The 134,638-nt window shown below is 49.5% G+C and overlaps 47 protein-coding genes across 47 annotated transcripts in view; 21 read left to right on the forward strand and 26 right to left on the reverse strand.

The window, feature by feature from the left end:
- Positions 1–5,581: 5,581 nt before the first annotated feature.
- On the forward strand, positions 5,582–6,887 carry PtrM4_099800 (ComEC, membrane metal-binding protein; the record flags this gene model as incomplete). Its single annotated transcript, XM_066107352.1, has 2 exons — positions 5,582–5,908; positions 6,018–6,887. 2 exons carry the CDS (start codon positions 5,582–5,584, stop codon positions 6,885–6,887), a joined length of 1,197 nt encoding a protein of 398 aa, XP_065961801.1.
- A 561-nt stretch (positions 6,888–7,448) lies between these two features.
- Positions 7,449–8,213, forward strand: PtrM4_099810 (uncharacterized protein; the record flags this gene model as incomplete). The annotated part of the gene is made up of 1 exon (XM_066107353.1): positions 7,449–8,213. One exon carries the CDS (start codon positions 7,449–7,451, stop codon positions 8,211–8,213), a length of 765 nt encoding a protein of 254 aa, XP_065961802.1.
- An 865-nt stretch (positions 8,214–9,078) lies between these two features.
- PtrM4_099820 (uncharacterized protein) lies at positions 9,079–11,242 on the reverse strand (the record flags this gene model as incomplete). The annotated part of the gene is given in 2 exon segments (XM_066107354.1): positions 9,079–9,084; positions 9,104–11,242. 2 exon segments carry the CDS (start codon positions 11,240–11,242, stop codon positions 9,079–9,081), a joined length of 2,145 nt encoding a protein of 714 aa, XP_065961803.1.
- Positions 11,243–11,372: 130 nt separating this feature from the next.
- On the reverse strand, positions 11,373–13,088 carry PtrM4_099830 (uncharacterized protein; the record flags this gene model as incomplete). Its single annotated transcript, XM_066107355.1, has 1 exon — positions 11,373–13,088. One exon carries the CDS (start codon positions 13,086–13,088, stop codon positions 11,373–11,375), a length of 1,716 nt encoding a protein of 571 aa, XP_065961804.1.
- A 728-nt stretch (positions 13,089–13,816) lies between these two features.
- PtrM4_099840 (uncharacterized protein) lies at positions 13,817–22,049 on the reverse strand (the record flags this gene model as incomplete). The annotated part of the gene is made up of 3 exons (XM_066107356.1): positions 13,817–17,046; positions 17,419–19,553; positions 20,062–22,049. 3 exons carry the CDS (start codon positions 22,047–22,049, stop codon positions 13,817–13,819), a joined length of 7,353 nt encoding a protein of 2,450 aa, XP_065961805.1.
- A 204-nt stretch (positions 22,050–22,253) lies between these two features.
- Positions 22,254–26,432, reverse strand: PtrM4_099850 (Dimer-Tnp-hAT domain containing protein; the record flags this gene model as incomplete). The annotated part of the gene is made up of 4 exons (XM_066107357.1): positions 22,254–22,258; positions 22,312–22,621; positions 22,890–23,739; positions 23,881–26,432. The coding sequence occupies 4 exons, from the start codon at positions 26,430–26,432 to the stop codon at positions 22,254–22,256; spliced, it is 3,717 nt and encodes a 1,238-aa protein (XP_065961806.1).
- Positions 26,433–26,845: 413 nt separating this feature from the next.
- PtrM4_099860 (uncharacterized protein) lies at positions 26,846–29,824 on the reverse strand (the record flags this gene model as incomplete). The annotated part of the gene is made up of 1 exon (XM_066107358.1): positions 26,846–29,824. One exon carries the CDS (start codon positions 29,822–29,824, stop codon positions 26,846–26,848), a length of 2,979 nt encoding a protein of 992 aa, XP_065961807.1.
- A 96-nt stretch (positions 29,825–29,920) lies between these two features.
- On the reverse strand, positions 29,921–31,290 carry PtrM4_099870 (uncharacterized protein; the record flags this gene model as incomplete). Its single annotated transcript, XM_066107359.1, has 2 exons — positions 29,921–30,493; positions 30,625–31,290. The coding sequence occupies 2 exons, from the start codon at positions 31,288–31,290 to the stop codon at positions 29,921–29,923; spliced, it is 1,239 nt and encodes a 412-aa protein (XP_065961808.1).
- A 334-nt stretch (positions 31,291–31,624) lies between these two features.
- PtrM4_099880 (uncharacterized protein) lies at positions 31,625–33,820 on the reverse strand (the record flags this gene model as incomplete). Its single annotated transcript, XM_001936164.2, has 1 exon — positions 31,625–33,820. The coding sequence occupies one exon, from the start codon at positions 33,818–33,820 to the stop codon at positions 31,625–31,627; it is 2,196 nt and encodes a 731-aa protein (XP_001936199.2).
- A 131-nt stretch (positions 33,821–33,951) lies between these two features.
- PtrM4_099890 (DUF1421 multi-domain protein) lies at positions 33,952–36,987 on the reverse strand (the record flags this gene model as incomplete). Its single annotated transcript, XM_066107360.1, has 1 exon — positions 33,952–36,987. The coding sequence occupies one exon, from the start codon at positions 36,985–36,987 to the stop codon at positions 33,952–33,954; it is 3,036 nt and encodes a 1,011-aa protein (XP_065961809.1).
- A 711-nt stretch (positions 36,988–37,698) lies between these two features.
- On the reverse strand, positions 37,699–39,894 carry PtrM4_099900 (uncharacterized protein; the record flags this gene model as incomplete). The annotated part of the gene is made up of 1 exon (XM_066107361.1): positions 37,699–39,894. One exon carries the CDS (start codon positions 39,892–39,894, stop codon positions 37,699–37,701), a length of 2,196 nt encoding a protein of 731 aa, XP_065961810.1.
- A 131-nt stretch (positions 39,895–40,025) lies between these two features.
- PtrM4_099910 (DUF1421 multi-domain protein) lies at positions 40,026–43,061 on the reverse strand (the record flags this gene model as incomplete). The annotated part of the gene is made up of 1 exon (XM_066107362.1): positions 40,026–43,061. The coding sequence occupies one exon, from the start codon at positions 43,059–43,061 to the stop codon at positions 40,026–40,028; it is 3,036 nt and encodes a 1,011-aa protein (XP_065961811.1).
- Positions 43,062–43,952: 891 nt separating this feature from the next.
- PtrM4_099920 (NMDAR2-C domain containing protein) lies at positions 43,953–44,501 on the reverse strand (the record flags this gene model as incomplete). Its single annotated transcript, XM_066107363.1, has 1 exon — positions 43,953–44,501. The coding sequence occupies one exon, from the start codon at positions 44,499–44,501 to the stop codon at positions 43,953–43,955; it is 549 nt and encodes a 182-aa protein (XP_065961812.1).
- Positions 44,502–44,843: 342 nt separating this feature from the next.
- Positions 44,844–46,015, forward strand: PtrM4_099930 (Retrotrans-gag domain containing protein; the record flags this gene model as incomplete). The annotated part of the gene is made up of 2 exons (XM_066107364.1): positions 44,844–45,529; positions 45,664–46,015. 2 exons carry the CDS (start codon positions 44,844–44,846, stop codon positions 46,013–46,015), a joined length of 1,038 nt encoding a protein of 345 aa, XP_065961813.1.
- A 665-nt stretch (positions 46,016–46,680) lies between these two features.
- On the forward strand, positions 46,681–49,410 carry PtrM4_099940 (uncharacterized protein; the record flags this gene model as incomplete). Its single annotated transcript, XM_066107365.1, has 1 exon — positions 46,681–49,410. One exon carries the CDS (start codon positions 46,681–46,683, stop codon positions 49,408–49,410), a length of 2,730 nt encoding a protein of 909 aa, XP_065961814.1.
- Positions 49,411–50,604: 1,194 nt separating this feature from the next.
- Positions 50,605–51,617, reverse strand: PtrM4_099950 (uncharacterized protein; the record flags this gene model as incomplete). Its single annotated transcript, XM_066107366.1, has 2 exons — positions 50,605–51,333; positions 51,387–51,617. 2 exons carry the CDS (start codon positions 51,615–51,617, stop codon positions 50,605–50,607), a joined length of 960 nt encoding a protein of 319 aa, XP_065961815.1.
- A 2,469-nt stretch (positions 51,618–54,086) lies between these two features.
- Positions 54,087–54,848, reverse strand: PtrM4_099960 (Retrotrans-gag multi-domain protein; the record flags this gene model as incomplete). The annotated part of the gene is made up of 1 exon (XM_066107367.1): positions 54,087–54,848. The coding sequence occupies one exon, from the start codon at positions 54,846–54,848 to the stop codon at positions 54,087–54,089; it is 762 nt and encodes a 253-aa protein (XP_065961816.1).
- A 3,315-nt stretch (positions 54,849–58,163) lies between these two features.
- PtrM4_099970 (uncharacterized protein) lies at positions 58,164–58,533 on the reverse strand (the record flags this gene model as incomplete). Its single annotated transcript, XM_001942068.2, has 2 exons — positions 58,164–58,466; positions 58,522–58,533. 2 exons carry the CDS (start codon positions 58,531–58,533, stop codon positions 58,164–58,166), a joined length of 315 nt encoding a protein of 104 aa, XP_001942103.1.
- Positions 58,534–59,366: 833 nt separating this feature from the next.
- PtrM4_099980 (uncharacterized protein) lies at positions 59,367–59,699 on the forward strand (the record flags this gene model as incomplete). The annotated part of the gene is made up of 2 exons (XM_001941642.2): positions 59,367–59,372; positions 59,427–59,699. The coding sequence occupies 2 exons, from the start codon at positions 59,367–59,369 to the stop codon at positions 59,697–59,699; spliced, it is 279 nt and encodes a 92-aa protein (XP_001941677.1).
- A 3,453-nt stretch (positions 59,700–63,152) lies between these two features.
- PtrM4_099990 (uncharacterized protein) lies at positions 63,153–63,490 on the forward strand (the record flags this gene model as incomplete). Its single annotated transcript, XM_001942069.2, has 2 exons — positions 63,153–63,158; positions 63,218–63,490. The coding sequence occupies 2 exons, from the start codon at positions 63,153–63,155 to the stop codon at positions 63,488–63,490; spliced, it is 279 nt and encodes a 92-aa protein (XP_001942104.1).
- A 2,201-nt stretch (positions 63,491–65,691) lies between these two features.
- On the reverse strand, positions 65,692–67,183 carry PtrM4_100000 (uncharacterized protein; the record flags this gene model as incomplete). Its single annotated transcript, XM_066107368.1, has 2 exons — positions 65,692–66,033; positions 66,080–67,183. The coding sequence occupies 2 exons, from the start codon at positions 67,181–67,183 to the stop codon at positions 65,692–65,694; spliced, it is 1,446 nt and encodes a 481-aa protein (XP_065961817.1).
- A 68-nt stretch (positions 67,184–67,251) lies between these two features.
- On the forward strand, positions 67,252–69,108 carry PtrM4_100010 (TolA, Membrane protein involved in colicin uptake; the record flags this gene model as incomplete). Its single annotated transcript, XM_066107369.1, has 1 exon — positions 67,252–69,108. The coding sequence occupies one exon, from the start codon at positions 67,252–67,254 to the stop codon at positions 69,106–69,108; it is 1,857 nt and encodes a 618-aa protein (XP_065961818.1).
- Positions 69,109–69,638: 530 nt separating this feature from the next.
- Positions 69,639–71,393, reverse strand: PtrM4_100020 (uncharacterized protein; the record flags this gene model as incomplete). Its single annotated transcript, XM_066107370.1, has 1 exon — positions 69,639–71,393. One exon carries the CDS (start codon positions 71,391–71,393, stop codon positions 69,639–69,641), a length of 1,755 nt encoding a protein of 584 aa, XP_065961819.1.
- A 313-nt stretch (positions 71,394–71,706) lies between these two features.
- On the reverse strand, positions 71,707–72,568 carry PtrM4_100030 (uncharacterized protein; the record flags this gene model as incomplete). The annotated part of the gene is made up of 2 exons (XM_001942279.2): positions 71,707–72,213; positions 72,260–72,568. 2 exons carry the CDS (start codon positions 72,566–72,568, stop codon positions 71,707–71,709), a joined length of 816 nt encoding a protein of 271 aa, XP_001942314.2.
- A 1,947-nt stretch (positions 72,569–74,515) lies between these two features.
- On the reverse strand, positions 74,516–78,021 carry PtrM4_100040 (uncharacterized protein; the record flags this gene model as incomplete). The annotated part of the gene is made up of 4 exons (XM_066107371.1): positions 74,516–76,257; positions 76,315–76,769; positions 77,429–77,815; positions 77,918–78,021. 4 exons carry the CDS (start codon positions 78,019–78,021, stop codon positions 74,516–74,518), a joined length of 2,688 nt encoding a protein of 895 aa, XP_065961820.1.
- Positions 78,022–78,441: 420 nt separating this feature from the next.
- PtrM4_100050 (uncharacterized protein) lies at positions 78,442–79,069 on the forward strand (the record flags this gene model as incomplete). The annotated part of the gene is made up of 2 exons (XM_066107372.1): positions 78,442–78,984; positions 79,043–79,069. The coding sequence occupies 2 exons, from the start codon at positions 78,442–78,444 to the stop codon at positions 79,067–79,069; spliced, it is 570 nt and encodes a 189-aa protein (XP_065961821.1).
- Positions 79,070–80,055: 986 nt separating this feature from the next.
- PtrM4_100060 (uncharacterized protein) lies at positions 80,056–82,230 on the forward strand (the record flags this gene model as incomplete). The annotated part of the gene is made up of 1 exon (XM_066107373.1): positions 80,056–82,230. One exon carries the CDS (start codon positions 80,056–80,058, stop codon positions 82,228–82,230), a length of 2,175 nt encoding a protein of 724 aa, XP_065961822.1.
- A 134-nt stretch (positions 82,231–82,364) lies between these two features.
- On the forward strand, positions 82,365–84,818 carry PtrM4_100070 (uncharacterized protein; the record flags this gene model as incomplete). Its single annotated transcript, XM_066107374.1, has 1 exon — positions 82,365–84,818. The coding sequence occupies one exon, from the start codon at positions 82,365–82,367 to the stop codon at positions 84,816–84,818; it is 2,454 nt and encodes an 817-aa protein (XP_065961823.1).
- Positions 84,819–86,363: 1,545 nt separating this feature from the next.
- PtrM4_100080 (uncharacterized protein) lies at positions 86,364–86,925 on the reverse strand (the record flags this gene model as incomplete). The annotated part of the gene is made up of 3 exons (XM_066107375.1): positions 86,364–86,371; positions 86,437–86,601; positions 86,652–86,925. The coding sequence occupies 3 exons, from the start codon at positions 86,923–86,925 to the stop codon at positions 86,364–86,366; spliced, it is 447 nt and encodes a 148-aa protein (XP_065961824.1).
- A 628-nt stretch (positions 86,926–87,553) lies between these two features.
- On the forward strand, positions 87,554–88,528 carry PtrM4_100090 (Pfs, Nucleoside phosphorylase; the record flags this gene model as incomplete). Its single annotated transcript, XM_001934060.2, has 1 exon — positions 87,554–88,528. One exon carries the CDS (start codon positions 87,554–87,556, stop codon positions 88,526–88,528), a length of 975 nt encoding a protein of 324 aa, XP_001934095.2.
- Positions 88,529–88,540: 12 nt separating this feature from the next.
- On the forward strand, positions 88,541–90,722 carry PtrM4_100100 (protein conserved in bacteria protein; the record flags this gene model as incomplete). Its single annotated transcript, XM_066107376.1, has 2 exons — positions 88,541–88,553; positions 88,666–90,722. The coding sequence occupies 2 exons, from the start codon at positions 88,541–88,543 to the stop codon at positions 90,720–90,722; spliced, it is 2,070 nt and encodes a 689-aa protein (XP_065961825.1).
- A 2,376-nt stretch (positions 90,723–93,098) lies between these two features.
- PtrM4_100110 (uncharacterized protein) lies at positions 93,099–93,341 on the forward strand (the record flags this gene model as incomplete). The annotated part of the gene is made up of 1 exon (XM_066107377.1): positions 93,099–93,341. The coding sequence occupies one exon, from the start codon at positions 93,099–93,101 to the stop codon at positions 93,339–93,341; it is 243 nt and encodes an 80-aa protein (XP_065961826.1).
- A 1,521-nt stretch (positions 93,342–94,862) lies between these two features.
- Positions 94,863–95,471, forward strand: PtrM4_100120 (uncharacterized protein; the record flags this gene model as incomplete). The annotated part of the gene is made up of 1 exon (XM_001934058.2): positions 94,863–95,471. One exon carries the CDS (start codon positions 94,863–94,865, stop codon positions 95,469–95,471), a length of 609 nt encoding a protein of 202 aa, XP_001934093.2.
- Positions 95,472–96,665: 1,194 nt separating this feature from the next.
- On the forward strand, positions 96,666–97,193 carry PtrM4_100130 (GlcD, FAD-FMN-containing dehydrogenase; the record flags this gene model as incomplete). The annotated part of the gene is made up of 1 exon (XM_001936513.2): positions 96,666–97,193. The coding sequence occupies one exon, from the start codon at positions 96,666–96,668 to the stop codon at positions 97,191–97,193; it is 528 nt and encodes a 175-aa protein (XP_001936548.2).
- Positions 97,194–100,112: 2,919 nt separating this feature from the next.
- Positions 100,113–102,297, reverse strand: PtrM4_100140 (ZnF-C3H1 domain containing protein; the record flags this gene model as incomplete). Its single annotated transcript, XM_066107378.1, has 4 exons — positions 100,113–100,367; positions 100,416–100,802; positions 100,885–102,213; positions 102,271–102,297. The coding sequence occupies 4 exons, from the start codon at positions 102,295–102,297 to the stop codon at positions 100,113–100,115; spliced, it is 1,998 nt and encodes a 665-aa protein (XP_065961827.1).
- Positions 102,298–103,463: 1,166 nt separating this feature from the next.
- On the reverse strand, positions 103,464–103,703 carry PtrM4_100150 (uncharacterized protein; the record flags this gene model as incomplete). Its single annotated transcript, XM_066107379.1, has 2 exons — positions 103,464–103,470; positions 103,546–103,703. 2 exons carry the CDS (start codon positions 103,701–103,703, stop codon positions 103,464–103,466), a joined length of 165 nt encoding a protein of 54 aa, XP_065961828.1.
- Positions 103,704–104,301: 598 nt separating this feature from the next.
- On the forward strand, positions 104,302–106,798 carry PtrM4_100160 (uncharacterized protein; the record flags this gene model as incomplete). Its single annotated transcript, XM_066107380.1, has 3 exons — positions 104,302–104,704; positions 105,174–105,794; positions 106,662–106,798. 3 exons carry the CDS (start codon positions 104,302–104,304, stop codon positions 106,796–106,798), a joined length of 1,161 nt encoding a protein of 386 aa, XP_065961829.1.
- A 2,737-nt stretch (positions 106,799–109,535) lies between these two features.
- PtrM4_100170 (uncharacterized protein) lies at positions 109,536–111,482 on the forward strand (the record flags this gene model as incomplete). Its single annotated transcript, XM_066107381.1, has 1 exon — positions 109,536–111,482. The coding sequence occupies one exon, from the start codon at positions 109,536–109,538 to the stop codon at positions 111,480–111,482; it is 1,947 nt and encodes a 648-aa protein (XP_065961830.1).
- Positions 111,483–112,981: 1,499 nt separating this feature from the next.
- On the forward strand, positions 112,982–113,491 carry PtrM4_100180 (MSSP multi-domain protein; the record flags this gene model as incomplete). Its single annotated transcript, XM_066107382.1, has 1 exon — positions 112,982–113,491. One exon carries the CDS (start codon positions 112,982–112,984, stop codon positions 113,489–113,491), a length of 510 nt encoding a protein of 169 aa, XP_065961831.1.
- Positions 113,492–113,599: 108 nt separating this feature from the next.
- PtrM4_100190 (uncharacterized protein) lies at positions 113,600–117,442 on the forward strand (the record flags this gene model as incomplete). Its single annotated transcript, XM_066107383.1, has 1 exon — positions 113,600–117,442. The coding sequence occupies one exon, from the start codon at positions 113,600–113,602 to the stop codon at positions 117,440–117,442; it is 3,843 nt and encodes a 1,280-aa protein (XP_065961832.1).
- A 113-nt stretch (positions 117,443–117,555) lies between these two features.
- Positions 117,556–121,264, reverse strand: PtrM4_100200 (Dimer-Tnp-hAT domain containing protein; the record flags this gene model as incomplete). The annotated part of the gene is made up of 3 exons (XM_066107384.1): positions 117,556–118,711; positions 118,846–120,155; positions 121,154–121,264. The coding sequence occupies 3 exons, from the start codon at positions 121,262–121,264 to the stop codon at positions 117,556–117,558; spliced, it is 2,577 nt and encodes an 858-aa protein (XP_065961833.1).
- Positions 121,265–121,610: 346 nt separating this feature from the next.
- Positions 121,611–124,477, reverse strand: PtrM4_100210 (Polyketide synthase module protein; the record flags this gene model as incomplete). Its single annotated transcript, XM_066107385.1, has 4 exons — positions 121,611–122,335; positions 122,396–122,651; positions 123,187–124,333; positions 124,374–124,477. 4 exons carry the CDS (start codon positions 124,475–124,477, stop codon positions 121,611–121,613), a joined length of 2,232 nt encoding a protein of 743 aa, XP_065961834.1.
- A 1,227-nt stretch (positions 124,478–125,704) lies between these two features.
- PtrM4_100220 (uncharacterized protein) lies at positions 125,705–127,000 on the reverse strand (the record flags this gene model as incomplete). Its single annotated transcript, XM_066107386.1, has 2 exons — positions 125,705–126,322; positions 126,371–127,000. 2 exons carry the CDS (start codon positions 126,998–127,000, stop codon positions 125,705–125,707), a joined length of 1,248 nt encoding a protein of 415 aa, XP_065961835.1.
- A 243-nt stretch (positions 127,001–127,243) lies between these two features.
- PtrM4_100230 (uncharacterized protein) lies at positions 127,244–127,906 on the reverse strand (the record flags this gene model as incomplete). Its single annotated transcript, XM_066107387.1, has 2 exons — positions 127,244–127,558; positions 127,595–127,906. The coding sequence occupies 2 exons, from the start codon at positions 127,904–127,906 to the stop codon at positions 127,244–127,246; spliced, it is 627 nt and encodes a 208-aa protein (XP_065961836.1).
- Positions 127,907–130,054: 2,148 nt separating this feature from the next.
- Positions 130,055–131,029, forward strand: PtrM4_100240 (DDE-3 multi-domain protein; the record flags this gene model as incomplete). The annotated part of the gene is made up of 1 exon (XM_066107388.1): positions 130,055–131,029. The coding sequence occupies one exon, from the start codon at positions 130,055–130,057 to the stop codon at positions 131,027–131,029; it is 975 nt and encodes a 324-aa protein (XP_065961837.1).
- Positions 131,030–131,333: 304 nt separating this feature from the next.
- Positions 131,334–133,028, reverse strand: PtrM4_100250 (uncharacterized protein; the record flags this gene model as incomplete). The annotated part of the gene is made up of 2 exons (XM_066107389.1): positions 131,334–132,710; positions 132,789–133,028. 2 exons carry the CDS (start codon positions 133,026–133,028, stop codon positions 131,334–131,336), a joined length of 1,617 nt encoding a protein of 538 aa, XP_065961838.1.
- A 551-nt stretch (positions 133,029–133,579) lies between these two features.
- The window catches only part of PtrM4_100260 (uncharacterized protein), a gene marked incomplete at both ends in the record, with an annotated part of 1,425 nt that continues 366 nt past the window's right edge, over positions 133,580–134,638 (forward strand). The window contains one exon of the mRNA XM_066107390.1: positions 133,580–134,638. This exon is cut by the window's right edge and continues 366 nt beyond it. Coding sequence (XP_065961839.1) covers positions 133,580–134,638 — 1,059 coding nt within the window.

A 134,638-nucleotide genomic window follows, 5' to 3' on the forward strand; every position in this document is an offset into this window, starting at 1 on the left:
CCTATACCACCACCCTCCCTCTCAACTCTCCTAACTTCTAACTCTCCTCTAACTTCCCTCTTTCTTCTACTCTCCAATTCTACTCTCTATACCTCCTATTCTTATTTTCTTTACTTTCTACTTCTTCTCTCCTACCTTTTCATTTTAATTCCCTACTCTTCTTCTTCTATCCCTTCACTCTTTACTTTCTTTACTTCTTCTCTTTTACTCTATAAACTCTTCTTTTCTACTCTTCTACCCTTTCACTCTCTACTTTCCCTTTATTCTCTTTATTTCTTCTCTTCTCTTTCTCCCCTCTTCTCTTTCACTTTCTCTCCTCCTCTCTTTCACTTCCTCTTTTTCTCTTTCTTTTCTTCTACTCTCTCTACTTCTCTTATCTCTCATCTCCTTTTTTTCTCTTTCCTTATCCTTTTTTTACCTCTTTCTCCTCTAATTTCCTTTTTTCTTCTTCTCTTCTACTTCTATTTCTCCATCTCTATTACCCTTTCTATTATACTAACTAATACTATTCTTAATACCTCTACTCTCACTATTACCTCTATTCTTTTTCTTACTTACAATCTTATCTCTCTCTCTATTCTTCTTATCTTCTTCTCCCTCTCTTACCCCTCGATCTTTTCTTCTCCTAATTTTCTTCTCCTCTTCTCTACTTTATCTCTACTTCATACCATCTTCTTTTATACTCTTCTTATTTCCTCTTCCTTAACTCTGTTTTTTTTACTCTCCCCTACTCTTATATTTCTTCTCCCTTTTATCTTCTACTTATTAAACTTCTTCTCTCTACTCTTCTACCTATTTCTCTCTTTTCTTTTCTACTATTATCTTCTTTCTACTTTCTACCTATTACCTCTTCCTATTCTTTTCTCTACTGTCCCTTTCTTACTCTTCTTTATCTTCTTTACTCTACTTTCCTCTTTCTACCTTTTTCACTTTTACCTTTCTTTCCTCTAATCTTTTTCTCTACTATCTTCTCCTTAATTTATTCTTTATACATACTGCACTTCTACTCCTTCTCCTTACTCTCTAATCACTACTTTTCTATTCTTACTTTCTACTTTCTAACTCTCTTTCTCTTCTTTCTACTTTTTACATTTCTCCCTTTGTCTTTATTTTCTTCTTCTTTTCTTACCGCTTTATAATACTTTTTTTATTTTTCTCTTCTATTTCTCCCTCCTTATCACCGTTACTCTTATTCTTATTATTCCCTTTACTCTTACACTCACTAATACTATTATTACTACCTTTACTCCTACTCGTACTCTTACTCTCTTTCTCTTTCCTCTTACTTTTACGCTTACTTCTACTCTTACCTTCTTCTTTCTCTTTTAATAATCTACTTTTCTTTCCTCTCTTTTCTCTTTATCCTTTCTTCTTCTAATATACCTCTTTCCTTATCTACTTCGTCTTAATTTCTAACTATCTTCTTTTATACTCTTCTTATTTATTTTCTCTTTCGTTTACCTCCTTCTTTTCTTTCTATCCTCCTATACTTCTTCGATTCTCTTCTTCTTCTTTACTTCTCTCTACTTTTATATTTCTTCTTTCTTTTATCTTATACTTGTTAAACTTCTTCTCTCTACTCTACCCTCTCCTCTACCCTTTTTGTGATACCTTACAGCTTACTCTTACTCTCTCTCTCTTCTTTCTCTACTCTCTACTCTTACAATTTACCCTCTGCGCCCCCTTAATCTATCTTACCTTGATAAAACTCCTCTTCTTACTCTCTTTCTTTGCCTTTACCTCGATCTCTCTTGTATTTTCTTTCTCTACTATTATTTTGCGTCTACAACTCCGCGCCCTCTCTTATCTATCTACCTCTAAAATATAATATTCTCTTATATTCTTTTCTACTACTCTCGCTTTTGTATTATTATTACCGCAACGGGCGGCTTCTTGAAACTTAACCTCTTTTCCTCTGCCCTACCCTCTCCCTTCGCCCTTCCGCCTACTCTCAATCCCCTCTTTCTTGCTTTCTATTAAACTCTCTTGTATTTCCTCTCCCTAAAATCCCTTACCCTCACTCTCCCTTACCCTCTCTCTCCCTTACCCTCAATCTCTCCTTACCCTCAATCTCTCCTTACCCTCTCCCTCTACTACTACACCTCCCCTCTTTTCCTCTCTCAACTTCTTTTACTCCTCTAACTTCCCTTTCCTCTCTCTTGATCTACTTTACTTTCCCTATTTCCTCTTCTTTCTACCTCTTTCTCTCCTACTTACCTCACTCCCTACTCCTTCCTTTTTCTCTCCTTCTACTAACCCTTTCGAATTTTTACTTTTAACTCTACTCTCTAACCTTTCTCTTCCTACTCCTTACTCATTACCTCTTCTCACCCTTTTTCTCTTTCTTCTCCGACTTTCTTTACTCACTCTACTTCTCTTTTTCTACTACCTACTACTCCTCTTTACTTCCTTTCTATACTTCTTTCTTCTACTACTACCTACTTTACTCTCTCTTACCGCTTTCACTACTTCTACTTCTACTCTTACCCTTTCTTTACTCTTGCTCTCTTTCTTGCTCTCTTTCTTCTTCACTTCTACTTCTCATTTTCCTTTTTCTCTCTCTTCCTTTCCTTTACTTCTGCTCTTACTCTTACTCTTTATTACTATTCTATTCTCTTATATCTATTTTCTTACTTTTCTATATTATATTAACTATCATCTCTCTCTTCTTCACTCTTTCTCTCTTCTTATATTCTCTTCTCTTTTTTCTCTTTTACTATCTCTTCTATCCTCTTCTATTATCCCTACTCCCTTACCCTTCTTACTCTCCCTAACCCTGTAACCTTTCTTTATTTCTCTACTTCTCTTCTTCTACTACCTACTACTTCTCTTTACTTACCTACTTTCTTTACTTTTCCTTCTGCGTTTTACTCTCTTACCGTTTTTATTACCTACTCCCTCTCTTCCTTTACCACTTCTACTCCTTCTTAACTTCCTACACTCTCTACTATCTACTCTTTACTCTACTCTTTACTCTACTCTTTACACGCTACTATCTACCCTTATAACACATACTCCTCTTCTTTATAATACCTTACTTATCTCTTCCTAACACTCCCCTTTCTCTTTATATCCTACTTACCTATGAAACCCTCTCTTCGCCTACCTACTTGTGAAACCTCCTCTTCCCCCTTACTACTTGTTTCGCCTCCTTGTCTGTCCTATCTGCCCCGTCTGACTTGCTGTACTGCGCCCCGGAACTCACTCCACCGCCTGCGTTCCTATAACCTAATTAATCCTACAATAACTACTCTTACTCCACCCTTTTTGTAACACCTTACGGGTCCACCCACCACCCCCTCTACTCTCTCCTCTACTCTTACTCTACCCTCTTTGTGACACCTTACGGCTTACTCTTACTCTCCCTCTTCTTTTCCTACTTCTCCCTTTCTCCTCCTAAATACTTCTTAACCCTAAAAACGGGGTGTTACTACTTATACGCCCTATCTAACTTCTTTTAACTCCTTACTCTCTACTCTTACACCCTACCCTCTACTTCGCTCTACAACTCTGCGTCCTCTAAACCTACCTTATCTTATAAAAATTCTATTCTAACTCTCTTTCTAACCCTTTACCTCTACCTCTCTTGTATTTTCTTTCTCTACCCTCCTTTTGCGCCCCTAAATCCCGCCCCCTCTTACCTATTTACCCCTAACATATAATCCTCTCTTATATTCTCTTCTACTACTCTCGCCTTTGCATCTTCCTTACCGCAACCGGCGGCCTTCTTTAAACTCTACCTCTTTTCCTCTTTTCCTCTGCCCTATGCTCTTGCTTTACGCTTCTGCCTACTCTGAAACCCCTCTTTTTATTTTAGTAAACTCTCTTATATTTCCTCCTCTCTAAAACCCCCCTATATATTATTTACTATCCACTTTATTATTCTTAACTCTTTTTACTTACTTTCTCTAGTTATCTTCTTATACTATAATACCTAACCCTCTTTACCCTCCCTGATCCTCTCTACCCTCCCTGATCCCTCTCTACCCTCGATCCTCTCTACCCTCCCTGACCCTTCCTCTCCTGACCCTTCCTCTCTCTACCCCTAACCCCTTTAACCGCGCCCTCCACTACTCTCTTACCTCCCTCTACCCTACCTCTTCCTCTATTAACCCCCTATTAATACTCTGTTACACTATCAATTTGCGTCTCGTACTATCCAATACTGCCCCGAACAATTCCTCTCCTACCCCTTACATTTCTCCTGCCTAACTCCCTACTAAATACATAACGAATAACCCTTATACAAATCTACTCTAACACAATCTTAACTGCTTCTTTTGTATTTCTCCTCCCCGTCACTAACATCTCCCTATTTTGTCCTCGCTTTGCTTATCACCCGCCCTTCGCATATTCCCTATCTATTCCCCTACTATCCTAATTGCCCAACCTTGCTATAAATACCCTCGAAACTAACAATCTTTTATATCTGCTGTCTAATCTCCTCCGTATCTATTATCTTCTTATTGCTTGTATACACACGTTATACCATTCGCTATACTAAACACAACCTAAATACTTCTTCAACTATCTCCTTTGCCTACTACCTCTTAGTTCTCTAATACTGTTGTATATTGTGTCGGCTCTGTCCTTCGCCTACCGCCGTCTATATACCGCATCGCATTATCTACTACCCTATATACCTCTATCACTATTCTGCGTCGGTAAACTTAAACTCTACCTACTGTATGCACGTCCAACACGGCCTGCCTCGTCTTACTACTGTTGCTTAAATACCCACTATGCATTATTGTACTGTACCTTAACTCTATCCTTATCCTTATTACTACTGCTGTTCTTGCTACTCTCTCTTTACTTGCTCTATATTTTTCTTTACTTCTCTTTCTATTTTCTTTACTTCTCCTTCTTTCTCTTTATCTTTTGCTTCTTATGTCCTTCTCTATAAACTTCCTTATCTTTCTCTCTCTTTCTTCTTCTACCTATCTTCTATTCCCTTTACTATACTCCTCTTAAATTATATCGGGTTTCTTTTATTCTTCTTTCTTTTCTAACATCTCTTTTTAATATTATTGAAACATAATCTCTTATATCTTTTTTATTTATATCTTCTTCTTATGACTCTACTTTTATATAAACTTAATCTTTTCTTCTATCTTCTTATTAATGTATTCCTAATAACTTGCTCTGTCTTCTACTACAATCCTAATCCTTAAATCCTACTTAATTCTATGCTTGATTTCTTTCTTAAACACTATCTAATATATACTACAAACTATACCTGTTTTACCTACCTCATCTATCGATTATGAATCTCACCAACTTTATACTCTCTCTTTTCGAATCTTTCTTTTCTTTGCTTTATACCTGCATACTTATTTTTAACATAAATAACTCTTCTTTAAACTTTTGCTCTTACTATACCCTTACTGTGCTTATTACTCTTACTACTGTTACTATCTTTGCCTCTATTATAATTACTCTTGCTTCTACCACGGCTACGGCTGCTATTCTTGTAACTTTTCCTTCTATCGCGACTATCACTCTTACTGTCTATTCAATTACGGTTACGGGTTCTACTATTGCAACTCCCGCTGTTCCTGCCGTCCTTGCTGCTTTTAACATGCTCGTTATTACTCCTACGGCTACTACTACACCTGTGTTTACTGCCGCTTCTACAAATATCGCCACTGCGGCCCCTACGCTTCCTATTCTTGCTATCCACTCCGTCCTTGCTGCTCTCGCCATTCCAGCTGCTCCTGCTGTCCTCGCTGCTCCTGCTCTCGCTAATTACGCTCCTACTATTTCCGCCCTTACTGCTCTTACTCCTGCAGCTTTTACTCTTAATGCGCCTACTCCTACGGTTACTGCTCTTATTGCTGCTACTCTTAATGCTCTAGCTCTCACTGCTATTGCTCTCGCTACTCTCGCTATTCTTGCTACTACTACTGTCCCTGCTGTCGCCAACCTCGCTTCTATCGCTATCCTTACTGCGACCACTCTCCCTGCTCCTATTATTTTCGCTGCTTGTAACACCCTCGTTGCTGCCGCCTTTAAAGCTCCTACCCTTGCTACTCCTGCTATTCTTACTGCTCCTGCTCCTACGGCTCTTACTTCTACGTCCTGCTCTTGCTACTCTTACTCCTACCGCTCTTACTCCTCCGCATTCCGCAATCCTCCCTATTACTGCTTCTGCTCTCGCCACTTCCTCTATCTCTACTATCCCCGTCCTTCTTGCTGCTCTCGCTTTCCCCGCTGTTCCCGCTGTCTCTACTGCTCTCTTCTGCCCCTTACCTCCTACGCCTCCTCCACCTGCGGTAACTGCGGTTTCGGCGGCCGCTACCGCTCCTCTTGTCGCTGCTCTTACTACCCTCGCTACTTTCGCTTTCCTTGCTGCTCTTAATATCTTCGCTATCAATCCTACGGCTTCTGTTCTCGCTGCTCCTGATACTCTTACTATCTCTACTGTCCTTACTTTGTCCCTTGTCCTTGTAACTTGCACTGCTCTTAATATTCTTATTACTACTCCTACTACCCCTGCACCTGTTGCCGCTTCTGCCCCTGCTATCCTTGCTGCTTATAATATCCTTACTTCTACCTCTTACCTCTTACAGCTTATATACACCTCCGGCTACTGCTATTGCTACTGCTACTCTCCTACTTTCGCTATCCTCGCTACTCTTACTGTCCTTACTATCCTCGCTGTTCTTACTATCCTCGCTGTCCTCATTATCCTCGCTGCTTCCGCTGTCCTTACAATCCTCGCTGTCCTACAATCCTCGCTGTCCTCGTTGTCCTCGCTGCTTCCGCTGTCCTTACAATCCTCGCTGTCCTCGTTGTCCTCGCTGCTTCCGCTGTCCTTTCTACCCTTACTGCCCTTACTATCCTCGCTGTTCCCGCTGTCCTTGCAATCGCTACAATTAACTTAATAGTTAATTCCCTTGCCGTTCGCCCTTTCTTGCGCTGCCCTTGTTGCTCTTACTGTCCTCGCAATCATCGCAATCACCTTAATTACCTTAATTGCCTCTATCCTCGCGGCTACACATCCTGCTCTTACTGCTCTTGCTACTCTTACTTCTATCGCGCCTGCGGCTCCTGCTTTCCTACTCTCGCTATCCTCGCTTCTCTCACAGCTGATCCCGCTATCCCTACTATCCCCGCCGTCCTCGCTGCTCTCGCTGCTATCGATATCCTCGCTTCTGCTCCTCACTCCCCACCGCTCCTACTACGCCTGCGGCCGCTATAACTACTTCTGCCCCTGCTCTTGCTTTCCCTACTGCTCTCGCTGTCCCTGCTGTCCCCCCACTGCTCGCGCTACTCTCGCTGCTTCTCACTTCCTACCGCTGCTACGGCTTCTACAACTCCTTTCGCCGCTGCGGCTCCTGCTCTCGCTGTCCTTACCGTCGTCGCTGCTCTCGCTACTCGCTCTGTTCTCGTTACTCTCGCTATATGCGCGGCTCTCGATGCTCTCGCTGCCAACGCTACCTATCATGTCGCTGCTCTTATTTCTCTCGCCTCTCTCGCTCCCTACGCTCTCGCTACTTGCCATCTCGTTGCTCTCGCCTGCCTCGCCTGCCTCGCTCTCGCTACTTGCCATCTCGTTGCTCTCGCCTGCCTCGCCTGCCTCGCTCTCGTTGCTCTTGCCGCTCTTGCTGCTCTCGCTCTTGCTGCTCTCGCTATCGGAGCTACTCTCGCCGTCGTCACGACCCTCGCTTTTCCTCCCTGCTCAAGCTGCTATTACTGCTTTCGCTACCTGCCATCAAGTTGCCCTCGCTGTCCTCGCCATCCTCGCCATCCTCGCCATCCTCGCCGTCGTCGCTGCCCTCGCTATCGCCACTATCGCCACTGTTGCAGCTATTGCTCTCGCTACCAACGCTGCCTGCGCTCTTACTGCTCTCGCCGCTCTCGTTACCTTCTCTGCCCTCGTCTTTGTCGTTGCTCTCATTGCTCTCGCTGTTGCCGCTGCTTTCGCTACCTCTAATATCTTTACTACCCTCGCCTTCGTCACTACTCTCGCTGCTCTCGCCTTGATCACTGCTCTCGCTGCCCTCGCCTTCGTCGCTACTCTTACTGCTGCTACTATCGTCACTGTTGCTGCTATCTCTCTTGCTGCTAACCCTGCCTACGCTCTCGCTGATCTTGCTGCTCTTGCCTTTATCGCTGCTTACACTATCCGACCTACTCGAGCTGTTGGAGCTACCCTCGTCAACGTTACAACTCTCTATATTTCCTCTACTCGCCTATTAATCTTGTAATCCAACAAAACTCTCCTGCTAAGTTATTGCTCTCAACCGTCTCTAACAATCGCTTTTTTCCTAAAAACTCAAACAACGTCGGCCCTGCTCCTGAATTACTAACCCCGAACTCCTCTAACCGCGCCGTCCATCGGTTTCCTACCTCGCTCCGCCCTAATGCTATACTTAATAACCCGCCTATTAATACCCCTCTATACTGGCAATCCCCGTCTTGGACTCTCTGATATCGCCCAAAACTATTCCTTTCCCACCGATTGCATATCTCCTGCGGCACTCCACACCAAAAACAGCCCGAATAACGCTCAAACTTAATTGTCTCTTCCATCCTCTTAATCGACTCCTTGATCCGCTGGCTCTCCTGTCGCCAACATTGCCGTACGTCGTGTGCGCTCGATCCTTGCCCTACCGCCTCGCATAACCCACACCGGTTTATCCATTGCGCCAGCTGCCTACGCAGCCACTCGACGTCGGCGAACTCCTGCTGCCGCTGCTGTATCAATCTCTGTCGCGGGCCGCCTTGCTCTCGTTGCTGCTGATTAAACGCCTGCCGCGCCTCTTCTTGCTCCCTCTCCAATGTCTCCGCCTCTTCTTCGTTGCTGCTGCCGCCCTCGGCCACCTCCACCACCTCCATCTCCTCCACCTCCTCCACCTCCTCCACCTCCTCCATCTCTTCCATCTCCTCCTCCATCTCCTCCTCCATCCTCCTCCATCTCCTCCTCCTCCATCTCCTCCTCCTCCATCTCCTCCCCGTCGGCTCTCATGCATACGTCACACCTCTCCTCTCCCTCCTCGCACCGAGCTCGCTCGGCCTCGCGCCTGTCTAAATACCCGTCCAACATTACCCGTCTACATGTCGCCGCCTCGTCTATGCCTTCGACGTATGCTCGCACCAACCGCTGCTCCGCCTCCCCCTGCTTGTCATCCGCCGCTCGCTGCTCGCCGTCCTGCACCATCATGATGGCCTCGCTCCGCTCCCCGTCTCGCCCGGCTCGCCCGCTCTCCTGCGCGTAATCCAACACGCTAAACGGCCAATCCATGTGGACAATGCACCGGATATCGGGCACGTCCACTCCCATGCCCAACGCGCTGGTTGCCACAATCACCCGCTGCTTGCCGCCCATGAACTCCTCCAACATGCTTGCCTTGCCAACCGCGTGGTGATGATACGCATGGCACTTGAGCTTCTCGGCTAACCCCTTGACCTTTGGCACTGAGTTGCCGTACACTACAATCTTGCCGCTCTTATACTTTCGGACCTTCTGCTGTACCATCGCCAACACCGTTGCCTCTACCTCCTGTCTCTTCCTCTCCTTCTCTACCCTTACCACCCGGTACGCTATGTTGCTCCGTGCTGTTGGTGCCCTAAACATTCTTACCTGCCCACGCTCAAAATGCATTCGCCGGAATAACTCGTCCTCCTCGCTGGGTGGCAACGTTGCTGTTAACATGACCATCTGCGTCTCTACAGCCACTAGCTTACCTAGCTGCTGCATCTGCTTGCGGAACGTGTACTGCCGGTTTAACACGATATGGCACTCGTCGATAATAATCCGATCTAGCTGCCGCGTCGCTCGTAGCCGGTTTAAAAACGTTGCAAATTCCTCTCCAACTGCCGACTCGGGCGTCACTAACACCACCGCTGCTGCGTCTGGCGGACGCCGACTCTGCCACTCTACGCACGATATCCCTAGCTTCTTGCACCGCTGTGCCATGTCGCCACGCAACGCGATCAACGGCACTACCACCACCGTCGTGCCGCCCTGCTCTGCCCACGCCGGCAACATGAACAACAAGCTCTTGCCTGCCCCCGTCGGCATCACCGCTACTACGGGACTCTCGCCTGCTGTGATGGCTTTGATCGCTGCCTCCTGCACCCCCCGGAACTTGGCCTCCTCGCCCATCATGCGCTTCAGCTGCGCTCTCGCGTCCATCTTCCTCAGCCGCTGCCACCGATCCACCCTTGCCTCGTCTGCCTCGCTCTCAAACGGCGCTCTCTTCCGCTTGCTGCTTCTTCTCTGGTCGTCCAAGCCTGCCTGGAAGCCCAAAAATCTATGCCAATCCGTGCTCGATGCCCGGAACTGCTGCCGCCTATCCGCCACGGCCCCTGACTGCTCCATGATCCCTCGCGCGTATACCAGTCCCGCCACGTGCGACGTATGGCCCGCCTGCTCGTCGGCAATCGAATCTCCTGCCTGCTCCTCAGCCCACTCCTTATTCTCCTCGCCCTCATCTGCCTGGAACGCTGTCGATCCACGCAAAAACCGCCGGCTGATGCCAATCGCCATCTCCCGGTACCCGGCAAACGTCCACTCCTGGCCCATCGCGATCCGGCTCTCGCGCTTCAACGCCTCCCGCAGCCGATCGGTCGTCCACTTGCGGCCGCTGGGGTCTGCTGGCCACATATGCGACGAAACTGCCTCCTTCTCCCACACCAACGCCTCGAGCCGCTGCTGGAACGGCAACACCAGCCACATATACCACACTACCAGCTCGCCCACCTCGCGCGGCAAATATCGATGGATAATCTTGACGTCGCCGCTGACTTTGTATCCCTTGTGGTACCGTGTCACAAACACCACCATGCCGTCCTCGATGAATATATTGCGATGCCCCCCTTGCACTGTGTTGCTATGCCGTACGCTCAGTAGCTCTGGCCCTCGCGCTGGCTGCCCACCCGTTATATGCATTAACACCGCCAGCTTCTCGCGAAATTCTACCACCCGGTCCATGTATCGCTCTATTGCCTGTCGGTCTACCCCTGACTGCGTCCCGGGCTTCATGAACCGACTCCGGATGCTGGCGCTCTCGCCTACCCGCTCAAATAACCACCTCTCGCCGTTGACGGGCATGTTTGTGCGATGATCCTTCAAAAAGTTCCATCCTGGCCGCTCGTCGGTTGGGTTGTCACGTATGCTCTCCCATGGCACTGCCGGCACCGGCGCTGCCTTGCTGCTAAACATTAACTCCTCTGTTAATAATCGCCGGCTCTCGCTAGCCAGCCCATGTACCATGCCGCGGAACTGCGCCATGCTAAAATGCAGCTCTTTGTACAGCAGCTCGTCGCCAGACTCCGCAACAATCAATCGATCGACATGATTGATTCCTATATAGGTTAAAGAGTTACTTTATTAGGCAGCCTTTAACCTAGATAGGAATCAATCATGCCGATCCGATTGATTGTTGCGGAGTCTGCTCGTCGCCGTTCGTCCACTCTACATGCCCGCGGGTTGTAGTGTTGTAATGGATCTTCAATCCATACGTCCGCAAATCCAACATCCACTGCATGGGGCTATGGCTGCCGCGCACCATGAACCGGTCCATCATCTTCTGCACTAACTGCAAACACCCCTTGGGACGCCGTCGCTGGCTTGGCCCGCTCTCGTACGCGCTGTCATCTAAGTCGTCGTCTGTCTCATCGCCGCTATCCTCCTCGGGCCCTGACATTTCTAGTCCCTTCTGCACGACCATAAACCGAGCGATCTTGATCACCGCCGATAATATCGGCGGGTACTGCTCCGGCCCCTTCCATCCGTCCTCCTTGACGCCCAGCACCGCCAACGCGCACACCAGCGGGCTGTCATACTCTCTACGGGTGATGCGGTGGTTAAGTAATGCAATGCAAAACTCCAAACACGCTTTCTGTATCTTAGACAACTTCTTAGGCTCGGGGCCTTCTCCCTGACCTGGCTCTTCCTCAGCTACCTCTATCGCCTCGTCTATGTCGTCCATCATCTCCTCGTCCAGCTCTTCTCTCTCTTCGTCCATATCCTCGGCTTCATCTTCTTCGTCTCCCTCTATGCTCCGCTTTGCCTGTTCGATTAACACCTCCCATGCCTCTCGCTGCCGGCGCGTAAACCGATACTTGGGGCTCTTCCACCCGTGCTCTTTCTGTGTGCGTGCAAAAAACATTAACATCTGCTGCCACGGTCGTGTGTGCTTGACAATGGCGTTCTTGTCCATATACGGCTGTAACGGCTGGAACCGGGTTTGGTGCATCTCTGTGCGAATTGCCTCCAACCGTATAAACACGCCAATCCGGTCAATAATGGATGCCTGGCTGAACCGCGCCAATCCATCCATGGCTGCCCAAATCGCTGCTTCCACCGGCTCGGCCTGCTGCTCCTGCCTGGCATCTGGCTCTGCCACGGGCTCCTCGATGCACGCTAACAAATCCGGCCTCTCCATGCCCACTAGGTACGGCAACCACTGCGTCCGCTCCAGCCATGGGTTCACCTCGTCGCGCTCGCCCTCCTGGATCGTCGTCTGCGCCCGCTTCTCGATGTCTGCCCACGCCTTGGCCATCTGCTCGCCCACTCGCGCCCATGCTGCTGCCCCGTCTACGGGCACGATTTCGGGGCCTTCTCCATCCTGGCTGGGTGCCTGGACCTCAAAGTACTGCGATCCATGCCGGCTGCTGAATAATCGCTGGCAATGGACCAGCCGGTACCCCTTATCCATATGTGCCTGCACGCTCTTCTGCCTGGTTCGACTTGGCCGCCCTCGCTTCTTCCCTGCTGACCATCCTTGATGGTCCTTACGCCAATGCTTTCGTATAGCCTCCTTACTTCTTGCTACATAATAGCAGCAGCTGGAGTCAAATTGGCATAACATCCCGTCTGTATACACTGGCAATTGCCGCACAGGCTTTGGAGCACCAGTCGGCACCTCGAGCTCACTAGGGTACTGGACTAACCCAGCCCAGCTGCGAACCTGCTGTCCAACTGCCTCAGCCTCCTTGTAACTAACCTTATGCTGCTTCTGTAGATGGCCCTCAATCTGATCTGGCCATACTGCATATCTGCACTCTCTGCATGCCGCTACGCTGTGCTCAGGCACATGCTCGAAATACTGGCACTCGATGCTAGGTTTAGACATGTTGAAATATCGACGCCTACCTGTTCTACTCGGCTTCTTATATACACGCGCTGTTGATCGCTCTCTCGGTGCTTACTCCGGCGGCGCGCGCGCGGCGGGGTGCCGAGCCTCGCGACCTCCTGACCCCCAGACGCGTAACCCTAACCAAGAACACCAAACCCTAAGCTCCTGAACCACATAGTCTGCTGCGCTGTAAATTCGTCAGATTGTGCGTCTACGTATGCTGAGTTATATGTCTAAATTTGGAGTAATTTCGACTATAGACTAAAAATGGGATGTACTCCTGAAGTTTAATGGGATAAACCCCTGGTTCTAGTATATACCCGCCATACGCGTACTTCTCAGCACTAACAAAAAAATGGTATATTATAACGTACCATTGAGCGCCCTGGGTTAGGGGCTGCGCAAAGTATGCCGGTGCCTGGTAACAGGATTGTATTCGATGAAGAAGAAAGCTATCTGCAGTGCAACGATATCTATATACGTTTGGCTCGTTGTTCACGTAGCTTCTCGAAGCATCTAAAGTGCCGAGGAAGCTCCGAAGGTTCCACCGAGGATCACCATAGCATCTGGGCTCTAGCCCGTTACATTACCCCCCTCCTCTCTCTCTCTAGCGTCTGGATTAGACTCCGCAACAATCAATTCAATCCGGTCACTCTCCTAGACCCACTTACCTATCTAGGTAGGGCTTAAACTCCTATAGGTAACTACTAGGCTTAAAGCGGTAATCAATCAATCCAATCTGAACCTTCTAGGACCCACTTAATTGATTGTTGCGGACTGTGGTCTGGATGGATCTCGTTTGAGCCACGACGGAATCCTGCGGGAAGCAGTCTTGTTCTAGGGTCTCGATAAGGTTCCGTGAACTGTTCCCATCGAATCTTCGCTTCAGTGTTCTCCAAATTCTCCTTAGGCTCCATTGTTGGCAGATGGTAACCCTTCCACTTCACTTCGTACCACCATTTCATTCCACGTCCGCGCCGCCGACAGATCTCTGCTAGGATATCTTCAACTTCCCACATGTCTGCACCATCAGTGTCTACCTGGATCGGTAGTGGTTGGTCATCGTCCCTTGACTGGCTCGGTAAGGGGTCTGATGATGCCAGTCTTAACCGGTCAACGTGGAAGACATTGTGAGGTCCTGGAGGTGTATTAAGGCGGACCGTGTGGGTGTCGATTACTTCGATTACCGTGTATTTCGCGCTTCTCCAGTCGAGTTTCTTTGATCTCCGGCCAGTGGCAAACTGTTTTCCTAACTGTACCCATACTTTGTCGCCAACGCGTAGCTGTGGTGCTTCTCGACGATTTCCGTTTGCCTGTCGTTCTTGTTCTTGCTGTGCCTGTGCCATGGATGCCTGGGCCATCTCTAGGAGTTCGCGTAGTTTGGTAACGATCGATTCAGCCTTCTCTCGGTCAGATTTCTCATGTGCGTTGTATCTCCGTCGATCGGCACCTATAGGGATCTCTAGCTGTAGAGGGTCGATGTTGTAACCATGCTGAAGGAAAAACGGAGATACTTTCGTCGTTGTTGCATCCCTTCCTTTAATCGCGATCTGCGCCAACGGGCACAGAGGTGCCCAATTGTCTTGAGCCCAATTAACGAAGGCCTTCATGTATGTCTCCCAAGTGCTGTTCATCCTTTCCGTGGCTCCGTCGGTTTGAGGGTGAAAAGCTGTAGATATCCGCCGATTAATCCTAAGAATCTCGCAAAGCCTTCGCCAGAATACGCTAACGAACTGAGTGCCCCGATCTGATGTGATCGCATCTGGAATCCAGTGATATGCGACTACATATGTGATGAACGCTTGAACAACTGTTTCGGTCTCAGTGTTAGCTAGCGGTATAAACACTACGTCCTTGCTTAGGCGATCGGTAACAGCCATTAGGCTCTTTTTACCATCGCTTTCTGGTAACCCGTCGATAAAGTCGATTGAAATCTCTTTCCAGATTTGCTCTGGTACTGGCAAAGGTTTCAGTAGGCCTTGTAAGCCATCTCTCCATGGTTTCGTTCGTCCACACGTGTCGCAGTTCCGTATGTATCGTCGGATATCGTTAGACATCCCTGGCCAGAAGAAGTCTCTTGCAACCATCTTGTACGTGATCTCTCTACCAGGATGCCCTGTTGCTACAGAACCATGAATCCGCTCGATAATAGAAGTTCGCAGGGGTTCGTAGTTAGGTACCCATTTCCGGTTTCGGAAATAAAGTATCTGGTCCTTGATTTTGCATTCTGCAATCGAACATTTGATCTGGAGAGCAGCGGGAAATCTCCTTTGTTGGCTCTCTACTGCTTCGCGTGCTTCCTGATATACTGGATCCTTTTCCACTGACTGAATCCAGAGGTTCTCAATGTCGTGTTGGCGCGGTGCATCTTCCTGGTCATTCTCTTGAGTTGCGGCAAGTAGGGCGCGGATTCTCGTGGACATCGCTATAGTGCCTGTCGCTTTGTCCGCTTCCTCGTAATATGACGTGGTGGGCTTCAGGACTTGTATAAGCCTTCCTCGCAATCGGTCGTCGTTGGCGTCTGCAGGCAGGTCCTGCTCTCGTCGGGATAGTGCATCTGCTCGGATATTCTGCTTGCCCGGTCTGTAGAGAATCTCCATGTTGTATCTGCCTAGGATAAGCGACCATCGGACCTGTCTCTCGTTCAACATTCGTGGCTTCATAAAGTACTCTAAGTTCTTGTGATCCGTAACCACCTTGAACTTCTCGACTGACCGAAGTTCAGCGTCCCATTCTTCTAGTCCTCGAATAACTGCAAGTAGCTCTTTATCGTGAATCTCGTAGTTGCATTCGGCAGGCGTGTTCTTTCTTGAGAAGTAAGCGCAGGGGCGCAGTATTCCGTTTTCATCGTATTGAGACAATACTCCGGCGGTGACATAACCAGACGAGTCACACTCCATAACCGTATCACGATCTGCTTGGAACTGAGCTAACACCGGTTCTGAGATAAAGGCTTCCTTTAGCGTATTAAAGGCCTTCTGCTCTTCCGCGGTCCATCTAAAAGTAACATTACCCGTGAGTCTTGTGAGAGGGGCAGCAATCTGGCCGAAGTTTCGGATAAATCGTCTGTAGAAGTTGGCGAATCCAAGGAAACTTCGTACTCCCTTAACGGTTCTTGGTGCTTCCCAGTCCTTAATAGCCTTAACCTTCTCTGGATCCATGCGAATTCCTTTCCCAGCCTCAATAATAAAGCCAAGATACTTGGTAGTCTTAACTTCGAACTCGCACTTCTTGATATCAACGTATAGCCCAGCTTCTTTCAACCGTGTGAGCACCTTATCGACCTGTTCGCGGTGTTGTCGGAGAGAGCCGTTTGTGTAGATGAGGACATCGTCAAGGTACGCTGTACAGAAGTCATCTAGATATTCGCGGAGCGTCCAGTTGATGTACCGTTGAAAGGTGCTAGGAGAGTTAGCCATCCCAAACGGGGTGACTAGCCATTCGAATAGTCCAAAGCGCGTGCGGAAGGCTGTAAGCCATTCGTCTCCCTCTCGAACTCGAATCTTGTGAAAGGCTGCAATAACGTCTAGCTTTGTAAACCACTTAGCCTTCGCCACGTTGTGCAATGTCTCTTGAATGAGCGGTAGGGGATACCGATCTTTCTTCGTAAGGGCGTTCAGTGCCCGGTAATCAACGCAAAGTCGCAAACCTCCTCCTGGCTTCTTCGCAAAAAGAATCGGGGATGCAGCAGGGGAGTTACTTGCTCGTATAAAGCCCTTGTCTAATAAGGATGTGAGCTCCTTCCGTAGCACTAAAAGTTCTCCTTTCGACATGTTGTATAGTGGTCCCCAAGGGGCCTCGGGCTTCTTTCCATCCTTCTCCTCAAGCTCAATCGCATGGTCGATTCCAGGACGATGGGGAGGCAATCTACTCGCTTCTTTTGGGTCGAAAAGGGCTAGGTGTTTCCTCCATTGCTTTGGGACTAACGACTTAATGTCCACCTTTGGCTTAGGGGCTAAAGCCTTGTTATTATTATTATTATTATTATTATTCCATTAGAGTCCTTTTTCAGTCAGAGACTATGTAGGACTTTGGCCGAAGGCCGTTCTATCTTGGTTTTTCTAATTTACATGGTTTTCTGGTATGGTTCGCTAATATGGTTTTTGGCTTTTCTACAAAAGATAGCTTGTATCTGTTTGTTGCCAGGTGCTAAAGAGCAGTTTGATAAGTAGAAAGAGATGTAGCAGCGGGCTCTTGTGGCAAAGGAGAGGGTTGTGGTTTTAGTTTTATACAGTGTCTCTCTGTAGGTCTTCTGTTGGCTGTCCTAGGTACCATTTTCTTGTTCCTATTCTGGTGCTAGTGATAAAAGCTAGGGTTGCTTCTATACCTATACTAGTGTGGAGTAGTAGTGGTAGTGTGACTGGGCGATGTTTGATTGTTTGTAGGAGCGTTTTTCGATGGTCTTTGTATAGATGACAGTACAGTAGTAGGTGTTCTGGCGTTTGGATGTTTTGGCAGGTGCAGCGATTAGAGTCTCGTTTCTTAAATCTCTTTAGGTAGGAGTTGAAGTATCCGTGTCCTAGCTTAAGAGAGTAGAAGGCGCTAGAGGTTACTCTTTTCGTGTTCTGTGGCATTTGGATGGTTTTGCTGATTTTAAGAGGGTATTTGGCTGAGTAGGTAGCTTTGTTTAGAGCGGTTGCTCTTGCTTTGTATTTCTCATACTCTTGGCGTTGTTCCGTTTGTTGTATCCTTTTGATTGTCGTGCCCAGGTAGGCAATGCTCTTTGTTGTTGATCTGGGGTCCTCTTTGGTTGCTTCTTTTGCTAGGTAGTCTGCTCTTTCGTTTCCAACTATATCTGTGTGTCCAGGTGCCCAGAGTAGGTGGATGTTTGCTTGTTTTCGTCGGATCGTATTTGCCGCTTTTAGACATCGGAGTTGCCAATGCTGTCCTGGGTTATCTGATAGGTTTTTAAGCCTGTAGATTGCTGCTTGGTTATCTGCGTAGACCTCAAATTCCTGGTCGGTTGTAGCGTTCTTTGCTGCGTATTCGAATGCTCGTGTGATCCCTTCTAGTTCGCCGTTGTAGACTAGCTGGTATTGTCCGATATTAACTGTTTCTGAGTAGATCTCTTGCTGAGTTGAGTTGTAGACTGCTATCCCAACTCCTATTCCTTTTCCTTCTTGTGTTTGCGAGGCGTCTGAGTATATTGTCGTGTAATTGTCTAGCCTTGTTTTAATGTAGGCTTGGTGCGCATTTGCCTCCTCTTCTTTGGATTTTTGAGAGACTGTTACGGTATAGTTTAGAGTATCCCATGGCCTAAACCGGTATGGGATAGTCTGCTCTGTGTCCCTTTTGTTGTTTTTAGGAATTGCGTTAGTAATAGTTTGTAGCTGTCTGTGCTGGTTTGGTTTCTTTGAGCGTTGGAGATTAGTTGATTGGATCCGAGTTATTGCCTTTGCAATTGGATGGGTGTTGGCTAGCAGGTTTGCTCTGCTTGCGTAGTTCCGGATAGTTGAGTTAAGCCTAATTGCTGGTGGTAGTAGGCTCGCTTCGAGGCTTGTAGGGACTGTTGGTGCTGTTCTAAACACTCCTAGAGTTTTTCGACAAGCCAGGTTGTGTAGTGACTGTAGTTTCTTTGTAGCGTAGGGTTGGTTTTGCCAGTATATTTGTGCTCCGTAGTCTGACACGCTGGTTACACATGCTAAGTATAGTTGTCTAATAGCGTGTGTTGATAGGCCGAGTTCAATGTTCGCTAGTCTTCCTAGCCTGTAGAAAGCTTGTCTGGCTTGGCTTACACGTATAGACACATGTGATTTGAATGATAGTCGGTTGTCTAGATAGATACCTAGCCACTTGACAGTATCTTTGTGTTCTATCCGGTCGTTGTTTGGGAGTATGAGGGATCTTTCTATCCTCTCCTTCTTAGCGGTGAAGTGGATTAGCTCTGTTTTGGATGTGTCGAAGATAATGTCTAGCTGCTCTCCCTTGGCAAAGAGTGTAGCTATCTCTTTTTGCAGTGCTCTTGTATTTTTCTTTAGAGAGGTTGATGACGTAGTGAGAGATAGGTCGTCGATATACGATAGTTGAAAGCTTTGTAAGGCTGGGAATAGGTCTCGGATATAGATAAGAAAGAAGATTGGTGATATTGGGCTGCCCTGTGGAATGCCTGCTGTAATCTTGCTAAATTCTTCAATCTTATTATCGAATGCCAGTCTTAGGGTCCTGTTGGAAAGAAAGGATTTCGCCCAGCAAATTAAGCTAATTGGGAGTCCAAGTTTCTTAAGTCGGTCTAGAAATCGGTTGTGTATGACGTGGTCAAAAGCTCCTTTGACGTCCACGAACACTGTGGAAGTAATTTGGCCTTGCTGTTTTTTGTGTTGAATCTGGTCTACTAGGAGGAGAGCGGCGTCTATTGCAGATTTCTTGTTTCTACCTCCAATTTGTGAGGAGTGTAGGAGGTTTGTGGTTTCTGCTAGACTAGCTAGTCTTTTGGCGATAATTCTCTCTAGTACCTTCCCTAGGCTGTTTAAGAGAGTAATTACTCTATAAGCTTTCGGGAGAGAGTAGTCTATTATTATTATTATTATTATTATTATTATTCCATTAGAGTCCTTTTTCAGTCAGAGACTATGTAGGACTTTGGCCGAAGGCCGTTCTATCTTGGTTTTTCTAATTTACATGGTTTTCTGGTATGGTTCGCTAATATGGTTTTTGGCTTTTCTACAAAAGATAGCTTGTATCTGTTTGTTGCCAGGTGCTAAAGAGCAGTTTGATAAGTAGAAAGAGATGTATCAGCGGGCTCTTGTGGCAAAGGAGAGGGTTGTGGTTTTAGTTTTATACAGTGTCTCTCTGTAGGTCTTCTGGTGGCTGTCCTAGGTACCATTTTCTTGTTCCTATTCTGGTGCTAGTGATAAAAGCTAGGGTTGCTTCTATACCTATACTAGTGTGGAGTAGTAGTGGTAGTGTGACTGGGCGATGTTTGATTGTTTGTAGGAGCGTTTTTCGATGGTCTTTGTATAGATGACAGTACAGTAGTAGGTGTTCTGGCGTTTGGATGTTTTGGCAGGTGCAGCGATTAGAGTCTCGTTTCTTAAATCTCTTTAGGTAGGAGTTGAAGTATCCGTGTCCTAGCTTAAGAGAGTAGAAGGCGCTAGAGGTTACTCTTTTCGTGTTCTGTGGCATTTGGATGGTTTTGCTGATTTTAAGAGGGTATTTGGCTGAGTAGGTAGCTTTGTTTAGAGCGGTTGCTCTTGCTTTGTATTTCTCATACTCTTGGCGTTGTTCCGTTTGTTGTATCCTTTTGATTGTCGTGCCTAGGTAGGCAATGCTCTTTGTTGTTGATCTGGGGTCCTCTTTGGTTGCTTCTTTTGCTAGGTAGTCTGCTCTTTCGTTTCCAACGAGAGAGTAGTCTAGTTTGGATGGTTTTTTGAGAATTGCTCCTGTAGCTGCTTTCCAGCACCGAGGGTGGTATCCGTAATTAAACAAGATTGAGTAGGCGATGAAGAGGATCTCTGGGTTGAACTTAAATGCAGCGGTTATAATATCTTGAGTAATAGCGTCAGGCCCTGGTGTACTACTTTTAACTTTACTAGAACAGGCTTGTTCTAGTTCAGAAATTGATAGTTGCGGCCAGTCCCAAATGCTCTCTTGATAGTTTAGAAAGCTTGGTAGTTCTGCTGTTGGAGGAGGAGGGAAAAGTGCTTTTCTAAAGGCCTTGCACTTTCCTTTGAATGTTTTCTCTAGTATCTCTCCTTGGATAGGTGGAATCTTTTCGACCTTTTGATCCTTTGTGTATGCCATAGCTTTGTAGATAGACTGTGGGGTTTCTTGTTCTAGAAAGCTATTCCAATGTCTCTTCTTGGCATCCTTGATTGCTCTTGCGTAGGTGTTCCGCGCTATTAAGAAGTCTTTCTTGAATAGATATGCCTCTTGGATGGACAATTGTTGCAATTGTTGTGTGTAGACTCTTTGGCAGTGAGTAAGCTCTCTTCTTAGCTTAGTAAGCTCCTGGTTCCACCAGGGTTTTGGTTTAGGACCTAGTTTGACTTTTGGGATTGCTTTGTCAGCTGCTAGTTGGATAACTTGCGTAATTGCTTCCCCTATCTCCTCTAGTTTGCTTTGAAGCTCCTGGTCCTCTTCTAGAATTAGATTCTTGCAATCTTGTTTCCTAGGGTCGTTTATCTCGCTTATGTGCTGTAGCGTGATGTTGTTTTGAATAGCCTCGTTTAGGGTTTTTTGAAAAAGTGGCCAATCCGCCTTTTTTGTGTTAAACTTGCGTTGGTTTATTGGATTGTCTACTTGGTCGGTGTCTGATCGAATTGAGAAGAGTAGGCCGTAGTGGTCAGATCCAGTCTCTGTAGTGACTTGCCAGTCAATAGCTTTGTCAGCTAGGTCTGGGGTAACTAGGGATAGGTCTAAAACTGATTCTCTTGATAGGTGTGGCCTAAAGAAAGTGCCCGTTCCTGGTGTGTTTAGAAGGCTAAGGTTTTGGCTTTCTATCCATTCTACAAATGGGGGTGCTCCTGGGCTCGTCGATGTGCATAGTGGGTCCCACCACGGGTGGTGCTCATTTGCGTCTAGGAGTAGAATAGATGACTCTGGTAGTCTTGTGTTTGTGTTTAGAAGAACTCTTGGGATAGTCTTTATATCTCCTATACCTCTCTCGTTGTATAGGTTGAAGATATTAAACTTATGGTTTCCTTTCTGTACTACTAGTGCTATAGCGTCTGGATCTGACGTAAAACCTTCTAGTAGGTGGGTTTCTGCTAATAGCGTTCTAGAGATATAGAATAGCACTCTAGGGCGGAGTTTTGGTTCGGATTGTGGGAGAATTTGGAGGTATGCTGCGTGGCTAGTGGACCTAGTATCAGCGTAGTCGTTGTTTCTTGTTGGTGTGAGCCAAGGCTCTTGGACTGCAATTATATCAACCCTTAGTTCGACAGCTAGTTGAAGAGTAGACTCTGTAGCCTGGATACTCTTATTCAGATTCGCTTGGAGAATCTTAATGCTGTCTAACATTCTGTTGTATATTGGTTCTCCTTGTTTGTTATAGCTGCGAGGACTTCACAGTCTCTGCTATTAGCAAAGTGAGGTTCTTTGCAGTTTGAGCATTTTGGGAGTGTATGGATACAAGGCTTCCCACTTGTCGTGCAGGTGGAGCATTTATGCTGCGATGTAGGGTGGGTCCCCGCACATAGCTGGCATGCTGTTTGGTTCCGGCATTTAAGCTTTGTATGGCCAAAGCCTTGGCAGTTGTCGCATTGGGTAGTAGCTGGAATACTTCTATACTTTTCAGTACGGAGGCTCTCTCCAAGGATAATGATCCTCGCTCCTAGTTTCTTTGCTTCAGCTTCTGTTTTAAGAGCAATAACAATAGAGCTGTTTTGCTTGTTCTTCCAGTCTTTTGTAAGCCAGTAGGAGTTACCAACTATTTGTAGTCCTTTGTTGTATGTAGGGATTTCAGTTTGAAGGATTTCTAGCGTGTCTGCTCCTTCAAAGGTTGTAGGGACGTTGTGGACTATGACTTTTGTCCAAGATTCTAGTGGTTGAGCGTGTTTGATGTTAAAGAGATCCATCCAGATGTTGGATTGCTGGTGTCAGATTTTTATGGATGGGATCAAGTGTGTATTCTCTGTGTCTGTCTACGGCTCTGTCTGTGGGAGGTGGCCTCGCCTCGGGCTTGGCAGTGCTAAGTCCCGGCGCTAGCCCTGGTTTGGGGGTCTCATGTCCTTCCCCAACCACCATCGGCTCGATCATGGAGCAAAACCTCGCCTCAATCTGACACACCCCCTCAGCTCGGCGCTCCTCGGCAGCCTGAGGTGGAGTGGTCTTTGCGACATTCATACCGGACTATATAACAAGACTTTCCATCTTCTCCAGAATTTCCTCTGGATCTGCTTCCTCTACGTCTCGTTCCTTCACTTCAACCAGTCCGACCTGCGTCAAGAACTGGGGCCAGTTGTTGGCAGGCAGGGTCTTCGTGAAACCATCGGCGAGCATTTCGCCAGACGGTACATACACGACTCTGATAGACTTTCGCTTTGCCTCTTGCCTCAGCCAGTGATTGTGGATGTCCACGTGACGGAGTTTCGTCGTCAGCTGAGAGATCTCCTCGTTGATCAGCCGGATCGTCTGCGTATTATCGCACTGTATCGTAATTGTCTTCTCCGTCAACTCTACCCGAAGCTCCTCTAGCAGCATCCGCACAAACATGGACTCCTTAGCCACTTGCGATAGCGCGAGGAGTTCTGCTTCGGTCGTAGATGTCGTGATGGTATCTTGTTTGTTCGCCCTCCATGCGATCAGTCCTCCAAATAGCTTGATAACGTACCCTTGGGAGCTCTTGCGATCCGCGGTGTTGTCCGCAAAGGATGCATCGCTAGCTACTACCAATTGGTCGTCTCCTCCGAATGATAAGGATAGAAGCTTGGTTGACTCCAGGTACAACAGCACTCGGTCAGCGGCTTCTTGATGTAGTGGACCAGGGTTTGTGAGGAACCGGGCGAGTCGTGATACTGGGAATGCGACATCGGGTCGGGTGTTGACGGCGGCGAAGAGTAACGATCCAATCTTGCGTTGATACAAGTTAATCTCTCCAGGAGTCGCCAAACCCTCACGTGCAACTAGTTCGACTCTAGCCATTGGTGTGTTGTGTCGTTGGTCCTTGTTCGCAGACTTGTCATTAAGCAAATCAAACAAACTTTGGACGCTGATTTGATTTGTTTGTACAAAACTTAAGATTGTATTTGAGTTGTTTAGTTTGATAGTGTTTTAGGAGGCCGTTTGTTTGAAAGTTTGATAGATTTGATACTGTTTAGGTGCTGATCTAATCGTATATCGTATATATTACTAAGCTTCGCTGTCCCACTTGCATATTTCGTATATTGCAGCTACCTCAGCGTCAGTTACATCGCCTGAGTTGTAATCAGATGGAGGCTTAAAGCCAGCGTCGCGCCAGCTTCGTATACACTGTATTGCTGCAAGCAGTTGTGACCCAATTTTGCGTCGCCTTGGCTCTAATAAATCACCGAGCTCGCTGAACAGCCGCTCGCACTCACAACTTGAGGCTGGTATTGTTAATATATCGATCGCCATACGCGCTAGGTTAGGATACTTTGGGCGTAGGCTTATCCAATAGCTAACAGGATTACTACCTTGTTCGAACTGCTCCTGCGTCCAGCGGAGTTCAAACCGTCGCCAACGCTCCAGCTCATCCATCTCTGTCACCTCAACAATGCCATAAGGCTCCGCATTAACGAGCGCGTTGATGGCGTCGTTGATACCACTTGAGAGCCGCACTGGTGGGCGACTTTGGCGCTGTATTTGCGGCTTATAGAACGCCCAAAGTTGTTTCAACCCAGCGTTGTTTGCCTCAAGCCAGCTCGGTTTGTCGCGCCAGCTGTTCTCACAGTAGTTCTTGTAGTATGGGTGGAGGCAGGTAGCGGCAAAGTATGCGGGTGATTCGTCGAGCTTAGTGTAATACGCGTTAAGCTTTGCCCAAGCTGCGCGTAGGTTGATAGGAAGGTGATCTTCTGGCGCGCTATTGGCATTATAGTCGACGCTTTCGTGGTTTTTAAGTAGCTGCTCGTACACGGCAAGTACAGCTTCGAAGACAGGTATAACCTCGTATATCGCGCCGAAACGGCCAGCTTTACCGCGAGCTTCAAGCCGTTTTGTCGCCTCCTTTAGCGGCTCCAACACTGATATATACTGGGTTATTACCGCCCAATCGTCAGCCGTAAGCCCATTAGATCTCATCCAAGCTGGTACTTTAGTGAGCTTATTGTTACGGCTACGCGCGTACGCGTCGGCGCCCATCGTCCTTTCGATGTGGCTTTGGGCGTACTCATCAACGGCGTTATGGAGTTTTGCGGCGCGTACAAAGGTGTCGTGAAAGCTGTTCCAGCGCGTGACGACTGGCTTTACCGGCTCGAGTATTTCCTGCTTTTGGTCGGGAGCCTTAGCGTTAACACGGCGCTGGCAATCGGCAAAAAGATCGTGTTGTTGCGGTGTTTGGATGTAGTTGATGATATCGATTAGTACACCAAGCGGACCTTGCTGCCGCCATTCTTGTAGGTAGGCTGCCTCTGTTTTGTGCTCGTCCTGATCATTATCGTACGCGTCCTTATCAAAGCCGAAGATAATCATCTGTCCGACTAAGTTAAGTGTGTGAGGGCCGCAGCGGAGGCGGTGATGGCTTGCTGTAAATTCAAAGCGTTGGGCGAGTTTGGTGACGGCGGTGTCATTAGCGTACGCGTTGTCGAGCACAAAGTACCCAAGCTGGCTACGTGTTATACCGAAGACATCGATTATATTGCCAACAACTTCAGCTATCCTCTCGCCCGTGTGGGCGCCCGTAAGCTGAGGCAGCGCGATAGGTAGGTCCCTGATAGTGCCGTCGGCGTCAGCAAAATGAGCAACAACTCCAAAGAAGCCGCGCTTGCCGCCTTTTGTCGTCCAGCCATCGAAGCTTATATGGATTTTACTAATAGCCGACGAGAGCATCTGAACAACCTGCGGCTCCATATAGCGATACAGCCTCATCACGAAGCTAGCTACACTGTTGTGACTTACCCACAGCGCGTCAGCTGCCTCCGGGTTGGCAAACTCTATCATCTGCCTAAACGCAGGCGTTTCGAACTCGCGGAGAGGGTGGTTATTGTCGACAAGCCACGTAACAGCGGCGTATCGAAAGCGCTGTACGTCGAAGTTTCCGAGCTCGTTAGCGACGCCTTGAGGTACATCGACACCGCCCTCGGTCATCATCTTAAGCGTCGTTTGGCCTCGCGGTAGTGTAATCGAATCCAGTTTGCCCTTGCGATCGTAGCCGTGGCCAAGTAGCTTCTGCGCGAGGTGGTTGATAGCGTTACTGGTCGACTTTGTAACCTCTGGATAGGCGCAAAAGATCTTACGATGATGGCAGTATTTGCAAACAAAGAACGTACGATGAGGCTCACGGAGAGAGGCAACGCGGTAACCGTACTGATATACCCAACTTTTGTTGCGCTTCAACGTACGCAGCGGCTTCGTAAAACGCGGTAAACGCTTCCAATCAATGCCGTCAAAGTTGTCCGTAAACTCGTCATCAAAGCCAGTATCATCCCCGCCTTCGATAGCCTCACTTGTAGCCTCCGTAGCAGCCCTACTACCCTCGGCCGGCGGTTGTATAGTAGCTTCTGGTATAGCGTCGCGCAACTGCGACTCGAACGGCGCGTCTTCGGTGGCCTGGCTTGCTGCAGCAGCTAGGGCTTTACGTGGCGAGGTGCGGATAGACAGCTCAGGCTGCGAATCGTCCATCAGGATAGGCTGCGATGCACTGCCTTTAGCTGTTTTGGCGCGCTTGTGGGGGCCGTGGGGGCCGGGGGTGCCCTCGGCGGCGCGTTTTAGGTTACGAAGCGGCATTTTCGGCGTGTTGGGCAACGAGAAACACTAAAACGTGCTGTAGAGACGGTAGTGTAGCTGCAAAAGATGGCTAACAGCGATATAGAAGATGGGAGATGGGATATAAGATAGCGGTCATCGACGGCTAGCGACGCTCGTGTAGTTATATGATGACTAAGCTAGATGCAACACAAGAAAACTATCGCGAAATTGCTACCTCCGCTATCTCAAAAACATCATTAAAGTCGATCTTAAAGCACCTTAGGACATCATCTATAGAACAGCTCGCTATGTAATATTAGTCAAACAGTCAAACAAACTAAACAAATTTCGATCGTACGTTTGATTTGTTTGTATATTTCTATAGGCAGCGTTTGGTTTGTTTAATTTGCTTATAGTCAAGCAAATCAAACAAACTATTCAAACGCGTTTGCTTAATGACAAGTCTGCTTGTTCGTTGCCAGCCGTGCAATCTTCTCAACATAAGCTTTCTGTGACAGCCAGATCTTTCGCTTCTCTCGGTCCCGTATAACTTCTACTCCTAAAAACCACTGCAAATCCTTTCCTCCGGTCAGGTTGTATCGCTGTTTCAGTTCCTCTTCCACTTTCCGAGCTACTTCCGCGTGCCGTTTCGAAGAGGCAAGGATAATGTCATCAACATAAAAGAAGATGAACACTCCGTCTCGGATCATGCAGCAAGGTTCGTGGGGAACTGGCGAGAACCCGATTTCTAGAAGGAAGGCAGTGAAGTGTCTTTGCCAGAGCAATGGCGAGATCCGTAGGCCGTACAGCGCTTTGTTTAGTTGCAGTATTGTTCCCTGCTTCCTGTATCCTGGGGGCATCCGCATGTACACTGTTCGATCAATATCTGCGTTGACGAAGGCGTTCGATACGTCGTATTGCTTCAGCTCTAGGTCAAACCGGGCCGCAATCGACACTAGCATCCGAAACGATCTTCCGGCCAGTGTAGCAGCGTAGGTTTCTTGTGCGGTGACATTTCGTTGCTGGTCTCCACGCACTACCAATCGCGCCTTACACTTCTGGAATCGATGGTGCTTGTCAAATTTGTAGGTGTATACCCACATTGAGTCCAGTACCTGCTGGTCGGTCTTCCGAGCCGTCTTCGCCGGGACCTCTGACCAGGATCTGGTTTCCTTGTGGCTATGGAGATGTGTAATCTCAGCCTCTTTGAAAAAATAGAACAACTCGTGATCCTCTCGCAGGCCGTTCGCTTGGGGAGGCGGTGGCAGCTGGCTGCGATGAGGCTTCTTGCCGTTTCGCATCATACGCTCAAGCTTTGCCTTGTCCAGTCGCTCTCCTGCCAAGTTTTGAACGTTTCCTGCCTTGGTGCCTGCCATAAAGGCGGCTGCCCATGGCTCCTTCAACATCCTGTGTTCCGGATGGAGGATACCACTCGCGAGACCTTGTTTGCCGTAGCTAGTGTCAAGACCTTGTTTCCCGTAGGCAGTCTCTTCGGATTGTAGGCCGTAGCCTCCGGCATCGCATTGTTCGCGTGGAACGCCTGCGGATAGACCATGTTCGCGCTGTGCGCCAGTCTGTACACCATGTTCGCCGTAGCTAGTGTCAAGACCTTGTTTCCCGTAGGCAGTCTCTTCGGATTGTAGGCCGTAGCCTCCGGCATCGCATTGTTCGCGTGGAACGCCTGCGGATAGACCATGTTCGCGCTGTGCGCCAGTCTGTACACCATGTTCGCCGTAGCTAGTGTCAAGACCTTGTTTCCCGTAGGCAGTCTCTTCGGATTGTAGGCCGTAGCCTCCGGTATCATCGTCCCTGAAGGGGTGTTCCACATTAGTTAGCATTTGAGCAAGCAGTGCTGCCGGTGGGGGCGTATGTGGTGGCGTCGGATAAGGTACTACCTTCCTTCCCGCCTCATCATACTCGAGCCGCCCATTTTCCGGCGCTCTAGCAATGGTCTCATCTTCGTAGAAAGTTCCAAGTTCTTCCCGTGTGGGATTTGGTCCAGGGGGCAGTTCAATAGTTCGAATCCATGCTGCTATCTCCTCTGTAGTGCTATGCATAAGATTGTCCATAACCTCTTTATGCTCTCCACTATATACGACTTCCTCGTCGAATACAACGTCGCGAGTGCTAATGACCTTGCCTATAGATGGTACCCAAATTCGGAATATGTTCGTCGAACGGTAACCAACTAAGTACCCTATCCAGGCTTTCGGGTCAAATCTCTGTAGACGTCCTTTTCCTCGCTTCGTGTCATCCGTCATCGCAAATGCCTTACAGCCGTACGCTCGTAAATGCGACAGGTTGGGCTTGCGTGGTGATGTAACAACTCCATTCTGGAAAGCGATTGCCGTGAAGAACATCTCGTATGGAGATCTCCAGCGGTTCTGATATTTCGGCGTCCTGTTGTGTAGGTAGACGGCGGTCCGGGCGATTTCCGGCCATTGGTCCCACGGCAGATGTGCATCGAGTCGCATTGCTCGACCCTTTTCTTTTACCACACCCCCTGAGCGTTCGGCTCCTCCGTTTTGCGCTTGCGTATCGGGGGCGGAAGGCTCGAGTACTATACCTCTTGTTCTGCACCATCTGGCGACTTCTGGCTTCACGGAAAATATCTCGTTGTCCGTCTCAATAACCTTTACCGTTATACCAAATTGATTCATCATAAAGGTGACTAACATCTTAAGGCTTTTAAGGATGACTCTTGCCGTTCGGTTGTCACTAAGATAGAAATCCCATATGTATCCCGTAACGCGGCAGTTAATAAGCATCTGACTCTTCTCCTTGGTCGTACTTTCTGCTTCGTAGTCGTGAAAGTCGATCGCAACTCGCTCTCCCGGACCTTCTAAAATAGTCCGGGGCGTCCGTCGTATCATTCGCTTCGACTTTGATATCCCACAGGCATCGCATTTCACTGTGGGGACCCCGACGATCTTCACCCCCTCAGATTGGTTCACTAGGTGTTCTAGGGCGTCGGATCCAGGGTGGCCAAGTCTCTTGTGCCAGACTATAGCCTCAGCTCGTTTTCGTACGGCTGTCCTGCGCGTTGGCTGCTGCGTTGAAAACGCTGCTCGCGCCTCAGCGTCATTGAGTTCCAGTATCCATTGTCCGTACTTCTCGTGTAGTACTGCCAGTTCGCTATCGTCGGACCGTCGGAGGATTGTTGGGTCGGATTTGGTGTCCCACCAAAGACCTTGCCGGCGGAGTATCCGGAAGGAGACAAGACTGCAGTGTAGGTCAGGGCAGTAGGCGACGTTCTCGAGGTAGAGGAGACGGTGACCGTCTGCGCTATCTACTCTCAGAGTAACTGAACCGTATGCCTTAATCCACACCCTTGTATTGCCTGCCCAGAGGAAGTCTCCTGTCATAGGCGGTCGAATATTCGTGAATCGTCCGAGGTCGTTGCCGACGTGTATAGTGGTTCCGGAGTCCATTATGTAAGAGCGTTGAAGTGGGTACTTAGATTCCTTTGCCATAAATGATGAGGCACAGATTATAAGGTTGATCTGGCCTATGTTCCGGCCTTCTGGTCACTCGACAGTATCCTCTACCGGAGTGCTCTGTGACTTCTTAATCTGGGGTGTTCCTAATTTAGCTCTCTTGGCTCCCCTTATCTCTTGTTCGAGATCAGTGTCGCTATCAATTCGGTGCTGAGCCATCGTCTTCAGTGTTTCACGTGGCTTCCACCAAACAGGGGCGTTGTGCGGAAACGCGTACCAACAATCCTTTAGTTCGTGCTGTTGGTCGCATACCTTGCATTGTTTCCTATCCTTGCCCGGTCCGGGAGTCTTTCGGCTTTTGCCGCGACCTCGCTTTCCTGGGGCCTTCTCGGCGGCGTCATCTGCGTCTTCGCCGTTCAGTTGAGGTCCACTTGCTACAAAGGCGGCCTTCGGGACCTTGTGTTTGATCGGATGCAACAGTGAGGCGTACTCTCGGAACTGTTTAATCATCATCCGTACAGTGACACGTGGGTCTTTATTTCCACCGGCCATGAACGCGGTAGTCCATTCTGGTGATGGTTTGAGAACTGCTTTGACGAAATCCTCCTTGATAAACTCTTCGTCTTGGCATTCAGGTATGCCAAGGGCCTTGCCTTCCGTAGACTCCGCAACAATCAATTCAATCCGGTCACTCTCCTAGACCCACTTACCTATCTAGGTAGGGCTTAAACTCCTATAGGTAACTACTAGGCTTAAAGCGGTAATCAATCAATCCAATCTGAACCTTCTAGGACCCACTTAATTGATTGTTGCGGACTGTGGCCTTCCGTGATTGCATGGTCCATCTCAGTTAGCCAGGTCTCCCACTGTGCTAACAACCTCATCGGTTTTTGGGCCGCGAGGTAACGTTCTCTCGCACGTTTGAGTTCCTCCTTCGTGTCAATCCCAACATTTGCGGCTAAGTTTTCAATCCACTGCCGATGGGAAAGACCTGCCTTGCAGCAGTTGTAGAAGAGGTGTTGTGACACAGTCTTCCTTATGTGCTCGGTGAGCTTTCCAAGTCCGGTCCGCTCTTGTTGATATCTCTGGTTAAGTATTTTAAACTCTTCTAGTTGTATTCGGTAATAATCGATATCTTCTTTATAGGACGTCTTCGCGTTCGTCGCGAGGTCCGAGGGTCGTACCGGTACGTAGGCTGGCGCTTCGGCGCTATCGTCGCCGATCGCTTGGCGATATTGGGTAACGTGCAGATTCGTCGCTGCAGTTGATGGCTGATAGCTTCCGATAAGTGGAGCTAGTGGTGGTTGTGGTTCTATTAGAGGGATCCCACGTTGCTTTGGATCTACCTTTTCCCACACTTGGTATGCGGCGCATTCCGCTTGTAGTTGTTGGTACCATTTAGCCCAATTGGTATAATCCGTTAGGATCACTGTTGGATCTCTGTTTGATAGTACAGACATCTTGTCGATGAGTTTTGATGACTCTTCGGTTCGGCGCTTACGTGTTGTAGCGTGGGGATCGTCGTATTGACGGTATTTGTTGGTTGGCTTTGCACTAAGTGCGTAAAGGGAAATAACGATAACTAGGAATGCATTCTGTTCGGTGGTTCTAATTGATATCTACGAACATAGGTGCTACGAAGGTATACCTAAGCTCTTGCGCAAGGTGGGCCGAAGTCGGGCCGAAGTGTCCAGCAGCCGACGTCTCTACCGATACTCACGATCCGACACTGGAAGTCTTTTCTTTCTGGATAGCTAGTAACTCTGCTTGTATCGGTAGTGACAGTGTATAGCATTAAACATCAAAGCTTGTTGGCCTCTGCACCCATCCATCTACTCGGACTGTCAGCTTATTGCCGTCAATAAAGCGTTCAAGAGCGCGGTTTGGCGATGCCTTCGTGAAGGCGTCTGCAGGATTGTCTTCGCCATTGATCCAGCGGATCTCCGTGATCTCGCGACGCTCATATGATTGGCGCAGCGCCATAATATCGATCATGAGGCGCTTCTCCTTCGTTGTCCCAAGCTTTACTAGGCACTCGTACAAGGAGTACGAGTCTGTACAGATAACCAAGGGAATTGCAGGTAGTCCAAGTCGTTCTGTAACTATCCTTAGCGTGGTTGCAACCGCGATGCCTATGTCAAAGCCGTTGACCATGCCGTAGATCTCTGAGGCCAGTACGCTCCGTGTGATGCGCTTGCACTTTGTAGAGCTGTAGTGGATCACGTTGCCTTGTATTGTGAAGGTGTTGGCGCCAATGGACTCGTTGACGAGCATGAGGACAAAGCCTAGCTGTGAGCTGAGGTCCTTGTTGTTGGCAAAGGAGCCGTCTACAAAGACTATCAACTTAGCCTCCGTAAGGTTGACAGTGACGTAGCGTAGGCCACGAGTGAGATTCTCCATCTGCCATTTCAGGCGCTTGTTGAGTGCCTTAATGTCCTCGTCTGATGGTTGCTGCGCTTGAGCAGCTACGGACAGATCAAATGATGCCTCTGGTTGGCATGTTGATGCGATGTACGCTCCGCGGGCGCGTTGCTCGGTGTACTGTTGCGCGCGGTCGGGTGCCCTAATATCAACAAGCCTGATCCTTCCTCCTTGTCCTTTCTGCCTGAGGATTAAGACTCTGCTGGCGTCCATCGTAAGTGTACATCCATTAAAGTCTAACTGCACCTCTGGTGTCAGCATAGCCTTTGGTTTTGATCTAAACTGCGCCTTCTGGATCTTTTTCTCTTCGCGTGATAAGAACGCGGTCGTTCCGAGCATGAGGGTGTCGTCTGTCTGCATACCGACGATGCCGAAGACGTCTGCGTCGTCGCTGTTCGTGATCAACAGGCATGGGTCGTACGTAGATGTTGACATATCTAGTTCCTTGCAGTGGTGTCCGTGATATGTTGTCCACCAGTGGACTCCTGCCTCCGCGATCCCATATAGTGGCTTGATCACGTGGAGTATCGTGCCTTCTGGATATCGATGTACCAGCTCGGTAGGGAGGTGTGCGAGTATCGTCCTCTTCAGTGTTGTCTGAGCCTGTGGGTATGCCTGCGTAATATCACGTAGCTCAACGCTCATGCCGCTTTGTACTAGCCCAGGCGCCAGCGACATAATCAGGCGCTGGCTACATCGCTGGATGGTTGGCGACTGCGTTAAGATAGCCTCCTTGCCATAGTCTTGGTAGCCTTGGATAACCAGACGGGATTTCTCATAAGGCTTAGTTGTCTTTCCCTTGACCTCACGTACTAGGCGTGACTTAAAGATCCGGATCTTGCTGTGTAGCCTCTCGTCGTATTGCTCAAACTTGAAGACTCCACGACCTACTAGGTCGCTGATCTCTTGGTCATCAGACGCTTCAAAGGGGGCGCCTGAGGTTGTGATCACGCCATCGTTCCGTAGCTTGATAGCTAGCTCAAGATCGTCCTGCTCCTTCTTGGTGATGTACGCGTGCGCCTTCCGCTTGTTCTTTGACCCTGGAGGGCGGCCTCTTCTACGTGGTTGCGCTGCCGGAGGTACTGCTATCGGCTCGTGCGGCTCATTCGGCTCATTCGGCGCGTGTGGCGCATCAGGGTCGCTCCACAGGTGGTCTGGTCTGTAGTATGGCTTAACGACAGTTGATCTGAATGTCGCTGGACCATTAACCATGTCGACAGTGATGTTGTGGCCATCTGTACTGGCGATCTTGTACGGGCCATTCCAGCCATCACTCTCTCTCCATACTAAGACTTCGCTCTGGAGTGGGAGCGCGAGCATGTCTGCAGTGGCTGGTCCATTGCGGGTGTTCAAGGCGTCTGCAACTTGGCGCTCTGCAGTGAGCTTGCGCAGGGCTTTCGTCGCCTTTTGAATAGCCTCGCTGCGTTTGACCATTGATGGTGATGGCGGTGACTCTGCAGTCATTCGTGGGTACGCTCCAAAGACTAGTAACGTCGGGACTAGTCCATCAGGGCCAGCAGTATCGTTAACAGCCTTCACAGCCATCTGGAGAATCGCGTCGTCGGACATAGTTAGACTCCGCAACAATCAATTCAATCCGGTCACTCTCCTAGACCCACTTACCTATCTAGGTAGGGCTTAAACTCCTATAGGTAACTACTAGGCTTAAAGCGGTAATCAATCAATCCAATCTGAACCTTCTAGGACCCACTTAATTGATTGTTGCGGACTGTGGACATAGTGTCAGTGAGTTCTGCATGGAGTATGTCCCATGCCCGGCGTAGAGGGGCATGGTACCTCTCAGTTTTGCCGATAGACCAGTGCGCCTCCGTAGGTACTTGCTTGCATGTGACTCCCATGATCTTTGCTTCTGCGCGGAACTCTGCGCTCGCGAAGTTAGTACCTGCATCATGCGTGATGATGTCGGGTGGTCCCTGGTAGGTGTCGATCCATAGTATCCGCAGTGCTTGCCATGTTTCTTTAGCTGAGATAGCGCTGAGGAACCTCGCGCCTTGAAACGCTGTTGAGGAATCGACCACATGCAGTACAGGTTTGTTGCTTAGGTACATTACGTCCACCAGGATCTCATAGTTGAAGTGGTGATTATCCTTAAGAGTGAATTTGAATCGGCGCGGCGCGGAGCTGTGGAGCTGGCAGTGGTGGCAGAACTTAGTGACTTCTTCTAGGGTTCTTTCTTCGAAGTCGTTATGGCCAGCATCCTTTAAGAGTTTGACTAGTCGCGTAACAGCTGGGTGTCCAAACCGTCGATGGAGCCGTCGCAATTCTGTCTCCGTTAGGAACATAGTTGCTCTCTCTCTCTTGTTTAGATGGAACCAAGGATGTCCCCATTTGCGAATCACCGGGATGTGTACGTCATCCTGAACCAGCTCGTCTGTCGTATTGTTGAAGTATACCTTTAAGCGGTCCATGTCTGCAAGGCATAGCAAGAACGGCGTAGGCGCCTCGAGCACTTCGAAGTTGATTTTTCCGATCTCCGTAGAGACCTGCACGGTGCCAATCGACGCTGTAGCCTCGCCTTTTCCGAATTTAATAGACGCTTTCCCTGCTGTAGATGTGTCTAACTTAACCGTCGGATCTTCTCTCGTAAGTGCGAGGTATTGCTCCTTGCCGACCGTGGATACGTTTGCAGCGCCTGTATCTGGTAGGATTCCTTGGTACACAGATCGTGTGTAGCGGTCCTCAAGCAGGAACTGCGATGCTGGTGCTGACGGCGCGTCTCGGCTGTATATGTCGTCGCCCGAGATATGATGCAAGAACGCCTGGTCTGCAAGGCATTGCTCCTTGAAGAACTGGTGTTCAGAATGTGCTTCCGCGACGTCGTCATCCTCGTCATCCTCGCAGTCTTCCTCCTCTCTCCAGCCTCTCTGATTGTACTGGCTGGTGTGCTCGATCCCTTCGTATTCTGCAAGATGTACGGAGAAGTCCTCAGGGGGCTGTGCACCTGTAAAGTATAGCGTAGAGAAGAACTGCGCACGGGCATCTTTGCGCTCTTTATCTGTGTGGTTGGTAGACCAGCATCCTTCCTTCCGGCAAACAAAGCATTTCTTCCTCCAACGTGGCTTGAATCCTCGTCCGTTGTCGTCGCGCTGCTCGCCTCCTCGGTATGCTCCTCTGGATCCGCCTCTGAATCCTCCTCCACCTCGAGATCCACCTCGGATCCTTCCATTGCCGTTGTATCGGCGGTCTAGGTAGTATTGATCTTCTGTGACCAACTGGGCGGTGTGTTGCCGTGCTAGGTGTGTTTCCACTGCGGATCGTAGATCTGAGAAGAGTCCTTCACAGATTGTGGCTGGCTTGAACAGTGCCATCTCAAGTTCTGGTACTCCTCGGCAGGCATTGATGACCGTAGTGCGGAGGGCATCCTCACCCTCAAAGTTCTTGCCAAGGGCACGCTGGCATAGCTGCAGCTTGTCAAGCAGGATCTGCAGAACCTCGTGTAGTCCCTTATCAGGGTTCTCTGCGCGGGTGCGAGCGAAGGTTGTAGTCGTCCAGTCTGTGTAGTAGTGCTGGTGATGGACGTCATGGTCGAAGTGGTTTTTGATTGCCATGTACGCATCAGCAAAGCTATCATCTCTCTCTACAACCTGTATGTAGAACGTCTCTGCACGCCCGGTAAGGATACGGGGAAACACTGCGTGAAACTGCTCCTCCTGGATATCTACCTGCCAGCAGATGCTGAAGAAGATCTTAATCTTATCGTCTAGGAGATCGTACGCATTCCCTGTATACTTGTTGCTATTGTCCCATAGCTTAGAGAACTGCGTGATCGTATTGGCTTCGAGCCGATCGTTGCGAGACCATCGCGGCGGTAGCGTCTTGTACGGGTCATGTGGTAGGCCAAGGGGTCTGTCAGGTACTCGGTTTGTAGGTTGCTGAGGGAAAGGTGTCACCTCGCGGTATGCGGTCGCTGGGGGTCGTGTCTGTGTCTGCGGGTACCATTGTTGTGGTTGCATAGCCTGCTCCGTTTGTCGAGGCTGTGGTCCTGCATAGGCATTGATCGCGTAGGGCGGTTGTTGTAGCTCTTGATATTGCGGGTGGCTTCGAACGCCTTGTCTCACTCTATACTGCTCGCCCTGTGACGGACGTTGTGGCTGCGGCTGTAGCGGTTCCAGTGGCTGCGTCTGTTGCAGTGGCTGCTGCGCTTGTCTATCTATAGGGGCTGCTAGATGTGCGTTCTGCTGACGCTGGTACGCCTCAGAACGTTCGTCAAACTTCTCGGCCTTGAACTCTGCAGGGTCCCATTCGGGAGCGTTTTCTCCTCCTAGTAAGTTGAAGAGGGAATCAGCTACTCTAGCCCGAAATTTGCCTGTATAGACTCCCCTATACCGGAGCACAGTCTTCAGAGATCTTAGCGTAGTGCGCTCAACCTTCTGGAATAGCTCTCGTGTCCATCCTTCAAAGTCCCATTGGTAGTCGAAGTATAGTCTCTCATCCCATTCCATTCCTACATGGTAGTCGTGGATAGCCTTCGCGACCCAGGTTGTTGCGTGCGTCTCGTCTGCATCCTCTGGTGCGGGTACACCCCAGAGAGATGGGTTGATATAGTCAAACGTGACTGTGTATGGACAGTGTCGCATAAGGTGTTCAGCAGTAAACTTCGCTCCTGGGGATATAGTTTCTGCGCGCTTGCTTGTATTGCGTTCGGATGGATAGTTGAGTAGTTGCTCTTGAACATCAGCGTCTGTATCGCCAGAGTTGCTCTGGCTGCCTGCCATCGTGCCGGTGTATATTGACGCGTTGCCTTGTCTTGTCTAGCTGGTTGGTCGGTTCCAGCGCTTGTGGTTGTACGTGATAGGATCGTCCGGGGACGCTCGTACGGAATCGCTACGCGTTGCTGACGCACTATAGTCGTCCCGAGACTTCTCGCGTCGGGATATCAATAGTCTGTCGCTCTGCGCTGCTGACGTGCTGTAGTCGTCCCAAGACTTCTCGCGTCGGGATTTCAACAGTGTGTCTTTGTGCGTTGCTGACGCGCTGTAATCGAGCTTCGGCCTGGATTAGCAGCTTAGAGGGAGGTTTTGATCGCTATGCGTTATCTCTGCCTCGCTCTGTTCTTAGCACAGAATCTTCTCTCAGGAGTATAACGTCGTGCGTTAGGGAGGCTGTCAAAGATGCGGTCTGTCTCTTCTTCCTTGCTGTCTGTGATCGCCTCAAGCAATCACTGATCAGTGTTGGTTGGCTTTGCACTAAGTGCGTAAAGGGAAATAACGATAACTAGGAATGCATTCTGTTCGGTGGTTCTAATTGATATCTACGAACATAGGTGCTACGAAGGTATACCTAAGCTCTTGCGCAAGGTGGGCCGAAGTCGGGCCGAAGTGTCCAGCAGCCGACGTCTCTACCGATACTCACGATCCGACACTGGAAGTCTTTTCTTTCTGGATAGCTAGTAACTCTGCTTGTATCGGTAGTGACAGTGTATAGCATTAAACATCAAAGCTTGTTGGCCTCTGCACCCATCCATCTACTCGGACTGTCAGCTTATTGCCGTCAATAAAGCGTTCAAGAGCGCGGTTTGGCGATGCCTTCGTGAAGGCGTCTGCAGGATTGTCTTCGCCATTGATCCAGCGGATCTCCGTGATCTCGCGACGCTCATATGATTGGCGCAGCGCCATAATATCGATCATGAGGCGCTTCTCCTTCGTTGTCCCAAGCTTTACTAGGCACTCGTACAAGGAGTACGAGTCTGTACAGATAACCAAGGGAATTGCAGGTAGTCCAAGTCGTTCTGTAACTATCCTTAGCGTGGTTGCAACCGCGATGCCTATGTCAAAGCCGTTGACCATGCCGTAGATCTCTGAGGCCAGTACGCTCCGTGTGATGCGCTTGCACTTTGTAGAGCTGTAGTGGATCACGTTGCCTTGTATTGTGAAGGTGTTGGCGCCAATGGACTCGTTGACGAGCATGAGGACAAAGCCTAGCTGTGAGCTGAGGTCCTTGTTGTTGGCAAAGGAGCCGTCTACAAAGACTATCAACTTAGCCTCCGTAAGGTTGACAGTGACGTAGCGTAGGCCACGAGTGAGATTCTCCATCTGCCATTTCAGGCGCTTGTTGAGTGCCTTAATGTCCTCGTCTGATGGTTGCTGCGCTTGAGCAGCTACGGACAGATCAAATGATGCCTCTGGTTGGCATGTTGATGCGATGTACGCTCCGCGGGCGCGTTGCTCGGTGTACTGTTGCGCGCGGTCGGGTGCCCTAATATCAACAAGCCTGATCCTTCCTCCTTGTCCTTTCTGCCTGAGGATTAAGACTCTGCTGGCGTCCATCGTAAGTGTACATCCATTAAAGTCTAACTGCACCTCTGGTGTCAGCATAGCCTTTGGTTTTGATCTAAACTGCGCCTTCTGGATCTTTTTCTCTTCGCGTGATAAGAACGCGGTCGTTCCGAGCATGAGGGTGTCGTCTGTCTGCATACCGACGATGCCGAAGACGTCTGCGTCGTCGCTGTTCGTGATCAACAGGCATGGGTCGTACGTAGATGTTGACATATCTAGTTCCTTGCAGTGGTGTCCGTGATATGTTGTCCACCAGTGGACTCCTGCCTCCGCGATCCCATATAGTGGCTTGATCACGTGGAGTATCGTGCCTTCTGGATATCGATGTACCAGCTCGGTAGGGAGGTGTGCGAGTATCGTCCTCTTCAGTGTTGTCTGAGCCTGTGGGTATGCCTGCGTAATATCACGTAGCTCAACGCTCATGCCGCTTTGTACTAGCCCAGGCGCCAGCGACATAATCAGGCGCTGGCTACATCGCTGGATGGTTGGCGACTGCGTTAAGATAGCCTCCTTGCCATAGTCTTGGTAGCCTTGGATAACCAGACGGGATTTCTCATAAGGCTTAGTTGTCTTTCCCTTGACCTCACGTACTAGGCGTGACTTAAAGATCCGGATCTTGCTGTGTAGCCTCTCGTCGTATTGCTCAAACTTGAAGACTCCACGACCTACTAGGTCGCTGATCTCTTGGTCATCAGACGCTTCAAAGGGGGCGCCTGAGGTTGTGATCACGCCATCGTTCCGTAGCTTGATAGCTAGCTCAAGATCGTCCTGCTCCTTCTTGGTGATGTACGCGTGCGCCTTCCGCTTGTTCTTTGACCCTGGAGGGCGGCCTCTTCTACGTGGTTGCGCTGCCGGAGGTACTGCTATCGGCTCGTGCGGCTCATTCGGCTCATTCGGCGCGTGTGGCGCATCAGGGTCGCTCCACAGGTGGTCTGGTCTGTAGTATGGCTTAACGACAGTTGATCTGAATGTCGCTGGACCATTAACCATGTCGACAGTGATGTTGTGGCCATCTGTACTGGCGATCTTGTACGGGCCATTCCAGCCATCACTCTCTCTCCATACTAAGACTTCGCTCTGGAGTGGGAGCGCGAGCATGTCTGCAGTGGCTGGTCCATTGCGGGTGTTCAAGGCGTCTGCAACTTGGCGCTCTGCAGTGAGCTTGCGCAGGGCTTTCGTCGCCTTTTGAATAGCCTCGCTGCGTTTGACCATTGATGGTGATGGCGGTGACTCTGCAGTCATTCGTGGGTACGCTCCAAAGACTAGTAACGTCGGGACTAGTCCATCAGGGCCAGCAGTATCGTTAACAGCCTTCACAGCCATCTGGAGAATCGCGTCGTCGGACATAGTTAGACTCCGCAACAATCAATTCAATCCGGTCACTCTCCTAGACCCACTTACCTATCTAGGTAGGGCTTAAACTCCTATAGGTAACTACTAGGCTTAAAGCGGTAATCAATCAATCCAATCTGAACCTTCTAGGACCCACTTAATTGATTGTTGCGGACTGTGGACATAGTGTCAGTGAGTTCTGCATGGAGTATGTCCCATGCCCGGCGTAGAGGGGCATGGTACCTCTCAGTTTTGCCGATAGACCAGTGCGCCTCCGTAGGTACTTGCTTGCATGTGACTCCCATGATCTTTGCTTCTGCGCGGAACTCTGCGCTCGCGAAGTTAGTACCTGCATCATGCGTGATGATGTCGGGTGGTCCCTGGTAGGTGTCGATCCATAGTATCCGCAGTGCTTGCCATGTTTCTTTAGCTGAGATAGCGCTGAGGAACCTCGCGCCTTGAAACGCTGTTGAGGAATCGACCACATGCAGTACAGGTTTGTTGCTTAGGTACATTACGTCCACCAGGATCTCATAGTTGAAGTGGTGATTATCCTTAAGAGTGAATTTGAATCGGCGCGGCGCGGAGCTGTGGAGCTGGCAGTGGTGGCAGAACTTAGTGACTTCTTCTAGGGTTCTTTCTTCGAAGTCGTTATGGCCAGCATCCTTTAAGAGTTTGACTAGTCGCGTAACAGCTGGGTGTCCAAACCGTCGATGGAGCCGTCGCAATTCTGTCTCCGTTAGGAACATAGTTGCTCTCTCTCTCTTGTTTAGATGGAACCAAGGATGTCCCCATTTGCGAATCACCGGGATGTGTACGTCATCCTGAACCAGCTCGTCTGTCGTATTGTTGAAGTATACCTTTAAGCGGTCCATGTCTGCAAGGCATAGCAAGAACGGCGTAGGCGCCTCGAGCACTTCGAAGTTGATTTTTCCGATCTCCGTAGAGACCTGCACGGTGCCAATCGACGCTGTAGCCTCGCCTTTTCCGAATTTAATAGACGCTTTCCCTGCTGTAGATGTGTCTAACTTAACCGTCGGATCTTCTCTCGTAAGTGCGAGGTATTGCTCCTTGCCGACCGTGGATACGTTTGCAGCGCCTGTATCTGGTAGGATTCCTTGGTACACAGATCGTGTGTAGCGGTCCTCAAGCAGGAACTGCGATGCTGGTGCTGACGGCGCGTCTCGGCTGTATATGTCGTCGCCCGAGATATGATGCAAGAACGCCTGGTCTGCAAGGCATTGCTCCTTGAAGAACTGGTGTTCAGAATGTGCTTCCGCGACGTCGTCATCCTCGTCATCCTCGCAGTCTTCCTCCTCTCTCCAGCCTCTCTGATTGTACTGGCTGGTGTGCTCGATCCCTTCGTATTCTGCAAGATGTACGGAGAAGTCCTCAGGGGGCTGTGCACCTGTAAAGTATAGCGTAGAGAAGAACTGCGCACGGGCATCTTTGCGCTCTTTATCTGTGTGGTTGGTAGACCAGCATCCTTCCTTCCGGCAAACAAAGCATTTCTTCCTCCAACGTGGCTTGAATCCTCGTCCGTTGTCGTCGCGCTGCTCGCCTCCTCGGTATGCTCCTCTGGATCCGCCTCTGAATCCTCCTCCACCTCGAGATCCACCTCGGATCCTTCCATTGCCGTTGTATCGGCGGTCTAGGTAGTATTGATCTTCTGTGACCAACTGGGCGGTGTGTTGCCGTGCTAGGTGTGTTTCCACTGCGGATCGTAGATCTGAGAAGAGTCCTTCACAGATTGTGGCTGGCTTGAACAGTGCCATCTCAAGTTCTGGTACTCCTCGGCAGGCATTGATGACCGTAGTGCGGAGGGCATCCTCACCCTCAAAGTTCTTGCCAAGGGCACGCTGGCATAGCTGCAGCTTGTCAAGCAGGATCTGCAGAACCTCGTGTAGTCCCTTATCAGGGTTCTCTGCGCGGGTGCGAGCGAAGGTTGTAGTCGTCCAGTCTGTGTAGTAGTGCTGGTGATGGACGTCATGGTCGAAGTGGTTTTTGATTGCCATGTACGCATCAGCAAAGCTATCATCTCTCTCTACAACCTGTATGTAGAACGTCTCTGCACGCCCGGTAAGGATACGGGGAAACACTGCGTGAAACTGCTCCTCCTGGATATCTACCTGCCAGCAGATGCTGAAGAAGATCTTAATCTTATCGTCTAGGAGATCGTACGCATTCCCTGTATACTTGTTGCTATTGTCCCATAGCTTAGAGAACTGCGTGATCGTATTGGCTTCGAGCCGATCGTTGCGAGACCATCGCGGCGGTAGCGTCTTGTACGGGTCATGTGGTAGGCCAAGGGGTCTGTCAGGTACTCGGTTTGTAGGTTGCTGAGGGAAAGGTGTCACCTCGCGGTATGCGGTCGCTGGGGGTCGTGTCTGTGTCTGCGGGTACCATTGTTGTGGTTGCATAGCCTGCTCCGTTTGTCGAGGCTGTGGTCCTGCATAGGCATTGATCGCGTAGGGCGGTTGTTGTAGCTCTTGATATTGCGGGTGGCTTCGAACGCCTTGTCTCACTCTATACTGCTCGCCCTGTGACGGACGTTGTGGCTGCGGCTGTAGCGGTTCCAGTGGCTGCGTCTGTTGCAGTGGCTGCTGCGCTTGTCTATCTATAGGGGCTGCTAGATGTGCGTTCTGCTGACGCTGGTACGCCTCAGAACGTTCGTCAAACTTCTCGGCCTTGAACTCTGCAGGGTCCCATTCGGGAGCGTTTTCTCCTCCTAGTAAGTTGAAGAGGGAATCAGCTACTCTAGCCCGAAATTTGCCTGTATAGACTCCCCTATACCGGAGCACAGTCTTCAGAGATCTTAGCGTAGTGCGCTCAACCTTCTGGAATAGCTCTCGTGTCCATCCTTCAAAGTCCCATTGGTAGTCGAAGTATAGTCTCTCATCCCATTCCATTCCTACATGGTAGTCGTGGATAGCCTTCGCGACCCAGGTTGTTGCGTGCGTCTCGTCTGCATCCTCTGGTGCGGGTACACCCCAGAGAGATGGGTTGATATAGTCAAACGTGACTGTGTATGGACAGTGTCGCATAAGGTGTTCAGCAGTAAACTTCGCTCCTGGGGATATAGTTTCTGCGCGCTTGCTTGTATTGCGTTCGGATGGATAGTTGAGTAGTTGCTCTTGAACATCAGCGTCTGTATCGCCAGAGTTGCTCTGGCTGCCTGCCATCGTGCCGGTGTATATTGACGCGTTGCCTTGTCTTGTCTAGCTGGTTGGTCGGTTCCAGCGCTTGTGGTTGTACGTGATAGGATCGTCCGGGGACGCTCGTACGGAATCGCTACGCGTTGCTGACGCACTATAGTCGTCCCGAGACTTCTCGCGTCGGGATATCAATAGTCTGTCGCTCTGCGCTGCTGACGTGCTGTAGTCGTCCCAAGACTTCTCGCGTCGGGATTTCAACAGTGTGTCTTTGTGCGTTGCTGACGCGCTGTAATCGAGCTTCGGCCTGGATTAGCAGCTTAGAGGGAGGTTTTGATCGCTATGCGTTATCTCTGCCTCGCTCTGTTCTTAGCACAGAATCTTCTCTCAGGAGTATAACGTCGTGCGTTAGGGAGGCTGTCAAAGATGCGGTCTGTCTCTTCTTCCTTGCTGTCTGTGATCGCCTCAAGCAATCACTGATCAGTGTTGGTTGGCTTTGCACTAAGTGCGTAAAGGGAAATAACGATAACTAGGAATGCATTCTGTTCGGTGGTTCTAATTGATATCTACGAACATAGGTGCTACGAAGGTATACCTAAGCTCTTGCGCAAGGTGGGCCGAAGTCGGGCCGAAGTGTCCAGCAGCCGACGTCTCTACCGATACTCACGATCCGACAGTATTTGTAGTATAAAGTAACTTTGATTGACTCTTCTGTACTCGGTACAGGCAGTGAGACTCTTAATTGTCAGATTTTTATGGATGGGATCAAGTGTGTATTCTCTGTGTCTGTCTACGGCTCTGTCTGTGGGAGGTGGCCTCGCCTCGGGCTTGGCAGTGCTAAGTCCCGGCGCTAGCCCTGGTTTGGGGGTCTCATGTCCTTCCCCAACCACCATCGGCTCGATCATGGAGCAAAACCTCGCCTCAATCTGACAGCTGGAGAAGGAATTCTCCAGAGTATCCGCTTGTAGTAGTAAGTATGAGATTGTTTCTCTTACTAAGAGCTGCTAGTTGGATAACAGGTCCTGCAATGCCAGCTTTTTGGAATGCCTCGTTGATTTTGTTTCGTGCTTGGAGCGGGTTGATGGTTTGGTTTTCCTCTAGTGTTGCAACTATTTGATAGTGCGTAATTAGTTTCTTAGGCGTTGGCTTTTTCTTTGGGGCTACAGTCGTCCAAGTGGCGTTCTTTGATGGTTGAGCTGCAATTGTTGCGTATGATTGGGGAGCATTTGTGTTTGTTGTCGTTGTTGCTACTGCTACTGTTTGGTTGTTTTGACCAGCTACTGTGGCTGTTGCCTTCTTTAATGTCTTTGCTGCTTTTTCTGAAGCGTTTGCTAGAGTAGCTGAGTGGAAGGCGAGCTTGGCAGATAGTTTGTCCGAGATCTGGTTTGTAACTCTCCCTTTTTCCGTGTAGTCTCTAAATACGTCTAGTAGTTCGAGTAGCTTGTTTTGCTCTTCATATGAGTTGGTCATAATAGAGGCTTGGAGGATCAGGTTTCTAGTGTAACGGGCTGAGCCCTAAGTCACATGACTAGGCTGCGAGCCTAGTCGCTTCCCCGGCAACGAGAGGGCCGTGCGCCAACCCAAACAAAGCGGGCTCGCCGCTCGCGTCTTACCTTCTTTCTTCATCTTGACTGTAAATAGCATCTGGACTAGGTAGCTGGAATACAGTTCCTACAGACCGTTCACATACAGTCAAGATCAAGAAGAACACGCAGAACACGCAGAACACGCAGAACACGCAGAACACGCAGAACACGCAGAACACGCAGCAACCAAGGCACCGTTATAATGAGCTCCCCCGGGGATACTAACATGACGACGAACGATTCGAACCAGCTGTTACAGTCGCTACTACAGAGACTTGAAGACATGAGCACTAGGATGGAGAGGCTGGAAGCACCATCGCACGAGCCACCTCAAACGCCTGGTCACAATACAGACGCCACCACTGATCCGACGCCAACCTCCGAGACTTCGAACACATCTGTGCCTATAATCCCAAAGCCGCGGCACAGCTTACCCCACCCGCCTACGTTTGGTGGAAACAAATCACAATGGCGAGGATGGAAGCTAGAGATGGAGGGTAAGATCGAAGAAGACGCGCAAGCTATTGGAAGCCTAAAAGCTCAGCTACGCTACGTCTACATGCGTCTTGATGGGGCAGCGAAAACCAACGTTACAACATACTACGAGATACAAGTTAAAGAAGAATCGCCAAACCCTTTCAAGCTGCTTGACCGCCTTGAACTCCTCTACGGCGAACGAAATCGGAAGGAGAAAGCCATTCAGAACCTCTACTCTATACGCCAGAAGGACGACGAGACGTTTATTTCCTTCTATCCACGGTTTGAGAAAGAGATGGCCAACGCTGACGCAGAAAGCTGGCCTGAGCATACGAAGATATCCTACTTACGCAACGCATTAAGTGGTAGGATAAAGGATAGGCTTGTTGGTACATCAGGAGCAGAAACAAGCACATACGCAAGGTTCGCTCAGAAGTGTGTAGATCTTAGCAACGACATGGAGTTGTTCGGCCAATGGACGAAAACAACCCGCCGTTACGGTAGCCGAACTGCTGAAAATGCACTAACCTATGAACCACCAGCAAAATCAAATAATGCCACGCTCACAGCAGTTTCCCCGAAGACATGATGGAATGGGAACCTACGCAGCCTACAACTACCCAAGTGAACGCTGTCGGCCTCCGCGGCAAGACCAACATGAATGGATATCCATCTAGGCGTCCCGAAGACCGAGAACTTATTGGAAAACGAGCAAAATGGGTCAACCAAGAGGAAATCGATGCTCGACGCCAGGAACGACGCTGCCTCCGATGCGGCCGCAACAATTGCCGAATAGCTACATGCCCGTTAGCAGCCGCTCTACGACCAACTCACGTTAGCGTCAAGACAGCAAAGAGTACTGTGGTCACCAAGGCAGCTGTAGAGGAGGAAGATCCAGAAGACTCCGAAGCAGAGCAATAGGAACACGCGGCAGCTCAGAAAGAATGGAAAGAGACCGGAAAGCAAAAGATGGATAGCGATCCCTTTGTACTGGACGTTAGACTTAATGGAACTGACTTTGTCACTGGACTTGTTGACTCAGGTTGCCTTTGCTATTCTGCCATTAATGAACAACTCTTTCGATCTCTGAGACTGCCATCAATCAAGATAGCCCCGCGCCAGCTAGAGGAAGCAGCTGGGAAGAACGCAGAACCAAGTACTGTCCTAGTAGACTCCGCAACAATCAATTCAATCCGGTCACTCTCCTAGACCCACTTACCTATCTAGGTAGGGCTTAAACTCCTATAGGTAACTACTAGGCTTAAAGCGGTAATCAATCAATCCAATCTGAACCTTCTAGGACCCACTTAATTGATTGTTGCGGACTGTGTGTCCTAGATACAGTTACTTACGCCTCGATAGACATAGACGGCCACCAGCAGAAACGCGTCTTCTTCTACGTTGTACCTGGCCTAACTTACGACGTGATCCTAGGAAAGCCCTGGTTAGAAGATGCCGACGTCACAATTTCGGCCAAACAAGGCTGCCTAGATATCGGCGCGTCAAACATCCGCGCATGGAACCACAAGAAAGCGTCATACAAGCCACCACTAATGAAGGCTACTCAGGTGATGGCTTCCGCATTCATGGCGGAGGTGAGAAGAAGCCGTAGGAAGAACAAAGGAGACGGTATTGCGCTCGACACTGGACTGTTCGCTGTTTCCATCGCCGACATTGAGAAAGCTTTGAAACCGCGCAAACGATCCGATCCAAAGACGAAGCTCCCACCCCAGTACCACCAATGGCTGAAGGCTTTCGACCATTTCCTAGCTGAGAAACTTCCCCCACATCGTAAAGGCGTTGATCTCCACATTGAGATTGAAAAGGATCAAGACGGAAACGAGAAGACCATTCCATGGGGTCCGCTCTACGGCATGAGCCGAGAAGAGTTACTAGTGCTTAGGAAAACTCTCACCGAGCTGTTAGACAAGGATTTTATCCGCGCAAGTAACTCTCCCGCAGCTGCACCCGTCCTGATGGTCAAAAAGCCAGGAGGGGGCATCCGATTTTGCGTTGACTACCGAGGCTTGAACAACATCACCAGGAAGGACCGTTACCCTCTGCCTCTATTCACAGAAACACTGAGAAATGTAGCTAAAGCTAAATGGTTCACAAAACTTGACGTTATCGCAGCCTTCCACAAGATCCGTGTGGCCAAAGGAGAAGAATGGAAGACAGCTTTCCGAACAAGATACGGCCTATTCGAATGGCGGGTTGCTCCCTTCGGACTAACAGGAGCACCAGCCGCATTTCAACGCTACGTAAATGGTGTTCTACAGGATTACCTTGACGACTTTGTTTCAGCCTACGTTGACGACATCTTAATCTACTCGTCAGGATCGCTTCAGGATCACAGAGAGAAGGTTGGAAAGGTTCTTCAACGCCTTATAGACGCTGGACTGCAGATTGATATCGACAAGTGCGAGTTCGAGACTAAACGAGTCAAATACCTCGGGTACATTGTGGAAGCAGAAGTGGGCATTCGAGTTGATCCTGAAAAGATTATCGCAATCCGCGAATGGGCTACACCAACGTCAGTTAAGGCTATCCGAGCATTTATTGGTTTTGCCAACTTTTACCGAGTTTTTATACCAAACTTCTCGGACATTGCTGAACCGCTTATCAACCTAACTAAGAAAGAGATGGTTTTTCATTGGGACGGGGCTTGCAATCAAGCATTTGAAACGATTAAGGAACTTCTCATTACAGCACCAATACTCGGCCATTTTGATCCAGAGAAGGACACCTTGGTAGAAGCCGACTCCTCAGGACATGCAACTGGCGGCCTATTGCTGCAGAAGGACAAGAACAACAACTGGCAACCCGTTGCCTACTACTCAAAGAAGCACTCACCAACAGAGGCCAATTATCCAATTCATGACAAGGAGCTTCTAGCTATTGTTCGTTGCTTAGAAGCATGGGCTCCTGAACTACGTATGGTTAGGAAGTTCACAGTTCTGACGGACCACAAGAACCTTCAATACTTCTACCGCGAACGACAGCTGTCTGAAAGACAAGTACGTTGGTCAGAGTTTCTCTCACGATTCGACTTCTCCCTGGAATGGAAACCTGGAAAGACTATGGGAAAACCTGACGCCCTGTCACGACGAGAACAAGACCTACCCGCCAACTACGACGATGAACGAATACGGTCTCGATTTATCCGTCTTTTCCAGAGCAAGCACTTGCAGAGTGTTCAAATCCAGTCCCTGTCGTCCGAGGAGATTGACTTCACAGAAGAGATACGCATGTTTGAGGACCAGGACATGCAAAATCTCTGGCACCGAAGCCGCCAAGAGGATGAGCTTTATCAGGAGCTCACTACGCTGGTAGCAAACAAGGAGCGGAACCTCCCTACCAAACTTCAGAAGGAGAAGTCAGTGAGTATAGCAGAATGCACCCTGGACGAGAGAGGCCTGTTGCGATTTCGAGACCGGATATGGATCCCTGACTGCGAACCACTTCGCACACGAATTATTCAAAATATTCACGACTCGCATATCACCGGCCATCCTGGACGAGATCTTACCTACTCAATCTTATCAAGGCAGTTCTTCTGGTCAGGTGTAGCAAGCGACGTGCGACGCTTTGTCCGTAACTGCGAGATTTGCGGGAGGAATACGATATGGAGAGAGACAAAGAAGGGCCTCCTTAAACCGCTACCGATCCCAGAACGTATATGGGGAGAACTTTCAATCGATTTTATTACGGACTTGCCGCCATCTGGACGCGATGACGCAACGAACTGCATGGTGGTCACTGATCGGCTGACAAAGGGAGTTGAACTGGAAGGCATGCACGATATCTCGGCAGAAGCAGTAGCACAACGGCTTTTAGAACGGCATTACCCTATTCATGGTATTCCAACGGCAATTACGAGCGATAGAGGACCACAATTCGTCAGCGATCTTTGGAGGCATTTCTGTAAACTCCTCAGCGTTGAGCAACGCCTGTCGACTGCCTATCATCCGCAAACCGATGGTGCAACAGAGCGAATGAACCAAGAGATTGAGAAGATGATTCGAATCTGGGCCACCTACACGCAAGAAAATTGGCTAGCACTTTTACCTATCGTTATGGGAGCAATCAACAATCGCGAGGCCTCATCTACTGGCCTAAGCCCCTTCTATTTTATGCACGGATATCACAATGAACCCATTCAGCTGGTAGAGGATCGAACTATTCAGGACCGACCAAAGAGAGACGGCGAAGCACTGGCAGAAGGCTTCCTTAAAAGATGTTGGATCGGAGGAGAGATGAGAGAGAAGGTTGTTCTATTGAGAGAGTTGCAGAGAGCGACTATATACATGAAGTAGAGTATCTGGAGCATTCCAGATCAGCAGTGTGTTACGTAGCTGTGACGATAGTAGAACATTCTAGTTGACACACCCCCTGAGGGCTGACAAAAGACTCCAAGACGCAACAGAGTGGGCCCAAGCTGCGATCGCGATAACACAAGAGAAACAGCAACATCAAGCTAACAAGACAAGAACAGCAGCGCCCCAATACAAGGAGGGAGACTGGGTGTTTTTGAACCTTAGAAACGTGAAGACAACACGACCTTCCAAGAAGCTAGACTGGTTGCATGGAAAGTACAAAGTCTTGAGGCAGGTCAACTCCCACTCTTATCAACTTGACGTTCCGGGGAAGATCCATCCTGTCTTCCACGTAGACTCCGCAACAATCAATTCAATCCGGTCACTCTCCTAGACCCACTTACCTATCTAGGTAGGGCTTAAACTCCTATAGGTAACTACTAGGCTTAAAGCGGTAATCAATCAATCCAATCTGAACCTTCTAGGACCCACTTAATTGATTGTTGCGGACTGTGCTTCCACGTAGACCTGCTTCGCTACGCGCCTAACGACTCTCTCCCATCGCAGAAGGTTGGAGACACTCAGCCAGGGCCTATACTTGTAGATGGAGACGAGCTATGGCTGGTTGAACGTATTCTGGGCGAACGCACAACAAGGCAGGGAGGGAAAGAAATCAAGGAGGCATATGTGAAGTGGGTGGACTATACTGAACCGACATGGGAACCTGTGAGTAACGTACTAAAGACTGACGCTTGGAGGAAATGGAGAAAACTACGCGCTAAAGGGAAAGGAGGGGGGTAATGTAACGGGCTGAGCCTCGAGTCACATGACTAGGCTGCTAGCCTAGTCGCTTCCCCGGCAACGTGAGGGCCGTGCGCCAACCCAAACAAAGCAGGCTCGCCGCTTGCGTCTTACCTTCTTTCTTCATCTTGACTGTAAATAGCATCTGGACTAGGTAGCTGGAATACAGTCCCTACAGACCGTTCACACTCTGCACGCGCCTATAGCCTCCGCATCGAAGACGTGGCTAAGGGCATTTAGTGAGCCTTGTCCATACATGGGCAAATCGTTTTTAAATCGTTTTGGCAAACCTTAAAACGTTAACGCGTTTAAGCAAAAATCCTTATAACGTTAAAGCGTTTAACGATATAAACGATATAAAAACGATATAAGATACATCATGCCAAGACCGGGTTATGTCCATTCTAGAATCTCCTCTACCTCATCCCCTATCATCTCTGCTTCGTCATCTTGCTCTGGTTCCATTGGTAGACCCATTCCGTTGAGAGAACACGGTTTTATGTGGCCTTCCCTAAGCCAACTGCCAATGCACTCGATCTTCTCAATGTTGGCGCAAGTGAGCCTCGACCGATCCCATGAACAGGTTCTTCTTGCACCTGAGAATGTTCTCTCTGGCTCGGACGACTCTGCAGCGATAGAAAGAATAGAGATAGCCATGTTGCTTAGCCTAGGGTAGCGCTGCCGTTGCTCCGATCGGCACCACCATTCAAGAGGGCTACAGTCGATTTGTATTACTGGACTTTCTGCGAAAATTTTAAGATCGTCGCTGTTTGATTGATCTGCCGCCGCAACTGACATCTGTTGTAGAATCTGATCGAGAACGGCACCGCGTTGCTTTAAAGGAGGAGCCATTTGTTGAGAAGCTGTAGGGCTAGCTAAAGGCAAAGCGTCCTTAAACTCATTCACCCAAAAGTTTTGAGCAGCGTTAATAGCTGGTTCGTACCATTCGGCTGGCCAGTTCTTCTTGAGATATGCTGCTCTACTTGCGGGATTTAGAAGAATAGCGGAAGCGTACACCGGAACCTGATCAGTCATGTTGTAGTACTTCTCAAGTACGAACCAGCCCATCTCGATCGATCGAACCATGCGAAGGTCCTCATTTTCATCTTTAGAGTAATGTATCTATAAAGCTGTTAACCGAAGACTTAAAGTTCGGATAACACGTTAATGCTTACCTTTTGCTGCTCATAGTGGACTAAAAGAGAGTCCATAATCAAAAGAGATTGAGAGATAGACGATTTATCTCCCTCCGCGTATAGCGTTGCTGATGCAAATGGTTGTAAAAATGTATGTGCTTTTTGTAGTATATCCCAGTCGTCAGAAGTAAGACGGATCTCGTTAAGGTGTTTCTCGTTATCGTGCATAAAGACCTTAATTGCAGCCATCTTCTTAATAGCCCGATCCATAACTGAGTACCATGAAGACCACCGAGTCTGATTGTCAATCCCTAAGCGGAGGCCTACCTTGCGATCCCACTCTGCTGCATGTATACTTGAGTTGCGCAGCCAGACACATAGTTGATGTAATTTGCGTAGTGTAGAGATGTTCTCAATACCACAAAAGTCCTCATCAACAGACCCATGGCTATCAACGCTGCGTCTTCGGCGAGACAACCTTTGTCTCTGTGAGGTTTGTGGAACAGCTTGGGCTTGGGCTCTAGGGTTTCTCTGTCGAGAAGTAAGAACGCTTGAAAACTCTGCGAGAAGCTCTTCCCCCATAACATCCGTTACGGCGTCGAGAGCAGCGGTAAGAGCCTCCTTAGAGGATGCAAGCAGGAATGCCTGCAAGGATAAATTGATAATATGACCGATACATCGGATACGGCGCTCTTTAGCAGTAAATTTAACCTTGTTAATATTAGCACCATCGCGTAACTTAAGCAGCGAAGGCCGATTTTTATATTAAAAGCCATGCTTACGTTGTGCTTAGTTCGAAGGAGGGTTTCAAGATGCTCCAAACAGGTATCGTTAGATGTTGCGTTATCACCCGTATGCCAGCCAACTCTAGACTGTATCCCATATTCCTCGAGGGTTTGAAGAAGTAAGTGCGCTTGCTGTTCTCCAGAGTGGCTGTAACGACATTCTGGCAGTCCTAAAAGAGCCTTCTGAAGCTTATATTCGTGATCGACCCACTGTGCGCATACAGCAAGGAGAGATGAACGGAACGGTGATGTCCAGAGATCGGTTGATATGTGGATAGGACTCACAGCCGTCGATAAGCTGCCTTTAATTACATGGCCTTTATAAAGCTGATAATTCGAGGCGATAAGACGTACGGCTGTACGTCGACTTGTGATAAGCTGGTCTTCAATAAATGGATTGCAAGCAAGCGCTAGATCCCTCATTTCAGACCATTCGATTGATGAAAAGGCTATTCGACGTCGAGTCAGAAGACCGACAAGCGCATCGCGATACCCTTGTTCATTGAAGGCGTTGCGGATAATTGTCTGATCAGAGACAGTCCTAAACACTGAAGTGATAGCTGGTTGCGACGACGAAGAAGAAGTTTGCGAGGGCTGAGAAGACTCTGACGTTGTATGATATGCTAGAACATGGTGGATAGAGTTTACTCGGTGACTGCTAAACCATGAGCGACAGCGTTTGCACACATACTGCTTTTTCAAACGCTGGCGCTTTGCATTGCTGGTGTTACAGACAGTTTCGGTTCGTATAACAGCGTCAAAGTGTGGCGGCGTTGCGGGTCTTCGCGACGGTGGCGTTGATATCGCACTTGCTGACAAGGTATTCGATGACATAACGATAATAGATGCTATAGATAATGGATTTGTTGAGATTTCAGGTTAGTGGGGAGTGGTTGCAGAGTTTTTGAGATGCAAAGGTGGGGTGCTTGGCGCCAAGCCTCTTATAGCGTTTTTAAATCGTTCACGCGTTTAAGGATTTTCTTAAACGCGTGAACAGTTTAAGCTGTTAAAGCGTTTTAAAACGTTTTAAGCTAAAACGTTTTACGCAAACGCGTTAAGCTGCCCATGTATGGTAGGTAGCTACACTGCGAGGACTTACCCACAAAGCTGCCTCTGCCTCTGGGTTTGCAAGGCTAATCATCTCGCGAAAGGACGGCCTTGCAAGTAGCTCCATTGGCAAGTTGTTATCAAGAAGGCAGAACACTGCAACTTCACGAAACTGCTGGATGTTGAAGTTGCCCATCGCGTTGGCAGCCTCTTGAGAGACTGCAACACCAGTCTCCAGCGTCTGTCGTAGAGAGAGTTGCTGCCCTGTTCTTCGAGGCTTCAGGCCGTCTTTTGTAAAGCCATGGCCTCGTTTCTGAAGGCCAAGATGAGCTGCAGCTGAGGAGGTGGCCTTTGATACGTCAAAAACTCCACTGCCGCCAGTGTCAATGACCTTGTGGATGTGGCAGTATTTGCATACAAACCACACTCGATTCTGATCGTAGAGCTCAACAACGCGATATCCATGTTGAAAGATCCAACTCTTGACGCGCCGCCCAGTTGTAAGAGGCTTCATGAACCGAGGGAGGCGATCCCAGTTAATGCCGTCAAAGTTATCGCCATTATCAGGCTCTGTATCAACACTAGCCTCTGTTGTTGCTGCTGTACCAGCCTGGCTGCCCTCAGCCGCACCCTCCTCCTCTGTTTGCGACTCGAAAAATTGCGACTCAAACGTTGTGGCCTGGCTTACGGCGGCGCCAAGGGTTTCCTGAGGCGACAGCGATCGCTGAGATAGGACAGAGGGCCTTGATAGGCGCGCCCGTTTGGCGGCGGCGGCGGCGGCAGCAGTATTGGTGGGAACTCGAGAGCGTTTGGCCCACAGTCCGCAACAATCAATTAAGTGGGTCCTAGAAGGTTCAGATTGGATTGATTGATTACCGCTTTAAGCCTAGTAGTTACCTATAGGAGTTTAAGCCCTACCTAGATAGGTAAGTGGGTCTAGGAGAGTGACCGGATTGAATTGATTGTTGCGGAGTCTAAGAGCAGTCCGTAGTTCGTGGTTAAGAGCGTTTAGAAACATACTCTTTAGGATCGCGTGGTCAAAGAGACCAGCCGTGAGAGCTTCCTTGTTAAAGTCCTGCATAAAATCGCGCACGTTGTGTGTTTTCTGCCGCATGTTCTGGAGCTTGTTCCTCGCAGTTTCAGCCATATGTGGGTCCTTAAAAGCTTCATCAAGATGTCGGAAAAACTCATCAAGCGTACTCGAGGCGGCATGGATAGAAACCCAAGGGAAAACGCGTGCTCTCGCATCACCAGTAGTGCGACTAAAGGTATAGTCAATCGCAAGCTGGCTCGTGTGGAATCGTCGAGGTTCTGATCTTAGCTTTGCCTTAATCTGGTATTTCCATGGCAAGTATTGACTTCGTGTACCATCAAACGCATCAGGGTCTTTAAGTCCTTTTGGCTCATGCGGTGGTGCAGGCATTGCAGGTGGAGGTGTCGCATCTACGGCAGGAGTAGGTGTGGGTTCAGCTGGTGTAGGAGTACTTGTGGTCTCAATCTTCGCAATCCGTGCTGTGAGCTCGCTTATCTGCTTCATCATCTGTTGCATCATCTGTAGTGTTGTTATCTCAATGTTTGCGCCTGGTAGTGTCTGGTTCGCTTGTTGCGATTGTCCTTCGTTGTTTTGTTGAGCGTCTAACGCTTCGTGGTAAGGTTCGTCTAATTCCATTGTAGAATTCTGTCTTCGTTGTCGTGGTACGGTTCGTATTTTCGTTCTAATAAGGATGCTCGGGCAGACGTTCAACTATAGAGGTCCCTGCACTGGCGTCGCTGAGTCGTGAGTCGTTCGTCGTGGTGCTCGGGCAGGCGTTCAACCTTCGAGGTCCCTGCACTGGCTTCGCTCAATCGATTCGCTTAGACACTGGGGGACGACCACACCAGCTGCCTGTTATCACTCACTGCTTGGAAGCAGGTCTTGCGATCGTTCTAATGGTATTGCTTTTGCAATCGCTCCGATGTATTGCTCACTGCTTGGAAGCAGGTCTCGCAATCGCTCCGTTGGTAGAGCACTGGGGGACGGCCACACCAGCTGCTCAAGGTAAAGTGATCGAATACAAAATGTAAGGGGCTGCGCAAAGTATGCCGGTGCCTGGTAACAGGATTGTATTCGATGAAGAAGAAAGCTATCTGCAGTGCAACGATATCTATATACGTTTGGCTTGTTGTTCACGTAGCTTCTCGAAGCATCTAAAGTGCCGAGGAAGCTCCGAAGGTTCCACCGAGGATCACCATAGCATCTGGGCTCTAGCCCGTTACAAAAATAGGGAGATGTTAGTGACGGGGAGGAGAAATACAAAAGAAGCAGTTAAGATTGTGTTAGAGTAGATTTCGTATAAGGGTTATTCGTTATGTATTTAGTAGAGGGTTAGGCAGGAGAAATAGTAGGGGTAGGAGAGGAATTGTTCGGGGCAGTATTGGATAGTAAGAGACGCAAATTGATAGTATAACAGAGTATTAATAGGGGGGTTAATAGAGGAAGAGGTAGAGTAGAGGGAGGTAAGAGAGTAGTGGAGGGCGTGGTTGAAGGGGTTAGGGGTAGAGAGTTAGGGAGCAGGGTTATGGTTTATAGAGTTGTTAGGTGTCATGGATCAAACCCGCGACCTCTAGTAAGCGAGGTGGCCCGTGCGCCTTAAGCGAAGGCCACAGCCGAACACCAAAGTTCGACCCGCGCAGGTCTTCGAACCTGCACGCAATATCTCACTTAGTACTTAATACAGATACGGTCATCTCAACTATTGACGTCCCTCACATTAGGAAAGAAGAGAATAGTAGAGATAATAGAAAGCAATTATTTAGCGGGAGGGTTATTAGATTATAGAGTTGATAGCGGAGTAGAGGTGATTAAAGATATAGATAGTAGGGTAGATGGTAGTAGCCGAGATATTGTACACAGGCATAATGGTTTATTATTAATAAAGAGGGATTTTTACAAAAGTGTAAAATTGGGATGAAATAAGATTCATAATCAAGGAATATTATTATTATTTATTGAAAAGCTGGCACTATTAGTAGTAGTATGACTACCTAATAGAGCGCTCTCTAAGGCACAACGGTAGTGGTGGTACGACTCGTATTGTATTGACTAAGGAGCTATTCACACGTTCGTAGATCCGTGTTGCGTGCAGCTGCGTCCAAGCTCCCCGCTAGGACCCACCTGCACGTGTCACCAATCATGTGACTACTCCTCCGCTTGATACCACCAAGTCACTTACGGACTGTATTCTCAACAATAATAATAATAATAAAGTGCCGAGGAAGCTCCGAAGGTTCCACCGAGGATCACCATAGCATCTGGGCTCTAGCCCGTTACAGCCACAGTCCGCAACAATCAATTAAGTGGGTCCTAGAAGGTTCAGATTGGATTGATTGATTACCGCTTTAAGCCTAGTAGTTACCTATAGGAGTTTAAGCCCTACCTAGATAGGTAAGTGGGTCTAGGAGAGTGACCGGATTGAATTGATTGTTGCGGAGTCTAGTTACAGCAACGATCCTTACAGCTGAAGTTAGTAAGCTTCGACAGGCTAGTCAGCGCCAGCAGCGTAAGAAGCAACAGCGCCGACAGTATATAGCCTGTGGAGGAGCTCTGCGGGTAGAGGAAGGTCAATTGCTTGCTGCAGAGGCTGAAAGAGTGCTCCAGAAGGTAGAGCAGGCAGGGCAGCCAAGCAGGCCTCGGGCACCACCAACCTGCACCAATTGCCACGAAAAAGGCCATAAACGGACTTAGTGTACTAATAGATAGCGCGCATCTAATAGATCTATTTTCTATATCTTTTATTGCGTGGTTGTAGAGCTACTGCAAGAAGACGCGTCGCGATTTTGGTGGGGCGGGCCGAGGAGTGGTTTGGGCCGAGGAGTGGTGAGACACGTTAAGATAGGTAGGGACATTACGCAGTTGACATGTGAACCGCCTTCACAGTACTTATTCAATGCCGGTGCATCTAAAGAACTGGCACAGGCCCAATCGAATGCTAACGCAGATGCGATTAGAAGAGGTGTAGATAACAAAATCAGGCTCAGTTTCATATTGTGAGTGAAGCAACGAGGAAGGTGTAGAAGGAACCTAGTAAGAAGGGGACAAGATGTTTATACATAATAAGCCAAATCTCTGATTCTCCGTGACGGAGCCGGCGATACTTTGAGGGCCTGTGTGCTTAGGGAGCTATCACCAGGATACACCGCGATTGTGTTCGATGCTGACTCATCTAATGTCCGTCTTAGAAGGACAAACTTCGGCGGCGGCGCAACTCTAACTAGAGAGAGCCCATCACATCGGCACCCAGGTCGCCGGCGTAGTCTGTGCAGGAACACCAAGGTTCTAAACTATGACACAGTGAGACCGAATATTAGTTGAGCCGTCGATCTTTTCTAGGGTGTCACAGACATAGATGCAGTAAGACCGAATGTTAGGTAAGCTATCGATCCTTTCTAGGTGTGAACGGTCTGTAGGTACTGTATTCCAGCTACCCAATCCAGATGCTATTTACAGTCGAGATGAAGAGAAGAAGAGGAAGTGGGCGGCCATCCCGCTTTGTTTGGGTTGGCGCACGGCGCACGGTGCACGGGCTGCTGGGGGAAGGAGTGATAGAAGGAAGGAAGCGACTAGGCCAGCGGCCTAGTCATGTGACTTAGGGCTCAGCCCATTACAATACGAGCTTACAGCCGATCCACTAATACGAGCTTACAGCTGTCAGATATTCAGTCTCATCTGGAATACTGATGAAATAGGTAATAATAGTGATGATATTGATGATTAATTGTGTTGTGGTTCTGTCTACGGTTGTGGGCATACCTTGGGGGTGCCAAGCCTTCCTCTGATCCGATTGGCTCTCACAGATGCCGGGTCGCGCTAGTCTAACCCAGCGTCTGTACGCTCTTCTCTTCAACAGTGCTATTATCTGACAACAGCCAATCCACCAACACGAGCTTACAGGTTCCACTCGCTTGAAGGTTCCACTCGCTTATCACCTACGTTAAGCCCTAAGCCCTAAGCCCACTCTTTAGCCCAGCAGTTAGAGTCTCCAGTGGCCCCATGATTGTTACAGGTTTCCCTGAAGCGACAGTTGTTGAAGGACAAAATCGCTCCTCCAGCTGCTCCAGCATGGATAGCCGCGGCAGCGCAGTAGTGACGGCCGTCATCAAACACGTCATAATTTCCACTGAAGTTGGCACATGCTTTCTGGGTAGCGTCATCGTTGAAACTGCCATCGCTGTTTTGGCAAAGACAATTATCATAGACGGCGCAAGCCATACTCAAGGCAGGAAGTAAGGTAAAGAGGGTGGCGGCAGTCTGAATGCATATTAGACTAGTTATTTAAAGTAAACTATAAACTTTTTCTACTTACTAGGAACTTCATGATGATAAGGATACAGGTCGTTGCTTGAACTGTAATGCTCTGGCAGATAGAATTCGCAATAGAGGAAGGTCTAAGAAAGGAGTAGTCTGATAGTAGGTATAGAATCTTATCTTTATGCGAAGGTAGCTATTATTTATATGTAAGGAACGCTCCTAGCGTGCATAATAGCTTCTTTCTCTAGCTCTCTAGTACTAACCTAAGCTAGCTAACGCTAGTAAGCACAGAAGGCAACAATCAAATCAAATAATAGCTCAAATCTAGGCGCTAACCCAACAGGGTAAGAGTTAAGCCTTTATAGGAAGCCGTTAAACCTAAAGCGGTAATCAAACAAATCAAATATTGAATCCTAAGCCCCACTTATTTGATTGTTGCCTTCTGTGCTAGTAAGCGTGTTAGGGTACTCTCGCCCGAGCGCCTTCTCTCGTGTTAGATCGCCTAGGGATTACCGCCGTCCTCGTGTTGGGGTACTCTCGCCCGAGCGCCTTCTCTCGTGTTGGATCGCCTAGGGATTACCGCCGTCCTCGTGTTGGGGTACTCTCGCCCGAGCGCCTTCTCTCGTGTTGGATCGCCTAGGGATTACCGCCGTCCTCGTGTTGGGGTACTCTCGCCCGAGCGCCTTCTCTCGTGTTAGATCACCTAGGGATACACAGACTTTCGGCGCTACCTCGTTGAGCTGTTAGACTTACGAATTGTATCTCTTCATCGTCACAGGTATATATTGCCTCTATTCCATTAGCTTTTTGTTTGGCACATCAGTCAACAAAATACATTAGAACTTCCTTCCATCTCCGAACAAACAAATACGCACATTATCGCTACTCCTTCACCTTATAATGAAGGTATAACTACCATATCTCATCTTCCTTTATTTTTACTTAGCTAATAATAACTAGGTTCCTACTCTTGCTATCCTTGCCGTCGCGCCGGCCATGGTCAATGCCTGCGCTGGGTACCGTTATTGCCGCTGTGGTAATATCGACGACACTAAAACCGTATCTGTCTGCCAAAACTGGTTCAGCGGCAAAACCTCGGTAGAGACCTTCGAAGACGGGCACAAATACTGCAAGATCGATGGATTTTTTACCACTGGGCTCAATAATTGCGATTTCAAGCTTGCCTGCAGTAATGGCTTCGACTCTGATTGCTGGGTAAATATCGGTCACTGATTTACATAAACAATTCCTTAGGTCTAGGAGACATGGGTTTAGTGTAACGCTGTTATAATAATGCCAAGCTTCAGACCCATTCCGGAACGGGATTGGAGGGAGTATTTGTGTCAGATTGAGATGGATTATCAAAGATGGGTGAATAATGATGAATTATTGATCGTATTGCTTGATCTGATCTGAGTTGTTCTTGTGTCTGCCCTGATCCACGCTGATCCAAAGGGGTTGGATTAGATGGATCGCGGTGGATCTCCGCGCTGACTAATCTGACTGATCCATAGAATCCGGGTGCTCCGATCCACACCCGGATTCTGTCCACCACCCAAGATATGCCCATATTCTGACAATCTGCCGCCCACTCCTCAGTCCGTTGTCCTAGGGTCGGACCTGACTCGGACCCGACCTGGACAGGTATATAGGGAGACACTTCCTGTAGCTAGTTCTGTAGACTTTTGATATCCTTTTGTATAAGGCCTATAGGTGTCTATTCGAATCAAGGCTCGTTTGATGTCCCACGCACTCCTATATGCCTCTGAGTGACACTACCGCCGATACTGATCCAAGTAGTCTTGCCTGCGCCGTTACAAATGTGATGGGCTAGAGCCCTTTGGCTATATCCTTGGTGAGACCTCGGTGCATTGCCATAGCACTTAGGATAGCGGGGAGCTTATTTATCCGAACGCCGCGTGGATATAAGCCCTCTAGTAGATAGATCTGTAGTTCTCCATTAAATACAACTTCAGTAAACCTATGCAATTGCTCCCTAAGCGTAGCCCCTTACAAATTAGACTTATTAGAGGGTAGTAGTGATGCCGTAGGGGCGGGTCATCACAACGCAGTATAGTAACAATACTATAGATAATTAATAGAGGCGTCGTATCTAACGTAAAGAATATAGTTAAGTATAGTACGTATATAATAAATATACGCGAATAAGTAAGTAGCATTTAAGCGTATACTAAACTTATTTAAGTAGACTCTCTAAGTAATATAACCTATTCCATAAGCAAGCTGGTCACACAAGGAAGCTAGTCAGCCGAATTTACTAAGAAAAACCCTGAGTTCACCTACATATAACTTTTTCCCTACTAAATAGAATCCTCTAATTTTTCTTATAGCTCAGCTACATCTATATGAAGATTTTAGTTCTAGAGTTTTAAAGCTAACCTATTCTACAAGCAAGCTGGCCACATAAGTAAGCTGGCCACTGTAACAGGCTGAGCCTATTACATGCGCTACGCTGTGTGCGTAGCTGTCGTCATGCGATTCCTTCGAGATACATCTATAGGTTTCTGTCATCATCCATCTAATTCTACTTCGGCCCATCTTCGGTCCGCTCCTGTATTTATGTACAGCTAGCATCCTTTTGTAGCTCTTTGTCAAATCCACTCTGTTACAAGGCATCTCTTGATCAGTCATCTGTGTATCGTCATCGATACGGCAGCTGGGGTCTAGCCCCTTACAGAGAGACTGCAATCTATGTATATGCTACAAACCACAAACACCACAGCATCTACTTCTAGATTGCAAACAGTACAAAACACATCGAAATACACTCAAAGAAGCAATACCACACAGACCCATCACCCTCCCACTTCTCCTCCAAACAAAGACAGGCATCAAAGCTACTCTAGCCTTTATTGCAAGTACTGGGATTGGCACGAGAAAATGGCACCTTGGGCAAACCACCGAACAGACAGACACTGTATAAAACTACAAAAACAATATTTCCTTATCCAAAAGAGCCCGCTGCTACATCTCTTTCTATTCACCACACTGCTCTTTAGCACCCGCGCCAATGGAAGACTAGCTCTGAGATTATTATTATTATTATTATTATTATATTTCCATTAGAGTCCTGTATCAGTCGGTGACTATGTAGGACTTTGGCTAAGCCGTTCTATGTATGTTGTTCAATATGGAGTTTCTATAGGTCTTGTACAATTTGGAGGATAGTTGCGTAGTCCAATTTCCGAGCTAGTCTTCCGTTGGCGCGGGTGCTAAAGAGCAGTGTGGTGAACAGAAAGAGATGTAACAGCGAGCTCTTTGCGAAAAGAAATATTGTTTGTAGTTTTATACAGTGTCTGTCTGTTGTTTTGTGTAGGCGTCTGTATATAGGGATCTACAAGAGAGAGAATAGATCTATACATCTAGTGCCTGGTCGGTGTTTTGCTCGTGCGTGTGCTGGTGACAGCAGGTGCTGGAGCGGTTCGGTATATGGGGTCGGTATATCGAGTTGGTTTAGGGCGTTCGGGTATAGGTAGCATCTAGATATATAGGCCTATTACTTTGCAGCAATAGAGCTATATACCTAAGGAAGAGCCGTTGCTCTGTCGGTTTCGTAGAGGGTGCCTTCGATCGAACATCTAAAATCAGTTGGCGCACGGACCACTTGCAGAGATTTCTCTCAACTAAGGCCAGGTCACAACTCTGTCAAAGTTGCAGCGGCCAGCGCGCCCGCCACAACGCCTGCACGCAGAAACAGGCGTTGGAAACTAATTCTAGGAAGGCATTTCAATAGATTTGAGATGAAAAAAGGGTAATCCAGGACCTTTTTGTCATCTCGAAAAGTTGGTGTTCGATGTAGCTCTGAGATTGGAGTACGCAAAACACCACCCAAATTGTACAAGACCCATAGAAACTCCACAACGACCATCATACATAGAACGGCTTAGCCAAAGTCCTACATAGTCACCGACTGATACAGGACTCTAATGGAAATATAATAATAATAATAATAAGCGAATGCGCGAATATTAACGCAGGGACGGCGGTAATCCCCAAGCGATCCAACACGAGGACGGCGGTAATCCCTAGGCGATCCAACACGAAAGAAGGCGCTCGGGCGAGAGTACCCCAACACGAGGACGGCGGTAATCCCCAAGCGATCCAACACGACACAGAAGGCAACAATCAAATCAAATAATAGCTCAAATCTAGGCGCTAACCCAACAGGGTAAGAGTTAAGCCTTTATAGGAAGCCGTTAAACCTAAAGCGGTAATCAAACAAATCAAATATTGAATCCTAAGCCCCACTTATTTGATTGTTGCCTTCTGTGCAACACGAGGACGGCGGTAATCCCTAGGCGATCCAACACGAAAGAAGGCGCTCGGGCGAGAGTACCCCAACACGAGGACGGCGGTAATCCCCAAGCGATCCAACACGAGGACGGCGGTAATCCCTAGGCGATCTAACACGAGAGAAGGCGCTCGGGCGAGAGTACCCCAACACGAGGACGGCGGTGTGTCTTGAATTCACGAGGTAGCGCTGAAAGTCTGTGTCTTGAATTTCTCGTACCGTCTACGATTAGATTAAATAAGCACTATCCCTGCTAATTCTTGTATATATATCCCGTCTATTCCTTCAAGTGTACATTAAGCACATCAAGCAAATTTATCATCAGCAAAACAATTCACATCTCCAACAACAACAAATCTCTAAATCAGACAAAAATGAAGGTACAAATGCTGCGTATCCTTAGAGCAATGTCCCCCTCTTCCTAACATCACCTCCTTAGGGTCTTGCCTTCGCTATCCTCACTATCGGCACAGCCATGGTCAACGCCTGCGCGCACTACGGATACTGCCGCTGCGGTAACCTTGATGATACAAAAACAAAAGATGTCTGCGGCAAGCTTCAAGCTGAGGGATCCGCATCGTTACACACATTTGAAGATGGCCACAGTTACTGCCAGTATGGAGATACTACTGGCTTCAACAATTGCGCTTTTAAACTTGCTTGCGCCAACGGTTACGACTCAGATTGCTGGGAGAAATGCCCTCATTGTTAAGTACTTTAGCTAGGGCTAGGATTTAGGGCTAGGGCTTAGGGCGGTTTAGGGCATAAGTAGTTGTGATGGTTTTGGGCCGTTGCCCCGCACAGGCCACCTGCCAGATGCCTTAGCGTTGTTTTGATGTTCGCGCACGAGCCACCTGTTTGGTGGCCCATGCACACCCCCACTTAGATATATTCCGCGCAGAGCTTCTTACAAGCTCTGCACTGCAATTACTTTGTAATTCAACACAGTTTCAAATACCTGACCTATGTGAGACCCTTACACGTAATTGCAGTCACCGAACACTGGCCCAACGGTGCGCCTCACGAGAAGCGCCCCGTCGAACAAGTCATGAACCCTCTGGGGGGACTCCATTCAGCTACTTGACCAGCTTACTCGCCACTCGCCTTGGAATAGAATTCGTGACATCGAACTCGAAATTGCCACGGATAGGACTTCGCTGGTGAAGTTTTTACTTGCTCACAAGGACACATTACGCTCCCTTACCTTCACCCGCATGTCACTCGTGCGACTGGGAGACCCTTTGAATACCTGGGAAATAACTCTTGCTGAAATTGCACAAGGGCTTTCTCTTAGTTCGCTTACTCTTTCAAAACTCTGCGACTTCCCACAAGAATGGAGAAGAGGCGTTCGGGAACGTATGCTGTTTGACTCAGAGGCTGCCATTTGGCAAGGAAGGATAAGCGAGTACCACGCGTACCACGACGCAGCAGTTGGGCGCATACTTCGTCGAGAAGGAGGACATTCTCTAGACCCTAAAGCCTCCAAGGACCAGATGGCTGAGGAGGTCATGGTGAGACAATAGCATCGCCATCGCTGCTCAGCCTGAGGACCTTGAACTCCATATTGGTGCAATAAATGATACAGTCAGGGTCCTGTATCGCGACCTCGCGTGCAACTGAACAAGAATAGATGTGAGAGGTAAAGAGCGAAAGATTGGGTGGGAACTTCACGTATGGGTGCGTTTTTGTTTTCGCGGGAAAGACAAACTCTATTCTATTCAAGCCGCAATCGCGAACGACTGTAGTAGATTAAAGTGCACTGTAAGTAAGACCGACTGCGATATGATCCGAGGATGCCCGTAAGCATTTTGGAGGATGAAGCGGTAGGACTGTGCCGCAGACGCATCCTTACATATCAGTAAGCAACTGACGCTCCACCAATCAACCCGCGCTCGAAAACAAGCAACCATTGGCTCGGCGTTCTAGGCAGACTGCTGATTCCCCATTCAAAGCGTTTGCGCTTCATCAAATCGAACTTCCATGTGCTTGTGAGGCTGTGAAGATGCGTTGGTACAATGATGACTGTGTGTTTTGGTTGTTGTTGACAGCTGCGGACAGCCGAAAACAATGGCTCCAGATTCCTCAGCGATGACGGCTGAGCCAACATCGAGGCGTGGGGAAGAGCGAAGCTTCCGGCTAGACAATACAGTGCCTAGTAAATGCCTAAGACGTCTTGGGCAAGCGCAAACCAGGCGAGAATATGGATTGAGTGGGATGAAAGCTAGACGGCATGCAAAAAGTGGAAACTGCAAGTGCATGAGAGTGTAATTACCATTGACGATAGGCAGGTTGGGGACGCGCGTGCGAGTCGTCACCGAGATTCATCCCATTTTCCCCTGAACTCTTCGGAAGGACATGGCAAAACCGACAGCAATGTTGCCAAAGGCAAGCAGTGCTTGCCCGCAGCGCACAGATCGCCCGTCATAGCATAGTCAAGGTCTTGCATCGCACTACATCCTCGCCCCGATCTCCCTGCCGCCCACGCCCGAGTCGAGTCGCAATGAGCTCGAACCAGTCAAACGGTACAACAAGCGGCTACGGACGGAAGAGAATGCTGATCGGTGAAGTTGGCAAATGTGGCATCATTGTGTTTTCATACACTTTGCATCTCTGACGTGCAGAGACCAATGATTCTCATTAAATAGAATGCGAGAAGCCCGCGCTGAGCAGCAAGAACGAAGCGCCAGTACTCAGGGCACCACATGAGAATAGCCGGGAGGGCATGTGGGTCAATCAGTGGTTTCGCAGATGGATGGCCACGACCAACCCCTACGCTCTGCTCGCCCTACAGAAATGCACACTCACTTACGTCACTGCCTGTCATGGACGAGTTGATGGGGCACGACAGTACTCTGAACATCGATGACTGTTGATCTGAATGAGCGGCAGACTCCAAAACTAGTCTCGATACCTCTATCCATCCGTCCTCGATGCAATCGCCAAAGTCTGCCTCTTGAACCTCCTCTTCGCATCCTTCCTCTTCTCTACTAAGTCCCTACGTTGCGTCTGCAGCTGCTCAATCTGCTTGTCGATGTCATTGATTTGATCCTTGAGGTTCTGATCCCCAGTAAGTACTTGAGAGACTATCTTGGTGAGGTCTTCGAACTCTGCATCCTCGGCGGTGCGTTTTGTGCCTCGCAATTCTGGAGCGTCGACGGCGTTGGAGGGGTTATTCAGTTGCTCCGGGTGAGCAATTGACGGGTGCGGATGAGCGATTCTAGATGTGATGGGCGATGATAAAGGATTGGGTGTAACCTCAGCGAGTGTGAATTGGATGACTTTCATCGGTGGTTGGGCTTACCTCTTCCGATGTAGTCTTAGGCTCAGTTTGCCGTTCGTACCCAACGATGGGTGCTCTGACGGATGCAGCCCCCATCCGCTTAGCAATGTATTCAAGCGCACTCCGCAAGCGCTCAGGATAAGCCTTCGTTTCTCTGAGCACACAGTCCTTTGCTATTCCGGCTGCAATGAAGTACCACTTTACCATAAGTGTGAGTCGGGCTTTCTCGTCTTGGCCGATGCTGTGAGTACCTTTTGGGAAGGTTTTGTCAAATGGGTGTAGGATACGCTGTTTAGCGACGTCTTCAGAGCGGATGGCTGTCTTCGAAGGTGCGCGCATATCTTCGATATAGAATTCGATCTTGTGAAATTTGCGTAACTTTCGCATATACGCATAGATGTCGTTGCCGTGTTCTTTATGGTGGCCTATAAAGAGCTTTCTTGGCTGGGCATCGAGAAACAAGTCCTGGTTCACGAACTGAACATCGTCTGGGTCGGGTAGGTTTTTCAGCAAGTAAAGCGCGCCATGTGAATCCAAGTAATTGTGCAGCTTGTCCAGATCAGAATGCTTATCGTCGCTCATGCTGACCAACGGGCTTATTACTGGGCTTTTTACTGGGGTAACACGCTGTCCGGTTATCCCTACCTCTATACCAGGATGGCCGCGGTGACCTGAACGTTGATCTTGCGCGCCCCTAGGTTCTTCAGGTTCTGGCCTTTCAGATTCCTTCTCTGCACGTTTCTCTGCATCAATTTTCTCCAGTACGTTGTAGAGTCGCGGACAATACATGACATAGTCAATTTCAAGCTCAATTTTGCCCATGAAGTACCATTGAATGACGATACCGAAGTTACTCTTCCCCGGCTCAGAGGTGTCGGCGCTGTACCTGAACGGCACATTGAGTGGCAATTTCACCACCTCGTCTAGCGTAAGAGGTGGTGCTGTGGATGCATTGAGCCGACGATTGGCTGGCTTGAAGCAATATTGCACCTTGCGTGGGCTGCCGCCGAAGCTTTTCATGAAGGCAAGGATGTCGCGTCCGTCGTAGGTACCAATCACAAGCGCTGTCGGCGGTGTTGCTGCAGGATGAGGTAACGTGTCCGTGCACCTCATGCCCGGATTCATCTCATGCCCCGCCGAACACCGACGCGTGTCTCAATACTACAACTTTGACGCGCAATAACTCCACAACTATGGCTCCGATTGATGAAGCGATTGCAGATTTAGAATCGCGCGATCCAGGAGAGAAATTCACATTAAAAGAAGTTGCTGAAAAATGGGGGGTTAACCGCTCAACGCTAGGGCGAAGATGGAGGCGCGTGACAGGGCCTAGGAGCGATGGATACGCTCAGCAGCAAGCTATCGGCCCACAACAAGAGTTAGAGCTTGTACGATATATCACTAAGCTCACTAAGCAAGGCCTACCTCCTACAAGAGAGATGATCAGGAATTTCTCATCAGAAGTAGCCCATCAGCAGCTCAGCGAGAGCTGGGTTACTCGCTTCATTAACCGACACGAGATCTATCTTATCTCAAAGTGGACCACCGCCATGGATCGTACGCGCCACCTGGCTGATTCTGAGTCAAAGTATAGACTCTACTTCGAGCTGCTGCACCAGAAGATCACCGAATACCACCTAGAGGCTCGAGATATATACAATATGGATGAAAAGGGCTTCCTTATTGGTATGATAGGCAGGAGTAAGAGGATATTTAGCAGGCGTCAATGGGATAAGAAAGAGGTTCGAGCATCTCTCCAGGATGGATCACGCGAGTTTCTGACACTCCTGGCCTGCTGCTGCGCCGATGGGAGCTCGCTGCCTCCAGCCCTTATCTACGCAGCTAAAAATGGAGCCATACGATCGAGTTGGGTGGAGGATATTAAGGCAGGAGAACATGAGGTCTTTGTCTCATCATCTCTAACAGGCTGGTCAAACAATGACGTAGGCCTAGCTTGGCTAGAGCAGGTGTTTGATCGCTATACAAAGCAGCGATCAGGGAGATGGCGATTGCTCATCCTTGATGGCCATGGATCTCACCTCACGATGGAGTTTATCAAGTACTGCGATCGCCATAGGATCCTCCTCATGATCCTTCCTCCCCATTCGACTCATACGCTCCAGCCGCTCGATGTAGTGCTGTTCAAGCCACTCTCTCAAGCCTACTCCAACGAGCTCACTAACCATCTCTACAAGGCTCAAGGCCTCATTCCAATTAAGAAAGGAGACTTCTTCCCACTCTTCTGGAGAGCTTGGCAGGCCTCGTTTAAGCAATCAACTATATTAAAAGCGTTTGAAGCTACTGGTATATGGCCAATAGATCCCAACGTTATCCTTCGTAGATTTGCCAGCACGCCAGAAGCTGAGAGAAGCTCATCTTCAGGGCTCTCTGATCATGACTGGAGAAAGCTCGATCGGTTAGTACGAGCTGCTGTCAATGATAGCCATCAGTATGAGGCAAGAAAGCTGCGCTCAAGCGTTCACCATCTCTCTGTGCAGTATAAGCTTTTACAGCATGAGAACGAGGGCTTAAAGGAGGCTCTTCAACATAAAAAGAAGCATAAGAAGAAGGGCAAAGCTCTTGACCTTCAACAGCGCCAGGAGTATCACGGTGGCTCTGTCTTCTGGTCTCCTCGCAAGATACGCGAGGCTCGAGCTAGAGAAGTAGTACGGGAGCGAGATAAGATAGAGGAGAAACTCCAAAAAGCACAGGCCAAGAAGCAGCGTGAGGAGGTTCAACTGCAGCGTCAAGTTAAGCTCGAGGAGAAGCGTGTAGAGAGGCAGAGGCTCAAGGAGATAAGGGAGCTTGAGCGAGCTGAGAAAGCAGCTGAACGCGCGCGCAAAGTTGAAGCTCAACACCAGAAAAAAGCCACCCAACAAGCTCAACAACGCAAGCGTAAAGCCTCAAGAGCGCCCTCTTCTAAGAACAAGCGTCAAAAACGAGCGATGGAGGATAGAGCTCGCGATAGAGTTGCATCTCCTCCATCGCCTCCACCACCAAAGACCACATCACGTGGCCGCAACGTCAACCTCCCACAAAAATTCAGATAGTACAAGTTAATCGCAAGTATCTAATTACTGCAATGCTATGTTTTTATTAATATTAAGCTATTGTGTGGTGTTGTACAGCTTCAAATTTGAGATCGCTAAGATGGTGTTCGCGGGGCATGAGATGAATCCGGGCACAAGGTGCACGGACACGTTACCCAACTCATCAAATCGTGGGCCGGCAGTGCGGCGATCAGATCGCCTGCGCCATAATAAGCGATGCGCTGCTTAATGATGCTGAGCGCCATGACTGTAGGTCGTGCACGAAACGATGCAGCTGAGAAAGCACTCGAAGCGTGACCCTAAGTAGCCAAGAGTAACGGGGAGAACCGATGCGTTGCCAATAGTAGTCCTGCTCCAATAGACGAAGTGCGAAAGTTTCAAAGTATAATGATAATGAAGAATGAGGTTGTCAACGGTCTTTGCGCCCGAGTCGAACATCCAAAAGTCTCGGCGACCGAAAGCTCGGACCACCAACAGCCAATCCGAAAACTAGTTAAGGGGTAACCTGTTTTATCAGTGAGCGCCCCACCTCAGTGAGCGCCCCACGAACACCAGCGAGGCGTACGCGCAGCGACGTAGCTCAGCACCACAACACAAATTTTGTACTCTTGCAACAGTATAGTATTATTCAGAAGCGTCGCTATTATTATATCCTCAATTTCTACCTTGCAGGTGCGAGAGTTGTGCCCAATCTCACCGCAACGGCCGCAGCGTCGCCCTGCGCGCACCCTCTTCGCCGGCTCCTCACTCTCCTCACGTCTGCCACCCTCCCTTTCAGCAATTAAGTCTAATACCTCGCCGACTGTTAGTGTCTCCTCTGCCCGTACGTAGCATCTCTTGCGACTTTTACGCTTTGTTGCTGCTTCAGTAGCAGTATCAAGGCGCACTATCTCTGCGCGCATCAACACCATCTCATGAGCCATCTGCTGCGCGCCTTTTGTCAGCTGCCGCACCTGCTCATCAAGTGAACTTGCTGGAGACCCTCGATGGATTTTCATCCTGTTTTGAACCAGCGTTGATTGCGCCTCCATTTCTTTGGCGTTGCGTGGTGTTTTCGCCTCCCAAGCGGCGTCGACTTGCTGTGGTGGAGTTTGCGTACGCAGCTGCACATCCAGCTTCGATAACACAGCCTGTGGATCATGTGGAGACAATCCAGCGCCTCGAAACCCTGCGCAAGCATTCTCTCTTGTAAACGCCTTCTCAAAAGCTACTTCAAAGGCTGGTAAGAAGGTCTGTTTGCTGATGTGGTTGATGCGATCGCGTGCCAAGGCTGAGATCTGATCACCGTACGCGCGCTTCAATGGCGAGAAACAGGCGACGTCAAGCGGCTGCAGGAGGTGCGACGAGTGTGGAGGCATACAGAGGGCAATAATCTTCTTCTCCTTGCAGCGATCCTGGAAATCTATCGAGCAATGGCTCTCGTGGCCGTCGATAATCAGCAGCCTATACGCTCCTACAGGCCTCGCATGCGTATCAAAGTGATCAAGCCAGGCAAGCGCTAGATTGTTGTTCGTCCAGCCTGTTGGGCTTACTTGAATAACCCAGTTGCGTGGGAGGTCCTCAGTAAACCAGTTAGAGATAAGAACCTTGCCGGCAAAGATGAGGAAGGGTGGGATAACACGCCCTGTTGCGCTGACGCCCTGTATTAACGTAGTCCACTCGCGATCACCAGGCTGAAGCTTCTTCGCTTTCCCAGGTTTCTCTATGCCTGTCACAACAAGTTGTGAAGATATCTTGCCCATCAGGAAGCCAGACTCGTCAAAGTTGTACATGTCGTCGTCCACAATACCGTACTTCGCCTTCATGTTCTGAACCAGCGTGAACCAGGGCTCGATGATCGCTGGGTCTTCGCAGAGAGCTCGCTGGTGATCGTATGGACGAGTCCAGCGCGTGCGCAGCTCAGGTGTACGCTTAATAAACCTGTCAACCCAGCATTTACCAACAGGCTCACCGCCGCGGTCGCGCAGCAGTCTATCAGCCATATCTTGTACGTGTAGCTTCGAGGGCGGTACTCCACGTAGGTTCTCGTCAAGTATACGCTGCAGAATCACTTCCTCTTCTAGCTTCGTCAGGCGCTTTGATCTGGGCTCGCAGTCGCGTCTGGAGGGCTTCCCGTCGCGTCGTCGTTGTATCGTCCTACGAGGAACGCTGTAGACTGCCTCAGCACGTCGCAGGCTCGTAATCTGGTCGCATTTAATGTCAGAGAGGGCAAGCTGCACGTCAGCTTCAGTATAGGGCTTGTGAGGTTGTGGTTGTTGAGACATTACGTGTTGAGTGTCGCGCATGCGCTTCGCTGGTGTTCGTGGGGCGCTCACTGAGGTGGGGCGCTCACTGATAAAACAGGTTATGTTTAAATTATCAGATGTTTCTACCAGGCTGTTGTTGAGATCTGAAGGTGCGGTTTTCGTGTTTTTTGGTGGGTTTTTGGGCTGGCCGATGACTGATACAATACGTTACTCCTAGGTAGGCGTAGATGCTGACAATTATACATCGAAGCAATAAACACCCGTTGCGCATGCTCGAAGTCGTCTTCTTCTTGAAAACGCTAAAATGTATGGAAACTCTATCGAAGCGCAAGAGCGACAATACAACAGGCATTCAGGCAAACCCAATCATCCTCTTCCCACTCAGAAACCCACGCACGTTCCTCTGCACAGCATCGAACCTCACCGCACCACAGCTTTCGCTCTCAAGATGATTGAACAGCGCCGCAAGCGCCCGGAACTCCCTAGCACATGCCCTGCCCGGGCAATGATACACCTTCTCCTTATGTACCGGCGAATTGACGTGAGCGTTCAGACTCTTGAGTTCCCTGAAGCCCTTGTGGCACAAGTAGCATTCGTAGAGGAGCGTGTCGCAATTGTAGGATGCAGAAGTAGCCGTGATGCTTGAACCGGATTCGGGGTACGTCAGGAGCTTCTTTGTGATGAGTTGGTTCGGGTCGCGGCGGCGGACTTCGGCCAGGATGGTGTCGCGGTTGAGCTGGCGAGCTTTTGAGCACGAGCCGGTTTCGAGGTGGTGCGTTACGCCTGTGGCTGTTGCGAAGCCGCGTTTGCAGAAGGGACATGTGATGTTAGAGCCGCGGTGGATACGGCTGTTGAGATGCTACGTGGGATCAGAAACGGCATGTGGCTGAGGGGTCCAAACTCACAATTTGCAGGTTGTTCTCGTTCTCGAAACCCTTGTTGCAATCGTTACAGTAGTGGTTGCGCCAGTGGCCGTGGCTGTTCATGTGCTGCTTGATGCGGGCAAATGTGTCATACCACTCATCGCAGGCTTCGCACTCGTACCTGGGACCGTAGTGTCCTTCGTCCTGCTGATGATCTTCAAGGTCTCTCGAGTCGTAGAAGGCAAGATCGCAAAAGTCGCACTCGAATACGTGGCCGACTGCGTTCATGTGCTGTCGGGCCGCGGCCCAGCTGCTGAATCGTCTGTCGCATTGCCCGCATTCGGGATACATCTTGAGGCGAGATAGTATGAATTGGCTGTGGCGCCTCTAGACGGATTGAGAATGAGGACAATGTAGAATCGGGCCAGTTGAGTGACGAATTGTCACGGTGTTAGCATGTACAACTATGTGACTATCCCCCGAGAAGGACCTATACCTATTTTGGACTAGCATTATTTACAGTCCCCACTAGATAACTCACCGTAGCTTCACCTACGAAGTACATATCACAGTTCCATGTCTCCACTGCCGTATCACGTAGTACACCTGACCGTTGCTCTACACATCACCGCTTTCCTACTACATACATTGTTCATAGCAACATACAATAGAACCGCAGTTCGATCCTTCAATTCCTTCTGCATATGCGCAGTTTTCATGTCAGACTATCCACTATATATACCTTCATGCTACAACTGCAGGAAGGTCGGCCTTTTTGTAGTTCGACATTTCACACCGCGACAACACTATAATAGGATTTGATGTGACCGCATGAGAAGTACGTCGTGGTTAAATCATGATGCATAAGCACAGGGTTCTGCTTACGTTCTGACGGCTGGAAGCAGGGTGTCCTGTTGCATGCAAACGGCTTCAGAATGTGTGCCTCCCAGCAAACAGAATGCTGCGATCACCCAATGTCGGGATCGGGTGGCAAAGCATGGTTATCGGTTACTGGTACGAAGGAGCTCGTTTTTAGTGAGGAATATTCGGCCCGTGCGCCAACTTCACATTCTTGGCTTAGGTAGAGCTTGGCGGCGGGGTAGCTCCTGCAGGCTACGGTAGTGGGTAAAGCGCGACTTGTCGTTGCAAATGTGAGTATCCGCGCAGTTGTCGAGACGAAAGTAGCTATCGTTTTCGCGTTTTCGTGTGGTACTTAACGCATGTCTAGAAATGGCAAAGGAAGCCCTAGGCCTAGTCTGCCGCGTACCTGTCAATGTGGCAGAACTGGCTTGGCTTGTCGCCTTCTCAGACTGATCATCTGCGTTGTTGCTATTCCAGAAATCAGGCAGTGCGATCTTGCTGCGAGAATATCTTTTCTCTATCTTCTCGCGCTGGCGATTGCTTCCTGAGATGGCCGTGATTACTTCCGATTGTACGTGAACTTGTGGTCTCCATTTGGCCGGAGCCTTTGCAGGGTTAAGGTACCAACAATCAGCGTACTTGTGTGCTTGTCCGCAAACACAGTCTCGAAGACAGCTCGGCTGGGTCGCAGAGACCGAGCTCGATCCAATCACCTCTCGCTTCCGCCGTGGCTGTCCATCCTCCTCATCTGACGTCTTCGGATCACGACCGTGCTTTCTGCCCTGAAGCGTAGCGTGAGCTGCGCGACCTCTTGCTGCTTTATGTAATGGTGTGGAGAGAGGGGGAGGACTGCGCTGAATTGACTATCTGAGGTGGGGTGAGCTACATATATAGATGACCGTACATGAGCTATCCCAACTCGTATTAGAGTGGATCTGGGCAAGGCCCAAACCGTTACACACTTTATCGCTCGGAGGTGCCATGCTCCGAAATTTCTTGATGCAGAAGCTTATGGTAATCCTATTATTAGAGAGTGTTGGCTTCAGCCTACGGAAGGATCTGAGGGTCCTGTCAATCGTGTGCTGTGCTCTTTGTACCGCGGGAGCATCGACTTCGTCGACCGCATCGTCAGAGTTAGCATCACTTGAACCGCTCATTATGGTAGAACCACTGCTTGCTTGTTCTGGGCTGATTGTGTTCAGCGCTGTGATAAGTGCATCCGAGACTCTCTTCATAACCATTGCCGTCTGGCTGATGACAGCAGAGTTGCTATCAGTCAGTTCAGTCAGTCCGGAGCTCTCTGGACTGACTGAACTGACGTCCTGAGGTCACTGAACTGGACTGGACTGACTGCCAAGACTTTTCAATTAAACTAAAACTGACTGACTGAACTGACGTCGCCGCGGCCTGCGGACTGACTGGACTGACTGAACTGAGTTACCTGACGTCGAACTGAGATAAATGCTCCTGTACTTTTGAGATTTCTTCCTCTGATAGTGTGCGCGCTAGCCCAGAAGCTGAGGTAGTTGTTGGCTGTATACCAAGCCTCTTCCAGCTCTTCAAGCTCTGCAAAGCTGAAATAAGCTCTGGCTTCATATGGAGTCTCCGGGTGCCTAACATGTCGCCAAGCTCGCTGAAAGTCCGCTCACAGTCTGCCGCTGCTGCTGGTATTGTTAGGACGTCAATAGCGAACTTTGAGAGTATAGGGAACTGCCCAGCAACTGACTCCCAGTATAGAAGCGGATTAAGAGACAGCCAATCCTCCTCAGCTAACGCTGGTTGCCGCTTCCATATCTCATACTCATCCTCAGCAAGGCTTGCCTCTAACTGCCGTGTGCTTTGCTCAATTGACGACTGTAGAAAAGCTGATCGCGACGTTGAAATCCCTAGCCGGGGCTTCTTACGCGGCGGCGTTACAGTGTGAGCTGAAGTGGCTGCAGAGTCCTTCCGCCCCTGCCACATGCGCAGGAATGCCCGGTGGTTATTGTCAAGCCAGCCGTCGCGATAGTGGACACCGTCACGGGCAGTGACATGGGTGTCAGGCACCTTCCAGAGCGCTGAGAGGTGGTGTTTGTAGTGCGGGTGTAGTATTGTAGCAGTGTAGTAGACAGGCGCGTTATCGAATTTTGCGTAGTACTCAGCAAGCTTACAATGCGCAAGGTTAACGTTTGTAATAAGATGATCTTCAGGCGCATCTAGATCTTCGTAATTTACATCCTTAAGGCGGTCTTTGAGAGCCTCAAGCTGGTCAAGAAGCCACTCAAACGTTACTAGAACTTCCCATATAGCGCCGTGTCGGCCGTGTCGGCCGCGACCTTCAAGTAGCCGTGTAGCTTCGGCAAATGGCTCAAGGAGTCGAATGTATTCTGTTATTGTCGCCCAGTCCTTGCCGTTTAGACCCCCTTCGCGTATATATAACCGTGGCTGGGCAGCAGGGAGCTGCTCACGATTCTTCCGGCGTCGTGAGGTTGCTGTTGCAGCACTATGCTCCTCAAGTTTACACTCAATATAGCCATCGATAGGGCCGTGTAGCTCAGCTGCACGGACAAACGTGTTGAAATAGCTATTCCAGCGTGTCTTAACAGGCTTCACAAGCTGCCGGATGTGGGGTGTAACACCTAGAGACTCTGCCTCCTCGCACTGTAGGCGCTCTAGTAGTTGTCGAGTTTGAGGCGTACAGATAGACGCAATCACGTCAAAGAGGACGCCAACAGGACCGTATTTGCGCCACTCATCCATGTACTTCTCCTCTTCCTCAAGGTGTGCGGCTTCATTCTCGTACGCGCTACGGTCTTTGCCCCAAATTACTAATTGTGCGCTTAGGTTGAGTATATGGCAGCAGCACCGCAGCCGCCGCTCGCTTGCGATAAAGCCAAACTCCTCTGCTAAGGACTCAACTGCAGTATCATTGTTACTTGCGTTGTCAAGCACAAAGTACCCAACCCTCGCGTTGTCAACGCCAAATAGCCGAAGTATTGTTGTTGCTGCAGCGGCAATATTATTGCCAGTGTGCGCCCCGTGTAGCTCAGGCAACCCAAGCAGGTGGTCAACTAGCTTGCCCTCGCTGTTAAGGTAATGTACGCAGAGGCCAGTAAAAGCATACTGCCCACCAGTTGAAGTCCAGTTGTCGAATGACACGTGTATAAGCGACCGGGCTTCGCGAAGGTAGTTGGCAACAGCTAGTATGTATGTATTGTACTCAGTAATAATATGATCGTGGAGCGTTTAGTGGCTACGCCAAAGGAGAGCTTCGGCTAGCGGGCTCACGGCCGCAATCATGGCTCGAAACTGCGGCGTTTCTATTACGCGAAGGCTCTGGTTGTCCGCGACTACCCAGTCCTTCAGCGCGTCCTGAAATCGAGAGGTTGAAAAGCTTGCTGCTATCTCGTTTGCTACCTCTTGCGATACTTCTATCCCTTTAGACCTCATAATATATACTTGGGACTTTGCGAGCGCGCCCATAATATTGCCCTCCCGGCTAGCAATTGGTACAGGTCCGTTAGGTCCGTGTGAGTGTCCAGGCTTGTTGCTTGAGAGGTGTCGGCCGGCGTTTGTAGTGCTGTCAGCCTCGTAGCAAGCCTCCTGCTTCCGTCGTTGATGGCAGTACCGGCAAAGCCAGTAGTTTTTCTTGTACTTGCGGTGCCAGACGGCCCAGCCGTGGCGGTAGATCCAGCTTTTTGGCCCACCGCGACTATTACGCTCAACCTGGCGCCGCTCAAGATACGGCACACGCTTAAAATCAAGCCCGTCGTAATTGTCGTCGTCGTCGTCGTCGTCGCCGTCGTTGGGGAAGTCCGCCTGTACTGCCAAGGGCTCATCAGCCTGGGCCTCGCTCGCAGTATCGCCAACAGTAGGCGCGTTTGATAGCGATGGTAGAGGAGAATTGCGCTTGTCGCATTCTACAAGGCGGCGAAGGCCTGAATTAGAGGGAGTAGACATGAAGTACACCAAGAAGTATTATGGCAACAGTAGTCTAGCGTCGTGTGTATAGCAGACGCGACGCGACGCGACGCGAAAGGCTTACTAGGTGCGCACCGGGTAGCGCATTTCCGCAAACTCTAATTAGCTTAAAGCTAGATGCTTTAACTTATATAGGATTAGTGTCTTTATATCTAGGACTAGCGCGGCTTCGAAGCCGCACTAAATGTGGCTTTCACAACTCTAAAATACTGCTTTAAAAACAGCTAACGTCAGTCTAACGTCAGTCAGTTCAGTCAGTCTGGAGGCTTCTGAACTGACTGGACTGACGTCCAGCTGCCTCAAGAACTGACTGACTGAACTGAGTCTTGGCAGTCAGTTCAGTCAGTTCGAACTGAGTTACCTGACTGATAGCAAGTCTGGATGACAGACGCTTGGCTTTCGGATTGCGCGTCTTTTGACTTCATGTAGTTGTAAAATGGTGGGTTAATATCTTGGCACGCTTCAACGAAAGCTTCGCATATCTGCGGCTCGCTGAGGTTCTCGATCGTGTACCGTTTGGCACTGTTGACGAGTGAGGGCCATCGGCCAAGCCACTTGTCCAGGCTTGTGTTACCAGGTCCTTTCCTGAGCTTCTCAAACTCGGTTCGGATGTCTTGCCTTTGGTCTTTCGCGTTCGGCTGAATGCTTTCTGAGAGTGCGACAAGCTTGCTCCGCACCTCGTGTTTGCCAAGGTAGTGTTGCTTGAACTCTTGACAGACAGTGTAGTCGATGCGATCAGATACTTTGTCGTATTTCTTCTTCCCAGAGTCGAAGATACTTTGCAAGCTTTAGAACTTCTAGATGGTGTCCTTGCTTGCTGAGTCTAATGGCTTTGTTAATGTGAAGACAAGATTCTCGATGCCTAGCGGATCGCAGTACTTCCAAACCTCGTTCCGCTTAGCAAGGTCTTCGATGGAGTTGTACCAATCGATCCAACCGCTGCGAGCGTTGAGCATCGGTAGATTGTGTTCCCTCGTCGACATCATAGACACGTATTTAATTGCTTCTTGATACTTGTCGTCTTTTAACTTAAGGTGGTTGTCGTTGTTCAACCCTCGAGTGTTCTGACGATCGCAGGGATGCGGGGTTGCGGATGCGACCCCTCACTTTTTGTTGGGATCGCGCCGACAATTGCAACCAGCAGCGTGCTTGCAATGAGCAGTTAACAGAGATAGTGCTGCAGAAGGAAGGTTGACCAGGCTCATAACTGTCGCACGGTTGGGTGCGGGTATTGTGGACAGAAAAACTAGGAGAGAGTGTATCTTCTATTGTTTGTAGCATTCTAGCTGAGCTTATATACGAAAGAGCTCGTTTTTAGTGTCCCCACCCAAACACCGAGATGCCGGCTTCCATCCCAAACCTGTAAAATAATCTCAACATACCCACCACAATACTCTGGAAACATGAGTTTAAACCGCAGAAAGCCTTTCAAATACAAGCTTACGCGTACTCTTCGAGTTTCTAAAACTTCTCGTACCGAAATCCCTCCAAAAACGCGTGCATTCATAGCTGGTGCAGCATTACTCGGGAATGTCAGCCACCACGCTATTGCCGCAGCCCTCCACCGCGACCGCTCGGGTATATCAAAGCTTATGAAGAGGATAGAGGACAAGGCAGAGAGTGGGGGCTTCGACCTATGGGACCCAGTCCTCTTTCAGGATGACATTGGGCGTGGGGGACCCGAGGTTCTGAGCCAGGAACAGAAGGATGAGATCGTCCGCATCACAACGCAAGATCGCAACCACCGCGAGGAGGAGCCATGGCAGGCAATAAAGCATCGCCAGCTTCATGCTATCGCGCCTAATCTGAGCATTTCTACATTTGAGAATGTCATGTATAGAGCTGGTTACAAGCGCAGAAAGCCAGGCTGGAAACCACCACTTTCATCTACCCAACGCCAAGAGCGATTGAGATGGGCCCTTGAGCACAACCCCGATCGATACGAGGTTGGTGATGGACTTGGCTTTGACTTCCGCTGCGTGGTATTTACTGACGAAACACCAGCTCGAGTGGGAGAAGAGAGAGGCATGATCCGTACATGGGCGCGCGATGATGAAATTTACAACGACGATGTACGCCACGACCGCAATCGTCGAGACTGCTGTATACAATTCTTTGGGGCTTTTAGATACAACTTTAAAGGACCTTGTCATTTATACTTTCATGAGACTCAAGAGGAGAAAGAGGTAGCGGAGGAGCTTCTAGAGTTGGAGAATGCAGCCACTCGAACATCCTCCAACCATGCCCAACGAAGGGCCCGCGCAGCCCTCCAGGAGCTTGGTGAGGTAGATATAAACTTCGTACATCTACTAGAAAGCTTGAGCATATCAAGAAACATGACTATCACCGCGGTATTAGGTCAAGAGGAGGGGTGGATGGGTATCGCCACCGCGAAGGAGCTCTTAAGAAGGTCGCTCCATGGATTAACTCCCTCAAAAGTCGAGGAGTTGCATGTTACTTACTTGAAGATGGAGCTCCTCCTCACAAGTCTCGTATTGCAAATGACTACCTACAAGTTCAGAAGATTGAGAAGATGGCTTGGCCAGGTCACAGTCCAGATGGGAACGCATCTGAACATGCCTGGTCATGGCTGCGGCGTCATGTGACAAGGCAATTCACACCCTCATGTACTCTGTCAGCCCTCAGGGGGTGTGTCAACTAGAATGTTCTACTATCGTCACAGCTACGTAACACACTGCTGATCTGGAATGCTCCAGATACTCTACTTCATGTATATAGTCGCTCTCTGCAACTCTCTCAATAGAACAACCTTCTCTCTCATCTCTCCTCCGATCCAACAGTTATGAGCCCGGTATCCCCGCAATAAGCTGCGATATTCAAACGAGATTGTTCACTCCATTCACACAGTTCACGCTGTTGTATACGCTGTTCTTGTGTCTTGTTGTAGCGTTGAAACAAGGTGTCTCACGCTCTCTTTTTGAGATCTATTCTCACGTCCTTTGAGATCACTTCTCGAAGCTTCTCTGCCGCTTAGCAAGGCAGCTCTTTTGGCCATCATGGCATCCTCGAGCGCTCGGGACGATCAAGTTGTCAGTCGCGCATCAGTTATCCTCGAGAACCAGAGCGATTGGAAGCTCTGGTACTCCTTGAAGAAGGAGTTCGCCACCGTCAAAGGTGTGTGGGAATACTGCGATCCTTCCACAAACAAGCTACCTCCAACTGTCGATGACGAGCCATCAGACACTGCTTCAGACAGTGCGTGGAGGAGGTGGGAGATCAAGACGAATGCTCAGAAGGCTACCCTCAAGGCTATAGGAGAGGTTAACCTTGAAATCACACGGACGGTAGCTCGATCAAAGCTGCATCTTATTACCAACCTAGATCTGGACGTACGATTACGTCTTAGAACACTTCAGGATCACTTTCGGATCACTAATCAACAGCAAATTCTAGAGCTTTCTTCGCAATATGCTGCTATTCAGCAGAAGCGGAGGAACCAGAACGTTGATACGTGGCTAAACGAATATTCTCGAATTGCGTCTCTCTGCCAATCAGAAGATATGGCTGAGATGAAAGGGACACGTCCACAGTGGGCCTTCATACAGGCTGTTGAAGCCCAAGGAGATGCTGACTGGTCTAACCAGCATTTCACTCTAATGATTGGCTGTGAGGAGGACAAAAAGGACCCTCCAACACTTGAAGCTTTGATTAACCGATACCGACGATGGATCGCGACGAAGCGTACCCACACGAAGACTCTTGGCAGCTTTGCAGCCAAGGACAGCACCCAGGCCACCCAGGCTACTCTAGCTATCACCGACACAAGGCCAAACAACCGTCCGCAATGCGTCTGTGGCCTCTATCACAATATCTTAGAGTGCTACACTCTAAACGAAACGGCAGAAGGCCGTCCAGAAGGTTTTAGACCAAATCGAACAAGACTCAGCACAGTTCGTACTGCTTTTAAGGATCGCGAGCTCTTGAAGAAGATCAAGAAGCTCTACAAGGATAACAACGTCCGATGGACGTTCGATACAGCACAAAACTCCGATCGATCTGAGAAGAAGACCGAGAATAAGACCGAGAATAAGACCGATAGACCCACTTCAGCATCCAGAGGCCGACGACCTTACGCTGATCGAATCGACGACAATGACTCGAACGGAGACTATTACGCAAACAATGCGTTTCACTTGGCTCAGATTACAACACCAAAAGGTGATACTCTGCTCGACAGATGGATCGTTGATCCTGGTTCCAACGTCCATATCTGCAACTCGACCTATTTCAACTGGCGTACGACGTCAAATGCCAAATCAACCGACGTTATCTTCGCAGGCGCAACTAGCTATCAGGTTGCTGCCTGGGGGGAGGTGATCATCAATGTTAATCGAGGCAATCAGAAGAAGGATATACTCCTGACGCATGTCGCGTACGTACCAGGTTTTCTCACGAACCTCTTCGCCCTTGGACGCTGCCGACGCTCAGGCATCCACTTCGATTCAGGGCGCAACATCCTCTACAAAGAGAGGATCTCCAATGTTGTAGCCAACCTTGAATACAGTCATGGCCACTGGCTGCTCGATGCGAAGGAGGCTGATCGCCCTCCTCGCCATGAGCTTCTCAGCATGGCTGCAAGATCGAGCCAGGAGAAGGCTCCTCAAACTGTCACTGCGATGCGAGCGCATCAACTGCTCGGACACCCAAGCTATCAGGCACTTGAACACCTTCAAGATGCAACTACTGGCCTCAAGATAGGCACAAACGGAAAAGGAGATCCATGGACAGACGATTGTGTATCGTGTATTCAAGGCAAGATGAAGGAAGACATCAGTCGCCGTCCTCGCGCTGATAAAGCCTGTCGACCTTTCTATCGCATTTCAATCGACATTATCCAACTTCAGGAACATGGCGCAGTATGTTACAACGGTGACGTATGGGCATTGCATGCAGTGTGTGAGTACACGAAATTTCATGAGATCTGTACTCTCAGGAGTCGACACAAAGCTACTGTTGTTCCTGCTATTATTCGACTCATCAACAAGATTGAAAGAGTATACGGCTACCAGGTAGCTATAGTCTTCATGGATGGAGACGTTGGGTATGGCAGAGCTGAGGCACACCTCGGTTCCTCTGCTCAAGAAGAGCTATCATCAGCAGGTATTAAGGTAGAAATGAGATCACCTGATACTCCAGCACAGCTGGGGGTGCGGAGAGAGCTGGAGCCGTGATTGTTACAGTCGCCAGAGTCATCCGTATCCATGCTGGTCTACCTAAGGCACTAGCTAATGAGCTAGTCTGTACTGCGGTAAGACTCCTCAACGTCACTCCGACAAAGGCTCTTGAATGGCGTACGCCACAAGAGATGGTCACTGGCATTCGACCAGATCTATCACGACTCCATATCATTGGAAGCCGTGGATTCATACTTGACAAGCATCTCCTAAGAGGGGATAAACTGGAGAAGCGCACCTTTGAAGGATTCCTTATTGGATACGACGCTTCGAACATCTATCGAGTCTGGATACCTACCACGAATCGAGTTATCCGTGTACGAGATGTACGCTTCATTGATGAGCTTTACAAGGAGAAGCCATCAACAACACCCGTGGAGCCTCGCATTATCGAGACGGTCCACATTCCTGAGGAGGAATACGATGGAGATACCATTGTCGTGGCGCAGCCTGTACGACAACGACAGGAAGCAATCACTACGCCTGTCCTACCACTAGATCATGTATCTGAAAAGGAGTATGATAGTGACACTATTGCAGTGTATCAGAAGCCTGTTCGCCAACTCCTCTCTCCATCTCCTACACCCGCTTTCGAAGGACAAGATCGAAGTCCTTCTCCTGATCCAGTTGAACAACAACTACTGCAGGAGTCCTCTGCTTTGATGGACTCATCTCCACACAGGACACCTGGGGGGTGGAACAACTACGACGACGACGCTGAGATCTACATACCAGATCGACATCAGAACAATGCTCCGCAACGACGAGACCCGAATCTCTCACAGGACAACATCATCACTGGCAGACGACGTCGCCAAGCGCACTACATCGAGGCAGCCCCTGACCTTTCTAAGTACTTTGCTTTTTCTGCTACGATTGCGCAAGCAAATGATGCTATCTCAGCTGCATCACAACCAACGCGATCTGATCCTACTCGCATTCATCGCGATGATCTTCCGCCTCCACCACGTCACTGGAAAGAACTGAAACGTCACGCTCATGGAAAGCAATTTGAAGCTGCTGCTTACGCAGAATTCAACAGCTGCTGGAAGAAAGGCACCTTTGCCAAACCAGACATCACAGCAGACACAACAGATGCTGTACCCTTGATGTGGGTATTCACCTACAAATTTGATGAAGATGGATATCTTCTCAAATACAAGGCTCGAATTGTCGTCCGAGGAGATCTGCAGGATCAGTACGGCGATACGTACGCAGCTACTCTTGCTGCTCGCCTCTTCCGAGCTCTTATGGCTCTTGCATGTGCTTTCAACCTTAACGCAATGCAATACGATGTGCCAAACGCGTTCCTTAACGCTACACTTAATCGTCCTCTACATGTACGAACTCCGGATGGATTCCAGGATAGATACGGCCAGATTCTTCGACTTCTGCGCGCCCTGTATGGCCTGAAGGAAGCTCCACGCTTGTGGGCTATACACCTCCAAGCTTCACTGCGAAAGCTTGGGCTACACCCTGTTCAAGGGTTCCCATGCCTTTGGATGAACGATCGGATAATCCTGTTCTTCTACGTGGACGATATCATCATCCTCTATCACCCCGACTACCAAGAAGATTTCGAGAAGCTCGAACGACAGCTTATTAAGCTATATAGCCTGCGCCAAATGGGCAACGTTAAATGGTTCCTCGGTATTCGAGTTGAGCGAGTTCTTGCTAGCCGCCAGCTCTACCTAGTCCAGGATGCGTTCATCAACAAGGTCTGCACTGAGTTTGACCTTATCCGCTCTGATGGAAGATACCCTTCCACGCCTCTCTCCTCTACGTCGAGGCTATTACCCTACGATGGAGTGTCTGATCCTTTGCTTACGAAAACCTATCAACGCCTTGTTGGCAACCTAGCGTACATTGAGATCATGACGCGTCCTGACGTCGCTCACGCTCACTCAATCCTTTCACGGTTCCTGATCAATCCAGGACCAGTTCACCTCTCGGAGATCAAGCACGTGTGGCAATACCTGTACGGTACTAGGTATCTGGCCATCAGTGCTCGAGGGGGTGAGCCTACCCAGACGTTTGCAACAAAGATCAACTCAACACTGCCTACGTTCTTCGGTGCTGCTGATGCCTCATTCGGAGACGATGTAGAGACTCGTCGATCATCTGCTGGATACGTTTTTATGCTGTACGGCATGCCTGTTGACTGGAAGGCTACCGTACTTCGATCAGTAACCCGCTCTACTACTGAAGCAGAGCTCTACGCTCTCTCTGCTGCTGGCGTTGAATCGCAATACTGGGATCGCTTCTGCCGCAACATTGGCTTCACGCTTCACACCAAGAAGGCTCTCTGGTGTGACAACGCTCAGACTGTACGCCTCGTACAAGGCGATTCTGATCGAATTCAAACCAAGCTTCGTCACGTCGACATTCATCAAATGTGGCTCCGCCAAGAGGTGGAAGCTGAAAGGATCACTGTTGAGTGGAAGCCTACTGCTGAGATGCCTGCTGACGGCTTCACTAAGCTACTTCCTCGTCAGAAACACGAGAACTTTGTCAGACAGCTGGGCATGAAGGACATCCGTCATCTCATCGTCAAGGACGTGCCATGTCCTGTGCCTCATCCATAGTTTAGTCTGCATCTCTTTCAATTTGTTTTTGAGGTATCCATCTAATATGGAAACCTCAGGGGGTGTGTCAGCCCTCAGGGGGTGTGTCAACTAGAATGTTCTACTATCGTCACAGCTACGTAACACACTGCTGATCTGGAATGCTCCAGATACTCTACTTCATGTATATAGTCGCTCTCTGCAACTCTCTCAATAGAACAACCTTCTCTCTCATCTCTCCTCCGATCCAACATACTCCACAACAGTGTCAACAACAATGGGAGGCTGAGTGGGAAGCTCTGCCTCAAGAAATAATCAATAGGTGGGTGATGGGGATTCCTAAGGTGGTGCGTAGGATCATTCAAAATGATAGCAACAACAACTTCCATGGGTGAGGCGCAACTCTAGAAAATCGCTATATTAATAGCTCTAATACAATCGAATAACCTTATCTTTTTCAGCTCTAAAAATGAGCGCGTTGTGTTGTTGCTTCATTGTTTTGTATGGCTGTGCAGCCAAAAAAGTGAAGTTCCTACATGGGTGGGGACACACTAAAAACGAGCTCCTTCGTACCCCAGCCAATACCTCAGCCATGACCTCAGCCACAGGGCTCCTGCACGTATTGGGAACAGCCTCACAACGAAGCTCAGTTCTAATGTGTTCGTGTCATTCCCAAGCCGGCTACGCCGGCTGCCGTCATCCGTGTGAAGGTCCCAGCGATGAGTCGCACTCGTAACGCACGGTACATTTGCAATGGCTATCAGAGGAGACATCGGCGGGGGTAAGTCGTCGCTGTCTTATGCAAAAGAACTGCAGCATAGCATCGATGCTGGTGGCGTTGCGCTATGGCTTATTTATCAAGCTGTGCCACCGAGCACCAGTTAAAACCCAGTTGCTGGTACAGATGGTTTCCTTCTCTAGCGGCAACGGGAGTAAGCCACCGTGATGCCCCCAACTTGCTCACCACCACAAACATAAGGTTGTTGTAACGCGTGCAATAGGTATTATCCTAAGATTTTTTTAACAGAGTCATTTTTATCAGGCTTGCAACCACTTTGTACTAATTGTATCTACGTGGGAGGCGGATAGGGCGGCCGTGACTGCTCAACTTGGGCGCCCCTCGTTACATGATCAATTCCGAATACTTCCGGAGGCTGCTCCGTAGTGGGTTCCGACTCTAGAGGGACCCTATTCATCCATATTACCGTTCCTCCTCGTGACTTGGAGCTCCGACACAGACTATACGCAAGTTTTCTTGTATGTGGTATCTTGAGCCGGGTTCCGACCAACACAACTGCATCCACATTGTCTAAAGCATCTTGTTCCCATGTCGCCGCGATTTCCTCAGCATCTGGGCTTACCTCTCCATAGAGTAGGATCTTGGGCCGCCAAACGCCAACAGGCAGGCCCCTCTTGCCTCCCGATTTGCGCCTTTCGCTCTTAAGACGACACTCTTCGCAAGGAAACCCAAAAGTGTCATCGTAAACCGCGAATGGTACGTGCTTCGTTTCGTGACACATTGTGTAGATGAACGTATCCAACCGTCCGTGCAGCGAGATGGTCCGACTAGATAACTTATGTAGGGAGGTATCTAGACAGTCGATATTTTGGGTGTAGTGGCGAAGAAGACGGGAAGTACTGGCAAGCTCATCCAGAAAGTGGTGGAAGGGAGTGGGCTGTGCTTTCGAGCATATATTGTAGAGAGCACGACTCCAACTAAGAAATTCCTCGGACCAGATAGCAGAGATGTCTAACATATTACGACTGGACATTTTGGTCCTAGAGCGACTCTGGAAGTCGTCCACTACCAGGAGGGTTAACAGACGAACGTACCACAATCTCTTAGTGACTCACCTCCAGCACTTGTAGAGATCCCAGCACCCGTTATAAAGACAATCTTGTTCTTGTCTTGAACAATTTCCCGTAATGAAGGATTGTTCTGGGAGAGAGACGGGCCACTGTGTGGAATGCTGTCGTCTTCGACGAGAATGGGGAATAAGAAACTACTACTCGGACGAAGGCCATTTTTGTCGTCGTCGTGGTTAATTGAGTCGAGTTTATTGCCCCGACCATCGGACGCATCTACATCCTCTTTTTCGGGCACTGTTGCCGGTGAGGCGTCGTCCATCTTGACGTCATGCAGGTCGACGGGCTGGATCCTTTTGTTTTGCAATGACTCAGATTCAGACTTGGAGGAAGCAGAGGAGGCGCTGCTGTCGTCAGAGTCTCGGATGGTTACGACTTGTTTTGACCGAGTACGCCTCCCGTGGTTCGACGCATTAAGGAGGACCTTGGAGGGAATGCGCCGAGATGAGCAGACGTAGACGATGTCGCGACTTAATTCTAAACTGGGAGTACGAGGTCGCGCTTAAGATACGCTTGTAGTAGGTTTCCTAGATAGCTAACCAACCCTATGCGAAAGCAAAGTGCGCGTTGCGGTACCATAAGTTAGATCCCGTCCCCTACGCCCAGTTTCGCGTAACCGCCTCATCACGCGTAGCCGCCCCCAGCGTCGCGCCAGAACGGCCCTCGCAGCCCGCCAGACAGCGTCTCTCATAGGCCGCCATATAGCACTGCAGCATTATAGCACAATATGCGCAGCAGGCTGAGACGGCCAGGCTAACACGGCCAGACCGAGATGGCCAGGCTGAGGCGACCAGGCTGAGGCGACCATGCCTTCCTGCTGCACTTATCTTTGCTGGAGCAGCCTGCCATCGCCTCCTGTTTCTGCTGTGTTCAGTTGCAGTTACACAAACATGGCCGGCACTAAGCCTACTAGCTGCGCCGACTACCACGTAGCATGGATCTGTCCTGTCGCCGACATTGAGCTTCTGCCTGCGCGCCTGATGCTTGACGAGGAGTACCCCACCCCGCTGTACGACACGCACTACGATGAGAACACCTACGTCTGCGGCACTATCAGCGGCCATGCAGTCGTCGTCGCAACCTGTCCACCAGGCGAGACGGGCAACGTCAACGCCGGGCGCTTGACGGGGTCGATGTTCAAGACGTTTCCCAACATCCGCATGGCAGTGCTTGTGGGCATTGGAGGCGGAATTCCTGGCCTGGCTGTGTCGGAAGACTCCCTCGAGAACGTCCACCTTGGAGACGTGGTGGTAGGATGGCCGGGCGACGGCAAGCCCGCGTGTGTCTACCATGAGCGAGGCAGATGGAAAGTCGACGGACAGTTTGAGATGGTGGGCACGATGGGAAACCCAGACTGGAGGCTGACCAACGCGCTCGGCTTCCTTGCGGTGGACTACGAAATGGGCAAAACGACGTTTGAAGATCAGCTTGCGAGACTACAGCGGTCCAAATCAAAGAAGAAGTTCACACGCCCTAGACTCAAACACGACAAACTCTTCAAGACGACGTACCGTCATGCCGGCGACTATAGATCGAATTGCACAACGTGCGACCCGAGCGAGCTCGTCCAGCGACCCCAACGCAGCGAGGAACAGCAGCACACGCTCGTGTTCCATCGAGGGAGGATTGCCACTGGCAATGCGGTTATCCACGATGGTGAGCTGCGGGACCAGATCAGGGCTCGATGCGACGGGGCGCTCTGTGTGGAGATGGAGGCGGCAGGCGTCGACGCGAACAGACGATGCCTAGTCATCCGCGGCATCTCCAACTATGCGGACTCGCACAAGAGCGACATGTGGAGGTCATACGCGGCTGGCAACGCGGCTGCGTTTACGAGAGAGCTGCTATGCAAAATTCAGCCATGAGAAGTAAAGAAGATGGAACCTGAAGGTCAGTAGTAGCTCTATCTAGTTGCAGATTGTGTTTTCTATAGCATAGCAGTGGATTAATGTAGTCCTTTGTTAGCAGTTGACACGTTGCGCAGTGTGCTAATGTAGAACAGTGCTATGGCTCGTCCCATTACCTAGACCACAGTCCTTTGTCGGCCGCACGACTCAGCTTGCCCAGCTTAGTACACACATATCGTTACAAGGGTGCCACCGACTCGCTATATATGGCCTCGGCGGCTGCGGGAAGACAGCCCTTGCTCTCGAGGCGGCTTATCGGGCGGGAGAGCAGCAGCCTGCGCATGCCATCTTCTGGGTACCAGCGGTCAGCCGAGAGAGCTTCGAGCAGGCGTACCGAGAGATAGGACGAAGGCTGCGCATACCGGGCATCACCGGCGCCAAGGCTGACGTGAAGCAGCTCGTCAAGGCGAGACTGAGCGACGAAGGCTTTGGGCAGTGGCTGATGGTTGTCGACAACGCAGACGACGTCGACGTTCTTTTCGAAGTAGTCGGGGAAGGACGCAGCGGAGACCGGCTAATTGACTACCTCCCGCACAGCCGCAAAGGCTCCATCGTGTTTACTACCCGGGCCCGCAAGGCTGCAATCGACCTGGCTGAGAATAACGTTATAGTGCTGGGTGAGCTGAGCGAGAGAGAAGCATTGGAAATGGTAAGAACACGCCTGATTCTCGAACAACAATATCAAGTTGAGGATGAAGTGACGGTCCGCGAGTTTCTGGGCATGCTCGCCTTCCTTGCTCTTGCGATCGTCCAGGCAGTAGCGTTTATCAACCGAAACGATAGTACGCTTTCTGGCTATATTCGACTATACCGAGCGAGCGAGGAAGAGGCAGGCAAGCTTCTTAGTAAAGAATTCAAGGACCAAAGCAGATATGAAGAGATTGAGAACGCTATCGCTACAACGTGGTACATCTCTTTTGAACAGATTCAGAAGCATGACAAAGTAGCTGCAGGCTACTTGTCGTTTATGGCATGTACAACAAACAACAACATACCTCTCTCCATGTTACCAATCGAGGGATCGGAAGTGGAACAGATTGAGGCGATAGGGACGTTGAAAGCATATACCTTCATCACTGAGCGACAGCCTCAAGCAGATAGGCACAAAGCGCAAGAACAGCAGGAACACTCACTGAAATCAACTGCGGCATTCAACGTCCACCCCCTAGTGCACCTAGCAATGCAGGGTTGGCTAAAGGCTCATGACCAGTGGTTTGGCTGGGCCGAGAGGACAATGATGCGGCTAGTAGAGGTTCTCTCTCTTGGCGAAATTAGATTAAGAAAGTCCTGGATGCCATATTTGCCACACGCTACATGTGTCGCGGATATTCATGAAATCTTAGAGTCGGAAGGTAGATTAACACTGCTGAAACAGGTGGGACGTTGGGAGCATGTGCTGGGACGGGATCGAGCAGCAGAGAAAGCTCACCGGCACGTGCTGAAAAGACAAGAATCTACGTTAGGAAAGGAGCACGTGGAGATGCTGGCGAGCATGAGCATGCTGGCACATACACTATGCGGCCAGGGAAAGTACGCAGAGGCAGAGGTGATAGATCGAGAGACGCTGGCACTAAGGGAGAAGGTGTCAGGAAAAGAGCATCCAGACACGATAACGAGCATGAACCACCTGGCACAAGCACTTGGCGGCCAGGGAAAGTACGCAGAGGCCGAGGCGATGCATCGAGAGATGCTGGCACTAAGGGAGAAGGTGCTCGGGCATGAGCATCCAGACACCCTGGCGAGCATGAGCAACTTGGCGCTAGTGCTGGACAAGCAGGGCAAGTACGAAGAGGCCGAGGCGATGAACCGACAGACGCTGGCGCGGCGAGAGAATGTGCTGGGGCCTGAGCATCCAGACACCTTGACGAGCGTGTACTACCTAGCTCATCTTCTTGCGAAACAGCATCGCGTCGATGAGTCTTTACTTCTTTACCAAAGGGCATCCGCTGGGTACGACACCGCCCTTAGAAAGGGCCATCCGACTGTCTTGGTGTGCGACCAACATTATGCTGATCTGTGCGCGACACAAGAGCAGCGTCGACCTGCCTGTTCTCCTAGCACGTTAGATAGTGGTGCAGTAACATCTACAAGCAAGAGATCAAGACTGTCACGTGGTCTAGCCAAGATTGGCATTAAAAGTTTGAAACATTAAGTTTCAGTGCGCCAAAGGATTGCATGTCTAATTACTTTTCCCCCTTAATGTCGCTTCTATGTTACCTGCTTTAAACTGCAGGGTTGCAGACCCGTCCCTCTCTCTATAATTAAGCAACAAAAACCCCTTACAGACCTCTACTAAGTAGTGCACTTTGTCTTCCTTTAGTGTTGCTTTAATCTTTCGTGGCGTAGCATACTCGCTCCTTAATACTAGTTACACCTACTGAGCATTTGACCCCTTGTCTACCTACCAGAGATGTTAGTAATATTGTGTCTCTTATGTTCACTAACGAGATTCTGCGATCTATTCTGCGAGCTTGCCCAAGGCAAGCAAAGCGCGTATTTCAGTATGGTACGATACGCAGATATCTGAGCACGCTACTGCATGCCGAGAGCATCCATAACGCCATGCCCGTGTAGACGAGTTTTAGCGATCTTGCTGCCCGTATAGAGAAACTGCTAGAAGCCACATTCCACACCTTAAGTTGGTCCCTAGAGCCTGCGATCCTGATTTTCAAGATATAGGCTTTCTTTCTAGACCTCCAAGCGGTTAACTGAGACGGTTCGTCGCGCGTGGACAGGAGTATCTAAAGGAGGCTGATTGTGGCGGTTATGAGGAGAAGCGGATCACGTGTGCCACGTGATGGTGATACATCGTGTAAACAGACCCTGCTGCTGCCTTCGTAGAAAAGCGAGCAGACAGAACACGAGAAGACACAATATAAAAAATATACTCTGATTACTGCCTCGCGCGGACACGCTTTGATTGACTGTATTCACTACAACACTGATCGATAGTAGTAACTGTCACGGTTTGGGGTCTCTCCTGTTCTGCTTCTGCAGTCGCAACTCACTTATGGTAAAGGCGCGATGCCTATTAAGGGCTAGTGCTGTTGATGGTCACCCACCTACATATACAGTTCGTAGCCTCACACAATACCACCTCAGTTCAATCCTCAATTCTTCAAGCACCCACTATCCCCACAACGGTCCATAGAAGTACTCCACTTGGATGTGAGCCTGTCTTCGTGTCGGTAGAGGAAGCGTGTAACCCAGCTTTCGGAGACAGGCTGTGCAGCGACATTAGACGCGTAATTCTGCCAAATGGTCCAACGTTTGCAGAGCCTAACCCCTCCTGAACAAGCGCATACTAAGTGGGCCAATGTGCTGCGTGGGATTAAAGGCGAGCGGCATGCAAAAAGCGGAAGCTGCAAGTGCATGTGAGTGTACGTAGATTCTTCGTTGTATTCAAACATCCTAATTAGTTGATAGATCCAACATCTCACAATAGTGGTAGAAGTAGCTAATCGCAAAGAGAGTTAGTTGTCGGAACCCGCGCTCAGAACTATTCATAACCGTACAGCCCCTACACGGCTATAGTCCGCAACAAGCAAGTCAAAGCCTTAATTAAGCCTCTATTAATAAGGAATCGGATCACTTTCTGGGACGTGTCTCCATGCACGGATATTTATTAGATTTGTTTGCCACTATCGATAACAATTAAGCCGGCTTGACTTGCTTATTGCGGACTGTGTACACGGCGCTAGTACTTGTTAGGTAAGTATCCTGAACAACGACTGTGCGCTGTGAATAAATCATGTGTAAGAACCGGAAACCGATTTCGGTCAGCACTGTAGGCGTTTGCAGGTACCGCCATGACAATGCTAAGAAAGTGGGGCAGCAGTGGAGCGTCTGCTTAAAAGCAGGAATGGGGCCATATGCGAAAGGGAATCCGCCCACGATGTGCTTCCGCTAACATCACATTAGTTGATGCGTCGCCAAATCACTTTGGGAGGACAGTTCTATTAAGGTCGCTCTGATAGCCTCTAGAAACCTTATATAGGCAGACTTGTCAACAATCAAGCCGCCGATCGGCTTGATTGTTGACAAGTCTGTATACAGGTATCTCTGCTAGACAGAGAGGACTAACCCGCAGTCGCTCCTTCATACCCAGACTTCACGACACTCTTTTCTACAATCCTTACTTTTACGTGAGCGACAAAAGCGTTCTCCACACACTCCTTTACGTACTTTCTTCACCATGAAGTATGGTGTACTTACCCTTCTTCTCAGTGACTTCACACTGTGCGCCGACTCCACGCCCCATACCGAAGACAACAGCTGATACAGAGCCCTGACGGATAAGGTCCTCGTTCACATAGCACCAACAACAGCCTCTTGCGCTGGCGCAGAGTTCCCCGAGGAGTGCACAGATGCGACGCAAGTAGCAAGAGCTATCAACGCGGCCTTCGAAACGTATGGAATCTCCTCGCTCAGGGAAAGGGTTAGCTTAGTGGCCGACATACTTTTCGAATCGGGCAACTTCAAGTACAACAAGAACCACTATCCAGGCAGGCCGGGGCAGGGCACAGGGATGATGGCGATGCCCTCTTTTGTCAAGCCCTATGCGGAAAGCGTCGCTGGTGCCGTCGCTGTCGCGAAGGCGGAAGCCGCCGGAGGGGACACGGGCCTGGACGCGCTTCTGGAGTTGGCCAACGGCAACGACGAGAAGAGTTTTAGGATCGCGGCTTGGTTCCTCAGCACACAGTGCACCGACTCCATTCAATCCGGGCTGGTTACGAGAGAGATAGATGGATTGCACAACCGTAACCGCTGAACGTGATACGTTGTGGCTGGCTACAACGCAGATAATGAACGGCGAGATCTAAGAAAATATCAATTATGAATTTCATAACAATAGTAGTTACTCCGTCTACATTTCCCAGTTCAGTGATTTGCAGTTGGGGTAGTTTTGGAAGGCACACTACACTCTGCGCGTGATGCTCTTATCTGCATTTTCACAGCTTACGAATTTCGTTCAGATCACCAGGCTAGTGATAGATCTTGCCGACAAGCTACGCTGATGACTCGCCCTCAGTCGCAGGCCTCATCTTTCTACGAACCGCTAAATATGACTTAGACATGTTTCTTAACGTTCAGGCATCGCCGAATGGATTAGATGTGCAGATGCTTTTGTTGGATAAGGATGCAATAGCAGGTTGGGTCAGCGCTCGGTGTCAAAGAGGTTCGTATTCCTCGAGTGCTGAGATGTCTAAGAGCCGCACTGTGCGCCGTGGCTGGGACGGCCCCCACTAATTGCCAGGCCTTAGACAGCTCTTATTTCCGGCTCTGCAGGCAGCCATTTCCCTAGTCCTGCTCGTCCCCGTCGCAAAGAACCATGCGAGACGCTACAACGACAACCTTTGTAAATCTATTCTATCTGCTGGCACCTTGCCCACTTGTGCACTCCTCTAACTTGAGTTCACAAGGCAAACACTACCTCAGCGCAGATGGTGAGGCGAGGCGGCACAGGATGCTGGGCGCTTGATGTAGCCAGCAGCACTTTCTGCCTGGTTGCATGCACTGCCTCGCCAGGCTGCCTTCACTGCCTTGTCGCAACTATATTATTCTAATCTCACTACCACAGAAGTCGTTTGCGCCTCTAATTACCCAAGGACAAACCCCAAGCTGCAAGCGCCATGCGGCTTCTCCATTTTGACGCGCTGGGCAGACTGATCTTGACAGACTTTCGCGGCAAGCCGATCCCGCCCTACGCTATCCTATCGCACCGATGGAGCGCCTTCGAAACTCTTATCGAAGACATATCAAATGGAAACTACAGAGAGAAAGAAGAAGGCTACTGGAAGCTCAGGTTCTGCGCCGAACAGGCGGCTCGGGACGGGCTGCAGTACTTCTAGATCGACATATGCTGCATTGACAGGTGGGTCTACAACGAGTGCTCGAAGGCGATCAACTCAATGTTTCAGTGGTACCGGAATGCGGTCCGATGCTACGTGTTTCTGTCAGATGTCTCAGTATCTTCTGCGACAGAGGTGTTCCAGCGCAGCAGCTAGGAGGCATCTTTTTGGGGGAGCGATTGGTTCACTAGAAGTTGGAGGCTCCAGGAGCTGATCCCGCCAGTGTTAGTCGAGTTCCTCTTGCGCGAAGGACAGCAAGTAGGTGACAAAGTATCACTTGATCGACTACTACACGATGTTACCAGCATTCCGTTCGCGGCACTGTGAAACTATCCTTTAGACCAGTTCAGCACATGTGAACAAGGCGGTGGGTTGAGAATCGCATAACAACAGAAGAAGAAGACATCGTGTACTGCCTGCTTGGAGTTCTTGGCATCTCAATGCCCTTTACGTATGGCGACGGACAGGAGACTGCACGAAGGAGACTGCAGGCCGGGATAGGGGGAAGCGGCAGCGCACCATCAGTCATTCCATTCTCACAAAACGAGTCTTTCGTGGTTTGTGAATCACAGCTCGCCGAACTCGAAGCAAAGCTTTTTAGCGACGACCAGACCACTACTACGCTATCAATAGTCGTGCAAGCGGCAGCGTGCATGAACGCTAGTAGTATGACGTTGCAGCAGCACCAAGCACAGCTACCTGAGCACAAAAAAGCAGCTCTCGAGTACAGCGATGACTCGTCTGAAGGCAAGCTGCGGGGATCTGGTCTGGAAATCACTGTGACTGCTACACTATTTCTCTCTATCAGCCAAGTCCGCCATGTTAATGCGATCGCTGCAGACTATTTCTTGCTTGCTGCATGCGTAGATCTAAATGACATCCCGCTCGATCTTCTAAAGGCAGCTTCGCCACGGGCCAGTGAAGATGCCATCAAAGTACTTGACAGGTATGTGTTCGCCACGGGGCGACCTGCTGAGTCAGCACTCAATGTTCATCGACTCGTCCATCATGCGCTGCGAAAGAGGCTGCAGGTGCAGGGACGGCTCTAAGAATGGATTCAACGCACAATTACACAGCTACTCTGGGGGTTTCCAAACAACGATCACGGTAACAGAAGCAAGTGGAGACGACTGCTTCCGCACACACAGTATGTTCTGTCGTATAGTTAGAGTGATAATGACAAGGAGAGATTAGACCTTGCATGGAACTGTGCAATGACTCCGTAAACTCTCATGCACTTGCAGTTTCCGGTTCTTGCAAGCAATCAATCTTTCATCCCACTCTCGCCTAATGACCGAAGAGCGCTAGCTCTTGTCAGCAGTTCCTTTTGTAGAGACAACAGTATCTCCTAGCCAATTGAAATCAGACGCTTACAGAATCTAAGATGTTTTGGGCAAGCACTCACGAATCGAGACGGTAGATCGTGTGGGATGAAAGCCAGGCAGCATGCAAAAAGCGGAAACTGCATGAGAGTGTATTCTAAAGTGCAGTCATCATTAGATGGAGAATGACCAATCACATAGACTACTCTGCAGCGAACATCTAGCGCTAAGCCATATACAGAAGGTGGGGCTATGCAAAACCGTTGCGCATCTGCGTGGAGGGGTGAAGCCGCAATCGCTAATGATTGTAGGCCAGCGCATCCACTGAAGCCGAGCACTCGGGAGAGAGACCATGCGTGAAGCAGTGGAAAATCATGTTTTTGTGGATAAGCCCGCGATACCTACAGTGGTACAGTGCTGACCAAAATTGGTTTCCGGTTCGCGCACATCATTTGTTCAAAGCGCATAGTCGTTACTTCCCTGACAGGTACTAGCGCCGTGCAGGGGATGTACGGTTATGAATGGTTCTCACTATAAGCAGTCCTGGACTTTCTCATCGCCAATGAACCTGCTGAGGAATGTCGAATGGCCGGTATATGCGTAGCGGAAAGGAGTCGATAAGACAGGCCTGCCGTGCGACTAGCATTCAGTACACGCGATGGGATAGATGCTGGCTGTGTGACCACGTCGTCTCCTTCCCTCACGGTCACAATGAACGAGCGATCCAAAGTCCTGCCAAGACCTTGATGGAGCTTACCCAGGGCTAATGGCATGAGCGAGAAGATCCGTAGGTGATCATGTCCTCGTTTACTGACTGTGTTCTTATCTTGCTCTCGCCGCGCACTCACTGCAAGCGTGCTCAGGTTCGTCGCTTCCTTACTCGTACAAGCCCAGCCGTCACAGATGCTATCCCTTACTACAATGGAGTACAATGACGAGCTATGGGGAAGGCATCGACGAGCCGTTCACGCGATATGTGAGAGTATGAGGCAGGCTACTCGGGATCAAGTAGGCCTCAGTCTTGCGCAGAAAGTACCCTGTAGTGCCCCCAGTCAGCTCTTGGGCCTCAACCAGGTAGTAGAGATTGATCGAGACAGATTCATCGCTTCGGTCGAGCCAAATGTCACCATGGAGGCGCTAGTTCAATTGACGAAGATAGAGGGGCTGATCCCCACCGTAATTGCTCCTTCGAGGGCCACAACTGTAGCGGACGCTTTTGCCACTGCGACTTTCGGATCTTCGTCTTTCCAGTTCGGGACTTTTGATTGCGCAGTTTTGTCTCTTGAGGCTGTCCTTCCTGATGGACAGTACGTCATGGCAAAGCTCGGTGATGGTGATGATGCAGATCGGCTGTTCGAAATTTTAGGCGCGCCGGACAGCCCTGCCCTAATCACACTACTAGAAATTGCGCTCACCCCAGCGTGGGGTTATGTCGAGATGACCTACTAGTCCGTCTCTTCGGTATCGGGCGCAAGGCTCCGAATGGAGCCTAAAGGACCCAACTCGCTAATTCTCGATAGAGCGGCGGTGGATGAATCTACCGACTTCGTGGACAGTGTCATGTTCGACTAGTCCTCGGGTGTTGTTGTCACTGGGCGGCTCACGCCCGCAGCAGATCGTATCCACAGCCGCTTTGGGAAGAAGCACACATTTGTGCAACATGCCAAGTCGATTTGTAGCGCACTACGGTACAAACATGAATCATACGTTGAAACGGTTCCACTGGAAATCTATCTTTTCCGGTATTCTGACTGTCTTGCAGCGCCAACGCGAATAAAAAGACGCTCTGGCGGCCGCAGAGACAGCTCAGTAATCCAAGATTGTGTTAGGTTGGTACAAGATATTGTTTTGCCTACCGAATCTGTGGAGCCGCACATACAGAACTCCCTCTTGCAAGAGTCCACTTGGCCGATCAATATAGCTCGAGTCCAACCACACAGCACATTTGGCAGGCGTAGACATGACATGAGGGCCACGTTGGATTCTGTTCTGTGGCATATCCGAGCGCTGAGTTTGGACCTACCGCGCAGTAGCAAAGCCAGATACAGTACTGAGCGAAATCTGTTTCCGGTCCTTGCACATCGTTTGTTCACAGCGTACGGTCGTTCTCTAGAATACCTACCTGACAGGTACTAGCGCTGTGCAGAGGCGGGTTTCGACAACCAATGCCCTTTGCCATTAGTTGCCTCTATCAGCAGCGTGAAATACTAGATCTATTTACTAATTAACATAAATATATACAACAAAAACTCCACTTAGCGCTAGCATATATGTGACGGTTATGAGGAGAAGCAGATCACGTGTTGGTGGTCTGGTGCTGCTCCCTCACTTTATTGAGCACCTCTTACTTCAGCTGGATTATAGATACGTCATGTAAACAGAACCTGCTGCTGCCTTCGTAAAAAGGCGAGCAGACACAATACTACAACATATACAATATACTCTGATTACTGCCTCGCGCGGTTACACTTTAATTGACTGCATTCACTGTGACATTTGCACCGCTGTGAGCGCCTGTTAACTGAGGCAGCGCAATAGGCAGATCAACAAGCTTGCCGTCCGTATTTACAAAGTGGGCGACAACGCCGAGAAAGCCGCGCTTGCTACCTTTTGTCGTCCACGAGTCAAAGCTTATATGTATCTTGCTTAGCGACTGCGACAAAGCCATAATAATCCGCGGCTTAAGGTGGTCGTATACCCGAAAAACGTATCGCGCAACGCTTGTCCGCGACGTCCAGATCGCGCGGGCTGCGTCGGGATTGGCAGCCTCAAGCACGAGGCGAAAAGCTGGTGTTTCAAGCTCGCGGAGTAGGTAATTGTTTTCAAGAAGCCATGTAACAGCAGCAGCTCGAAAAGCATAGATATTAAAGCCCGATAGGTGGTTGGCGAGCTCCTAAGTGAGGCTAAGTTTACCGTTAACGATTACCTAGCGGAGACGCGATAATTTAGCTAGTTCTGGTTGCTTGCCAGCTGCCCAGACTGAGTGGGTTTTAAGGTGACGAGCTGCTGCGGATACAGCGTCTGTAACAAGGTACACTCCTCTGCTATTAATGTCGACCTTCTTGCGTCGATAGCAATCATGACAGACCCAATATATCTGGCTAGGATTGCGGCGGAGAGCAACACGATAGCCGTAATCAAACACCCAACTTCTGCGATTTGACGGCGGATCTAACAGTACCATATACTTTGGGATACGCGCCCAGTCTAACCCAGTATAGTCGTCCTCCAAGCGGGCGTCCAGACTCGTATCTAATTTAGCTCTATCGTTATCTACTAAGGCTTCTGTAGCGGCTTGGCTGCTATTAACGGTGGGCGCAACGATCGTGGATTTAGGTTATGAGTCTCGAAACTGCGACTCAAAGGTTGACGACGATACAGCGGATTGGGAGGTAACGGCTGCCTTAGTAGCTAGGCTTATTTTAACGCGTTTACGGCTAAGAGCCGCGTGGGATTTATGCGCGCGCTTCATCGCAGAGGCAAAGAAAAAAGACTGTAACACTAAAAATTGTTGAGAATATCTGGGTTCAGTCCAGGGTAGAAGGTGATTGAGAGTCACGTGATGTGCTGGTGTGGCAGGCACTGCCCGATGGGCAATAGCACCCACCACAACAGCAAAAGTCCTAGAGACACTCAACACGATAGTCAATACAATACGTTGCAGCCACCCCGCCTTATCCCTCCTCCCACTCGGTTATCCATAGTAGTCATACTACTAGAGGGACTTTGTTCCAATAAAAATGATACATATATAGGATTGCTAGACGCGTTGTTAACGCGTTGTTGACGCGTTAAGGCGGGCGAGGCGAGGTGTTAGATCAGTTTTGGTGCTGACTAAGGTTGAAAATCCAAAACTCAACACTAAAAAAGTATCGCTAACATGAAAACAGGTTGCCTAGTATATAGCGTCAAGCCGATCAAGCCAACCAAGCCGACCAAGCCAACAATGACCTCTGGCTTGGCTTGCTAACAAATTTGTATGGCTCAGCTTGGCTTGTTCGGTGGCAAGTATGATGGCGCATTCACTGGTTGTAGTGCACAACCAGGTTGACAAGGTAGACCTCCTCACGATTTATACACAAATCCGGCTGACTGTACTCACACAGCAGAACATCCAGGCAGGCTTCCAGACGACAGGGCTTATCTCTCCTTGTCCAGACATAGATCAATCTTGAAGTGTACCGAGGGCCTGGGACTGGCTAGAAATCAATAGTGCACATTGCTGCTAATAATTAGACAAACTACAAGATCTAAAATTTACATTTATCGCAACAATAAAAACGCATCTCCGGCCAAATCAACCGTTTAGATCCGCAACTGCGAAACTTATTTTATTGCAGGGCGTCAAAACTTCTCGGTAGAGATCTTCTACGGCCAATTCGCCTGCGGTCTTCCGCCTTCTTCACGCTGTTTCTTGAATGTCCTCTCTGGCAAGTCCGGAAACATGTTTTTGTTCGCTTCCACAAACGGTCTTAGTATCTCATCGAGCCTTCTGCGAGCATGATCAGGATTGTAAGAGACTTTGCTCATCGCACCTCCCAGCTTGCTTGGCAGTCCAGAATGGCGATAAAGATCAAAGTTAGAAGGCCTGCCTTTGTAATCGTACAAATCCGTGACGAAGTCCTGAGTATATTAGCAGGTGTGAGCTGCCAAAATTGCAAGTGCACTTACACCTTGAGAGCGGTCCTTCCTCGCCCTTATATTAGAGATAATTGATGAGATGACTCTAGAAGCTGACCCAGGCTCAATAGGAATACAGTCATCGAGCAACAAATCTAAGATAGGTGTATCCGTGAGTGCAGGGTCAAAATTTGACTTCGGATCGTTTCGCCTGTCACGTACGCTCACGTGGCTTGGATCACTGGCAAGCGTGGCTTTCCTTGTCTCCTCCATAGTACTCATGGGAATGACCTTTATAGGCATGCCGCCACTTTTTGGGCAGCTCGCGACATAGTCCTGTAATTGGTGGCGGAATTTGCAACGATCTCCCCTTTCACAGAAGCCGCGGGAGAACCAAAAGAAACAGGTCAAGCAGTCCGGGGTCGACTGGGTTGGATCCTGCATCGAGTCAGTCATATATCGCAGTAATAACAATACGTCTGTAAGAACCGTCCCAAAGATGGAGACGATACCTACATACCTTGTCATGTATGTTTTCGGACGATACGCGTTTAGATAGCGGACGGTCCGGTAAGCGCCGTTTCGATTGCGTGTGGCCTTTTGTTACGAGCTTGTATCCGGCATTTCCAGTAGAAGCTGTGCCATACGCTAAGTTTAGGCCAGCTTGATCGGAGAAGACGCGATCAGAATCCAAACACGTAGATTCCGTTTTGACTTGTGGCTCTCGTTTTAGAGTCTCATGGTATTCCATATCGATAGACGGCATTCTTGCTTCCCTGATGGGAGGTGCGCCATTAATAGACGGGACCGCCTTAAGGGACTTTGAAGTGTTGCTTGGAGTTAGCAAGTCCTTTGCTCTATCTGCAGGTTGCTTGTTTGAGGACCCGGAAGGAAGCGCCTTAGACGAGGAAACTTCAGTATCCAGTGCGTTGCTGCTCTCCTGTCGCAGCCAATCAGTAGCAGAAGGCGCTACAGGGCCACCGAGACCAGCTTCCAGTAATACCAGGATATCGGCCTTTGACTGTGAGTCAAAATTTCCACCATCTTGCTGTTTTCCCCAGTAGGGAGCAGTTGAGGGTCGAGCTTTAGCTGCGTTTGCCTCGTCCGAAATAAGCTGGTCAATAGTGTCTAGATTAGCACTAGTGGCTTCTCTCGCCACACTCCCCCTCTTGTCTTCATTTGATGCTCGACTTTGGAGGCCATCAATGTGGCTCGCAGAAGAGTCGTCGTTGTAGCTTAAATAGTTTGGAACAAGCTTCGGAGCCTCGCTGGACTGTTTCTGACCCTTGTCAATGGATCTAGAAGCTCCTTGGCTGCCCTCGAGATTGGTTGGTATTGCTGACTCGCTAACAGCTTTCTCAACACGTATTTCATCGTCTTCGCTAGCTAAGCACTCAGCTATGGCAGCATTGAGACGGCGTTGTAATTGCGCTGTAATTTGGGATGAGGGACATTCCTTGGCCCCTTCAATTAGGAAGTAGAGCCCTTTTTGCAGAATATCGACTGTACCCAGCATTGCTCCAATCTCTTTTGCCTTGCATAAATTGCTACTATTTTCCCATATTGCCCTCGCTGTATCCACTTTCTTTTCGTCTGCACCCTCATCCCTTAATGCCTCTACGAGTGTACTGACTAGATATGGTGTCGCTTGGGACTCGAGTGCACAAGATTTGGCGATCGTCAGAGCTGTCATTGTAAAGAAGGGCAGGTTTTCTGGGATATTCGCGAGTACTTTCAGTTGATACTGACAGGTCTCAGGAAGTACAAGCGGGCTTGGAAGTGGGAAGCTGCCCTCAGATCGGGGTCGGACATTGCGCGCTGAGTTCGAGGTAGAGTTGCTATCTTCAGCCTGCTCGGCTCCGTTGTTAGCTGGGGTACTACAACATTAATACCTAGTTCATCTAACCTTGCGCTTGCTCATTCTAAAGGCCATTGTCGAACAACTGGTACCTGACGGGCGGGTCTCTTTGCGTTTGTGGATTGATGTGGTTACCAGTCGCAATAACTTATTTCTCCACTCAGGGGTTTTTCCGCGGCACCCAAAGAAGTTAGACCACGTCAGCCACATGCCTGACACAGCAAGACGCGACGACGGAGCCTAGACACCCCTCTAAGCATAATGGTCACAACATACACAATACAGTCACTGATGGGCTGACCAGGAAGCCTACCGGACAATGTCTGCAACGTCCCACATCGACGCACCCTCGGGCTGAACAGCATCACTTTCCACGCGAATCACCTCACAGACACCCGCCATGCTACCATCGGTGCCACCACATACTTACAGATCATCAGACAACCTCGTCCACTGTCACCCCACCCAGTGTCGAAAGAGTGGTGCCCCTTCGACACACCCGACAAGGTCTGAGGAGATTCGCGCGAGAGCTCTCCTGCTCAGTAGGCTCGACGGCAACGCACGAGCGGAGCATCACTGTTGTGGAGCCGCGTTACGACGAAATGCTGCTGCCGCAGCGCCTGGTGGCAGGTCACACCATACAACACAGTCGCATAGGAACCTAGTGGACGGCATCACAACACTGAAGAATATCGGAGTTTGGAGAACACATTGCAGACCCTAGGGCAAGCTAGCACACACGACAGCTGAACGCTAGGGAGAGACTGAAGGCATTGCGGTCGCAAAGCATGAGGCAAACGTGCCTCTACGAGCCGTGAAACAACGTTACACATATGAGGCTTCGAGTACGGCATACACACAGGAAGACAATTTAAGGAACACAAACACAGGCAAACACAGGCAAACACGTCACTTCTAGAGACGAAATGTACATAGTCGTAGATAGAAGCTAGATTGGATTGGATTGGATTGGATTCATTCCTACTCGGTTTCAGCCGCGTACTGCGCAGCTATGCCCGGAGTGACAGGCGTGGCAGACAGCGGACGCGGTGCGGATCAACGTCCGCACCGCCCCACTCCATCCCTCGAACGGGACTATCTGTCCCCGAAAGCCTGCCGTTTTCCATCAACCACTATCTACATATGCTTGTCCGGCCCATCTAAATAGCGGTTCTACTGACTGTATGCTGTACTTCTAGGCTCGTAGAGGCGCTCCGCCTTGTCTGTCGCATCCGCTGTACCTAAAGTCTCCCCCCAGCGCTCGGCGTCGTCTGCGCATCTCCGATCCCTACTTGCCCAAGGATCTGCGTCTGTTCCATATACTCGATGACTTTGGTGGCTAGCTGTGGCGTGCTCAGGATGGTCCTGAGGCTGTTTCGTCCGGATACGTTGGCGAAGATACGGTTCCGGAGGTCCTTGTACTTGCTGCAGCGGGGGCTTCGCGCAAAGTCCACAGGAACGGGGGACGGCTGGAAGTCCATGCTCGCTACGAATGCATGAACACATTGGAACTGCTAGATACGGTAGAAGTGGGAAGAAGCTGTTGTTGAGCCACCCCGTACCCAAACAAATATCATACACCCACATTCAACACGACAGAACTCCACCAATATGAACCCGATTTAGGAAGCAATTGAAGATACTGAATCGCGTGAAGATGGCGCATCTTTCTCGTACCGCGAAGTTGCGACACGGTTCAGTGTTAGTCGCACGACGCTGGCGCGGAGGCACAAGAGGATAACACACTCAAATGCAGGAGGTGCACAGAAACGCCAGAAACTCAGCCCACAACAAGAGCAGGAGCTTGTAAAATATAAAGAGGCTTTAACAAAGCGAGGACTACCTTCTACGAGAGAGATGGTGCGAAATTTCGCGGGTGCAGTTGCGAAAGAGAAGTGTTCAGATCGCTGGGTTTCCCGATTTCTTCAGCGAAACCAAACTCATCTTACATCCAAATGGACCACCGGGATGGACGGAGACCGTCACTAAGCCGACAGTGAGGCTAAATACAGGCTCTACTTTGACCCCCATTATTCTAAAGTAAAGGAGTACAATGTGGACGCTCGCCACATTTACAATATGGATGAGAAGGGCTTTCTCGTCGGCATCACCTCTCGCTCTAAACGAATCTTTTCTAAGCGATTATATGAGCGTAAGGAGGTTACAAAAGCACTGCAAGATGGTTCTAGAGAATGGACAACGCTCCTAGCTTGTATCTGTGCTGATGGGACAAAGATTCCTCCCGCGATCATCTACCAAGGCAAAGGAGCACTTCGAAGTGGCTGGGTAGAGGATGTAGAGGTCAACAAACACAATGTTTTTGTTGCTACATCACCCTCTGGATGGAGCAACGATAATTTAGGATTAGCTTGGCTTGAACAGGTGTTCGACAGAAGCACGAGGAAGAAAGCGCGCTCGAGTTACCGCCTCCTCATCCTTGATGGCCATGGATCTCATCTGACTATGGATTTTATTGAACATTGTGACCAACACAAGATTCACCTTATCGTCTTCCCCCCCCCCATTCAACCCACAGTCTTCAGCCATTAGATGTGGTGATGTTTAAGCCAATTTCTAGTGCGTACTCGTCCGAACTTACCAACCATCTCCATCGAAGTCAAGGACTCACTCCTGTCAAGAAAGGAGACTTTTTCCCTCTTTTCTGGCCTGCCTGGATCACCTCCTTTACCTCTAAGAACATCCTGAAGTCCTTTGAAGCTACAGGGGTGGTGCCACCAAATGCCGACGCAGTCTTGAACACAGTCCGCAACAATCAATTAAGTGGGTCCTAGAAGGTTCAGATTGGATTGATTGATTACCGCTTTAAGCCTAGTAGTTACCTATAGGAGTTTAAGCCCTACCTAGATAGGTAAGTGGGTCTAGGAGAGTGACCGGATTGAATTGATTGTTGCGGAGTCTAGTCTTGAAGCGCTTCAGAAACACCACTTCAGATGGAGATAAAGGTCCAGAATTGGAGCCAAAGGGCAACAAGAGCAGCGGGATTCAGCTGCGAAAGTTATTTAATGCTACGGTAAAAGATCAAACGGATGAAGCAAGAAAAGAGCTGAGCGCGTCCATCCATTCCCTCCAGGCGCATAACGACATACTTAACACCGAAAACGAGGGCTTACGCCAAGCTCTTACACTTAAAAAGAAACACAAGAAAAAAAGCAAGCCTCTAGACCTTCAACAGCGCAAAGAGTATCATGGTGGTGCAGTGTTCTGGAGTCCTTCGAAGCTCCGCGAAGCCCGGGTTCACGAGCAGGTAAATCGACAAGAAGAAGAAGCAGAAAAACTCCAAAAAGCACAGACGAAAGAGCTGAAAGCGGCCGCTGCCTTGTACAAGAAGAAGATAGCTGAGGAAGCGAAGGTGCTGCGGGAAAGTGCGAAAGAAGCCCGGGCAGAAGAGCGCAAAAAGGCGGCTGAGGAAGCCGCCGCGCGGAGGACCCAAAAAGAGCAAGAAAAACGAGATCGCGACTCTCAAAAAGCTCTACAACAGTCCCAAAGAGGCAAGAGAGCAGCTTCAAAGCCTCCGAAAGGTCGACAGGAAGAGCGGAGGAGTAATAATCGCGGTACGGAGGGTGCTATTGAGACGCAACCTGCACCGCCAGTTCCACCCAAAACGACACGAACACGATCGATAAAAGCACCAAAAAATAGTCTGAATAGTACAAAAGCTTCGCATGCACCCAAATAGCAATACGCTAAGAAATACTATAACGTATCTCACGGCTTCGCGAGCCACACAGCTTCGTGAGCCACTTTTGCCAAGCCCCCACCAAAACTACTACTCCCCTCAATGCCTCAACAACAACATTACTCAGAGAGTTCAAAGGAAGCTTAGATACAGACTGCGCTTTAAGCTATTAAACAAGACACGACACTCTCCCAGCGACGCGCTGCAGCTATCTACAGTGTTAGTCGGGCAACACTAGGCTATCGATGCGCTGGACGACCTTCGCCAGCAGATCGCTGGCCTAAATCAAGGAATATAACTAAGCTTAAGAAGAGGGTGATTTTTAAGCATATACTTGAGCTAGTCGCGCGAGGATCTTCCCCTAGGCTCGCAGCCGTGGCTAATATGGCCAATTCCTTGCGCGCGGAGCGCAACATAGGCTATATTAGCTTAAACTAGCCTAGTACGTTTGTTAAGCGCCGCCCTGAGCTCACAACGAAGTTTAATCGCAAGTACGATTACAAGAGAGCCCTCTGCGAGGACCCTAAGATTATACAAGGCTGGTTCGGCCTAGTAGCTAACACTAAAGCTAAGTACGGCATCTAGGATAAAGACACGTACAACTTTAACGAGGCAGGCTTTATAATAGACTAAATATTAACTAGAGCAGTTGTTACAGCTTTAGAGAGACGAGGACGGCTAAAGGTAGTGCAGCAAGGCAACAGAGAGTGGACAACAGTTATCTAGGGTATTAACGCGACAGGGTGGGCGATTCCACCTTTTATCATCTTCAAGGGCCACTATCACCTCTCTGCCTGGTATAAGGAGGAGGATCTGTCCCAGAACTGGATTATTGCAGTGTCTGATAACGGCTGGACGACAAATAAGCTTGGGCTGTAGTAGTTAAAGCACTTTGATGAGCATACAAAGAAGAGGGTAGTTGGTAGCCACTGACTGCTCGCAATCGATGGCTATAAGAGCCACGACTCGCTCGAATTCCAGCAATACTGCAAGGAGAACAACAGACTCCGCAACAAGCAATCCAGATTGGTTCGATTGATTAACTTGATTGGTTAACTCAATTTAATCAATCTAATCAGCTCCTATATAAATTTAGTATCAATTTAATCTTAGAGGTAAAGATTAATTAAATTAATTATTATAATTAAGAGTTTAGTAAGATTTTGAAAGCTACTAGAGCCGCTAAGTTGCTTATCTTGCGACGTGCGACGGTTTGTTCGCAATTACGAAGTTTGCGGAAGAAACACGATATAGAGAGATACAAAGAGAGGCCTCCTAAAACCGCTATCTATCCCTAAACGCATCTAGGGAGAGACTTCGATCGACTTTATTACTGACCTACCACTGTCTAGACGTGACAACGCCACTAACTGCATGGTAGTTACTGATCAGCTAACGAAGGGAGTTAAACCAGAAGGCTTGCACGATATCTCAGCAGAAGTGGTGGCACAACAACTTTTTGAACGCTATTATCTAATTTATAGTATCCTAACGGCAATTACGAGCGATAGAGGTCCGCAATTCATTTGCGATCTTTAGAGGCATTTCTGCAAGCTTCTTAATGTTAAGCAACGTCTGTTAATAGCCTATTACCCGCAAACTAATAGCGCTACAGAGCGAATGAACTAGGAGATTAAGAAGATAATTCGCATCTAGGCCACATACACGCAAGAGAACTAGCTCGCGCTTCTACCTATTATTATAGGAGCAATTAACAACCGCGAAGCCTCCTCTACTAGACTAAGCCTCTTCTTTTTTATGCACAGATATCACAACGAGCTAATCCAACTAGTAGAGAAACGAACCATTTAGAACTAGCCAAAGAAGGACGGCGAAGTACTAGCAGAAGGCTTCCTTAAAAGACTTTAAGATACAACAGAGTGGGCGTAAGCTACAATAGCTATAACGCAAGAGAAACAGCAATTTCAGGCTAATAAGGCGAGAACCGCAGCTCCTTGGTATAAAGAGGGAGACTAGGTGTTTTTAAACCTTAGAAATGTGAAGACAACAAGACCTTCTAAGAAATTAGACTGGCTACATAGGAAGTACTAAGTCATGAGACAAGTCAACTCCCACTCTTACCAGCTCAATGTCCCTAGAAGGATCCACCCTGTCTTCCACGTAGACCTACTTCGATATGCGCCGAACGACTCCCTTCTATCTTAGAAGATTGGAGATACCCAGCCAGGCCCAATACTGGTAGACGGAGAAGAGCTCTAGCTGGTTGAACAAGTTCTGGACGAAAGAACAACAAAGCAAGGAAGGAAAGGATTTAAGGAGGCATACGTGAAATGGGTGGATTACACCGAACCAACATAGGAACCTGTGAGTAACAAATTTAAAACTGATGCTTGGAAGAAATGGGCCAAACTACACGCCAAGAAGAAAGGAGGGGGGTAATGTAACGGGCTGAGCCCTAAGTCGCATGACTAGGCTGCTGGCCTAGTCGCTTCCTTCCTTCTATCACTCTTTCCGCCACAGCACGTGGGCCGTGCGTCAACCCAAACAAAAGTAGGATGGCCGCCCACTTTCCTCTTATTCTCTTCATCTCGACTGTAAATAGCATCTGGACTAGGTAGCTGGAATACAGTACCTACAGACCGTTCACACGCCCTGCCTTCTCCTTCGTAGATCGATTAAACACTTGTTTGAGCCAGGATCAGACTTGCTATCAGTCAGGTAACTCAGTTCGAACTGACTGAACTGACTGCCAAGACTCAGTTCAGTCAGTCAGTTCTTGAGGCAGCTGGACGTCAGTCCAGTCAGTTCAGAAGCCTCCAGACTGACTGAACTGACTGACGTTAGACTGACGTTAGCTGTTTTTAAAGCAGTATTTTAGAGTTGTGAAAGCCACATTTAGTGCGGCTTCGAAGCCGCGCTAGTCCTAGATATATAGACACTAATCCTATATAAGTTAAAGCATTTAGCTTTAAGCTAATTAGAGTTTGCGGAAATGCGCTACCCGGTGCGCACCTAGTAAGCCTTTCGCGTCGCGTCGCGTCGCGTCTGCTATACACACGACGCTAGACTACTGTTGCCATAATACTTCTTGGTGTACTTCATGTCTACTCCCTCTAATTCAGGCCTTCGCCGCCTTGTAGAATGCGACAAGCGCAATTCTCCTCTACCATCGCTATCAAACGCGCCTACTGTTGGCGATACTGCGAGCGAGGCCCAGGCTGATGAGCCCTTGGCAGTACAGGCGGACTTCCCCAACGACGGCGACGACGACGACGACGACGACAATTACGACGGGCTTGATTTTAAGCGTGTGCCGTATCTTGAGCGGCGCCAGGTTGAGCGTAATAGTCGCGGTGGGCCAAAAAGCTGGATCTACCGCCACGGCTGGGCCGTCTGGCACCGCAAGTACAAGAAAAACTACTGGCTTTGCCGGTACTGCCATCAACGACGGAAGCAGGAGGCTTGCTACGAGGCTGACAGCACTACAAACGCCGGCCGACACCTCTCAAGCAACAAGCCTGGACACTCACACGGACCTAACGGACCTGTACCAATTGCTAGCCGGGAGGGCAATATTATGGGCGCGCTCGCAAAGTCCCAAGTACATATTATGAGGTCTAAAGGGATAGAAGTATCGCAAGAGGTAGCAAACGAGATGGCAGCAAGCTTTTCAACCTCTCGATTTCAGGACGCGCTGAAGGACTGGGTAGTCGCGGACAACCAGAGCCTTCGCGTAATAGAAACGCCGCAGTTTCGAGCCATGATTGCGGCCGTGAGCCCGCTAGCCGAAGCTCTCCTTTGGCGTAGCCACCAAACGCTCCACGATCATATTATTACTGAGTACAATACATACATACCAGCTGTTGCCAACTACCTTCGCGAAGCCCGGTCGCTTATACACGTGTCATTCGACAACTGGACTTCAACTGGTGGGCAGTATGCTTTTACTGGCCTCTGCGTACATTACCTTAACAGCGAGGGCAAGCTAGTTGACCACCTGCTTGGGTTGCCTGAGCTACACGGGGCGCACACTGGCAATAATATTGCCGCTGCAGCAACAACAATACTTCGGCTATTTGGCGTTGACAACGCGAGGGTTGGGTACTTTGTGCTTGACAACGCAAGTAACAATGATACTGCAGTTGAGTCCTTAGCAGAGGAGTTTGGCTTTATCGCAAGCGAGCGGCGGCTGCGGTGCTGCTGCCATATACTCAACCTAAGCGCACAATTAGTAATTTGGGGCAAAGACCGTAGCGCGTACGAGAATGAAGCCGCACACCTTGAGGAAGAGGAGAAGTACATGGATGAGTGGCGCAAATACGGTCCTGTTGGCGTCCTCTTTGACGTGATTGCGTCTATCTGTACGCCTCAAACTCGACAACTACTAGAGCGCCTACAGTGCGAGGAGGCAGAGTCTCTAGGTGTTACACCCCACATCCGGCAGCTTGTGAAGCCTGTTAAGACACGCTGGAATAGCTATTTCAACACGTTTGTCCGTGCAGCTGAGCTACACGGCCCTATCGATGGCTATATTGAGTGTAAACTTGAGGAGCATAGTGCTGCAACAGCAACCTCACGACGCCGGAAGAATCGTGAGCAGCTCCCTGCTGCCCAGCCACGGTTATATATACGCGAAGGGGGTCTAAACGGCAAGGACTGGGCGACAATAACAGAATACATTCGACTCCTTGAGCCATTTGCCGAAGCTACACGGCTACTTGAAGGTCGCGGCCGACACGGCCGACACGGCGCTATATGGGAAGTTCTAGTAACGTTTGAGTGGCTTCTTGACCAGCTTGAGGCTCTCAAAGACCGCCTTAAGGATGTAAATTACGAAGATCTAGATGCGCCTGAAGATCATCTTATTACAAACGTTAACCTTGCGCATTGTAAGCTTGCTGAGTACTACGCAAAATTCGATAACGCGCCTGTCTACTACACTGCTACAATACTACACCCGCACTACAAACACCACCTCTCAGCGCTCTGGAAGGTGCCTGACACCCATGTCACTGCCCGTGACGGTGTCCACTATCGCGACGGCTGGCTTGACAATAACCACCGGGCATTCCTGCGCATGTGGCAGGGGCGGAAGGACTCTGCAGCCACTTCAGCTCACACTGTAACGCCGCCGCGTAAGAAGCCCCGGCTAGGGATTTCAACGTCGCGATCAGCTTTTCTACAGTCGTCAATTGAGCAAAGCACACGGCAGTTAGAGGCAAGCCTTGCTGAGGATGAGTATGAGATATGGAAGCGGCAACCAGCGTTAGCTGAGGAGGATTGGCTGTCTCTTAATCCGCTTCTATACTGGGAGTCAGTTGCTGGGCAGTTCCCTATACTCTCAAAGTTCGCTATTGACGTCCTAACAATACCAGCAGCAGCGGCAGACTGTGAGCGGACTTTCAGCGAGCTTGGCGACATGTTAGGCACCCGGAGACTCCATATGAAGCCAGAGCTTATTTCAGCTTTGCAGAGCTTGAAGAGCTGGAAGAGGCTTGGTATACAGCCAACAACTACCTCAGCTTCTGGGCTAGCGCGCACACTATCAGAGGAAGAAATCTCAAAAGTACAGGAGCATTTATCTCAGTTCGACGTCAGGTAACTCAGTTCAGTCAGTCCAGTCAGTCCGCAGGCCGCGGCGACGTCAGTTCAGTCAGTCAGTTTTAGTTTAATTGAAAAGTCTTGGCAGTCAGTCCAGTCCAGTTCAGTGACCTCAGGACGTCAGTTCAGTCAGTCCAGAGAGCTCCGGACTGACTGAACTGACTGATAGCAACTCTGACCTTGTATGGTCACGTGGATTGTCCACCAGCCAATTAGCCCACTAGTTTATGTATATAACCTAGATTACAGACCTCTCGGTCATGAAGACACTTAACAATACACTTCACATTGTACTACAACTCCTGCCTATAACTGCTCACAATACCTCCTAAGTTACCCAGGACATGCCACGATATTAGCAGGGTCCTTTCCCCGCGAGGGGTCAGACTGGCTAAAGCTAACGCGGCTCGGGCAAAGCTATGCTAACTGAGGTAGGAGAGCGTAGCATGACAATCGAGCGGCGTGCGCTAAGCGGAAACTGTAAGTGCATGAGGGTGTCCGATCGAAACTGACAGGGGAGCTGCGAGGGCCTATTACACCAAGTCAGGCAGAAAAACTTCACGTAATACGCAAGAAACTTGATAAGCCGTAGCTTAAAGTAGGCTTCTTAACAATATAACTAGTGAGCGAATAACTAATGTAGAAGTATGCCGTAGTACGAGGTTTTAGATGTACCCCTGTCAGTTTCGCTCGTATGTGCCAACAGGCAGTATTCTGAGAAGTTATATTTAGCGATGTGGCTTGCATGTATGAAGTATCGATAAATCGCTTTTTGGAGATGCACTTGTCAGCTTGGCAGATTTTGATTCGCTGGCCATTAGCCTCGTTGTGACAACATAACCTAATAGCATGCGTGTCGGATCGTGAGTATCGGTAGAGACGTCGGCTGCTTGACACTTCGGCCCGACTTCGGCCCACCTTGTGCAGAGCTTAGGTATACCTTCGTAGCAGCTATGTTCGTAGACAATAAAAACAAGAACCACCGAACAGAATGCATTCCTAGTTATCGTTATTTCCCTTTACGCACTTAGTGCAAAGCCAACTAACACTGATCAGTGATTGCTTAAGGCGATCACAGACAGCAAGGTAGAAGAGACAGACCGCATCTTCGACGAACTCCCTGACGCACGACGTTATACTCCCGGGAGAAGATTCTGTGCTAAGAACAGAGCGAGGCAGAGATAACACGAAGCACTCTTAACCTCCCTCTACAGCTGCTGGTTTAGCCTAATCCGCGAACACAGAGCGCGTTAGCAACGCAATACAACTCAACCGTACGAGCGTCTCCGGACGATCCAATCACGTACAACAACAAGCGCTGGCACGACCAACCAGCGAGACAACAACACCGACAACGCGTCAACACCCGCCGGCAAGATAGCGAATAACTAAAGCGAAATAAGCTTTGCAGACTCTGCTGAAGCTCAGAATCAACTATAGAATGAGCAATTAGAACACCTCTCAGACTCACCATAGGCCAAATTTACCGCGGAACAACTTATGGAAAACTGTTCATACACAGTTGCACTCAAGGTCATCAATACAGCTCTCTGGGGCGTACCCGCAACGGCGGACGCAAACGAGACACACGCAACAACGTGGGTCGCCAAAGCTATCCACGACTACAATGTGTCAATGGCCTGGGACGATGACCTCTTCATTGACTACAAATGGGACTTTGAAGGATGGACGAAGGAGCTATTTAGCAAGGTTGAGCGTGGTACACTAAGGTCTCTTAAGAGTGTGCTACGACATCGGGGAGTATACACTGACAACAATCACGCCAGGGTGGCGGACTCTCTCTACAACATTTTAGGTATAGAGAATACTCTTGAATGGGAACCAGCAGAGTTTCGAGCCATAAAATTCGACCAACAGTCCGAAGCGTACCAGCGCCAGCAGAGCAATAAACGCCAACAGGACACTCAGCACACAGTCTATCCAGCTGTACAACAACAGCCGCAATTACAACAACCGCCGCAATTACAACAGCCGCCGCAAGTACCATAGCCGTCGCAATTACAACGACCGTCGCAGGGCGAGCAACAAGAGCAGTATAGAGTGAGACAAGGCGTCCAGAGCCGTTCCCAAACAATAGAGCCACAACCGCCGCTACACATGAGCGGTACGCTGGAAGGGCCTCAGCATCGACAACTGTGGGAGCAGGCCACGCAGCCGCAACAATGGCGTGCGCAAACACAGACACGACCCCCAGCGACCGCGTACCGCGAGGTGACACCTTTCCCTCAGCAACCTACAAACCGAGTACCTGACAGACCCCTTGGCCTACCACACGACCCGTACAAGATGCTCCCGCCGCGATGGTCCCGCAACGATCGACTCGACGCTAATACGATCACGCAGTTCTCTAAGCTATGGGACAATAGCAACAAGTATACAGGGAATGCGTACGATCTCCTAGACGATAAGATCAAGATTTTCTTCAGCATCTGCTGGCAGGTAGATATCCAAGAAGAGCAGTTTCACGCAGTGTTTCCCCGTATTCTTACCGGGCGTGCAGAGACGTTCTACATACAGGTTGTAGAGAGAGACGACAGCTTTGCTGATGCGTACATGGCAATCAAAAACCACTTCGACCATGACGTCCATCACCAGCACTACTACACGGACTGGACAACGACAACCTTTGCCCGCACACGCGCAGAGAACCCTGACAAAGGACTACACGAGGTTCTGCAGATCCTGCTTGACAAGCTGCAGCTATGCCAGCGAGCGCTTGGGAAGAACTTTGAAGGCGAGGATGCCCTGCGCACTAATGTCATTAATGCTTGCCGAGGAGTTCCAGAACTTGAGATGGCACTGTTCAAGCCAGCTACAATATGCGAAGGTCTCTTTTCAGACCTACGATCTGCAGTCGAGACACACCTAGCACGGCAGCATACAGCGCATATAGCTACAGATCAATACTACCTAGACCGCCGGTACAACGGCAATGGAAGGATCCGAGGTGGATCTCGAGGTGGAGGAGGATTCAAAGGCGGATCCAGAGGAGCATACCGAGGAGGCGAGCAGCGCGACGACAACGGACGAGGATTCAAGCCACGCTGGAGGAAGAAATGCTTTGTTTGCCAGAAGGAAGGATGCTGGTCTACTAACCACACAGACGAAGAGCGCAAGGCTACCCGTACGCAGTTCGTCTCTACGCTATACGTTGCAGGTGCGAAGCCACCTGAGGACTTCTCAGTATACCTTGCAGAGTATGAAGGGATCGAACACACAAGCCAATACAACCAGAGAGGCTGGAGAGAAGAGGAAGACTGCGAGGATAGCGACAACGACGGCATGAGCGATCAGCAATGCTTTGAACACCAGTTCTTCACGGAGCAATGCCTTGCAGATCAGGCGTTCTTGCACCACATCTCTGGCGACGACGTATACCGCCGAGACGCGCCGTCAGCGCCAGCGTCACAGTTCCTGCTTGAAGACCGCTACACAAGATCTGTGTACCAAGGGATCCTACCGGATACAGGCGCTGCCAACGTATCCACAGTCGGCAAGGAGCAGTACCTTGCACTCACAAGGGAAGATCCTACAGTTAGGATGGATACGTCTACAGCAGGAAAGGCATCTATTAAATTCGGCAAGGGCGAGGCTACATCATCTATTGGCACTGCAAAGGTCTCTACAGACATTGGGACGATCAACTTTGAGGTGCTTGACGCACCTACACCATTCTTATTGTGCCTTGCAGACATGGATAGGTTGAAGGTCTACTTCAACAACACCACAGATGAGCTGGTCCAGGGTGACGTACACATCCCTGTGATTCGCAAATGGGGACATCCTTGGTTCCATCTGAACAAGAGAGAGAGAGCAACTGTGTTCCTGACAGAGACAGAGTTGCGACGGCTTCATCGACGATTTGGACACCCAGCTGTTACGCGACTAGTTAAACTCTTAAAGGATGCTGGCCATAACGACTTTGAAGAAAGAACCCTAGAAGAAGTCACCAAGTTCTGCCACCACTGCCAGCTCTACAGCTCCGCGCCGCGCCGATTTAAATTCACTCTGAAGGATGATCACCACTTTAACTATGAGATCCTGGTAGATGTAATGTATCTCAGCGGCAAGCCGGTATTACATGTAGTTGATTCTTCAACCGCTTTCCAAGGCGCAAAATTCCTCAGCGCTATCTCAGCTAAGGAGACATGGCAGGCACTGCGGATGCTATGGATCGACACGTATCAAGGACCACCAGACATCATCACACATGATGCAGGCACCAACTTTGCAAGCGCAGAGTTCCGTGCTGAGGCAAAGACCATGGGAGTTACATGCAAGCAGGTACCTACAGAGGCTCACTGGTCGGTGGGCAAGACTGAGAGATACCACGCGCCACTTCGCCGAGCATGGGATATACTCCATGACGAGCTCCAAGACACGATGTCTGATGAAGCGATCCTTCAAATGGCCGTGAAAGCTGTCAATGACACCGCTGGACCCGATGGTCTAGTCCCGACTCTACTGGTCTTTGGAGCGTACCCACGAATGACTGCAGAATCACCGCCATCACCATCAATGGTCAAACGCAGCGAGGCTATTCAAAAGGCGACGAAAGCCCTGCGCAAGCTCACTGCAGAGCGCCAAGTTGCAGACGCCTTGAACACCCGCAATGGACCAGCCACTGCAGACATGCTCGCGCTCCCACTCCAGAGCGAAGTCTTAGTATGGAGAGAGAGTGATGGCTGGAATGGCCCGTACAAGATCGCTAGTACAGATGGTCACAACGTCACTGTCGATATGGTCAATGGTCCAACAACATTCAGATCCACTGTCGTCAAGCCATACTACAGACCAGACCACCTTTGGAGCGACCCAGACGCGCCACACGCGCCGAATGAACCGCATGAGCCGCACGAGCCGATAGCAGTACCTCCGGCAGCGCAACCACGCAGGAGAGGCCGCCCTCCAGGATCAAAGAACAAGCGCAAGGGGCACGCGTACATCACCAAGAAGGAGCAGGACGATCTTGAGCTAGCTATCAAGCTACGTAACGATGGAGTGATCACAACCGCAGGCGCCCCCTTTGAGGCGTCTGATGACCAAGAGATCAGCGACCTCGTAGGTCGCGGAGTCTTCAAATTTGAGCAATACGACGAGAGGCTACACAGCAAGATCCGGATCTTTAAGTCACGCCTAGTACGTGAGGTCAAGGGAAAGACAACTAAGCCTTATGAGAAATCCCGTCTGGTTATCCAAGGCTACCAAGACCATGGCAAGGAGGCTATCTTGACGCAGTCGCCAACCATCCAGCGATGTAGCCAGCGCCTGATCATGTCGCTGGCGCCTGGGCTAGTACAAAGCGGCATGAGCGTTGAGCTACGTGATATTACGCAGGCATACCCACAGGCTCAGACAACACTGAAGAGGACGATACTTGCATACCTCCCTACTGAGCTGGTACATCGATACCCAAGAGGCACGCTACTCCATGTGATCAAGCCGCTGTATGGAATCGCTGAGGCAGGAGTCCACTGGTGGACAACGTATCACGGACACCATTGCAAGGAACTGGACATGGCAACATCGACGTACGACCCATGCCTATTGATCACGAACAGCGACGACGCAGGCATCTTCGGCATCGTTGGCATGCAGACAGACGACACTCTCATGCTCGGGACACCAGCGTTCTCGTCACATGAAGAGAAGAAGATCCAGAAGGCAGAGTTCAGGTCAAAGCTAAAAGCAAGGCTGACACCAGAAGTGCAGTTAGACTTTAATAGATGTACACTTACGATGGACGCCAGCAGAGTCTCGATCCTTAGGCAGAGAGGACAAGGAGGAAGGATCAGGCTTGTGGATATTAGGGCACCCGACCGCGCGCAACAGTACACCGAGCAGCGCGCCCGCGGAGCGTACATCGCATCAACATGCCAACCAGCAGACTCCGCAACAATCAAATCAATCAATCTTAAGGTTGTCGATTGGTTTGATTAGCTTGCGGCGACGCTGCTGATTGATTGCGGATTGATTGTTAGGGTTTTTGAGCAGATTGATTGCGATTGATTGGTTGATTGGCTGATTGATGCTAAGAAGTAGTATACAGGGGGTTATGGTGTTGTACTCCAGCCTTCTATATCGTACTGTTGTACAATCTCCTCATCTTTGACGTCACTCCACTTATCTTCATCATCACCGTTGTTGTACAAGCCGTCAAAGCCAGCTCGTCTCCACGAACGTACAAGCTGAAGGGCAGCAAGTAACTCGCTGCCAAGAGCTCGCCGGCGCGGCTCAAGTAAATCGCCAAGCTCGCTAAAGAGCCTCTCGCAGTCGCAACTAGATGCTGGTATCGTGAGTATATCAATCGCAAACTGGCTTAAACACGGGTATTTTGAGCGTAATTGAATCCAGTACTTGACTGGGTGGCCATCGCTAAGATACTGTTCGCTTGTCCACTCTGGCTCTTGAGTTCTCCAGCGCTCGTACTCATCGTCGTGGGCAGCCTCTACCTGAGCCTTGTTGCGCCGTACGAGGGCGCCAATCACATCATCTATTCCTCTATGCCTTGGTTTTGCAGTTGTTTGAGATAGAGGACGTGTACGTTGAGGCTTATACGACTGCCAGAGCTGCAGGAAGCCAGCGTTGGCTGATGTTAGCCATTCTGGCTTATCCACCCAGCTGTTCTCGCAGTAGTATTTGTAGTATGGATGGAGGCAGGTAGCAGCGTAGTATGCTGGCGATCGATCGAGCTTGTTGTAGTAATCGTTGGCCTTACTCCAGGCGGCGCGGAGGTTAACAAAGAGGTGATCTTCAGGCGCATCAGGTGGGTTGAAGTCAACTTGCTCGTACGAGCGCGTACGGGCTTCGAGCGCGCCAAGTACGTATTCAAATACAGGAATAGTCTCATATATAGCGCCGTATTTGCCTGCCTTTCCGCGACCCTCAAGCTTCTCCGTAGCAAGCTTAAGCGGCTCTAGGCAGTCCTGATACTCTGTTATCACCGCCCAATCAGCAGCTGTAAGTCCTGTTGATCTCATCCAACTAGGTGCTTCAGGGAGTTTATTGCCACGTTGACAAGCGCGGCGATCTTCAAGGGAGAGTGCGTTAATGTAGTGCTCAGCGTAAGAGTTGTATGCTGCCTGGAGTTGAGTTGCGCGTTTGAAGGCAGCGTAGTAAGAGTTCCAGCGTGTAACAACAGGCTTCACAGGCTCAAGTACGTGGAGGCGCTCTCTAGCTGGCAACTCGGCGTTGGCGGCGGTTTGGAAGCTTCGGAAAATTTCGTGTTGTTGAGGCGTTTTTTATCGCAGTAGACAAGACGTCAACAACTGCATATGAGAACTGCGTTGATTGTCCTACGGAGTAGATACACAAGGTTATATACATGAGATGTGCGTAAGCACATGACGGCAAAGGAGTGAAAGTGAAGGTTGTAGAACATTCGGCCAAGAAGCATCGGGCCGATTCCAAGAAGGGTAGTCCTGAATGGCAACATTTTTATATGGTTGATAACGTCGATAAGTACACCTAAGGGCCCTTCTTGACGCCACTCCTGCATGTACACCTCCTCTGTTTGGAGCTGCTCGTCGTTGTTGTTGTTGTACGCCTCTTGATTGCTGCCAAAGATAATTGCCTGGCCAATAAGGTTAAGCGTGTGAGGGCCGCAGCGGAGGCGTCGGTGAGCAGCGTTGAAGTCGTACGCGTGGGCGAGCGAGGAGACTGCAGTATCGTTGTTTGCAGCATTGTCGAGGACGAAGTAGCCGAGTTTATCACTCCCAATACTGTATTCTTGGAGCGTCTTTTTAATTGTATCAGCGATAGCATCACCAGTATGAGAGCCTGCGAGATGTGGGAGGGCGATGGGGAGATCTTGTATCACTCCAGAGGCGTTAGCAAAGTGTGCAACGACTCCAAAGAATCCACGCTTGCCACCCTTTGTCGTCCAACCATCAAAGCTTATGTGGATCTTGCTTGCAGCTTCTGACAGAGCGCAGACAATCTGTGGCTGCATATATTGGAAGAGGCGCATTGCGTAGGTAGCTACACTGCGAGGACTTACCCACAAAGCTGCCTCTGCCTCTGGGTTTGCAAGGCTAATCATCTCGCGAAAGGACGGCCTTGCAAGTAGCTCCATTGGCAAGTTGTTATCAAGAAGGCAGAACACTGCAACTTCACGAAACTGCTGGATGTTGAAGTTGCCCATCGCGTTGGCAGCCTCTTGAGAGACTGCAACACCAGTCTCCAGCGTCTGTCGTAGAGAGAGTTGCTGCCCTGTTCTTCGAGGCTTCAGGCCGTCTTTTGTAAAGCCATGGCCTCGTTTCTGAAGGCCAAGATGAGCTGCAGCTGAGGAGGTGGCCTTTGATACGTCAAAAACTCCACTGCCGCCAGTGTCAATGACCTTGTGGATGTGGCAGTATTTGCATACAAACCACACTCGATTCTGATCGTAGAGCTCAACAACGCGATATCCATGTTGAAAGATCCAACTCTTGACGCGCCGCCCAGTTGTAAGAGGCTTCATGAACCGAGGGAGGCGATCCCAGTTAATGCCGTCAAAGTTATCGCCATTATCAGGCTCTGTATCAACACTAGCCTCTGTTGTTGCTGCTGTACCAGCCTGGCTGCCCTCAGCCGCACCCTCCTCCTCTGTTTGCGACTCGAAAAATTGCGACTCAAACGTTGTGGCCTGGCTTACGGCGGCGCCAAGGGTTTCCTGAGGCGACAGCGATCGCTGAGATAGGACAGAGGGCCTTGATAGGCGCGCCCGTTTGGCGGCGGCGGCGGCGGCAGCAGTATTGGTGGGAACTCGAGAGCGTTTGGCCATCGTGGGCGATACTAAACACTAAAGAAAAATGTCTGTATAGGTAGCTAGGCAACTAGTGTTGTGTGTAAGGGATTATTAGGGAACTGAGTGAGCGAAATCGTTGTTGTATTAAGAACAGCGAAGGACTAGCTATATAGGTGCGGGGTGAAGCCTAGAAGAGGCTAGCCCCTAAGCAGAAGGAGCTAGTCCTATAAGAGGAGAGCTAGCTGGTGAGAAGTGAATGCATAGAGACTGGCTTGCCCGGCCGACAGGGATCACAAGCTAAGCGAGATAGGGGTCCAAGATAACTATCTTCAACACCAAAAACCTTCTCTTAATACGACACTACTCGCCTTACAACTCGTTAATAATAAATCAATCTAACTAATCAAATCAATCAATCTGACCTTCGCAAGTTGATTTGATTAGCTATTTTGAAAAGCTTAGATTGAGTTGATTGAGTTGGTAAAAACTCCAAATGACCAATCAAATCAATCAATCTGACCAATCTGGATTGATTGTTGCGGAGTCTGGTTTCTTGACTGTTGGGGTACTAAGTTCGGATCCCGCAATCAGGTTGGTAGAGGTAATCGCTCGTCGTCAAATTCCAGATAGCAATCGCAATCGTTGGATTAAGTAAAGAAAGTAACTATCTACGCCAAAAAAACAAATTACAATCTATACCTCAGCCCGATTACATGATATCATACTGTACCGAAATATCAAGCAATGGTGAAGCATTTCCAGAATCCAAACATTGAACTACAAACAGCCTTGCATGTATGTATCAACAGCCGGTTTTCCGAATACAGAAAACCCATCGTTCATTCATGACCTTGAGCTTTCGCCGCCAATCGGCTCACCAGTCGAGTCATTGGCCCGTCTGCCGTGATATCCAATGTACTTACTTGCACCGACAACTCCTTCAATATCCAACTGCGCAGCTCCACGGCCACCAAGCTGTCCACACCGTACGCAGATAACGGCTCATTAGGATCCACATCAGTAACTGGTAGCATCATGAGTTGTGCAAGACGCTCCGTCAAAGCCTTGGTGATATATTCCGTTGTGGTATCGACATTGGTGCAGTTCGACAGCTTCTCCTGAATGGCGCGAGTGTTGGTTGATGTTAGAACAGGAGGCTTTGCCTGTGCAACTGTTACCAAGCCAGCGAAACGAACGTCGTTAGTCCAATACCACCCTGGCCACAGTCCGCAACAATCAATTAAGTGGGTCCTAGAAGGTTCAGATTGGATTGATTGATTACCGCTTTAAGCCTAGTAGTTACCTATAGGAGTTTAAGCCCTACCTAGATAGGTAAGTGGGTCTAGGAGAGTGACCGGATTGAATTGATTGTTGCGGAGTCTAGCGTATGCCCTGTTTCTTGTCTGCGATAAGACCAATGTATTGCGCAATGCTGGGGTTTGCTGAGATACCGAATGCAGATCTGTAGAATCGGTGAAGGTCGCCTTCGACCATGACCTGTAGTGTCTCGGTCTCTCTCGTGAAGATCTTGCGTAGGTTCTTCCCGATCAGGTCAATCATACCAAGAACGATGCTGCCGCTCTCAGAAGATGCGATTGTTTCTCTTGCGGCTATCATCTTTTCTTCCACGAGGGGATCCTTGGGATCGATCGATGGGTGCTGTTCCATACAGCTGCGTATCCATTGCGCGTAAAGTTGCCAGTGACCGCTTTGTGCATGCTGTAGATTTTCTGCTTGTTCTAGCCAAGTAAGGGTTTGAGACATATAAACTAAGCAGACATACTCTAGAAGGTCCAATGGAAGGTGATCAGAGCTTTTCATAATGCGGTTGCAGATTAGATCTTTGATCTGACTAGAAGGTATAAGATCAATATCTGGCCGCCACATTTGGGTAAAGCATGAAGCTTGCAGGTTGCTGGAGTAATTTTCTGCTGAATCCGAGTTTGAATGAAGCCTTGTAGCTTGCATGAGGTGAATAGAGTGATGATCGTCGCTTTCGCAATCTCTGAGCTTTCCATCGATACTTCCGAAACCGGCTTCCGAAAGTAGAGATACCCACTGTTGAATAGACAAGTAAGGGTTTAATTTTCGTTCTGGCTCGCTACCTGTGAACAATTTGTTAGTACTATCAGCATAAGAGTGCAATGCCATGAAGAATGTCATACCAATATACCAGCTTGGATGGATCGCCAAGCATAGCCTCATATCGAGAGGAGGCATGGTCGTCTCAGCAAATAGAAGCTTTCCGCCTGGCTTCAGGAGCCTTGATACATTTTCTAAGGCAAGCTTGATATCCCTACAGTCGTGGAAAACTTGATAGGCTACAACGAGGTCGAAGGATCCGGCTTCAAAGGACGGATCACATGTTTCCGCACCGATATCTAGCTTGACAAAAGTCACAGTGTCTTCCTGGGCTTTGAACTGGGTTCGGAGATGTTCGACGCGGCTGTTGCATTTATCGGCAACCAGAAGCTGGGTGCCTCGTTCGGCCGATGGACACAGTCCGCAACAATCAATTAAGTGGGTCCTAGAAGGTTCAGATTGGATTGATTGATTACCGCTTTAAGCCTAGTAGTTACCTATAGGAGTTTAAGCCCTACCTAGATAGGTAAGTGGGTCTAGGAGAGTGACCGGATTGAATTGATTGTTGCGGAGTCTACGTGGTGGTCAGGCCCACGAGACCATCACAGTGTATCGTCCAAATACCAGAGCTGTCTTCTGAGCTGATGGTAAATACGCGCCATATCTCTGCTATAGGTTCTGGTCCTAACTTGGATCGACGCAACTCCACATGGAGTTTGGTCAGCTGTGCATCATCGATTTGTAGGTCTTCGTGTATTTCGACATGCCGGAATCTCGGAGTCGCTGCATTGGAATTACCGTTCGTTTGTTGCCAGCTGGCCAGTTTTTGGATCGCTCTACCTGCCAGAGAGCAGTACACGCCTACAGAGCATACCTGTTCTCCGTCGTGGAACAATTTCTCTGATTCAAAATTGTTGGTCCACGACGGGTTAGAAAGATCGCAGCTCGTATCGAGGAAGCCAATCAACTCGTCAGGGCCGACTGGTCGAAGCCGGTACCTTTTGGCTATAGAGGACTCAGCTCGCAATTTTGATTGGTAGTTCCAGGGGTACGGTGTTAGTCCTGTAAGGAATTGGGGGCGATTGTGTTGCGTTTCTGTAGAGTTGACTACCGCAAGATTCACTGGGTAGCCGCGAGTCCAGAGGAAGCCGGCCAGGTCATGCATTGTATGCACCGCGTTCTCATTTCGCTTCAGAGCTGAAATGTAACCAATTTGGAGATCTTTAAACTGTGCAACCTGTAACGACTGACGGATCGGCGCAGCCAGTGCTCCATGAGGGCCAATTTCGATAAGGACATCTACTGCCTTCTGTCCTTTTTTGAACATCTCATCCCAAGGTCGCTCGCTGCAGAGCTTCGATAGGGCATCTGCAAAGCGCACGGGTTTAAGCATATAGTCCACCCAGTGTTCTGGTCCAAAGTCTGATGCCTTTTCACACCATCCGCCCGTGACCGAAGACGACAAGTGTGTGAGCAAAGGATCTTGTGGTGTAGTGAAACACTCTTCCAGATACTTGAGGTATTCCGTAGCGTCGTGACTCATATGGTGACTGTGAAAGGCGGTCGGGACGTTGAGCTTGCGAGTAAAGACACCATCGACTTTCAACAGTATCTCTAGCTCATCGATGGCATCTGCATCTCCCGATAAGGTTACCGACAATGGCGAGTTATGGCACCCAACCACGGCTTTACCAGAAGTAACTTTGGAAAGGTATCGCTCAGCATCTTCCAAGCTGAGACCTGCAGCCATCATGCTTCCTTTGGTCGACCGAGTACCCGCCAGTCTTCCGGTGAGCAAGCCACGATAGTATTGCACGGCGATGGCCGATCGCATGTCTAGGGCACCAGCAGCAAATGCAGCAGCACTTTCGCCACTGGAATGGCCGACTACTGCAGTAGGATGAACGTTCCAAGAGCGCAAGAGACAGACGAGTGCAATCTGCAGAGCGCAGCAAAGCGGCATGCTTATCTCAGCCTTGTCTACCTGAGAGTTAAGGTCGTCTTTCAAGAGCTTATCTTCACTTCAAGTTAGCCTAACATCGAACGCCAATAGAAGGTTACTTGCCGATAATTGACCAGTCTGAACCTAGGCTAGAGATGCAGTTGTCAGCCTTCTCAAGCGCTTTCCTGAATACTGCATATCTTTCAATGAGCTCCCTGCCCATTGCATACCACTGCGCGCCTTGTCCAGTAAATACAAACCCAATATTTATGGGCGACGACGCCGCCCTAGTTGGTTCGCTTTTAACGGCCTCTAGTTTCGCAACTAGCTGGTCGAGATTGTCTGCGCGGAGCGCTAAACGACACGGCAGTTTACTTCGTCGGCTGGCTAGCGTGTAAGCTAGATCCCCTGCTCTGAAGCAATGCATCATAATATCATGACTTAGTTGTTTCGTGATAGCCTTGCAGGTCTTCGAGTCATGGCCGCTGACGACAAATACTCGGCTCGCTGCTGGCCCATTTACTAGACTCCGCAACAATCAATTCAATCCGGTCACTCTCCTAGACCCACTTACCTATCTAGGTAGGGCTTAAACTCCTATAGGTAACTACTAGGCTTAAAGCGGTAATCAATCAATCCAATCTGAACCTTCTAGGACCCACTTAATTGATTGTTGCGGACTGTGCCATTTACTGATTCAGTTTGGTTAACAGACGTATAGCGGGGTGCCTCAATAATTGCATGGCCATTGGATCCACCTAGTAACTTTGTCAACAGACATGTTTTATTGGCATCTCACATCAGATACGCACCATAACCGAAGCTGTTGATGGATGCTCGTCTCAGTTCTCGAGGCCAATCTCGACTTTCACGCAGTACCTTTACACCGGTATTAGCATTCTCACTCTGTTAAAATAATGAGGTGTGAGATACCGTTAAGCACAGATGTCAATGAGCAAGCTGAGCGAGCTCAGCCAATTGGCTTGCTCAGCCAATTGAGCGGAGGCCAGCAGCTCGCTCGGCTCGCTCGGATTGGCTGAAACAGGGCTGTCAGCTCGCTCGGCTTGATGGGCTCAGTCCCGATTAGGAAAGTTATATAGAAACCTTAGTGTTGAGTTTCTCAGCTAATATCCCACTTATGTACACCGTATTTCGCGTCCATCTCCTCATCGCTGATAGCCTCCTTTACAGGCACCTCACCACTGCCAAATCTAGCTCTTATCCATCGTCGATCGCACTGTATTGCTGCTAGAAGTTGCGGAGAAATGCTGCGCCGACGGGGCTCGAGGAGGTCACCCAGCTCGCTGAATAAGCGCTCACACTCACAGCTTGAGCCTGGGATTGATAGCATGTCGATAGCAAATTTGCTAAGGCTGGGGTAGCGATCGCGGAGTCCTACCCAGTATTTTATAGGGTCGACGCCCTCGCTAGCGATCGGTTCGCTGCGTTTCTAAGCCTCATATTCATCCTCCTCGTTCTCCGTAAGCCCTGCCGGCTTAATAAAGCTGTTAATAGCGTCTTCTATATCATTGTGCCTAACTTTAGAGCGTAAGCGCGGCTTCGGTAAGCTTTTGTACTCCGCCCACAAATGTTGAAACTTGCGGTTGCTGCTCTCTAGCCAATCAGGCTTATCCGCCCACGCTGCGTCAAGGTAGCTTTTGTAGCGAGGATGAAGGATTATAGCAGCATAGTAAGCTGGCGAGAGGTCGAGCTTGTTGTAGTACTCGCGGGCTTTAACTAGGGCAGCGCGGAGGTTGATAGCAAGGTGGTCTTCGGGTGACTCTGTATGCTCATCATAAATGACGTCTTCATAGCTTTGCAAGCGGTCCTCATAGACTCCAAGTAAGTATTCAAATACTAGAATAACCTCAGCGATTGCTCCAAAAGCACCGCTTTTGCCGCGGCCTTCAAGCCGTTTTGTAGCTTGTTTTAGTGGCCTAAGCACATCAATATACTCAGCAATCACCTGCCAGTCATGGGCATTGATCCCATCAGACCTCATCCAATCCGGCGCTGCAGGCAGCTTGTTGTTACGACTTCGGGCGTACGCGTCTTCAGTTTCAATCTTCTAAATATGGTAGTTGGCGTACCTATTAACCGCTAATTACAACTCAACAGCGCGCTTAAAACACGAAACGTAAGAGTTATAGCGAGTAACAACTAGCTTAACGGGCTCCTTGATTTTGTGCTGTTCTGTTGGCGCGTTGACAGGCTGGTCCCTAATAGCGAGCTTCTGATACTTCTCAAAAAGAGCGTACTGTTGTGGTGTTTTGATGTAGTTAATAACCGCGACAAGCACTCCTAATGGTCCATCGCCTCGCCAAGTAGCCATATTCTCAGCTTCGTTCACGCGCTCAGTCTCCTCGTTGTCGTAGGACTCTTTCTCCTCACCCCAGAGTAGCATCTGGCCAATGAGATTAAGCGTATAAGGACCGCAGCGAAGGCGACGCTCAGTAGCGCTAAAGCCTATCTGCAAGGCGAGAGTGTTAATCGTGGTGTTGTTGTTATGTGCGTTGTCGAGGACGAAGTAACCGAGCTTGCCCACAGTGATTTCGAACTGCTTGAATATTGCCATCACGACCTCAGCCATAGCCTCGCCGGTGTAGGCACCTGTCAGTTGTGGGAGCGCAATAGGCAAGTCCCTGAGCTCGCCAGAGCTATCAACGTAGTGGGCGACGATACCTAAGTAACCGCGCTTGCCACCTTTTGTCGTCCATCCGTCAAAGCTTACATAGACTTTGCTCATTGATTCTGAAAGGCTTGCGATAACCTTTAGTAACAGGTAGTTGTACAGGCGTATAACGTATCGTGAGACGCTGTTATAAGATGCCCACAAGGCTCGTTCTGCCTCTACGCTAGCTAATTATATCATATTGCGAAAAGACGATGATTCGAATTGTGAGAGTGGGAGGTTGTTTTCGACGAGCTAGGTAACGGCCGCAAGCCTAAACTCTTGTATATTGAAGTTGGTAAGCTCGTTGGCAACAGCCTAAGAGCAGCCCTTCTGAAGGGCGCGTTCGAGGAGAGTTTCTTTCCGAGGAGCGACGGTAGTGCGCTTACTTGGAGGCTTCAAGCCATGAACTTTCTTGTCTTCTCCGAGATGACGTGCTGGCGCTGATGGAGACTGCGAGACGTTATGTATGCCACGGCCAACAGTAGTGAACTTGTGCTTATAGCAATAGTGGCAGATCCACGTAACTTTTGCGACGTTGCTGCGCAAGGCGATGCGATAGCCATGGCTGTATACCCAGCTTGCTCGGTTCGAAAGTGATGTGGGCGGCTTGCAGTGCTTTGGGTAGCGACTCTAATTAAAGCCGTCGTATTTGTCCTCTACCTATACGAAACCCTTGTCGACAGCCTCGCTAGCTGCTCCTGAAGCTGCAACAGTGGCATGCTCGCTGCCCTTAGGTGGTGGGATGATCGTCTCTTCGGCGCGCGACTCTCGGAGGGTCGCTTCAAAATTTGGTGCTTGTGGCGCGGCAACGAGAGCTTGACGCGGCGACAGCGGTGGAGGAGGTGGAGATGGTGAGAATGGCTGAGTATCGACTAGCACAGGTTGGCTGGCAGTCCCGCGATGACGCGCTGCGACTCTAGGGCGCTTCGAAGTTGTCGCGATTTCTAGAGCATTAACGCATGTTCTTTTTGCTGGCATTATAGCAACGGCGAGGTAGATAATAGCTGCAAATAGAGACGCGTTGATGGAGTATAGGTGAGTGTGGTGGGTGATAAGTAGTAAGTGAAGTGTCGCAGAAGGAGAATATTGTTGCCAGGCCGTTAGCCGGAAATTTAGTAGCTTATTTGCTAGAAATATAGCAAAAAAGAGTGTATTTTAGGTTATAACTAGGTTTCGAACTTACGCACTACACCTAAAAATCATCGTGAGATTGCCCCTCCACCAAGTCCTTCAGCCCCAAGTTTCCAACCGCCCCATCCAACCAAGCTAAGCAAGCTGACTGAGCGAGCGCCTATCCCTAAGCTCGCTCGGCTTGCAAGCGCGCACTGCGCGCTCAGCTCATTCGGCTTGGTCAAAACGTCCAAGCCGAGCGAGCTGAGCGAGCCGGCTCGCTCGTTGACAAGTATGGTGTCGGGACTAGCGACTCAATTACTATCAGCCGATCCGCTCAACCAACACCCACACCGACCAGCGCCTTCGTGGTTCCCACCCCCAATCAACCGAACAATGTCGTAAGCAATTGTAACAAGGTTGCACAAGCTTTGTAAGGGGACTACTGTTATGTGAGCTAATCCCCAAACATCTTCAAAGTTACCCACTAACGAGTTATGACAGTTGTTTGCAGAACGCAACAAGATTACTATAACGCAGCTATACGCATGGAACCGATTACTCGAAAATGGTGATGCATGCGGGAGCTCATTCTGGAAGGATTATTGGTATTGTGTCGGCGTTAAAGCTTAGAGTATTGGGAACTCAATCACCATATTTTGATAGTAAACATGAGTGTGCAAGAGTCTAGCGCCACAGTGATGGGTAAATAGCTCGTTTGCACCTCGGACATGAGTCGTCGATGCGCTCCTTTGACATGATCATAGAGGGTATCACGTCGCAGTAAGTTCGAATGCCTTGTCGCATGAATAAAGACCACACATATCTTTTAGGCATGGATATGTTGCAAGAGTGGCGAGTAGTTGTGGCATGCAATGAACCGCTGGATGACGAATATATTCGAGGAGGCATTCTAAAAAGGTACGCCATGAATAGTAATGTGGCAAACCCTTCCTTATTCTCCGCGCTTCGGAGCAAGCTCAAAAGCCCGCGATGCTTATCTCGTATTTCTCCAGACTAGTTAGTGAGTTTTACAAACTTAGCGAATGTCGAGTGATTTTTCTCGTGGATCTGCTTCTTGGCTGCTTCCGGCGCTTGCCTTTGCTATTGCGAATATTCCAGTCAGCAGAGATGTCAACAAGCAAGTCAAGCTGGCTTGATTCTTATCGATTGCAGATCACAGACAATATAGAGGCTCGTGCACAGTGGCACGTCCCAGAGAATGGTCTGTGATCTGCAATCGATAAGAATCAAGCCAGCTTGACTTGCTTGTTGACATCTCTGCAAAATGAGCTCCTGAACCACGAAAATCAAGGCTTACGCACCGCCCTTACTACTAAAAAGAAGCATATGAGGCACGACAGAACACCACATCTTTAATAGCGCAAAGAGTTTCATAGTCGCGCTGTTTTCTGGAGTCTAACGAAGGTGCGCGAAGCTTAGGCGCGATAGAGGCTTTAGGAACGCTAGAAGGAGGTGGAAAAACTATAAAAGTCTCGGGCTAAGGAACCTAAAGAGGCTGCTTTAATATGTAAAGAAATACAGCAGGAGGAGGCAAAGGTGGAGAGGCAAAGGGTGCGCGAGGTGAAAAAAACAGAGCGCGATACGTGAACTGCGGCAGCTGCTGCAACCAGGGCACGAATACAAGAGGAAAAACAAGACACAGACGCTGCAAAGACTCTGAAATTATCCCAAATGGGTAAGAGGCCAGCTTCATTACCAAAAATCCCCCCCAAAAAAAGCTAAGAAGCGTGTTGTGGACGTGCATAGTGGCGGTGCGGGTGCATCGCCAACACCAGCTGCACCCGCTATGGGTGTTTCTCGAAATACCTTGAGCCACCTGGATCTGGTTGGCTTGGTGGCCAAGAACATCAACTCCTATAGTAATTTGTTAGTAAATCGATGCAGCCACGCTTTCTAATACCCACAACGTATTTGAAGTTCATTGTTTGCTGCGATCGCCTCTACTGACTCGCGTTTTTGGTGTTGCAATTTTCTCGAGCCCATCTCATCGCGATGCCAGGCACCGGCCACCGCTTGCAGCCCGCTGTTCTCCAGGCTATCCTCGACCGAATTGCTGCCTGCGAAAGTGATCGAGCCATCTCTAGAGCTACAGGTGCGAGCCGTAACACAGTAGCAAAGCTGAGGTTGAGCTTAGAGTTTTGGGGCGTGCCTTATCCGCCGCGCTGCGTTCGACTTGGGCGGCCATCTATACTCCGGCAAGCTCAGCGCGAAGGCCTTCAGGCATACCTCAATGGCTCACCGGGCGCATACATGGATGAGATGAGGGACTTCTTGTACGACGAGTACGACGTTAGGATAAGCCTTGCGAGCGTTTACCGAGAGCTAGAGAAGATGAGATGGTCTCGCAAGCTTGCAACAAAGCGGGCAAAGGAGCAGAGTGAGCCACTCCGCCGCCTCTATCTTGCCAGGATGGCGCAACACTATAAGGCGGAGCAGATCGTTGCGTTGGACGAGAGCGCCTGCAATGAGCGTACGGGCGACCGCAAGTATGGCTGGTCTCCAATCGGGGAGCCGGTGGAGCTATCACACAGCTTCAGGCGATCAGAACGGTGGTCGCTGCTGCCAGCCATGACGATAGATGGCTACATAAGCTATAAGATCTTTCAAGGCGCGATTACATCTGAGATCCTAGAAGACTTCTTAGAGTTTCAAGTGCTGCCGTTCTGCAATCCTCACCCAGGGCCAGCCTCAGTAATCGTGCTTGATAACGCCTCCATCCATCGATCAGAGCGTGTACGGGTGCTTTGCCAAAGTGCTGGAGTACTCCTTGAGTATCTGCCGCCATACTCACCAGATTTCAACCCCATCGAGAAGAGCTTTAAGCAGCTCAAGGGGTGGATGAAAAGGAATTCAGCGCAAGCGGAGAACTTCATTGACTTTGGGGTCTTTCTTGAGTATGCAGCGCAGCTGGTGTGCTGTAATATTAACTGCAGAAGCTGGTTCCATAGGTGTGGCTATCCCTATTAATTGTGCTTTTAAATGGATGCCACAGTACGTTTCTATAGGTAGATGATACCATACAAATGCGAACGATTACACCTTAATGCGCAACCCACAAAAGCGATTTAATAATTCTAAAAAAATAAGAGCTATTTCTATACATATAGAACTATCTTAGGAAGTTAACCTGTTATAATCGCATAACGTTGTAGTGTTGTACATAGGGCTATCCAAATAGACTATTGTTGCAGCGCATTTGAAACGCCTGAAAAACCTCAACACTATAGCGGGCACGGGCCGCTGTCACCAAAAACGCTCAGGCCACTAAGCTTCAAGCATTCTCGCCATCATCCTCCACAACACTGCTAGACGGTTCAACCACCAATTTCTTGCGCGCAATCTCTTCTCTTTTCTTACAACGTTCGACTCGTCTCCAGTTACGATCTGTGAGACCCTGGTACCCAGCTTGCCATTCTTTTGCAGTGTTTTGTAGCGTGAAAAACCAGCCAGGAGGCTGCTTGAAATGCTGCGTCCACAACTTCAAGATATCACCAGATGGCTGCATCAAGAGGTTGATATCCATAGCTCCGTCAATAACAAGAGTCTTATAAAGCTCGTTAATGTCCTCTCCAACTGTAGGAAATTTTAACTTAAGGTAGTTAAAGAAATTACTAGTATGCTCGTTAATCTCCTGCTCATGATCATATCGGATAGGCGCCCACTGAGATGCACTAGATACCTCAGCTCTTGTTATCGTTGGTGCAGCTGCCTGCAAGTTAGACTCCTGTTGAGGTTGCCTGTTCATCCGCTCAAGCTGTCCAACGATGAGCAGTTTTGTTAAGCTTTTGATATCATCGTCGCCATCTCCAGCCGCCCGCAACTTGCGCGTTTTCTCATGCACCCGCAGGTCCTTTGCTCTCAAAATTGCAAGCCGTACATCATCAGATGGCTCATCGTACGTTGCCCTTCTCGCTGTAATTGCTCTTGCCCACATGGAGATAATGTTGCCGTTGACAAAGAGGTGATCTTCGAAGCGCGCTGGCTGCCTCGCTGTTGGCGCCATCCAGCAGCAATAAGGATAGTTCTCGCAATGGGTATCTGTACAGCGCCATCTATCCCGGATAGCAATAGCATGCCCGCTACCTGCTTGTTCAGCTGCTATTACACCAGCAAGCCCCTCCTCTTGAATCACCGTTGCGGTGCGTCGACGAGGACCGTCGACAACCGTTGGCAACGGCTGCTGCTCCCCTGGAATTTCAGCCAAGATGAGCTCGAAATCGACGTTTACTGGCTCGCTGACATAGTTATCAACCTCTACAACAAGGCGCTGAAAGCTATTCCACGTTGCATCAACACCTCGCCGCAATCGCTTTATCGCGCGCTCGCGTTTGGCCTGCTTAGCTGGGTAAACAACAGTGCAAACAGATGAGATCTTCGCTCTTTTTGGCCGTAATTCTGCAACAACGTCATCTACCCACTGCCATAGGTCGTCGAAATGCAGCGAGTACAGCCGTACGCCGTGCTCGCTATCGGCAGCTTCAGGAATAAAGTGTTTCTCCATATCACCACCAAGGCAAGCCCTCCACCTAACGCGCAGTACAGGATTAACCTCATCCTCTAGCGCTTGCGATGAGCGAGGCAGCCATGGAGTGCCTTCTTGACGTCGGTACGCTGGCTCTCCCTCATCCTCAACACTACCGGCAGCGCCCTTAGCAGCGATCTCATCCTCATCCTCAGGCAGCGGATCGCCATCTCCATCCTCGAAAGTATCCTCATCCTCGCCAACGATATCTTCAGCTTGCGCGGAGGCAGCTGTTTGGGTGGCTTGCAGCTCAGGCTCGGACAACGGGCTTTGACGGCGCGGCGGGGCAGTCGCTGGAGGCGACGGCAGCGCCTCACGGCGGACACGTTTAGGCGTTAAATGGGTAGGATTTTGTCTAGTTGCTGGCGCTCTACGCTTCTGGGAGGACGGGTTAACGCCTTGATCGAATGGCTGCTTCGGCTTACGCTGGCGCTTGGGCGGCATCCCAACAGCAGCTAGATTGAGCTCGCAACAAGCTCCACACAAACAAAACGCTATACACGAACGATTTAGAGTACAGGACTAGCTTCATGGGCTTCTGGAGGTGGGAAACGGCTGCTGCATTAATTTACTAACAAATTACTATGGGAGTTGATGTTCTTGGGCACCAAGCTAACCAGATCTAGGCGGCTCAAGGTATTTCGAAAACCACAATAAAATCACGACGCGCTGCCGCACAATCACCGTCCCAGCAAAATTCAGATAGTAAAAATTAATCGCATGATATTGTTCACTGTCACTCTGCAATATCTCAATCTCGTGATAATAGCCATTATAGGTGGGTGCGCAGCCTCATGTTGGTGGAGGCTGCGATAGTGATGGGGTGCGCATTACGCGGTCGTGGTACCGGTACTAGCCTCTTGGCATTGTTTCAGATATACCCGCAACGGCAGGTACACAGACTTTATCTTTCCTACTTCTCAAATCCGCGTCCGCAACTATCAGTTTTCACACAGTCACGGTCGAATGTTTTCTTTGCGACATTGAACGGCGTCATGGATACATTACCACAGGAGCTCATCAACAAAATCGTCTTGTATCTAGAGCGCTATCCTGGTCAGGAACAGGCCCCGATACTTGAACAGTGCGGACACCATTCTAAGCTCCCACAGTATGCGACTATTTCTAGCCATTGGAAAGAGGCTGTGGAATTCGTCACATTTCATCGTTTGCACATCAAGAGTCATGAGCTGAGTCAGCTCGAGGCCATGGTGACCGGCAATCGTATCAAATACCTAACGAGACTTTCCTTCGAGATTATACTCGCAGAGTACTCAGAAGAAAGCTGCGGACGTGTTGAGTCAACAGAAGAACAACAATGCAATGATGAAGCCTTCACCCAAGCTATCGCAGACTTGTTCTCTCTAGTGAGAAAGTGGGAAGATGCAGGCCTAGTACATGGTTTGCGACTACAACTAAGGGATGTGTGTTCCCCGACCGACTGTCGCGACCGCAACCAAATCGACCTTGAAATGTCACAGCGCAAGCGTGGGATAGACATTTTCGAAAAGCGATGGGTGAACTCCTATATCCATCTCTCCAGACCGGAAATGATACCCACGCTCTCGAGCATCGTACATTTCCACCTTCAAGGCCACGTTTCGCGGAAGGTGGCCCTTGTAGTCGGACCTGGTCTAGCTGCAGTTCTACCCAACCTACAGAGTTTCTACTGGGAATTCGGAGAGGTAGATGACAAGTCCATCAACGTGGAAAGCAGGGCCTCCTTCGCGAGGGTGCTCGAGCAGACTAAGCTCGACAAATGCTCTGCGGCTGAAATCACCTTCCATCAAGACCCTGTAGAGGACCATCGCGTGGCTGAACCTTCGCGTATACCAATAGGCGCACTCTACGATCCGTTCAGCGCATCTCTGCGTATCTTTTCGCAGAACCTGACTTCCCTTATTCTGGACGGCTTTGTTGACTCGACTCTGTTCTGGCCTTCAAGCCATGAGATAAGCTCCATACCCAGCTGGCCAAACCTCAGGAAGCTGATAGTCTTATTCAACATGGCCGCCCCGTCTAGCGAGTGGTACTTTGACGGAACACCAGGCGAG

Source organism: Pyrenophora tritici-repentis, chromosome 5, assembly GCF_003171515.1.
Source record: "Pyrenophora tritici-repentis strain M4 chromosome 5, whole genome shotgun sequence".
Lineage (NCBI taxonomy): Eukaryota > Fungi > Ascomycota > Dothideomycetes > Pleosporales > Pleosporaceae > Pyrenophora > Pyrenophora tritici-repentis.